Source organism: Anolis sagrei, chromosome 5 (genome assembly GCF_037176765.1).
Source record: "Anolis sagrei isolate rAnoSag1 chromosome 5, rAnoSag1.mat, whole genome shotgun sequence".
Classification (NCBI taxonomy): domain Eukaryota; kingdom Metazoa; phylum Chordata; class Lepidosauria; order Squamata; family Dactyloidae; genus Anolis; species Anolis sagrei.
In genome coordinates, this window is record NC_090025.1 from 163282044 (window position 1) to 163426222 (window position 144179).

Consider the following 144179-nt stretch of genomic DNA (forward strand, 5'->3'; position numbering starts at 1 on the left):
TGCCTTGTAAATTTATTTATTTATTTATTTATTTATTTATAGTATTTATATTCCGTTCTTCTAACCCTGCAGGGGACTCAGGGCAGATTACAGTGCACATATACATGACAATCATTCAATGCCATTTAGACATTCAACATATAGACAGACACAGAGGCAATTTAACATTCTAGATTTTCCGGCTTCATGAGGGTATGCTCGATTCTGGTCACAGGGGGAGCTGCTGCTTCACTGTCCACTTGTGACACGGAGTCCTTTGATGGAGTAATTCCTCATTCTTTTGCTCACTGCTGGAAAGTTTTTTGACGTCATAAAGTAAATTAGCCTCCCCTAAATTTCCTACTTGACAGATGCAACTGTCTTTTGGGCTGTATAGGTCGACAGCAAGCTAGACTATTAATGTCCAGGCTGCCTTCAAAATCATGATCTCTTGGTCAGTAGGGATTTAATGCAGCTGGCTACTAACTAGCTGTAACCCTTGTAGATAGGACTTGCCATCCTAAGTCATTTCTCAATCTATGGCAGAACCCCACTGCTGCCCCATCCTCCCAGTACCCTCTGACTAGTTTGATGCTGGAGAGAACCCGCTTCAAATCTTGACAATCGTTATTGGTGCAATCTCTCATGTGGCTTTTCATTCAGTCTATGCCTGCCACCTGGATGCTGCCTAATCAACCTGTTTTGTAAAGTTGCCCTCGAAGTGCCACTTAAAGGCACCATAGAAATCCCTTAAGTAAATGCATGATCCCAGGGAAACATTTCCAAAACAAGACCCAGAACTTGATACTAAACTTTATCAGCCCCAAACATAAGCTCCCAGTCATTTTTATATGTATTACATTTATTGCCAGCCTTGAGATGCTTCCAACTCCCCACAGAGCTAACATCAGCAGATTTTATGGATGAAGGATGGTGGTTTCAAGGCTTGGTGCCATTAGGAGAAATAATTGGCTATGAATTATGCATTGTTCTAGCCAGGACTAATGTTTTTTCATGAATGCTACCTCACAAAATGAGGTTGACTGAATATCAAGGTGTTATGCCAGCATTTTTCTTCTCTCCTCTAACTACCTAGCCCTCCAGTTAACAGTGTAAATGTCAAACCCCTTAGCTTTTAGGCTAACATTATTGAAAAAGTACATCACACCTTGTTCTCATCTCTAGTAATACTATTATTTTAAAAAGAGGCCCACAGTTGTTCATCTCTAACCTATCTCCAAGTTCTTATCTCCAAGTTCTTTAGGTTTTCGGGTCAAAATTCAGCTAAGGCAAATTGGTGCCTTCCAGATGTTCAGACATTCAACTTTGATAACCCACAGCCTTTAGCCATGTTGGTTTGGATTGATGAGAGCTGGAAACCAACAAGATCAGGAGAGCATCAGGTTGAGGAAGGCTGAATTAAGGAAACTAAGGAAGTACTATTGGGTTGCACTGAAGGATCAACAAGGAAAAGAATATATTTTACTCAGCTATAGGTGATCATTCAAGGATACTAATTTCAAATAAAAGATGTCAAAGTCAAGAAAACATTTGGGAATTTCATTGCTGCCACAAAAGACAGACAAAAATGAAACAAAGCTGGGTGGTTCACTGTTATATGTTTGTCTTTGCTTTAGACTGTTCATATCCAGACACAATTCAAAGTAAGGCTTACTCTTTCAAAAACTGTACATCTCCATATAAGCTCGTCTGTGTTTTCATTTTAAGTTCCTTAGGCAACTAGCTTTTTCTCCGTCACACCAACTTCCATAGGTTCATTTGCTGAAGAGACAGAAGAGTGGCTCCTAGGCTATGGAACTCTCTGCCACAAGAGACTAGGCAGGCCTGCTTCCTGCTCTTCTTACACTAGCATGTTAAGAACTCTTTATTTAGATGCATTTGGCAACTAAGTGGCTGTGTAAATATCTGTAATGGTGGCATGTGCCTAGTTTTAAATGTTTTGTATTGTTTTAAAGTATTGATTTTTAATATAGTAGCGTAGTCAACCTTTTTATTATTAATTTTTTATTCACATACCTTGTTTCAAGCCATGTTGCAAATGGCCTTGGATCCCATTTGGGAGAAAGGCAGGATATAAAGTAAATCAATCAATAGTCCATACCATGTCAATTCTCATCAATCCTCAAAGATTTAAATAGGCCCTAAATTCTGCAGCCATCTTGGGAGGAATATGTGAAGATGATGCCCTTGTCCTTATCCTTACTTATCTCATGTAAAACCCACCTTGGCCTACCACAGAACTAGGCAGGTTGTCGACACACCAATACTAAGCATTCTTTCTTCAACCTCACAAGACAAATGCTAAGTATTTGCTAATTAATGTTCTCAAAATTGTCAGAAATGTTAAAAATTAACTGGGTGTTTTTGATTACAAAGGTGTGAGTCAAGCACTTAAAGAGTGTGTACGCTGAAGCCTGTTAGTCAGTTGGCCAAAGCTAGTGTTGTCCTGAGAATGAGTAGGCCGAAGCCTGTTAGGTAGCGGGCCAAAGTTAGTGTTGTCCTGAGGAGAATGAGTAGGCCGAAGCCTGTTAGTTAGCAGGCCAAAGCTAGTGTTGTCTTGAGGAGAATGAGTAGGCCGAAGAGTATTAGTTAGTGGGCCAAAGTTAGTGTTGACCTGAGGAATGTGAGGTAAACCTCTGTGTGAGAAAAGCCTTGTGTGAGAAAGCTCCAGTGTGAAGGCTGCTGCGTGTAAAGCTACTATATATGCTTGTTTGTGTTATGGAAACCTTAAACCATATTATTTTGCTATAAAGAAAAGCCTCATATGGAAGAAATAACATTAGTCTGTGTGTTTTCATTCTTTTTATCACTTTTGACTACTGGTGCTGGGTTACGCTGCTGCTGATAAGTTACTCTGCTGTACATTTATGAGAAGTGCCTACTTTTCCAACAAAAATGTCATCCACAAAGAACATGCCCTGGTTCTCAATTGTACATTTGTAGAACAGGACAGATGTTGTTGACCTACTATTTGCTACAAAGGCAGTAACTGATTGGAGGTCGAGGCCCAATAACCAAAGAAATAAGTAACAGCGAACATGCTCTCCAACTGCTTGTTTATGTATCTTTTGAATGTTTTATCTTCAAAGGAATTGAGGGGAAGTCCTTTAGCAAGCCAGCTAGAAGGCAGAGCATAGGTTTGATTAATTTCCAAGCTGCACTCAGACTTCATGTGTCTCTCTCTTCCCCACTCTTAAAAAAAATAGGCATCATGAGGCACACTATAGCTGGGGACAAGTGGCTACCCAAAAAAGTGCTGAAAGGCTTGATTTCAGATTGCACCTGTCTTGGAAATTATACCTCTAATAGACACCTGCTTGAGTAGATCTGTGTTTCTCCTATTCTCTCACAATGTGATTGTTTCATGAGTTTCAAGATAACCGGCACCAGTTTGCTGAGGATTTCATATGCTCTGAGGTTTATTTCAGTTCTAATATTTCCTTCACCAAAAAAGGCAAGAGGAGCACCTATAAGTTACTGTTTATTCTGCAAAATAAGAGGTATCTTCCATGGACTGAAAACATCGCTATCTTGATGCTGTATTTCCAGACTGCAACCTTGGAACAGCCATGCACACTCATAATGTTCAACCCTTAATGGGCCACTGTGGCTGTTGTCTTTCTGCAACACAGCCCTGATTCCTGATGCGGGAAGGGTCCACAACCCTTTCTAATGCCCACAGTGGAAGGATCTTTTAGAAAAGGGTAACATGCTTGGTAAGATGAGAAGCAAAACTGTATCCGTAACCTATCCAAACATTCGCCACATTTCCCCAAAAGAGAGTATGCATTATGGCAGAATGCAGCTAGCCAGGTGATGAACTGTTTCTGCCGCACCAGGCACCATCTCCTCCACCTGATTGGTCTCTCTGTGTTTGTTACACAGCCAGTGCCCCTTGCTCACTGTGGTCCATGTTCCAGAGGCGGTAGAATTCAGCAAAGTCCACGTAGGGCTCAACCCGCCCATCTTCATCTGGTTGGAGAGAATGAGAGGGACGGGAGCGGAAGAGGCCCCCATCTGAGCTTGAGCTGCTGCTCTGGGTGTGAGTATTGGTAGACTGGAGGGTCACTGTTGGGCTTTGACTGCGTTATGACCAAGGAGGAGGAAAAACAAAAGAAAAACAGTCACATGTTTAATTCAATCTGCTCAAATGACACTCCTCTTTGCATATCAAAACTGCTGAAACCCTTTTCCTGAGATTTCCTTTATCAAGGGCCTTTCTAGTAATACAGGGTTAGTCAAAATGCATAGGCCAATAAGCCATTCAATTGAATGGCTTATTGGCCTATGCATTTTGACTAACCCTGTATTATGTTGGTGAGAAAATGTTCTTTTTGGAAATCACTCCATCCTGACTCCCAACTTGGGTTAGTATCTCTCAAATTTGGACTGGGCCCCCTAGTGGCACAGTGTGTTAAACCACTGAGCTGCTGAACTTGCTGACTGAAAGGTTGGCGGTTCAAATCTGGGCAAATGGGTGAGCTCCCACTGTTAGCCCTAGCTTCTGCCAACCTAATAGTTTGAAAACATGAATATGTGAATAGATCAATAGGTACCACTTCTGCGGGAAGGTAACGGCACTCCATGCAGTCATACTGGCCACATGACCTTGGAGGTGTCTACAGACAATGCCAGTTCTTCGGCTTAGAAATGGAGATGAGCACCACCCCTCAGAGTTGGACATGACTAGACTTAATGTCAGGGTACACCTTCACCTTTACCTTACAAGAGTTAATAGGATTCAACTGTGCAGAGTGAGGAGGAAATAAATTGATATCGCATAGGAAAATATAAGTGGCTGGCAAGGAACTGGACTTTTCTGCTACTGTTTTCTCTCTGTGTACATATAAAACTATTTCTTTTCATGGCTTTCTGTATTCCAACCCACTCGTACTTATTTATAAACCCTGGAGCAGGTTTTAGCAGAAAACATCAACAGAGAGGAAGATATGACATACATATGTGCAAATAGATGGATAGATAATTTATCTACCGTTACATAAAAACTCTGAAAGTTGGTGTGATGTAGTGGCTTAAGCATTAGGCTATGGGTATGGGGACCATTCCTGGTTTGCTATGGAATGCACAGCATCACTTTGGACAATCACATTACTTCAACCTCAGAGGAAGGCAAAAACATTCATTCTTTAAATAAATTTTGATAAGAAAACTCTATGTCAGACCAATGTTAAGGTCACTGTAAGTCAGAAAACACTTAAAAGCACATAACAACCATAATATAGGAACTGTACATTTTTGTATGTTTTTTCTTGTCTCCTGACATGACGAAACAGAGAACCACAACATTCTGACCTATTTTATTGAACTGCCAGGATACCATCTTAAATCAACTTTAAGCAACCTTAGTGTTTAGTTTAGTTTTGCTTCATCTCAAAGGGGGGCAGGGGGAGTCAACTCCACAGCATGTTTCCTGCACCCATTTAACTCCCAAATTTCACTGCCCATTTTTGAACTCCTGATTTGAAGCGTGGCAGTAGCTCTGAGGTGAAGTGTGTGCTTTGCACAAAGTTCCCAATTCCTCTTGAATCTTCAATGACAAAGGGTGAGAATTGTCTGATTCAGGGATAGGCAATTTCAGAGCCATATGGAGAAATTTTCCCAATATCCTTTGGGAAAGCATACTTTTGGCAGTGCTTCTCAAGCACTTCCTACAAGGTGGTTAAGAGATGAAGATGTAAGATGGGATTCCTTACACCATTGCACAGGCAGTTGGGATACAATGCTGGACATATCGGATTGTGCATGTTATACACCAGGATCTACTAATTCACTGTGGAGGATGAAGGCTGCCCTTTCCCCCTACTCCCCCCCCCCCCCAGTGAAGTTCTTTGTTTACCAGAAATAATCCGGAACAACCTCAAAATATCTGAACTATCCCATGTTGGAATAAGCAAAAGTCACACTGTTTAGAAACTGCTACGGTGGCACAGAACTATGCAAGCAATAATCACATTGACGTACCAAACCTAAGCTACAAAATTTAAGCTACTCTCTATGCAAAATTGAGAAGGCAATGATAATATGGAGCTGTAGAGAAATGAAGTGCTGCTTCTCAAATGCCAGCCATAAAAGTAAACAAGGCCAAGATGGCACACAGTTTCCACAAGGGACACTTACTTAGTGAGGGTGGGTGTGGCTTCATCCAACGTGGAGCTGCTATGAGCACCATTGACCATTTGACCTTGGGAAGGCATGACAAGGGATAGTGTTACGCTGGTCTTGCTTGTACTTTGGGCACTGGAGTATGGCACCGATACAGGATAAACACGACCACCTGAAGATGCAAAATAAAATGACACTGACACAAAGGTGGCTGAAGGCCTCAGCTCCACCCCACAGTTCCTCATACATATGACACATTATCATTGCCACTGCTATCCACAATGATCCTGAAAACCAATAAGGAAGGCTTACACAGGAAGAGGGACACATTTGGCTCTCCAGAAGCTTTAGAATAGGACCCCTACAGTCCCTTATCATGTCAGCTAGAAATCCAAATCATCTATAGAGTGCTACATGACCCTAAGACTATCTGGAGCTGCTAGAGAAAGGACAGCTAACTGCAGTGTATCTAGAGATATTTGTTCCTGGAAGCCTCTAGAGATCGCATGAGCCAAAAAAGGAAAGCAGAGGGGGGGGGGGGGGGACGACGACGACGGGACCAAAAATAAATGTCTGGAAGTCCACTTCTGGTTTTGAAGGAAGCATATTTTCTCTGTTAAGAGTGCAAAGAGTAAAGAGTCCTGCAGCTTATTCAAGATGAATTACTACTCACAGAAGCTGCAAGCCAGGGCAATTCTCCCTTGGCAGTACAGCAAGTTCAGAAAGGCTGAACGTTGCAAGAAAAGCCTTGCAGGGGTTGTATTCACTCCCAGGGCTGGACTTTGTCTGCTGATGCCCTACTGCCTTGCTTTCAAACTATAGAACATTATCTTTCAGACATAGTTTGGCTCTCAATCCTGCTCCCCCCTCCCAATGCTTGTTGGAAGCAAGGAAGCATCAATGTTTGCATAAACCAATTAGTGAGAGAGGGGAGTATAAATAAGCCTATTCTTTGTTTTCACTTCTCTGTAGTATTTTTTGGTCTATGTACTCAAGCCTCTTTCTCCCTTCACACACATATTTTCTCTTTTTCTCCCTCCCACTCACGTTTTCTCTGACACAGACATACTCTTTTACCTCCCGCATACCTTGCGTTGGGGTGAGAGTGGGCTGGCTCATCTCACCCAGTGGGTACCCAAAATTCCTCACCAGCAGAGTCATGTCCTCGTGCCGGGAGCAGAACTTGGACCGTTCGCCACCGCTGGCATATGTGTCACAGTGAATGCGCTTGACCCGATCCACAACTGCTTGAGCCACAGCATCTAGTGAGGTTTGTTTAGCAAACTCTGTGGCAATCATGGCTGCAATTTCCTGGAAAATGGTTGAGAAAGGATCTCAGAACTGTCGTTCAGAAGAATGTGTGGTCCTTCTCCCAGCCATGTAATAGTTGTTGCTCCTCTGCAGCTGGAGTAAAACTTCAATGACCGGGCTGGCTAGGAAGCTCCCAACCATGAAAGTGATACCTCACTAAAAGAAGTATGCAAAATGCTTCTGACTAACTCCAAGGAAAAGTAGTGCACAATCAGGCCATGGCTACATGAATGGGCTCTTTAAAGAGTATCACAGCTATGCAGAAGCTGCACAGACTGAACTTCTAAACAGCTAGGAAAATATCTGAAGAGGATCTAAGGCAGCGTTTCTCAACCTAGGGGTGGGGATCCTAAGGGGGCGGGGGGGGGGGGGGGAGAGGGCGCAAGGGCATGTCAGAGAGGTCACAAAAGACCATGATAAGATATAGTATTTTCTGTTGGTCATAGGGGTTCTGTGTGGGAAGTTTGGCCCAATTCTATCGTTGGTGGGGTTCAGAATGCTCTTTGATTGTAGGTGAACTATAAATCCCAGCAACTACCAAATGTCAAGGTCTATTTCCCCCAAACTCCACCAGTGTTCACATTTGGGCATATTGCGTATCCGTGCCAAGTTTGGTCCAGATCCATCATTGTTTGAGACCACAGTGCTCTCTGGATGTAGGTGACTCCAAAACCTTAGGTCAATGCCCACCAAACCCTTCCAGTATTTTCTGTTGGTCATGGGAGTTCTGTGTGTCAAGTTTGGTTCAATTCAATCGTTGGTGGAGTTCAGAATGCTCTTTGATTTTAAGGTAACTATAAATCCCAGCAACTACAACTCCCAAATGACAAAATCAATCCCCTTCCAACCCCACCATTATTCAAATTTGGGCATATGGGGTATTTGTGCCAAATTTGGTCCAGTGAATGAAAATACATCCTGCATATCAGATATTTAAAAGATTGAGAACCACTGATCTAAGGGCAAGCTTGTTTTCTGCTGCTCTGGAGACTAGGGCAAATATTAAGGAATTCAAACTGTAGGGGGAAAATTCACCTATGTATTAAAGAACTTCCTGACAGTAAGAACTGTTTGGCTGTATCGCAAAGTGGAGGAGTCTTCTTATCTGGAGGTTTGTAAACAGAGACTGGATGGTCATTTGTCAAAGGTGCTTTGATTGTGTTTTTATGAATGGCAGAGGGTTGGACTGGATGGCCCTCGTGGTCTCTTCTAATTCTATTAGTTTAAATAACTGGGTTGTTGTAGGTTTTTTCGGGCTATATGGCCATGTTCTAGAGGCATTCTCTCCTGATGTTATGCCTGCATCTATGGCAAGCATCCTCAGAGGTAGTGAGGATGCTTGCCATAGATGCAGGCGAAATGTCAGGAGAGAATGCCTCTAGAACATGGCCATATCGCCCGAAAAAACCTACAACAACCCAGTGATTCCAGCCATGAAAGCCTTCGACAATACAGTTTAAATAACCTTCCTGAGGACGTAATAGAGAGATTGAATAAGAATGAAGGCTGCTCCACTCAATATAATGAAAGAGCTTTTTTGGCTCCTCACTATGGTCTTTCCTCTCCACCCCTTTTCTTTGTGTGTGTTCTGGCTTTTTAAAAGACTGTTGCCCTGCAGGTAGGATCAATTTTTCTTAACTGATTTTATTAAAGCTCCCCCAAGAACCCTTTCAGGTAAGGAATAGATTAAAAATGCTATAAAGAAATTATATAAATAAATAAAAAAATCTACAGGGGAACCCTAGAAGTGAAAGCCAACACTGCTTTATCAGGCAGTTTGAAAGAAATTTTCTGGTGAAGCAGGGAAAAATCATTCTCAGCACTCCTATAAACAAGCAGCCTTTCCATTGGCTTTCATTAGCAAAGGAAAGGGGAGACTTGCTATAGTAACCAGCTTAAAACCTATTTTTCTTTCTGTTGCTGTTGAAAAATTAGAATTAAAAATAACTTTCCTTGCTTCATTCTCTCCCTATTAGATCAGTGGAAACTAAGACAAGGATACAATAGCTATTATTGTGACAGATTCCAATGTCAGGATCTGATCCAACAGGTCAAAAATGCTCCAGGGTTGGGGAAGGAGTGGAGGAAATGCTTAATCTGGGGAAATAGTACAGCTTCTTGGAAAGGGGAAGCTCTGTCAACTCTTCTGCCTTCTCATCCAATCTAGATTTTGTGAACATGTGGCTGTTGAATTTGTTCATCTCCACAGGCAATCAGTGGAGATTATTTATTTATTTATAGCATTTGTATCCTGCCCATATCAGCCCGAAGGCAACTCAGATAATGAGCACTGGGAGCATAAACAGACTGTGGATCTAATTGGTCCATATATCTAAAATCATAACCTACAGATACAAATTATTTGGAAAAAAAAATCACGCAATGCAAAAAGGGAATTAAGAACTGCTCTGGAGTTCCAACCTGATTGGCTTGCCCAGGCCCATGAGCCGCTTCCAGCGCTTTGTAGAGTCCTTCTGACATCAGAACAAGAAAGCCTGTGACTCCATCCAGTGGCTGACCTCGGTGGATTTCAGGCTCTGCTATAACTGGCTTAGATTTTGCAGCACTTCAATAAAAAAAAGGAAAAAAGAAAAAGTTACTATTGGTCAAAATAACAGATAAGGGACTCACATCCTCAAGGAAAAAAGAGAAGCTACAAAAAGATGTAGAGGTTCTTGCCTCACCTTAGAAGTTCAATGTCACTGTAGCCATATTTAACCTTATAATCCCCAATGCGCCGGGTACTCTCCTGCCCACATATGGTGCCCACTTGCTTCAATTTCGCTGCATCCAAGCCTGTCAAGAAAAAGATCAACTACTTTAGTGCACATGCTAGATGACCCATGTGCACCAAAACAAAACAAAAAAAAATCCCCAACTAATTAGACAAGGGGAAGCTAATGCAGAAATATATTATTGCACTCCAGGCCAGGAAACACCTCTGTACTTACCCACCACATACCAGTCCAAATTAAATAAGCAAAGCAGTTTATTAAAGATTATATAAAAAGCACTTCAGCAAAAATAGTAAAAACTTCAAAGTCTATACATATAAAATACTCCACAAAGTTCAAGGTACAAGAGCACTCCAAAATCCTCCCCAGAAGATTTTAAGCTCCGAACGTAAAAGGAGATACGTTCGGACAGGTACGTTGGACCGGAGCCGTATACACACGAAATCATGCCTTCTCCCATGACTTCCTGATATGGATCTCTTATCTAACAAGTGCTGTGACCTTTGGAGATTCTCTTGGGCAACACTAAACTTACTAAAAATGAGTGTTGTAACTCAGCGTGTGTCTCATGTACCTACTAGGAGTAGTAGAAGGAAACGAGGCTTGGAAGAGGAAGACGCTCAGCAACAGCTGAAGCGCATTAGAGACTTGTTCCTAGAGCCTACGGATGAGGAGGACTTTGAGGGGTTTACTCGCGAGGAAATGGAGGTGGAGGATTACCGTGGTGTAAAGTGAGTAGCACGCAGCTCAGACAGTGATGAGGAATCCATTTCCAAGCGTCTTAAAGACGTAGCAGATTGTGAGGAGTCTGACAGCGAAGAGGAAGAGCTGGACTGGACCAGGGTCCAGGAAGTGTTAGATGTGGTTAATGCTCCAACTTCCAGTGATGAGTTCCAGGGTTTCACAGACACTTGGGTTTCAGATACTACCTTGCAGGATGCAGTCCGAAGTACAGAATGGCAGCAATGGGGAAGTCGTGATTCACCTGTGGAAATGGATGCACCTGGAAGTGACTCCAGTGACTCTGATGAGATTTAAGGAGTAGCTTGGGAGCAGTCTAGTTGCAGAGTTCAAAGTGTTGTGTTACCGTGTGCCTTGTTCCTAAACTCTTGCCTTGAGTTCCTGCTTACAGCTTCGTGGATTCCTGACTGTGTGGACGACCTTGCCGGAATTGGATTCGTGAGTCTTATCTCCTGCCCTGACCCTTGGACTGCCTGACCACTCTACGCTCCTGCTTATCCCTTGGTGACTTCGTTGGACCGCTCCTCATGCAGACTACTGTTTGTTGATTTGTTTGGACTTCGGAATTGACTGAGTTTTGACGCTGACTTCAAGCCTTTTTGCCTGTGTTATAGTTGCTTTCCTTTTCGCAGCGCTGACTGCCTGGGACTTTGTTTGTTTACATTCTTGCTGGCTGCAAGCTCTTTGTGTTTATTGCTCTGCTTTTAAGAGCCCTTTTTCATGTGTTAATTGACATTAAAGACCTTTGGTTAACTCCTTAACTGCTGTCCTGCCTTGCTGGTCCGCCTGGGACTTGACAATGAGTCTCAGTCAATGTGTTGATCCTGTTGTTTTTTTTTTCATTTTCCAGTTACATATTTCAAAAACTCCTTACACATTTAAAAAAATTAATATCAATTTCTGGAAAAAAAACATAAGACCTATCATATGAAAACAAATGCTGGCAATTAATCATTTTCAGCTGATCATAATAAAATGTGTTGTGCTACTATTTGTTCTTTAATATTCAACATGTTTATCTGGTTTTTAGTCTTTTGTAAGCACTAATCCCACAAAACGCATTTGGGGTCTCTTAATCAACAAAACCCAGAGCAGAAAACTGTTGACTTGATCAGAGAAACAAACAGCCAAATAACTTGTCAAATCAATTATAGCACAACCATTTAATAACAGAGGCCTCAGAAGACTGCCCTCTAGAGGACAGATACTGAAAATGTTTATATATTATCAGGCATGGGCAAACATTTTGACCAACAGAACAGTATTTCAGTGGAAGGCCCCAGGGGCCATCCTGTCCAACCCCCTTTTGCCATGCAAGAAAAGCACAGCCAAAGCACCCCAAACAGATGGCCACCTAGCCTTTGTAATAATAATAATAGTAGTAGTAGTAGTAATAGTAGCAGAAACCCCATGGCCCATCCAGCTCAACTCCCTTTGCTGTGCAGGAAAAGCACAGCCAAGTACTCCAAACAGATGGCCACACAGCCTTTGTTGTACTACTACTACTACTACTAAGAATAATAATGATAATAGCAGAAATCCCAGGAGCCATCCAGTTCAACTGCCTTCTACCAAGCAGGAAAAGCACAATCAAAGCACCCCTTGAACGGTGGGAGGGAAATAGGATTTTGGAAGCAAAAAGATGAGGGGGAAAGGGTTTTGGGAAGCTAGGGGAGCAGGAGAAAAAAGCTTTTGGTGGCAAGGGAGGTGGGGGAGGGGGAGAAGCAGGAAATAAAGCTTGGAGAGGGGGAGAAGGGTAGAAAACGAAACTGCGGAGCCCCTCAGTATGCTTCACAGAGCCCCAACGGCTCCAGGGAGCACACTTTGAGAACCACTGCCCTCAAGGCACCAGATCTGTCTGATATGAGGAAGAGATGCAGGGTTAGTCCTGGCTAGTAATCAGACAGGAGACCAACAATAAACACTAGGTGTTATGTGCTATATTTCAGAGGAAGGAACTGGCAAAACCACATCTGAGTTCATGCAGTTCCCAAGTTACAAACATTTGACTTACAAACGACTCAAAGTTAAGAATAGGGGTGAGACAACAGAAAGTGGGAGAAATCTACCGCTCTAAAGGTAAATTCACCCCTGAAAGAGTTATCATGGGAAAAGATGCTTCCACTGAAGCTTTATCACCAGTCCTTGTTTCCACAACAAGCCAATTTTTTCAAAATCTAATTATCACAGGGACAGAAAGTGAGGTGAAATCCTCAGAACAGGGGCATAGTCAACAAAACAAACACCACAGGAGTGTTCGCCCTTCCCTGTACTATTCAAGGCTTAGAGAGGGGAGCAGGGAGACAGAAAGACAGACAGATGTATGGATGGAGTTATGTGTGGAAAATGTACCTGTTCCAAATTCAACTTAAGAACAAACCTACAGAACCCATCTTGTTCGTAGCCGGTCTGAGTCCCTCTACGGAGGTGAGAAGATCAGGATATAAAGGTTTTAAACAACAACAACAACAACTTGGGGACTGCCAGTATTCCTTGCCTAAGAAAACATTATGAATTCAGTGTTGCCAAGTTGATAGTTGTCTTGAAGGCACATACACACTGATTATATTAACTATAAGGAGTATGTCACCCCTCCAAAGCTCTCCTAGAGGTAAAAACAATTAAATGTTTTGTTTCTTGAGAAAGTTAAACAGAGAAACAGAGATGAGGTGCCATTCTTTTCTCCTGACAGTATTCTCTACTTCCCAAGCCAAGAAAAACAAAATAAGTTTGAGAAGGGATATAGGAGACAGTAGAACTCAAACATAAAGAAGACTGATTAGAAATGAATGCTGAACCCTATTCGATTGTAAACCAGCTCAAAGTAGGGCGATTTTTTTTCAAATGGGTGATTTAGTATTTTAGGCACAACTGCAAGTTTGGTCCAATTCTACTCATACAGCCCTTCATAATACTTTTTAATCACCTGCAAATCATTTTTACATAGCAGTCTGACCACAATTTGCGTCAGTGAATTCACGGATTAATCCTTCTAGCCAATTCCAAGAGCTCTGAGCTAGTTTTAATACAGCTCGATCTCATTTTATCCCAACTTTACAGCAACCTAAACAATCTTCACTTGAAATGCAGGTTAGCCATGGGCACAACAACCTCAGCAAAATCAGACGTTCTGCATCAATGCTGAGAAATGAATTTAAATTGCTCCCACCCAAATTCAGTGTAGCGTCTTCCGCATGCAGGATTTCTATTTTCAAAACAAACACTGTGCAAAAATGCAAGTGTTTTCCTAGGCTGAAAATCAATGTAAGTGATTTCCCAGGCGGATCTTTCTATTGTTCAGCACTCAGAGAATTCCAACAGTGTTTATAGGAAACATCTGCCTTCAAACACTGTTTGATATAAGGATTTTTGGACAGCACTAATGATTTCAAAACAAAGAATCAGCAGAACTTAGGGGTGACCTGCCAGGCTTCCAGCAGTGGGTATAAAAGACAGCAACGGGACAAGTTAGTTTCACTCCCTTGAGCGTGGTTGAATTGAAAACAATTCAATTTGGGAAATATTTATTTATTTATTTATTTATTTATTTGGGGCTTTTATATCCCGTCCTTTCTCAACCACTGCAGAGGGACTCAGGACGGCTAACAAAGCGGCACCCCATGGCGCCCATATCAAAACATAAATATACAATTAATAGCAATGTAATAATAACAATATAACAATATAAAACCGTATAAACAATATAAAATCAATATAAAAACAGACAACAAATAGTCAGTGGTCACTGATTTAAATCATTATCCTGATCCCATAGCCAGGATTTTACTTGTTTCCGGAAGGTCAAGAGGGATGCAGCAGATCTAATTTCACTCGGGAGGGAGATCCACAGCTGGGGGGCCACCACAGAAAAGGCCCTGTCCCTTGTCCCTGCCAGACACGATTGTGACAATGGGGGGACAATGAGCAGGGTCTCCTCAGATGATCTTAGGGCCCTAGGTGGATCGTAGTGGGAGATACTTTTGGACAAGTAAACTGGGCCAGAACCGTTAAGGGCTTTATAGGCCAAAGGCAGCACTTTGAATTGTGCTTGGAAGCTGATAGGCAGCCAGTGGAGCTGGCATAACAAGGGTGTTGTGCGCTCCCTGTACCCAGCCCCAGTGAGCAGCCTGGCTGCCAAACGTTGGACTAGTTGAAGCTTCCGGGCAGTCTTCAGAGGCAGCCCCACATAGAGTGCGTTGCAGTAGTCTATTCGGGATGTAACAAAAGTGTGGACCACCATGGCCAAGTCAGGCTTCCCAAGGTACGGGCGCAGCCGGCGCACAAGTTTTAACTGTGCAAAAGCTCTCCCGGCCACCACTGAGACCTGGGGTTCCAGGCTCAGTGATGAGTCCAGGATCACTCCCAAGCTGCAAACCTGAGCCTTCAGGGGGAGTATAACCCCATCAAGAAACTGTTTTGATATAACCTATTACAATGACTTCTAATCTGAATCCAGGCCGACAGTCCCCATTTACTGGATTCTAACCTAAACTACCGACTACAACAGACTCAAAAATCCAAATGCTATGAAGAACCAAATAGTACTAAATACTTTTGAAAACAGAACAGATCTTGGAAAAAGCTCTGTTCTGTATTCAAATGCATTTTTCAGTGGAAGATTCTGGGAGATCCAAGAATATAAAAGTTTTGATTACAATATCTAATGCTCAATCCTCAACATAATTCATCTGAAAGGATCAGGTAGGAAGTGATATGGTAACACATTATTGGTCAGAGAGGATAGTGCTGGGTATCAGTGAATCAACAAAGTGGCTCAGAAGAAATCAGCTTCCTATGTTGCAATGTTTCCTCAGCAGCAACAGAACAAGGCTAATTTACTTCAGTCATTATGGCAGCCATCCTGACAGGTTGAACTGTACCATTCAGTGGCCTCTGGGTGACCTGCTGTGACTGGTAAAAACAAGGCATCTATGCATGCCAGCCTGCACAGCTTGGGCTTTCCCAATACCAGCACCAAACAACCTTTATCAGAATGTAAAGGTCGCCTGCCAAATGTCAACTGACCTGTGTCAAGCAAAGAATGAAAAAACGAATTCCATTTCTCATGGAGCTCACTGCTGCTCAGAAGAGTCAAGCAAGAGATGAAGGTTGATCAAGTGAGAAATGAGGTGACCATGTTTTCCCTCCCTGCACCTGAAATAACAAAGACTTGCTAGCTGGTGAAAAGGTGTCACTCCCAAGGAGTGACACCTTTTCACCTGTTGTCACAATTTGTCCTTCAAACATTCCCCTTTTTATTTTCCAAATACACACAATTGGGCTACAACTTTGGAGGCAAAATCTTCTTGCCTTCTTCTTTTGTGATTTGAGGGCAGAGAACTTCCAGCCCACCCTAATCTTGTTGCAATGCAGATCCCATCATCCCTGACCAACATAGCTTTGGGATACTACATTGCACTCAACTACTCAAATTTCTTGCAATTTCAGCAAAGCACAGACTCCTTTTAGGAACCTCTATGTGCATAATTCAAACTAGAAGGGAATGCACATGAATGGCACTCTGGTTGGTCACTTTTCTATGCCTCCAAGTTTGGAACTCTTTTTTTCCAGAGTGCTGGGAAGCTCTGATCCTTGATGTCAGCTGTGACCAACAGTGCTGTGGAATTTGAAGAGACACAAATGGAGAGCAAAAAGGAGAAATATGTCAAGAGAAAGGCGCATAAAGCCAACCCTGACCAGGACCGCCTTCCACCTGGAAATCAATGTCCTCACTGCAGAAGAACATGAAGGGCAAGGAAAGGTCTCTACAGTCACTTACAGGCCCTACACTTGGGAGGCTATCATACTTGAACACGAATGATTGCCAATTATGATGATCTTGGGAAGCCATAGTGCACTCAAAATTAAGCAGAAAGTTATCTGATGGCTGGATTTCTTCCAACATAAAATGTTTTTTAAACCTCCACATTAATGGTTTTGGCTTTTGTGGATTTGATAATTCATCGATTTGATTAAACTATTGTTCCTAGCAATGTCTCTGGCCTCCTGTCAACTCCCGCTAAGGATCTAGACCAGTCAAATTTCAGCCCTCCACGTGTTTTGGACTGCAGCTGCCACAATTCCTAACACCCGGAGAGCTGAAGTTTGCCCATACCTGATCTAGATGTTCCTAGAGAGAGGTTCTGTCAAGGTATTTTTTAAAATTTGCAGTTATTCCATTTTGATGGGGGTTCTGTGTCCGCAACTCCAGCAAATATGAGGGGGCATGTGTCTAACTGGAATTGCTTTGATCATGTATTTGTCAAAGCTACTTGTCCTTTATTGCTGGGAATAGTTCTGGCTATATATAAGAAAACTTAAATTAAAAATGGCACTTTAACCTGTCAATTATGAGTCATTTCTATATAACACTACTTTTAATTATGGGTTGTTTCTTAATGTGATGTTTGGCAATGTAACCACTACAGTGAGAAGATTATAACTTACTAACTTAAGCACCCTGGCTTGTTGCTGCCCATCACAGAACCCACCATATGCTCTAGCACAAGATTCGGCAAACTGCGGTCCTCCAGGTGTTTTGGACCAACACCCACAATTCCTAACAGCCCTGATCTAGCAGCATCTCCTCTCTTGGCTCAGCTGTGGGTTGGGGCCCATCACCCCCTGGGATTGCAACACAGCTGTGTCTGGAGCATAACACTCACCCAACTGAGAAAAGCGAAACAGCTCGTCTTCATTCTCTGTGGTGTGATCCATGTTGAGCTGTGTGACTTGCAGTCCATCTACGGTAGATTTGCACAAGAGGGCACGGTTCGTTCCTGAACATAAGACGTGTATGTTGTAAAGATGGAAAGGGAGACAAAGGCAGTACCAAGAAAACAAGCATATGTCCTCAGAGCAATCCACCAATTACTGATAGCTATATGGCCATTCTTGCCTGAGGTTTCACCTACATCTATGACAGGCATTCTCAGAGGTTGTGAGGTCCTCTGAGAATGCTTGCCATAGATGCAGGCGAAACATCAAGAGAGAATGTTTCTAGAACATGGCCATATAGCCTGAAAAACCTACAACAACCCAGTGATTCTGGCCATGAAAGCCTTCAACAATACATGTTTGTGACAGTTCCATCTCTCCCCCTCATTTTGTTGAAGATTGCATTATTTCAAACAGACCCCAATGGCTCCCAAAGAAGGAACTTCATCCTCCCATACAAAGAAGATGGAAATAATCCAAAGGCTCTACTCTTCTTTGTTCAGAGCAGCACTTGTTAACAGAAATGCTGACAATGAACTCACCTACATTGGCGATATAGAGTTTGTTGTTCAAGATGACTGCCACAATAGCCATAGCTCCTCCAGAGATTTCTTTTTCTACAGCCTTCAACCGCTCTAAGATTTTCTGATACTGAGAGGGAAGCTGGTGATGGGGGACTCCCTAGAATACAGGGTATGGAAATAAGTTGAAAAACTTTGTGGAGTATACCACACACACACACACACACACACACACACACGATCATTGTTCTTTAGTGCCGGTATATCTCAGTGAATAAAGCCTTTGATAAAGTACACAGACACACACTTCTTTTCCTCCTTATTTTGAATCCACTGAAGTTTCTGAACTTCATATATGTTTCCCTCCAGGAAGAAAATAAGGTTACTGCTCCCCAAATTCAGTAATATTTCTTGAAGAAAATTGAGGGCTTACCTCTGGCAATTGGGATTGTAGACTGGCCTTCTCTGCCAAAGCATCATCAATGGACTCTAAGAAGCTCCGCTCCACCACGTCAAAAGCCTGAGAGTCACCAGGAGAAAGTCAGTACAAAATATATTAGAATAGACTTTGCATTGATATTTATGTATTTTATTTTTAAAAATCTAATTCAGCTCAATTAATTCATTTGAAATGTGGTGCTGGAGAGGAATCTGACTGATACCGTGGAGTGCCAAAAACTCAAATAAATCAATCCTAGATGAAATCAACCCTGAACTTTTAAAGGACTCCAAATGATTATACTGAGGGTTCCATACAATGAATATATAAAAATGGTACCTTTGGGGGGAGGGGGCATGCAGGGAAAGGTTCAAGTAAATAAGGATACAATACAAAGGGATGCAGAGCTCCTGGTGGTGTGATGGGTTAAACCCTTATTTATTTATTTATTTATTTGCAGTATTTGTATACCGCTTTTCTCACCCCAAGGGGGACTCAAACCCTTGTGCTGGCAGGACTGCTGACTGTTGGTCAGCGGTTCAAATCCAGAGAGAGCGAGTTGAGCTCCCTCTGTCAGCTCCAGCTCCCCATGCAGGGACATGAGAGAAGCCTCCCACAAGGATGGTAAAATATCAAAGACACCAGGGCGTCCCCTGGGCAACATCCTTGCAGACGGCCAATTCTCTCACACCAGAAGCGACTTGAAATTTCTCAAGTCGCTCCTGGCATGACATTTTTTTTTCAAAAGGATGCCACAGATTTGAATTTGTGACACCTGCACTGGGTTTGTTCATGACTGGATCTCTCAGCGGTGTCTCATTTGAGAGGCACAAAAACAGTCTACATGATGGTGCATAACCAAATGTCTTCCTTCACACTATTTTAACACCACGTGTATTCCCCAGTACACATATCACCAAAGGCTAACGGGAATCTAATCACCAAGATTATTTTAGAGCAGAGGACCCCAAACTAAGACCTGGGGGCCAGATGCGGCCCTCCAAGGTCATTTACCCGGCCCTTGCTCAGGGTCAACCTAAGTCTGAAACAACTTGAAAGCACATAACAACAACAACAATCCTATCTCATCAGCCAAAAGCATGACCACACTTCCCATTGAAATACTAATAAGTTTATATTTGTTAAAATTGTTCTTCATTTTAATTATTGTATTGTTTTTAAGTGTTGTTTTTTTTTTTTGCACTATAAATAAGATATATGCAATGTGCATAGGAATTCATTCTTTTTTCTTTTTTTTCAAATTATAATCCGGCCCTCCAACAGTTTGAGGAACTGTGACCTGGCCCTCTGTTTAAAAAGTTTGAGGAGCCCTGTTTTAGAGTGTGAGTTTTTTGAGTGTGCAAATCTTTTCCACTGCATCCATAAAGACTACAAGGGTCATTTGGTCCAACCTCCTGCCATGCAGGAACATACAATCAAAGTACTTCTGTTAGAAATTTATTTATTTATTTGGAGTGCTTCTACCCCGTCCTTCTCAACCCCCTAGGGGGGACTCAGGGCGGCTTACAAAAGGCACAATTCGATGCCCAACAGATATCCGTCCAGCTTCTGCTTAAAAAACCCCGAGAAAAAGATTCCACCACATTCTGGTCCATCATGACAGCCTTACAGACTACTATACTCTCCCATTATTTCTTCCACATCCACCCAAAGGTTCCTAATCTTAAGTTTAAAAAAAAAAGGGGGGTGCAGATTTGTTCTTGATGCTTTCCAAAAGAGAGCTCTGTTACCTGCAGCAGAATTCTACGCACGTCAGCATCATCATGATCTGCATTCAGCTGGCCCAATAGGAGCTCTGCAGAGAGCCTTTCGCCCACAAAATTAGTAATCCGATTGCCATCATAACCGTTGAAGACTCCATAGAGGTAGCAGTTGTTTTCGCTTCTACCAAAGGAGGAAAAAGATAGCAAAGGCAGGTTTAGAGAGTGACATATATTGTGTGACCCAAGGGTAGCAAGCTGGTGTACACACAGCACAAAAGTATTACCAGATTAAAGTCATAGAAGAGCTAAGACTGTCAGCACTGTTGATCAACTGTCCTTTAATATGTGTTGTCAAAGTCTTTCATAGACAGAATCACTGGGTTGTTGTAGGTTTTTTGGGCTGTATGGCCATGTTCTAGAAGCATTCTCTCCTGACGTTTCGCCTGCCACAGATGCAGCCGAAACATCAGGAGAGAATACTTCTAGAACATGGCCGTACAGCCCGAAAAACCTACAACCCACTGTCCTTTCATATTCACAGATCTCTCACCTGAATTTCAACCAATTATCCTCTAAGGGATGGATTTCCGTCCCCTTTCCATCTGCAGCGTAGGAACGATTAGGAGCTGAACCCACACCCGACAGTTGACAAAGAGGCAAGTCATCTGTCCAACTTGACAGCTGCTCCTGGGTAACAAAACAAAAAAGAAATCTCAATAAACTCCCAACAAAAGTAGAAGAGTCAATGATGGTAAACCATTTGGAACATCCTCCTTTGCATCAGGGCAGTGTAGGAAAATAGCTGATACATTTTGATTGAGGTCTCTTTCATGCTATATAATTACACTACTTTGATATTTGATACCAGTGTAATTGCATCCTACAGAATTCTGAGAGTCCATCAGATGGAATTGTGGTAGCTGAAGTGGCATCAGAGTAATATGATTGGGTATTGTGTTGTCAAAGGCTTTCATGGCTGGAATCACTGGGTTGCTATGAGTTTTCTGGGCTGTATGGCCATGTTCCAGAAGCATTTTCTCCTGACATTTCACCCACATCTATGGCAGGCATCCTCGGAGGTTGTGAGATTGTTGGAAACAAGGCAAGTGGGGTTTATATATCTGGAATGTCCAGGGTGAGAGAAAGAACTCTTATCTGCTTGAGGCAAGTGTGAATGTTGCAAATGGACACCTAGATTAGTACTGAATGGCCTTGCAGCTTCAAAACCTGGCTGCTTCCTGCCTTGGGGAATCCTTTGTTGGGAGGTGTTAGTTGGCCCCGACTGACTCTTGTCTGGAATTCCCCTGCTTTTTGAGTGTTGCTTTTTATTTACTGTCCTGATTTTAGAGCCAGATTTTGTTCATTTTCATGGTTTTCACCCACATCTATGTCAGGCACCCTCAGAAGTTGTGAGGCCTGTTGGAAACTAGGCAAGCGAGGTTTATATATCTGTGGAATGTCCAAGGTGGGAGAAAGAACTCTAGCCTTCTCTAATAACTATCATGTCAGACTATTTATTTATTTATTTATTTATTTACAGCATTTATATGCCGCCCTTCTCAGAGAAGCCGTTGAAACCCACAGCCATGTGGACAATTTCAGCAGAAAGGAGGAGACCTTTTTTGTGTGTGTGTGTCAGGAACGACGTGAGAAACTGCAAGTCGCTTCTGGTGTGAGAGAATTATCCGTCTGCAAGGACGTTGCCCAGTGGATGCCCGGGTGTTTTGATGTTTTTCCCATCTTTGTGGGAGGCTTCTCTCATGTCCCAGCATGAGGAGCTGGAGCTGATAGAGGGAGTTCATTCGCACTCTCCCCGGATTCGAACCTGCGACTTGTCAATCTTCAGTCCTGCCAGCACAGGGGTTTAACCCACTGCGCCACCGGAGGAAACCATGAAAATGGACAAAGTCTGGCTACTAGTATTTTAAAAAAAACCCTCTAAAATCAGGACAGTAAATAAAAAGCAACACTAAAAAAGCAGGGGAATTCCAGACAAGAGTCAATCGGGGCCAGCTAACATATCCCAACAAAGGATTCCACAAGGCAGGAAGCAGCTAAGTTTTGAAGCTACAAGTCCATTCAATACAAATCAAGGTGGCCATTTGCAACATTCACACTTGTCTGCTTGAAGTAAGTGTAAATGTTGCAATTGATCATGTTGATTAGCACTGAATAGCCTTTCAGCTTCAAGGCTTGGCTGCTTCCTGCCTGGGGGAATCCTTTCTTGGGAGGTGATTAGCTGGCCCTGATTGTTTCTTGTCCGGAATTCCCCCCCCCCCTTTAGTGCTGTTCTTTATTTGTTGTCCTGATTTTAGAGGTTTTTTTTAATACTGGTAGCCAGATTGTGTTCATTTTCATGGTTTCCTCCTTTCTGTTGAAATTGTCCACATGCTTGTGGATTTCCATGACTTCTCTGTGTAGTCTGACATGGTAGTTGTGAAGAGTGGTCCAGCATGGTTCAAAGCAGATAATTTGGATTCAGAAACTGGACTATATGGATGTATATAGATCCAGGCCCTTCACAATGCACAGCTATAATTACTAATTATCCTGGCAATAGCCTATAATTAATTATCCTGACAATAGCCAAGAATATTGAGGTATCCCAGCCAGTTCCTCATTGAACTAAAAGCCTATGATGTTACCAAGGCCTTTGCACGCTATTGCTAGTCTGTGGCTGTCTACATTGTCGAATTAATGCAGTTTGACATCACTTTAACTGCCATGGCTCAACACTACTGAATCCTGGAAGTTCCCACCGTATACAGTCCCACAAAGAGACTGAACTTTCTCCAGAAAATAATGGAAACTCTCTCAAGCACACGCAGAAATCTTTCCCTTCGAATCGGAAAGTGGTATAGTCTTTTCTCCACCCCTCCTCCCGGGTCCCAATGGTACGGTCCGGCTACTTACACTCTGCAAGAGACTCCTCCTCGCGGCCGCCATCTTTAAGCAGGAGCGACATCCTCCGCCTTTCTCCGGGTAAGAGAGAGGAGAGCAGCAAGCGGCCAGAGCGTCCGCCAGGCGACCACGCCCCCTCGGAACGACATTTCCGCTTGAGTATAACTCCTCCTTCGCACACCCTAGCGGACTGAAGGTGGTACTACACGCTGTCAACTTATCTCTGCTCTTGTAGGTGTTTTGGACTTCAGCATCTGGAGAACTATAGGAATCCCATTCATGGTCTGAACCCTACTGTTATCGCCCGCTAGAGTAGACCCTATTGAATGAATGGATCTTAGATAAGTGTTGAATTCAGCAATTACAGTTAAAGTGGTGCCAAACTGCATTAATTCTGCAGTGTAGCTGCATCCTTTGTTTCCATTCCAGTTTGTGGGAGATCACAGAAGTTTCCCTCTGTGCCTGCTCCTACATTTTGGAATTTCCTCCCTATTATGGTTGCCCTTTCAATAGCAGGTTATACCTTTTCCCATTTATTTATTTATTTATTTAATCGTGTCAGGAGCAAGCCAAACAGTTGTATTGCATTTTTAACAAACAAACAAACAAAACACAAAGTTTGCAAGCTTGGTAGTTGATTAAATGTCCTTTTACCAGTAGCTGGCCATTTGGAGTGCTTCTGGTATTTCTATAAGAAGGTCCTCCATTGTGCACGTGGCAGGGCTCAGGATGCATCGCAGCAGGTGGCCTGTAGTTTGCTCTTCTCCACACTCGCATGTCGTGGATTCCACTTTGTAGCCCCATTTCTTAAGGTTGGCTCTGACTCTCGTGGTGCCAGAGCGCCGTCTGTCCAGCGCCTTCCAAGTTGCCCAGTTTTTTATGTGCCCAGCGGGGAATTTCTCATTTGGTATCAGCCATTGATTGAGGTTCTGGGTTTGAGCCTGCCACTTTTGGACTCTCGCTTGCTGAGCTGTTCCAGCGAGTGTCTCTGCAGATCATAGAAAACTATTTCTTGATTTAAGTCGTTGACATGCTGGCTGATACCCAAACAGGGGATGAGCTGGAGATGTCACTACCTTGGTCCTTTTACTAATGGCTTCTACTTTCCGGCAGATGTCAGGTGGTGCAATACCGGCTAAACAGTGTAATTTCTCCAGTGGTGTAGGGCACAGACACCCCGTGATAATGCGGCATGTCTCATTAAGAGCCTTTTGCCATAAAACCTTTGGAAACTGATTTCCAACAATAGCCTTTGTTGGTGCTATGTATTTAGTCCTTATTTTAACATGGGATTTAATTGCTTTAATTTTATTTATTTATTTATTTACCGCATTTGTATGCCACCTTTCTCAGGACTCAAGGTGGTTCACAGTCGGCAGCGATTCGATGCCATAGCAATTATAAAAATACAGTTAAAACAGTTATAAAAGCAATGAAAACATTCAAAATGTGGTATCAAAAACACATTTTATCATTTAGTGATTTAATTTGCATGTGCTAAACCAGGGATGGGCAAACTTTGGCCCTCTAGGTATTTTGGACTTCAACTCCCACAATTCCTAACAGCCGGTTGTTAGGAATTGTGGGAGTTGAAGTCCAAAACACCTAGAGGGCCAAAGTTTGCCTATGCCAGTTCTAAACTATCTCCTTTATTGGCATTTGCTGCCATCCAAAAGCCTCGAGTCCCATTCTGGGAGAAAGTCAAGATACAAATGAAAGAGATGGGTGCATAGAATATGCTCATTTATTTTGATATTACCCCTCCAACAAGGGAAACACTGAGTCTATCATTACTGTAGAATTAATTGAGCCTGACACTACTTTAATTGTCATGGCTCAATACTATGGATTCCTGAGAGTTGTCGTTTTACAAGGTCATCACCCTCCTCTGCCAAAGAGCACTGGTGCCTCAATTAACTACACCTTCCATGATTTCATAGCACTGAGCCAGGGAAGTTAAAGTGGTGTCAAACAGCATTAATTCTATAGTGTAGATGCAGCCACTGAGGTTTTTTGTGTGTGTCAGGAGCGACTTGAGAAACTGCAAGTCGCTTCTGGTTTGAAAGAATAGGCTGTCTGCAAGGACGTTGCCCAGGGGGTGCCCAGATGTTTTTTGATGTTTTATCATCCTTGTGGGAGATTTATATCATGTCCTTGCATGAGAAGCTGGAGCTTTTTTTTTAATGTCAGGAACAACTTGAGAATCTGCAAGTCGCTTCTGGTGTGAGAGAATTGGCCATCTGCAAGGATGCTGCCCAGGGAATGTCCAGATGTTTTTTGATGTTTTACCATCCTTGTGGGAAGCTTTTCTCATTTCCTCGCATGGGGAGCTGGAGCTGACAGAGGGAGCTCATCCCGGATTCAAACCTTCAACCTGTCAGTCTTCAGTCCTGCACAAGGGATTAACCCATTGTGCCACCGGGGGCTCCAGTTGGAGCTGACAGATGGGAGCTCACCACATTCCCTGGATTCAAACCACTGACCTTTTGGTCAGCAGCCCTGCCAGCACAAACGTTTAACTCATTGCGCCACCAGGGGCTCCAGCTGGGGCTGACAGATGGGAGTTCACCCTGCTCCCTGGATTCGAACCATCGACCTTTCAGTCAGCAACCCTGCCGGCATAAGGGCTTAACTCATTGCTTCACCGGGGCCTCCATAGTCATTGAGATGATCTGGGCAGTGATACTCTTCTCCAGGACTATCACTATTTGACTTGAAAATCAGGATTGGGCTATTGAGTTTTTTTAAATATAACAGCGCTGTTTAAATGTAACAGACAGTTTGATGGCATCATGGAGTGCCAGTCTATCAATGCAATATTATAAGATTCTGCATGTGCTGTCCAGCTCACTTTTAACTACAGCTCAGCAATGAAGAAGGAAAAATATGTGTTTGGACTATATGAAGTCAATACACTTTTCAGCTGAGCTCACATCACTAAAAATATGCTACATCTATTTTCTACAGATGACAGGTATTCTTTTTTCAACTCTAGAACAGCAGGTTAAATTGCTAGCTGCAGGAAATCTGGTGACTGGAAGGTTGGTAGTTCGAAGCTGCGAGTTGAGGTGAGCTCCTGACTGTCAGCCCTAGGTTCTGCCAACCTACCAGTTCAAAAGCATGCAATGAATAGATCAATTGGTACCACCTCAGCGGGAAGGTAAAAGAGTGCCCCATCCAGATATGCTGGCAACACAATCTGAGATATCTGTGGCAACCGATCTGCTATCGGGCTTAATTCAAAGTGCTGGCGTTGGCCTTTAAAGCCCTAAACGGTTCGGGCCCAAGCTACCTATCTGACCGCATCTCTGCCTATGAACCCACCAGGACTTTGAGATCTTCCGGGGAGACCCTGCTCTCGATCCCGCCTGCTTCTCAAGCTCGGCTGGCGGGGACGAGAGATAGGGCCTTCTCGGTGGTGGCTCCTCGGCTGCGGAACGCCCTTCCTACGGACATTAGACTAGCACCATCTCTAATGGTATTCCGCAAAAAAGTGAAGACCTGGCTGTTTGAGCAGGCGTTCCAATAATTAGTGCAATGATTGGTTAATGAACACTGGAATGGAACAATGGATGACGAATCTGGAACATGTTTTTGATGACGAGACGACAGTGAATGGGTATTGTAGTAACTGTTTATTAATTGTGTAATGTGTTAGGTTGTTAACTGTTTCTATACTGTAGCACTAAATTTTTGCTGTTCGTATTTGTTGTGAACCGCTGTGAGTCGCCTTTGGGCTGAGAACAGCGGTATAGAAGTAAAGTAAAGTAAATAAATAAATAAACAGGCTCCTCGGCATGGAAAAATGGAACAAGAGCACCTCCCCATGGCCGGAAGTTGAGCATCACCTCCTGATGCCAGAGATGGAAAAAGTGGAAGGCCTTTACCTTTGTCTGTGTTGTATGTCGTTGTTCACTGTGTTTAAAAGGCATTGAATATTTGCCTCATGTGTATATTGTAATCCACTCCGAGTCCCTCCAGGGAGATAAAGCAGAATATAAACAAAGTGTATTATTATAAGACCAGGATGTGGCAATGAAAAGTGGATGACCCGTTTTTATTTACACAGGAAAAACATCAATAATAATAATAATAAAAAGAATAATAATCCCCTTTTTCCATCTCTGGCGTCAGGAGGTGATGCTCAGTTTCCGGCCTTGGGGAGGTGCTCTTGTTCCATTTTTCCATGCCAAGGAGCCTGTTGTCCACAGACATTTCAGACTGTGTTGCCTGCATATCTGTATGGGTACCTTTTTACCTTCCCACCAAGGTGGTACCTATTGATCTACTCACATTTGCACATCAAGGTGTTTCATCTGTGTTAACTCTTGCATGACATAATTATGTGCAAAGTTTGAACCTTTTTAAAATACAGGTTAAGATTTTTTAAAAAGAAAAACTCGTAGCTCTGCCTTTACAATTTTTGAATGTAATAACTTTATTGATAAGACACACCAGTAGTTACCACCTTCACTTTTTGTTTTAAACCACAAGTATACAGGACATCGTAAACACAGGTGCCGAGATGGCAGGGCTTATGTTGAGGGAAACATACTGGAGAGGACAGAATGGATCCGTTGGGGTGGAGCTTGGAATAATCAGAGATTGTTTGGGGGGGGGGGGGGGATTTTGTATGCAGCGGGCCACCCTTTCATTGTCACATATGTATGAACATGTATGTGCACAGCTTCATATTATACACCTTCATATATAATATAGTATAATGATATATTATACCCGGGCAGCCAGACCTCAAGTGATGTTGCCCCAAAAGTTAGAAAACTGTAAAGACTGACCTGTGATTTATTAAGCCTCAAACGTATTCATTTAGATTCATAAGGAGACCTGCCTATCTGTTCTGGCATCTATGTGCTTCTGATTGCCAATGAAACTGGAAGTACCGAATACCGAGACTCTCACATTTATTACCATAATAGATAAAGGAGAATGTAATGAGAAATTCATATCTAGAGCTCAATGGGGACATCATGTTCCTGTTGTGGGAAGCGGAACAAAAACTGCGACAATAACTTTGTCCACCTGCACTCTTAATTCAGTTGATTTTGCCTTAGTGAGACCTCTCTAGATCTTGTGAGTATGCAATCAGACTGTCCCCTCATTTTTGTGGTATACTTAAGAGTACTGGTGCATGTTCAGATCTATCACCCTAATGTTCAACTACATATAGCCAGTGACTTGCCTAGGAGTGCAGATACCTAGCAAATACATTTCTTTGGCTGGTGGTCTTTGTTTGGCTATTTAGTTGGCTAGCTAGCTGTTCATTGACTGTATTGTTTGACTGGGAGATAGACGACATGCTGGTGGCTATACTTGGCAACATTTCTGTCTGTGTACAAGGCCTGCATCCTCACTGTCCCAAGTAATTTAAACTTGGAGGTTGCACTTAATGCTGAAGCAACACCATGTGATACTTGAGAGCACAGTAAAGACTTTAACTCCACTAGGAAACTCCTTCTCATTTGACACCGAAACCACATTTTCACCATTGTTTCCCATATGGGAACACAAGTGTGAAAAGTAGGTATGTGGATCAAAATGTGCTGGAGCCATGCTTGCCTGCATTTCCCTGGAACATGTCCACTTTTCATTACGATGCTCCCCTGGTCTTCACATTTTACATTACTTAAAGGGAACAGTGGTGTCATTGAACTGCACTATAAAATATAAAGTGGTTTATACTATCATATAATTAGGTGAAGCACTACTTCACTGTGGCTTCACAGAGTGGAAAGACGAAACCACAGTAGTATTGCTTCTGGATAGCCAGATGCCTCCTTTATTCATGGAAAGTTGAGCCAAATACTGGAAGGCCAAGGATTCTTGCTACGTGATTGTCAGTGTTATTGGATAGGTATCCTGGTATAGAGACATCCCCTTTCTAGAATTAATCCATAAGTGTGGATGTACCAAGAATTATTATTTTTGCTATTCTTAGACAAAATAGAAACTCTTCCAATCTCAGAACACAAGCTGGAGATCATCATGGAATTCTTTATGAGGACCAAGAAAAAAAGCAATGGCTCAATAGGCCATTAGCAGAATGTTTCACTTCTAAAAAAAGTATTTTCTCTAATGACAGTAGTGGCTGCAATCCAATACACAGATTCAGTGTGTAATCAATGGCCTTTCATGTAATTCTGTTGAGTTATGGCTCATTACCCTTTTATGCTCCATCCACAAGTGTGTGTGTTTATGTGCATGTTTTTCTGAGTTTTGTAAAAGGGTACTGTATGCATTTGAGGAAAGTACTGCTCTCTGAACTTTTAAATTTATTCATATGTAACAGGGAAACGGGTGTAAAAACAATCCCCATAGCAGAATTCATTTGAATACAGGTTTGGCTTGTCCCTCAAGGCAAAAACCCTGTTTCAAGCTTTACACAGAGCAGATGTTGTGGGATGGAAAATCCCCCCTTCCACACCCACATGAAAGCATGCAATTGACATCAGCAAAACCATACCGACACTGGACTTTTCACCCTCCCAACCCTCCAATTCCATAGTTCCCTCTTTCCCTCCAGGGGAGAGAAGAAAAGGAAGGACCTCTCCTTCACCTGTTATGAAGAATCCCATCATCAAAATAACCCCCCACCCACTACCAGCCTAAATATTAGGCCACCCCAATAGAAGAAAAGCTTGTGGATGAAGACAATAGTCATCCCCCCCCCCCCCAAGCCATATATAATATTGCTTTCATTTGGGACCATAAAGCAAGGGGCTTAGTTCCTGATTGTGCTTCATGAGCAATGGACTGCCGTATCCCTCCTCTCTCTCCCTGCTAGATTCTAACCACACAGTGTTAGGCTTTAGAGTAAAAAATAATCTTTCTTTTTCTTTCTGGACTATATTTTACAGGATCTACCAACCAACATCACCAATATCTATGCAGGATGGGAGATTCCGGAAGCATTATCATCCCCTCATCCCCAAAATATAACTTTTCCAAGCTACAATCTCTACACATAAAAAAATGTCAACAGAAAGGATTCATAGGCAGCAGAACACACATTCACAATCAGCATGCACACCACACAGGTGGGAAAGACTCAGCACCACTACAGTAATTCATTACCTAGATCAGATATGGACAAACTTTGGCCCTCCAGGTGTTTTGGACTTCAACTCCCACCTACTGGCTGTTAGGAATGGTGGGAGCTGAAGTCCAAAACACCTGGAGGGCCAAAGTATGCCCATGCTTAACCAAGTTAGTCCTATGCTCCTCTTTTTAAAAACTGTGACGGAAATTAAAGGGCGTCTAGTCAAATTAATGAAGGATCCACACTTTGTCTCTTGCCTTTTTAGCCTTCCTTTTTCCTGGTAGTAGCAAAGGGAAACAGCAGCTCAAAGTTATCTTACTTCAATTGCAACATCTCTCTAGTTACATTTCAAAACAAGTATTCTTTTTTAGAAAGTGGCTAAGTTTAATATATTGTTATAATGTCAGAAAGGTTGAAACATACCTATATTAAGAAGATTGTGGGAGTGTTAAAAAGCCGGATCTTACCAGCAATCCAAAGATACATACACTTTTGGATTTCTTTGAAGAGAAGTATACGGTAATGTCTGGAAACAGCCTAATGTCTTAGGACTGAACTCTATCAGTGTATGTTTAGTGCTGAGTAATCTATTGGATCCTGCTGTTGCTCTGACCCTGTAATTATTATTTCTATACTTTTTAATAAGTTACATGTCAATTAGGCTTGTTAAATCAAGTATGGTGGACTTTCTTCAAGGAGAGAATTATACAACTCAATGAATTAACAAACTATTGGGGAATGATAGATGATGATCCCTGGTGGCACAGCAGGTTAAACTGCTGAGCTACTGAATTTGCTGACCAAAAGGTTGGTGGTTTGAATTTAGGGAGCGGGGTGAGCTCCCACTGTTAGCCGCAGCTTCTGCCATCCTAGTAGTTCAAAAATGTGCAAATGTGAATAGATCAATAGGTACCACTCTGGTGGGAAGATAACAGCATACCATCAGTCATGCTGGCCATATGACTTTGGAAGTGTCTACGGACAACGCTGGCTCTTCAGCTTGGAAATGGAGATGAGAACCACTCCCCAGAGTCGGACACCACTAGACTTAATGTCAAGGGAAACCTTTACCTTTTAGATGATGACACCAGCACCTCATCTACCATAATCTTTTGAAACTAACTCTTTGCAACTGTTTTTCATTGAGGTACAACAATACAACCAGAAGTAGATCACTTTCTATTAAGAAATAATTAATGTGGGAAGAAGTCATGTTTGTTAATTCCACTGAGGAGTCTGTAGTGCTTGAGCGGGTATTAAGTGTCTGTTCCTAGTTGTATATCTACCCTGATATTAATCCAGACACAAGCTAAACGTTTCAGTGTCATATAATATCCTTGTTTCAAGCTGTGTTGGCACTGAACTCCATGCATCTTTCCGCTGATTTCTGAGTTCAGCCTAGCTGGCAGATACAACAAATTGTTGTTCTCCCACCATAGAAAAACATTCAGTGTGGAAATTCTGCTTTGTTATTCTTGAGCATACAAACAGTGGGGGTAACAGATGGTTTGGCACAAGAGTTTAAAGTGTCTTCCTGCTTAAATCTACAACAGCCAGAACATTTATCTAGTATAGAGAAGGACCATTGTAGCCACAATGATAAATGGCATATCTCTGCAAGCTAGCCTTATAAATTCTTGCTTCTTTGCACTGAAATTCATCATGTAGATTGTTTCCACTATGGGTGCCACTGCAAGGCAAGCCAACATGGTAATTTAGGACTGGAAAGCCTGTGACTTTCCCGATGTTGTTGAACACAAATGCTCAGCAGCCCACAGCAGCATTGCTTGGTAAAGGATTATGGAACAACAGATCATCATGTAATATTCTGCAGGTGGGCGCTGATTGGACCCTCCAAAAGTAAGCACCCAGCAACGGCAAACAGTTGTGATGAACAGCCAATGTGGTTAATGTCCAATGATAGTGCTCTTTGGGAGGCAAAGGATAAGAGAACTAGCAATAGAAGACTCATTGAATTAAGAGAACTGCAGGCATATTGACCAACTGAATTCCTATGAGGCTCAATTGAAACTGGAAACAATTAAACAAATTAAACCTCAACTACCATGCTCTTAGCATTGGCAAAATATTCCTGAAAATAAACCAGAACAATTTCCCTTTGGGATTTTGAAAACCATCTGCTCATGATCTCAATGGAGGAGTAAAACTAATTCAAAATCCATTCTCAACACCGTTCTGCTGCCATTTGCACCATTCACTCGCCCTTTCTTGCTCACACACGCACTTTCAACCCTCGCTCACAGATTTAGACACCTATCTATCTTGTTCTCCCTATTACTGCCCAGGCTGGCTCCTTCTCACCCAGTCTTCCCCTCATCTGATGTGCCTCCCCAGTAATACTATCTTGAGGTCCTTTCCCTCTTCCCCCGATGGAAAGGGTGAACTAGATCCTTATCCCAGCAGCTTTCCAGACAGAGAGAGATAACAAATTCTATTACTGCAGAAAAAAACCATACAACCCTTTGATTTTGGTGGAAAGTTCAGAAGAGGGAGGAGGTGTTAGGTGTTTCTGCTTTTTAAAAAAGCCAGGAAATAAAGAAACACAGAGACCCCAGAAGGCTGGAGAAGTGGCTGAGAGCCACCTGCTGCTCCGGTACATACATACGTGTCTGTTTTCCACCTTGGCGTGTTGGTGGCAGAGGGGAGAGGGTGGAGGGGAAAGGAGGAGGGGAGGGGAGAGGGCTCCACCGCCTCTCAGTAGTCCTGTGCCTGGTAGCCCTGTGTATCAGCATCAAAAGCATCTACCGAAGGGGGCTGCTGGTACGTCCCCATGCTATCTGTAGTGTCAGCCTCATTTGTGTAGGGTGCATAAGGCATGCCAGCCTCCTGGCTCGGGTCCGTGTAGTCCTGGGAGAAGAGGGCTGAATCGGCTCCAAGTTGGAATCGCTGGAATGCCAGAAATGCCTGGCCGACCTTTAAAGGGGGGGGGGGGATGCGGCAGTGTAGGAAAAGTGGGGAAATGGGAAGGAGAAAGACATAGGAAAAAGAAAGGGGCACATATCAAGGAGAAACAAACAGAAGCCAGGTTAGTAGCAGTTAGTGCACAAGACATACATTAGTGTGTGAGACATAACTGGAATTATGAACGCAAATGTATTTCAAACAGCAGGAAGCTTTGGCACAGCCTGAAGAGAACACAAGTTCAAGAAAGACGCAACAGTGTGAGTGCAGACACCTGGAAGGATATTTCAAATATACACCTTTTTGTGGAAGGCTTGGTCTTCAACATCTAGTATTTCACCTGATTGAGAAAAAGGGTGGTGGAAGTGAGAAAGTGGCAGTGTGCGCATTCCAGTTCAACACACTCAACATGGCAGCTATTTCTGATGTACAGCATAGTCAAGCCCCACAATCCACACATGCCAAAGGCTTCAGCTTGTGTGAGGGTTTAGGGCAATGTTTTAAAACAGTCTTAACCAGTTCTCCTCAATCTGTGGATTTCCAGATGTTTTGGACTTCAATTCCCAGAAATCCAAACACCTGGTAATCTCACTGGGATTTCTGGGAGTTGTAGGCCAAAACACCTGGGGACCCACAGGTTGGGAACCACAGTTTCAGTGTATTTATATGCTTATCTGTTTATTATTTAATATGTTGTTTTATACACTGTGTATTTGCAGTGTGGCACTGAAGTGGTCAAACTGTAAGCTGCTCTGAGTCCTCCTCAGGGTGAGAAGAGCAGGGTAAAAATATAGTAAATAAATAAGTAAATTCTCCCCATTGATATGGCTGGTGGGCAGGAATGACTGAAAGATTGGTGCCATAAGTGCCACACAGTGCAACCAACAATATCCAGTACTGGGCTGAGTTATGAAGTTCCTGAGATAAAAATAAACATGCTTTTTCCAGGCACATGTATAGCAACACATGGTGGCTACAGAAGGTGGCAAATAGGGAGACACAACAGACTGGCCCTTTCCATGCACAAAATTGATCAAGGCAAAGCTAAAAACGGTTGTTTGCATAATGCTCTTTGGTGAGACCAGCACAAAGAAAGAGGCTCAGTGGTCATAAGTCTTAATGCTACCTTCCAGCATCATGGATTGTGCCAAGGAAAAGGAAGCCAAGAAAAGACAACACCAAACAGAAGTTAGAAAAATACTATTAGGCAATGACTTGTGGTTAAACGTATTAAGACTGCATCAAGCTTCCGAGAAAGGCACATCATTGTTATCTCCCAGTTAGTTTGCGAAAGAGGGACAGAGGTAACAAAGAACTGGAAGATGAGAGGAACAGTACACATAATGTTTTCAGCTATTTGGAGCTACAGGATAGAGGAACAAGCATCGTTCCAAACTCCAAGGAATTCTGGCGTTTTCTTTCTCCTCTCCACATCAGCTGCACAAACATCCTATATTTTATTCCTCTTTCCCTCTCATCTTTCTTCCTGCTCCTGAGTCCGGGAGTTGGAAATAGCCTCACCACAAATATTTCCACCCTCATATTTGATACTTTTATGGAAATGGGGTTAGGGGAGCACGGGCGGAGAGGTAGGAAACAGTGTGTTGTATTCTTCCTGAAAAGTAATTTCTCCAAGTCTCCGAAAGCCCAGAAATGCCAGGGAGGCCTGTAGGGAGAGAACAGGATGGAACAAGGTGCATTAGAAAACAGTGTTTCTACGTGAAAAATTTATACAGGGCCCTGTGATCTTATGGAATTAAAGGGGGAAGGATATTCAATTCCTTTTTCAGAATTATTTCCACAGTTGAGAGTCACCAGTCTTTGCTGGGGTCGAGCACACAATATCTGTCAGCATTGGGAGAAGCAAGGAATGAAATAAGTAGGCTTGCATGCACAGTAGAGTCTCGCTTATCCAACATAAATGGGCCAGCAGAACTTTGGATAAGCAAAAATGTTGGATAATAAGGAGGAATTAAGGAAAAGTCTATTAAATATCAAATTACATTACAACAAATTGACAGGAAAAGCAGTTCAACGCATGGTAATATTATGTACTAATTACTGTATTTACAAATTTAGCACCAAAACATCACAATGTATTGAAACAGCTGCAGAAGGCAGACTGCATTACATAATACAGAATGTTGGTTGAACGAAGGTTGGATAAGCGAGACTCTACTGTATAATGAGGGCAAAAAATTGAGGACAACTGGAATAGAGGAAATGCCACTAAGAGTCAATTAAAAGAAATGTGTCTAGAAAGGCAAAGAAACAACTGCTGTATTTTTATTAAAGTGCACACTCATCTGGGTCTGTCCAAAATTTGTGGATTACAGCAAGGAAAAGTTCCTATGATGTGAGCATCTGCTACAACCATAAAGTGATGCTGAGGATGTTTAGCCTATGAAGGTTGTGTCTAGGTTCCTATTCTTAGCCATCCTGAGCAATTTTTGTACTAAATTGTTTCTATTGAGGCTCATCTTTGCATCTTTACAGTTGGTATTTTTAAATGTAAAGGCATAAATGTAAATTGATATTTACAAATGAACAATACCTGGTTACTGCTTCCCATGTTAGGTGACATTAATTTCATACAGATTCCAATATTCATACAGCAGGAGACTGGTAAAGTTAGATCAGGATCCACTGGTGGATTTCTGGGTATCTGACTGTGTACCAGCAAGGTTTTCTAACTCCCAATTGTCTGGCAGAGAGTTCCTCTGGGAATCAGGTTGCTGTTAATTTTTGCTACTTGCAGGTACTTACCGGAAGAGGGCACTTTAATGTTTCCATCCCTCGCCACTGACACATTCCTAGATACAGAGGGACTTTTATCTGCTCTATATATTATTCTGAAAAATCTAATTTTGTAAGAAATGTGTGGGATTAGACTAACCTCTATCTTATACAGCATTCTGTTCCTAAATTGGCAAAAATGATGCCTACAATAGTCCAAAAGCTGGTTGGGAGTGTAACAGCACCCTTGCTGTTTTGTGTGCTTTCAACTCATTTCTGCTTTAGGATGACCCTAAAGGAAATTGAATGCAGGGTTTTTTGGAAGGCAAGATTTGTTCAGAGGGGTCTATTATTGGCTTACTCTGATTGGTTTTAATATTTTTATCTTTAGTGTATTTTAGCAGATTTTTTGTATTTTATGATGCTTTCGGTTGTTGTTATTTTGTCTGTTGTGTTTAATTAGTTTGTGTTATATTGCTGAATGTGTTTACCTTGATATAATTGTCTGTATAGTTTCTTTCTGGCAACTGAATGTTTGCCTTACATTTTGGAAACCGCCTGATTCCCTTTGGAAAGATAGGGTGGTATACAAATAATGTTTTTGGTTTTTTTTTTGAAACACACAAGATGAGTCCACAGCAAACAAGATCACTATGCTAACTGTTGTATTGGATCACACATCGGACACTTCTCAAGTGTCTAGGACTGTGTGATGTGTGCAGATCCCACATTCCCAATTCAGAAGCACTCTGGAGTCATCAAGACAAATTGTAATTGAAGCATTATCCTTAATGTACATTTTTACCAGTACATACAGTCCGAGTTACAAACTTACAAAAAACTCATAGTTACAAACATGGGTGAGACAACAGGAAGTGAAAGAAATTCACTCTTGAAAGAGTTATCATGGGAAAAAAGTGTCTCCGCATAAGCTTTTTCACCATTTCTTATTTCCACAACAAGCCAATTTTTTTCCAAAATCCAATCATCACAGGGACAAAATGAGGTGAAATCTTCTAAAAAGGGGCACAGACAGCAAAACAAACACCACAGATGTGTTCACTTTTCCCTATGCTTACTAAGGTGTGTGCGTGTGTGTGGGTGTGTGTGTGTGTATTTATATATCTGTACATGTATGTGTGTGTATGTATATGTATGACTGGAGTTACACTTAAAAATGTTCCTGTTCCAACTTACATACAAATTCAACTTAAGAACAAACCTGCAGAACCTATCTTATTCGTAACTTGGGGACTGCCTGTATTCCCCTTTATGTATTCTGACTCTGCTGCTTTCCATGCATCCTGACATAACTCCTTAATGAAAAAAGACTGCGGATACTGATGACCTGAAGATTTGTTGTAATATTTACTGATAACAGATAGTATCAAAAGAAGGCTCAACTTTCATATGTTAAAATAGTTTAAGGGCGCTGTTTTCAGACCTTTTCTTTTAAGGAAATGCAGGCAACCCTCTATATTCACTGGGGTTATGGGCAAAGCACCACTGCAAAAGTGAGGTGAAATGTGTATTTTAAAAACACTTCAGTATGAACCTCTAAGTCCTCCACTGCAATTCTATGGAATTATGCTGGAGGATCCACAGATGCCTAGAGAACGGCTCTCTCTCCAGGATGTTTTAGGATCTCTAGCACTTCTGACAGGTTGAGCACAAATTGCATTGGAGGACCTTGAGTTTCCTAAAGAGAACATATGAAGCAAATCTGTAAATAATTAAATATGCAAAAGACAAACCTACAAACGTGGAGTGCCAACTGTACATATCAACTATATGCAACGTACAATATGACTTTACATTCTGATCCATTATTATGTATGTTATTTATATGCTGTAATTTATATCCTTTGTCTATCTCCCTGAAGAATAGTCTTAGGGCAAATGTATCAGGCTTCAATAACTGGAAATGCACATCCTCTATTCTATCATTTTAGTAGATGCCTTAAGGATTTTGACTTTCTGTCATCTAATGTCAAGGTTTCCCCCCTGTAGTCCAGACAATGATTATTTGGACCAATGTGATGGCTTTCTAAATGGAAGAACCTGCAATAGATGACCTGGATTGCATGCAGTGTTGGAATTTATCATAAATTATACAATGTGTTGCATTCATTTTTAAAGTATGTAGTTCTGAATGTCCTGGTAAGCAGAGCAGTGATAAATACTTAAATAAAATAAAAATAAACAGTGACTGCTTTACTTACCCAGGTAAAGATGGAGAAAAAAGAGAATGCAATGGCTGCTCGAGCTGCATCTGCTCCTTCGTTCATTGGGTTGTCTTCTCTCTTTGAAACACGCCACTGATCAGCCAGGAAACAAAAACTAACAAACCAGAGAAATGCCCAGAAGCCTGAGAGAGATAAGTATGAAAACAAAAGGAAGAAAGTAGGTGAGGGGAAGGGAGAATTAAGCACACACACATTTTACTTTTCACATTTTTTCAATGACTGTTGTATTTCAGCCAATGATTGTGCCTAATAATGAGGATGGGGATCATGGGATTTCTGGACCTGCTGAGCCAGTGAGCCAGCATTAGATTTTAAGTCCTAAAATTGAGCATTCTGTGTCTCCTGCAGTTAGTGAAGGTGAAAGTCACATCCCAGAAAGGGGCCCAGAGAAGTCTTTCTCTAGGGAAGTGAGTTCAGAGGATGAACTACCAGGTGAAGAGGTTAATAAGCTGTTAGATGGGAGACTTAGTTTTCGCAAACTCTGAGCTGCTTCACAGACTCTGTGAAAATCACAGCACTTGTTAGAGAAAAAGCCATTATCCATTTGCCAGGGCAAACAGCATGGTTTCATGGCTTTAATTGGAGAGACCAAAGGGATTTTTCAGCAGTCTGGTCAGTGTTGGAGTTTGAAGCAACATCTCTTGTCAAGTCCTAGTCAAGCCAGATAAGGAAATTCTAGTTTTATGTCTTCAGTGGTTTATTTGAATGCAATATTCCTGCTTCTTGGCAGGGGGTTGGACTGGATGGCCCATGAGGTCTCTTCCAACTCTTTGTTTCTATGATTCTATGATTGTTCCTGATTTCAGTGTATTGCATTTTAATCTGCCTTGCGTATCATGACTCTACTGCATTTCCGTTTTTTGATACAACTCTCATACTTTGGATTTCGTGGACTATTTTTTACATTTAGACTTAGATGTTTTTAATATTTTTGATGAACTGCTTTTTATATATTCTTCAATAAACTGCTTTGCTGATCTACACTGGACTGGAGTGTGGTGGTTAAGTACATAGGTGCTTCTCGCCTTGGAATACAACAAAACTTCTGTTCTAATAGATCTTCTACCTTACTGGATTTTGCAGACAGGAACAAATTCCATTTGTGGAGCCTCACTACAAGGGCATATGTGGTGGAACTGCAGATGAACGCCAAGCATAATATTCCTAACCATGTTTCTCTATAACATTAAAATGGGAAGAATTGGTGAACAGGAAGGATCTCCTCCCATCCTTTAAATCTCATTGGTAATTACTGTTCTCCATTTGGGTTCGAGATCAGAAGCTATCCTAGTTGTAGAAAATGACAATCCAGAGCAGGATTCTGATTCCTTGCCATCCTCCTCCACCTCTTTATTTGCACATTGATTAATTCATATTTATATCCTGCCCTTCTTTCTCTATCTCATTCAAAGCAATGAAGCATTCTCAAGCCCAGCAGAACTCAAACCCAGCCTTGTTCCAATTCAGCAATATTCTTCAATTATATATCCTCATATCATACTCTGGGACTTTTGCAGGGGAGACTCAATGGATGTGGGATGGTTTATTTGTCTCTGCTTCCACCAATTCTGCTCTACAAATCTCCCCACTTGTGCTAATATCTTTGTTAACTCCAGCAAATGCAGGTTTGGAAATATGAGGTTCTCTCCTAAATAAAAGACAAAAGCTTACTGTGGAACAGCAAGGGAAGACAGTTTCCACAGCCTTAGGCTCACTGCATAATTCAGAACTGGCATATCAATTACACAACTGACATCTTATTGAGCCTCACCACTGTACTGTCACTTTTCCATCTAGTCCTGAAACGTAGGCTCTCTGCAGAACTAAACTGTAAATTGAAACACTGTCAGGTAGAGAGACAATCGAAGAACAAGATTCTCTAAAATTAACTGCTGAGGAAATCTCTAGTCTTCTTTGAGATCTTGTCAAAACTACAGAGCTACTTATAGAACAAAAAAGTATAATAGAGCCATGTATTTTTGTGGTATATAGTGTGGGTTTTAGACTTCATGGAATTTGAACTTCAAAGAGAGTCAGCTCTTCCATTTGGCACAGTGAGACAATGGTCTAACTATGCTGGGAAGCAGCCATGGTAGCTTCTAGTTGGATATCCTGAAAAACCTTCATGTTCCCTTCTGATATATGACAGAGTTGTGTATATTGTGTAACCTGTCTTAGGTTGCATAAACTAACCTGCTACCTTAAATGTTGTGGATGACACAATTCCATCCTTGATGTTGACATGTGATTCACCCATACCAATCCAATTAGTCTATGAGCATGAAATAAGGAAAGGAAACACCTTAGGCATCAAAATATCTTTGACCACCTGGGGAGTTTTACATAGACTGAAAATAAAGAGGACAATAACACTCTATGTCCTATATCCTATATCAGGGATTCCCAAAGTGGGCATTACTGCCCCCTGGTGGGCACTGCAGCGATCGGGGGGGGGGCGGGCGATGAATAACTGTAAGGGGGCGGTGAAAGCTTAAAAGAAAGAAGAGAAGATTTAGAAAAATTGATTTCCAGGGGGTAGGCCAAATAAGTTTGGGAACCACTGTCCTTATCGAAATGTATAAGGATGTTTTGAATATATCTTGGAAAGTTGGCAATGTGAAGGGATATTTTAACATATGCGGTGGATGTGCAAAAAAAGTTCAAAATATTATGAGGCTTAAATACAGACTATATGATTTCAAGTTTTTAAAAAGTTATTATGCAAATGACATTCATTTCAGTATATGACAAGTGCTGCAAGATTATTATATGCACAAAAGTCAAAGAATGTAGAAATATCAGCAAAAGTTTTGAAACTCGTGAACTTACCCGAGATGGATGAACTAACTTATTTTATTTAGGGAGAAAACAACTGTTTCTTTTTTAAAGGACTGTGAACCTTTTAAAGACTTTGTGCATAAAAAAAGAGCATGTGTTGATAATAACTTGGTTTGAAAATAAGTAAAATTTGATTTTTGGTAGAAATGTAAGAAGTACATCAAGGGAAAGGCTGAATCTTTATACGGTAAATTCAAAAGGTAAATAAGTTTATACCTGCCAAGAAAAATGCTGGATGTCATTTTATGTTGTTTTTGTTTGTAGTGTTAATGTATTTTCTCTCCTATGTGATATGTTTTTATTATATAAAAACAAAAACAAGAGACCTGTGTGGGAAGGAACAATACGTTTTCAGTGAAGGCAGTTTAAAAGAGTGGTGGCTGGTTATCCTGTGTTCACTCTTCCCACTCCACTCCAACCCAGTAAACAGGCTTTGCAGGTTTCCTTTTGTTTTGAAATCCTGCAAAACTAGTTATACCACCAGGACAAAAGAAATGTGTGGGTACAAAACCTTGCTCCAGCTAATTTCAATTTTTTAAAACTTGGTTTTCTGATTCGAGCCTCATAAGTGGCTAATGTGCAAGTGAGAAATACCATTAGCATAAAAATACATAAAAGCACTTCAGATAGCATAATATACTTTCAGAACAATAGACATGTAAGCCTAACAGCACTTATAAAAATAATCTTTAGCAAGCTAAACAGCGAATGTGTTAATACAAACTGCACTTCATGAAAGCTTTTGCCAAAGAAAGACTGATTGTTTAGGATGCCGTAAGATGTGATGCAATTTTTGATGCAATAGACTAATATAGCTAACCCACTGTCTAGAAACTGCTTTGTACCATGTACTTCATAGACCAAGGACTACAAGATTGGCTGCACGAAGTATATCTGTCAGAAAATGTATATACAATACAAGACACTTCCACTTCCGGTCTTGCCTCTTTTCCCCGTTTCCTCCCTCCTCCTCCTCCTCCTCCTCCTCGTCTTGCCTTTTTCATTTATTGGGAATGAAAAGAGAGTCGGGGATGCTCCTAATTGAAAGGGAAATGCTGGAGGAAAAGGGGTGCATCTGATAAGAGCATCAGATACAACTGAATGTTGGATAAGCGAAGGTCAGATAAGTGAGACTCTATTGTACATAGGATATTGAGAAAGAATAGAATCAAGTTTCTCACCTATTTGCATTGTATTTAGACTACAGTAACAACAATTACAGCCCCTTCTCCCACCATAAACCACTGAACTACTGAACTTGCTGACTGAAAGGTTGGTGGTTGGAATCCAGGGAGCAGGGTGAGCTCTTGCTTTAGGTCCAGCTTCTGCCAACCTAGCAGTCTGAAAACATGCAAAGGTACCACTTCTGCAGGAAGGTAATGGCATGACCGCACTTCTGTGTATGAACCCACGCAATCTCTTCGATCATCTGGAGAGGCCCTGCTCTCACTCCTGCCCCTTCGCAGGTGCGATTGGTGGGGACGAAAGAGGGCCTTCTCTGTGGTGGCCCCCCGACTCTGGAACTCACTTACTAAGGATATCAGGCAAGCCCCCACATTTGCAGTCTTTAGGAGGAGCCTGAAAACGTGGCTGTTCCAGTGTGCCTTCCCTGAATAAGGAAATAATCCCCAGCAAAATGTCCTCAGAAGCACTTTAACTACTCGTTGGGTTGCTCTCCCTTCATTTATTTTATAACCCTCCTATCAGATGCATCCCTCCTCTGTTCATACCCAGAATTTTATTTTTTAAAATTTAAATTATTACATTTGGCCTGGCCATAGGTTTTTTAAATCCTTGCGTGTTACTGTTTACATGTGAGTTATATTAATTGTATTGTTTTTGCTTATTGTTTTTTGTTCTATTGATGTGTTGTCGGGCTTGGCCTCATATAAGCCGCTCCGAGTCGCCTTGGGGAGATGGTGGCAGGGTATAAATAAAGTTTTATTATTATTTATTATTATTATGCTAACCACATGATCTTGGAACTATCTATGGGCAACGCTGGCTCTTCGACCTAGAAAAGGAGATGAGCACTAACCCCCTGAGTCGGACACGACCAGACTTAATATCAGGGGAAACCTTTACCTTTACCTAACAAGTACTAATACTCAGAATTCACATAGTTCTTGAAGGTGCTCAGAAAATTTTGTTTCCTCCACCTGTGCAATCCCTACAACAGATGTTGTGAACCTCATCAAACCCAGGGAATATGGATGGATAAACTTCACTTGTTCAAGCACAAGTGAAAGAACCTTCATGACAAATTATGGCTGTAATTCTATTTTTTTGTACACTTATAACACACTTGCAAAGAAAGAGACAATCAGCTATAACAAGACTGTTGTTGTGCCGCCTAATAGCCTTCTAATTCAGAAACAGTGGCTTAAACATAAAATAAATCTAGATGCTGATAAAAGTAGCGGCTAGAAGACCAAGTTGGCTTTTTGATGGGGGAAAGGAGAACAGAAAAGAGAGATACACAAAGAATTGATAGAATAAAATAGGGGTTAACTGTTTGCTTGGCTTTTTGCGATGAACATCCTAATTTCTGCTCCAGTGAGATTTAAATGGAGAATGTCTTTTCTATTGCTAGACTATGACATGCTCTGCATTCACTGCTGCCTAACTCCTTAGATTTTCTCCTACTCTATGTAGGATCCTTAAAGTAACACAATACAACACTAACAAACTAAACACACATAAAAGAAAATGCATAGGTGTGTTGTAGCAGCATGCACTATGCACACATAATATTTATAAACGCACATTATTGTGCAGCTTTGCTACCACTGAAAAAAATCATACATATATCCATGTTACAACTTAGTGAACTGATGATGTTGTCAATGGCTGAGGAGTACAAAAATAGCTCTGGGGACAAAATACAGCCTCAGAGCCATGCTTCCCCCACACCTAATCTAAAATCTGCTTCCACGTTTGCTGTCTGCACCTTCACACATCTTCATATACTATTCTCTTCTTGTAGCCTGGCTACTTGCGCCACAGAATTTGATAAAATGCAAGGAAAATTCTCCCCTTGTAGCTTTCAAATTTGATTATAAAACCAAGAAGAGAGAAATGAACAAACACTGAGCGACATCCCTCTCATGCTGTTCCGGCTCATGCTGACGTCAACAGCTGCAGCAGAGTCAAGGTTAGAATTTACATTTTCCATGCTATTTGAATCGGGTTCACAGAATGGAGAAGTTTCATCATCACGCTAGAGAATGAATCCCCTTTAAAACTGGTTTCTACCTCCAGCAGAATTCTGGGGTTTGTAGTTTAGTGAGGCTGTTAAAGGCTCCTCCCTAAAATACAAACCCCACAATTCTGCAGGAGGCAGCAACCAGATTTAAAGTTAATTCCTTCTCTAGTGTGATAAAGTCATAAGAATGGGTGGATAATTTACTTTAAGCCTTAAGAAAACACCCTGCAGATTAATCAAAGTGCAAACAATCTGCCATACTTGTGAAATCAACTGACAAGCATTTGAAATTCATTTTATGTAGGGCCCTAGAAAAAAAAAGAAAAATGCTTTTCAGTTAATTTCACAACTACATCGACAACTCAAATGTTTCCTTGAAATAAGTCCTACATCTAAAAATGTCAAATAATACATACCATTGTAATTTGTGAGAAAGGTTTAAGAACTGCCATAAATGCTTTGAATCCTTACAAAAATCTGTTCTGCGATGGTGCAATGGGTTAAATCCTTGTGCTACTGAACTGCTGATCTGAAGGTTGGCAGTTCGAATCCGTGAGACGGGGTGAGCTTCTGCTATTAGCCCTAGCTCTTGCCTACCTAGCAGTTTGAAAACATGTAAATGTGAGTATAGCAATAGGTACCGCTTCGGTAGGAAAAGGCAAAAAAGACGCTCCAAGCAGTCATACCAGCCGAATAACCAGAAAGTGTATACAGATGTAGGCTCCTTGGCTTAGAAATGGAGAAAGTCCCTCCCCCAGAGCAGGAATTGAACACCGCCTCCAGAGCCAGAAATGAAAGGAGAAGCGTTTGCCTTTGTCTCTGTGTTTGTGTCTCATTGTATGTCATTGTAATAAGGCACTGAATGTTTGCCTGTGTCTGCTTATATATACTGTAATCTGCTCTGAGTCCCCTCAGGGAGAAGGGCGGAATATAAATAAAGTATTATTATTATTATTCCCATACCCAATGGGCTTTCCTTCTTTTCACAATCATGAGAATGCTACATGTGTAACTGGTCCCGTTTTAGTCTTCTCTTCATTAAGCTTCAGAGTATTTCTTATTATGTTTTTAAATTCTGAAGCTATGAAGATCCAACCCAGCATTTTTTCAAAGGCTGCAGATATCATTGCACATATGTGGGAATCAAAAGAAAAGAATTTTTAAAGTGTAGTATATGCCTTGATTTGGAATTTATATTTTGTTCCTACAAACGCAGATATACATATATTTGTTGCATGCTTTCAAGTCTTTTTTGACTTATGGCAACTCTCATGGGGATTTTGGACAATAATTCTTCAGAGTAAGATTGCCATTGCTTTCCTCTAAGGCTGAGACAGTATAACTTACCCAAGGTCGACCAAATGTTTCCATGGCCAAGCGGAGATTCAAACACTGATTTCCCAGAGTCCTGGTCCACTGTATGTACCTGGCTGTGTATATATATCAGTGTATCCTATAAAACCCATACACATATAATTTGTTTTTGTGTGTGTATGTGGGTGTTATGATGTGTGATTTACATACCTAACAGCTGTCCCTATTACAATAGACAAGAAAAAAAGGAAAAATCAAAAACAGGAGCAGAATGAGGACAAAAATAAGTCTGACTGGTTGGAAAACCATGCTCAAAGGACCTAGGAAGGTCCCTGTTCCAATTCCTATCTGGTCATGAAGATCACTGATGCCTTATTTCCAGAACAGGACAACGGAAGTGAAGCTTAGAGAAAAACATCTAAATAAGAAGCTCTGAACATATGCATAAGGGACAGAGGGGAGTAAAAGAAGGAGAAAGAGAAGAAAAGAAGGAAGAAAAGAAGAAAGAAAGAAGTGATGCATGTAATAAATGATGTTGGTATGAGCACACGGATTTTCCTCATGACTCCACAACCCTCCAGCTGAAAATATCCAGCGCACAGAGGCTGCTCTTAAGACTTGCAGCATTTTTCAGTTCCACTCCAAAGCTCTTGGCTGCAGCCCTTCTAGGATCTTCCCTACACAGTGAGCAAACTGCCTTAATGGCCTTAGGCTGACTGCAGCCTTTGTGTTCCCTCACTCCACTTTCATTTTAATTTGGTTCTTCCCATTTAAAAGGAGCAGGAAGAAATAACTGCAGTTTTGCTATGAGTTTCAGAAAGTGAGTAAGGTCCCCCAAACCTCTCAAAAAGGCTTAGATGCGATATATGTATCTGGATGTGGAAAGTGACCTTTTAAAGGTAATAGGAATTTGAAGTCTTTGACACTGGCTTAAGGTCAATGCCTGTTTTGATAGAAAAAGTTAATAAGCAGTTATTGCTGAAAGTCTAGTCCAGGAGTCCTCAAACTTTTTTAAACAGAGGGCCAGGTCACAGTTCCTCAAACTGTTGGAGGGCTGGATTATAATTTTAAAAAAAGAAAAAGAAACCACGAATGAATTCCTATACGCATTGTGCATATCTTATTTGTAGTGCAAAAGCACTTAAAAACAATACAATAACTAAAATGAAGAACAATTTTAGCAAATATAAACTTATTAGTATTTCAATGGGAAGTGTGGGCCTGCTTTTGGCTAATGAGATAGGATTGTTGTTGTTGTTGTTGCTGCTGTGTGCTTTCAAGTCATTTCAGACTTAGGTTGACCCTGAGCGAGGGCTGGGTAAATGACCTTGGAGGGCCGCATCCGGCCCCTGGGCCTTAGTTTGAGGACCCAGGGCCTAGTCCTTCGATCCACTTCACTGCATCTTTATACATTAAGGATTTGTAAAACTTCTGTTCTTATTTTGATGCTTCAAAATCTTTCTGGTTATTTTTATTCATTAAGGAAATGGTTTTAAATGTAAATATTTAATTCTGCTGCAAACTACTTACGGTTTGTGTTCTTTTCATCAAATGGATCTCAACATGTAGCTACAAGAAACTGTACAAGACTGGCATTGGATTTACCAGCAATCACCCAAAAGAAAGCTTCCTCTTGTGCATTTTGCCCTCTGGTTAATTTCTGAACACTGACATAGCGAAGTCTAATAATTAAATTGAGCTCTGAAAGATGAATCTATGCAAAGGACAATAAGCAGAAAGGAAATGTCCTAAAACTCTGAAATCAGTAATTTCTTTCCACAATAATGCAAATGACATGCAAGCCAATGAGAAAGGACAGAAACCATATTATTCTCTGCAGAACTAGAACAATGTTCTGTTTCAGAAGAAAAGAGAATTCATTATTTTTCCTTTAAGAATTACTTAGGAATTCTTGCACATATAAAGATGACCAAGCTTGAATCATGCTGCAGGCTAATTCTGTCTCTCAGCAAGGTAATACATAGTAACTGTAGAAATACAATTGTTTCTTTTCTTCTCTTCCAAAATTTTTCCAATAACATATTTAAGCATAGAGAAACTGGGGGAAAGGCAGAGGATGGCAACTCTAAGGCCCTTGTTAATTTGTATGTAATGAACTGTCTTGCTTAGAAGATAACAAACTACCACGCCTAACATTTTGTAATTATTTTGAAGGAATAGTCCCTGATCAATATGGATGTTTTAGATCCTTGTCCTTGAATATAGGAAAAGCTAATGGAGAAAGTATGTTGATTTTGTCAAGATAGTTCAGTTCAGGAATGAACCCAGAGCCTGTGCAAAACTGATCAGAGAAATGTTAACTGTTCAAGAAATGGGAATGTTGGAAGTTGTCAAATAGTTCAAATAATAGTCCCTCTAACCCAAAACTGATGTCATGATGAAAAATATGATGTATGGTTTGAATGAAAGTATATGAAAGATGAATGAATGAGAGCTAATAATTCTGGAGACATCATTCTAAAATATTGAAGCCTGGAAAACATCTACATTCATGACTTGTAATTAAAAGTTGCTAAACTGCTGACATTGATAAGAACTGTGACAAATGATTATCTGTTGAACTTTTGAGGGAAAGCAATGTGTTTACATTAGTCAAAGACAATGGCTCTTTAAGTTAAGGAAATGTTTCCAAGGTTCTTTACGTTAAGAAGTCAACACAAGTCTTGCGTTTACCAACACCAATCAAGAAGAGTCAACATCTGTCAGGAAACAGACGGAGCCAGGATGTTTCAGGCTGGAAAAACATCAATCATTCATTTACAGCTTTGGAACAATATTAGCAGACATACTGGTATATAAGAGACCTTATTACAATCCAAAAAGTATGGCAGACAACGGTGCTGTTCACCCATCATGCTTTATGGAAAGAGATGGTTTTTGGGGAGTGTCAGATCTGCAATGGAAAGCAGGAGTCTGGACACTTGGCCTCCTTTTCTCAAGGGAAGAGAAAGGAGTGCAATTTTGGAAGTATTGTCATGATATGTTTGCAGGGAGTCAGTTTTCTGATCCTTGGCATTGTTCTTAGGGAAAGAGGATGCATTTTAGCATTTTAAAAGTTTTGGTGCATTGGCAGATTTGCAAGGAAGCAGTCTGGCCTAAGAGATGTTCTTCTCCAGGAGACAGCGGGAGGAAATGATGAATGAATGAAGATGAATGAATGTTTATATGTGTGTGGATGTTGAGTAAAAATATAATTCCCCTTTGTTTGTTTGTTAGCCAATGTAACTGTAGGTTGTTTGTGAATGCAATGTAGTTACACAGAATCTGTATAATGTTGTTCTGTAAAAGTTCTGATACACCCTCTCACACTGAAATTGCAATAAAAAGAACCTTTGTTTAAAAAGTATTCATGACACTGAATCCTGTGAAAGAAGTTTGATAGCGGCGATCATAATATAAGATGATCTCAGGACGGATCAGACCCAATGCCACTCTAGAAGTGTATCCACTCTGCAGAATTACAGCACTAATACCAATTTCACTGCCATGGCTGCATCCTATCCAGAATTCTTTGTCAAAGCTCTTGAATGTAGATGTTCATGGGCTCTCTAGCAAAGAATTCTAAGCACTCAACTGAATTATAAATGCAAGGATCCTCTCCGTTGAGTCCACGGCAGTTAAAGTGGTATGGCACTACCAGAACTGTGCACTATGCACAAATCTTTGTTCAGGATGTTTATATAGTGGCCAATGACTTGCAAATGGGAGGCCCAGACACACAAAATGAGTGCAACAATACCATGTCACCTCTCCTGACTATTCAATACATGGGATCCCAATCTATCTTGACTATGAACCATTGACAGCCTAATCTGAATTTGCTAATCCTCTTTTTAAGTGTATGCAAGTTGGCAATCATCACTACATCTTGTGGCAGTGAATTTCATAATTTAACTGTGTTCATTGGTGGGCTGAAGTAGTTCAATTCCTCTGTCCTCTAGGGGAGTCAGAATCTCTATCATGAATCTTTTCAGCTTGAATTGGAAGGGACTGGAGCAAGGAACTTCTATGCACATAATAAATGGTCTACCTCTGACTTAATGTTCCCTCTCTTTCCCAAAAATATAAGAATGGGAAAAGCAGGGAGAAATACTAACAATAAAAGTGGCAGGATAAATTAAAATGATGGAATAGAAGAAATCCATAGGAAAAAATGAGAACGATGGTGGAGAGAAGGGGAAATAAAGAGGTGAATTTCTTACTACAATGGTTTTTCACTGCTTTGTGAAATAAGACCTTTGTGCATCTTTACATCACAATACCATGCATAATTATGAAAAGTTCCATTTGTGCAAAAGGCTTTATTCCCAGAAGTGTGTGTATGAAACTGCAGCCTTGTAACACATAACATCTCTACAGAAAACCACATAGTGCTGATATACTGAAAAGCTCACCAGATACACCAATATCAGAGAGCACGGCTTTCTTGCGGTCCTTGACACTGCTTATCTGTGGAAAGTAGACATCTAACGCCAGGTAAAGAAGGCAGCTGAGGAAGGCAAGGACTCCCACGGTGATGCCATAGTTGCAGGCATTCTGGTTGCGGTTGTAGATGCAGTATTCTTCCATTTCGTTTGGCTTGTTGACATAGCCTTCGTTCACAATAGAGCCAAATACAACAATGGAGAAAAGCTGGAGAGAGGAAAGCAAGCTAAGTGTTAAGAGGATTCCTTCTGCAAACATGTAATCTATACCTAGGGTGCAATTCTGCTGGTGATAAGCACTTTTAAATCTCATTCATTTCAATGGAAGAGAGCTAAACACATGCACAGCTAACACTTAAATGTGCATGAGTGCAGACAAATTGTACCCCAGGTGTTTTAATACAACATTCTGCAAGTGGCTGCCATTTGCTTTCCATCTCAGCTGACAATTACTCTGGTTGAAATATGTTTGAACACAAGAGCAATGCCATTTCCAGTCACCTAGCTCTAGTCATTAATACCACTATAATTCAACCACCCACTCTGTCTGCCACCTACCAACTCTCCAGTTTATTTTCCCATCTGTCAACTCAGTATTCTGCCATTGTCTATCCAAATATTACAACCACAGACCTTCAATACCTAATTCATTCATTTCATTTTTTTTGTTTCATTATCCATTTGTCAAGAATTCTTTTCTTCCAATTTCTTTCATTCCTTTGTGGTTTTGCCAAACATCATCCATCTAGCTGTATAACAACTCTACTATTAAGACACAAACAAGTAAAACTACTATTAAGACACAAACAAGTAAATCTGAATTCTCAAATGTGCTCCTTTTAAAAAGGTGCCTGGGCTACCTGTAGCCACTCCAAGATGCTTCCTCTGTCCTCTTCTATCATAGTACAGGTTGAGCATCCTTTTACAGAATTCCAAAATACTCCAAAATCCGAAATTGTTCACATTGGTGACTCAAATAATGATGCCACCTTTGCTTGCTGATTTCTCAATGTACTCAAACTTTTGTGTCAAGGACAACATTGTTAAAATATTGAAAAAAAATTCTTCTGGTTATGTGTTTAATGTATATATAAAACATGAATGAATTCTGGGTTCAAAATTGAACCTCATGTCCAAGATCTCTCATTATGTATATATATGGAAAGAATGGTATTCCAAAATACAAAATCTAAAACTTTTCTGGCTTCAAACATTTTCGATAAGGGGCACTCAACCTACATGTTTTTTAAAATTAAAAATTAACAATATGAGTGTGTCTGTGTATTAAAATGCCTACTAGAAAGAACATAGTTTCCCACCATTCACACAACAGCTGAATTAACACATAGTCCTATAAAATACCATCAGATAATAATAATAATAATAATCATCATCATCATCATCATCATCATCATCATCATCATCATTTTATTTTTGTATCCTGCCACCATCTCCCCGAAGGGACTCGGGGCTGCTTACACACGGCACAAAGCGCCTAAAAACCCGAACATAAAATGAAAACAATTAAAAAATACAATTAAATAAACAAATAGGCATATAAAACAACAACTAATGCCCAGTTGAAACATTCACACCTAGCTTCAACAGACAAGAGTCCTTTGTCCCACCCTGGTCATTCCAGATATATAAACCAATTTTCCTAGTTCCAACAGACTTCACTACCTCTGAGGATGCTTGCCATAGATGAAGGCGAAACGTCAGGAGAAAATGCCTCTAGAATATGGCCATATAGCCCAAAAAAACCTACAACAACCCAGTGATTCCGGCCATGAAAGCCTTCGACAATACAACTAATGCTCAATTAAAAACAGCACTCATCAACCAATGGTAGTAAGCTACCATAAACATGGCCAGGCTGTAAACAATCAAACTGGGAATGGGATAAGTGCAAAGCTTTAACCACGAGAAGAGGGCATGGGATAATCTGCAAGGCTGGATTAATATTTATTTCTCCAGCAAAAGCTGTTATCAGTGGTTCACTTCTGGAACCTGCTCCAGAGTTGATCTACATCTCAACACACAAATATGGGTCACCTTTATATTGGTTTGTAGCAGGAAGCCCTAAAACAGTGGTTCTCAACCTGTGGGTCCCCAGGTGTTTTGACTACAACTCCCAAAAATCCCAGCCAGTTTACCAGCTGTTAGGATTTCTGGGAGTTGAAGGCCAAAACATCTGGGGACCCACAGGTTGAGAACCATTGCCCTAAAACAACCACAACTACATTCAATTTCCTATCAGATAATTTTAGTTCAAAACTCACCAAAGTAACAGAAATTCCAAGTGAAATGAATCCAGAGTGGTAAAATATGGTAACTGAATTATTAAGCATTTACTGCTATTAACAGAATTTCACACTCTACCATCAGAAGTAGATAGCTTCAACCTGTCTGACAGCAGAATCAGGGCTTTGTTTGAACACTGCAGTGCACGTATAGGGAAGATCTGAAACACCTGCAGGAAAGCAACATGGGGTTCATTCGAAATTATCTAGATTCGTAGTTCCCAAACTTTGGTACTTCAAATGTTTTGGATTTCAGTTCCAGAATCTCTGAATACTGGTTAAGCTGACACAGATTTTTTTTGAGTTGCAAGTTGAAAACCAACTAAGTACCAACAGTTGAGAACTAGTAATCTAGACCCAATGGGGTCCCCACAGCTCAATGTTGGGGGGTCACAAAAATTTGGCAACAGTAAAAGGTTTCTGAATCCCACCTATTTACACAAATATGTAATGCAACAACATGCAGTGTTTACAGTAGGCTCTGAAGAAAGTGCTTCAGCTGTACTCCACAAAAAGGAAAATCAGTCTGTTTAACAAGTGTTGTACATGTTATTATCAGAAAATGTTTGATTTTTTATACCTACAAACCTAGGGTTGTGTAAAAATTTCTCAGGCAGAAAGGGGCCACAAGTGGGAAAAACCCTGATCTAGATCACGTGTAGATGTTTGTTTCTATGGTAGCATGGCACCTCTGGACCTTGCTCATGTACCTTTTCCATCTCCAGTTGCGTCTTCTCTCCACAGACACAGGTCAATCCAGGCTATGACTAGAAGCCAATATTAGAGGAGTTAAAGGGGATAGCAGTTAATGGAAGACACTACCTAGTGTTTCCCACTTAGGTAATTACCTAGAAGATTTTGACAAATTTTAGTTATCACCTTTTTCCCATCTTTCTTCCCTTCCAGGGCAGCAGAGTCTACCTGAAGGAGAAGGCCTTCCTCTTTCCCTTCGAATAAGGGCCGGATTTTAGTATAGTGAGTTAAACCACCAGCTGCAAAAAAATCTTGCTGATCGAAAGGTCGACAGTTCAAGCTCAAGTTGAGGTGAGCTCCCAACCGTCAGTCCAGCTTCTGCTCAACTAGAGGTTCGAAAACAGTAATATGAATAGATAAATAGGAACTGTTTTGGCAGGAGGTAATAAAAGGCGCCCATGCGGACATGCTGGCGATTGAACTGGGAGAGCGTCTAAGGACAAGAAAGCTGGAAGATGGAGCAACAGCACCCCCTGTGGCTGGAGTGGTGAAAAGCCTCCAGATGCCAGAGATGGAAAAAGATGGGAAGCTTTTACCTCTGTTTATGTACTGTCTGTCTTTGTTAATTGTATAACGGCATTAAATTTTGCCATATATGTGTACTATAATCCGCCCTGAGTCCCCTCTGGGAGATAGAATGTGAATATAAATAAAGTATATTGTTATATATTATTATTAGAAGTGAAAGGGCTGAAGAAGAAGAGATGTCAAACAGTGTAAACATGGGGCGGCAGCAGAAGAGAAAGACAGGTGGGTTCAAAGTTCTGTTCTGCAGGATGAGAAATCAAGAGAATGAGAGTCCTTGTATCCTTCCACACTACAGAATTATAGTATTATGATTCCACTTTCCCCACCATGGGTGTATCACAAAGAATCTTGGGATTAGCAGCTCGGGAAAGAATGTAGTGCCTTGTCAAACTGCAAATCCCAAAATACAGCCAAGCCAATTAAGGTGGAACTACAGTGCTAGAACTGTGTAGTGTGAAATGGATCCTGGTTTGGGAACGGGATCGGTTAAGTTTGCCTTAGAATATTATTTCCTCTTTAGCGTCTATTTCCAAAAGCATCCTTTGCTGATATAAATGCTTTTCACTGCTGATATAATACTTAACAGGTAGTGCAGATGAACTTCATACAATTTCACTGTATGCCATCTTAGTCATCGCTAAAATGTAATGCAAACAGATGAACTGCACTTCTGGAAAGATTTCAAATGTTGATTTTTGCACAACAGCAGATAAAACGTAGTTTCATAATCAATGAGGAATCCTAATGTACACCTGTACACAAGTCCTTTCCTCTGAACCACTGGCAAATTTTACAAATACGTACATTCATTCTTGGAGTTGGCTGGGGATGGGAAAATGTTCTGTGTATGCTCAATCCTACCCTTTCCATTGCCACGGGCTGCGTGAAAGTGCTGCTCTGCATTGCCTTAAGCAGGGAAGAGCACTCCTGTTTCTATTGTTTTCAAGCAATGAAAACAACATGAACACATAATAAAAATCCTCTAGTTATTGACCAACAACAGAATGAACTGGTTATCTATCCCCTGAATCAATCGATACATGCCAAAGCAAAACAAAAACACAGAAAAAGACATGAAAACAAGCAGACACATTACATCGTAATCACTTTTAAAGATTGTGAGAGAGATATTGCTGTGGAAGATATCAGGTTTTCAGTGTGTGTGTGTGTGTGGTGATTTATATATTATACTAGCTTGGAGACCTAGCATTGCCCGGGTTATTTGAAGAAGTTTTTTTTATTTTACATTTTACAAAATGCATAAGATTGTGGGTGAACTACAACTCACATCATGCCAGGTTAACCCCCTGAAATTCAATCAATACTTAGTTTGTCATGTTGATAAAGTTTGCTCTTGATGCATCATAGGTGGGGTCCATATGCAGGGTAAATTACAACTCCCACCATGGTGAGACAGTCTCCTCAAATCCCTACAGCAGGTCCAGTTAGTCATGGGGTTTCTGCATGCCAAGTTTGGTCACCGTGTATTGTCAATGGTGGTCATGGTGTCTCTGGATATAGGTGAACTATAACTCCCAGAAATGAAGGTCACTTCCCCTCAAACCCCTCCAGTGTGTTCAGTTGGTCATGGGGGTACTATGTGTTAAGTTTGATTCAGGTCCATCATTGGTGCTCTCTGATTGCAGGTGAACTATAAATCCCAGTACCTACCACTCCTATAAATCAAGATGAATTCCTCTCAAATCTCTCCAGTATTTTGTGTCGGTCATGGGGGCTCTGCATGCCAAATGTGGTCCAGGTCCATTGTCAGTGGGGGGTCACAGTGCTTTGCCTTGATGCAGGGTGAACTACAACTTCCCATCATGTTGAGTCAGTCTCTCAAACCTCTCCAGCATGTTCAGTTGTTGATCAATTCCTCTCTGTTTACTGTGCGCCATAGATTAGAGTAGGAAAGGGTTAAGGGAGAGGCAGTGGGTGGGGCCATGCAAATTCCACACCAATGGAGAGAGTAAGAAACACTGGGATGTCTGTGGTGGAGGAAACACGTGAAATCTAGAATGAAATTGCCCCCATATGAAAACCTATTGCGTTTGTGGCAGGGCTCTTGTATATGTTCATGGCGCTTACTATAACCAGCAATATCATTGGAGGGAGGGCCTTTGGTGTCTCCTGAGTAGTGGGAATTATAGCTGTTTGTGGAGGCGGGAACTTGTCTGTGCAAGTGGACACCCCAGCCACACACATACATACACATTTTCACTTTTATGATGTGTATAGATTCTGGGGGGTCTGCTTTGTATGATATATGATATATTATGTTAGAACTCCCAAATCCATTAATTATTGCCTGATGCACCTATAGTTGAAAATAAAGAATTCTTAATCCAGGAATTTGGGTACCAGAACAGCACATAGTTCAAATCTACTCCAGATGATGATAATGATGATGATGATGATTCTATCCTGCTTTATCTCTTTAAAAAAGAGACCCAAAATGACTAATAATAAAGCTTCTTCAACCCCTCTTCATCTCCGCAGTATCTTTTAGATTAGGAGAGAAGTCATTTTTTTGTTCTGATCAATAAGCATCTGAAAGCTAGATCTACTGCAAATTTGCTCGGTGATTTGTTAGTACAGTGCTTTGGGACCCATGGGAGGGTTGCAAGATGGTGTCAGAGGGGCCAACAAAGACCATCAGAAAACAGAGTTTTTTTTATTGGTCATGGGGGTTCTGTGTGGGAGGTTTGGCCAAATTCTATCATTGGTGGGGTTCAGAATTCTCTTTGATTGTAGGTGAACTATAAATCCCAGCAAGTACAACTCCCAAATGTCAAGGTCTGTTTTCCCCTAACTTCACCAGTGTTCAAATTTGGGCATATTGAATTTTTGTGCCAGGTTTGGTTCAGATCCATCATTGTTTGAATCCACAGTGCTCTCTGGATGTAGGTGAACTACAACTCCAAAAATCAAGGTCAATGCCCACCAAACCCTTCCAGTATTTTCTCTTGGTCATGGGAGTTCTGTGTGCCAAGTTGGTTCAATTACATCATCGGTAGAATTCAGAGTGGTCTTTGATTGTAAGTGAATTACAAATCCCAGCAACTACAACTCTCAAATGTCAAGGTCTATTTTCCTCAAACTCCAACAGTGTTCAAATTTGGGCGTATTGTATATTTGTGCCAAATTTGGTCCAGTGAATGATAGTACGTCCTGCACATCAAATATTTACATTCAGATTCATAACAGTAGCAAAATTACAGTTATGAAGTAGCAACAAAAATAATTTTATGGTTGGGAGTCTCCGCAACATGAGGAATTGTATTAAGGGGTCGCAACATTAAGAAGGTTGAGAACCACTGTGCTAATAGATCCAGAACCATCAAGGTCTCATCCCTGATGTAGGGACAGCTGTACTGGATGTACCCTCACCGCTGGAAACCATATATCTTGCAAATAGTTGCTATGTATTTTATTTTCAAAGTCGCTTAAGAACTGCCAGTGTGATTTCCCTTTTTGTGGCCCCAGTAAAAAAAAAGCAGATTGATTAAGTTGTTGAACCTCCTGAGCCCCATGTGATGCTTGCAGCGTGCTATTCATTTCTAGCTTCAGACTCGGCCCTCCTGAATATCATGTGATGCCTCTGCAATTCAACCCATTAATATTTTGAGCATACCACAGGAATGAAACTGTCAATCCTCTTTATCATCTTATTACTTTGCTTTTGAAAAAATGTTTGTCTTGTTTTGGTTGGATCCCAAACATTTCTCTTCCCTTTCAGCCCTTAACCCACCATGATCCTCTTAAAGCACAAGACCACTGACACACCAGTCATGTTATTTCCCCTCCCATTCCTTTTTAAATTCAGTTATGACAAGGAAATCGTTGTGTTATATAATATTCCTCACTGGATTTATAATCAAATCTACCCTAGACAGGATAAAACAAGGTATTTTTCTTCCATTTGAGGAAAGAAACTGTGTTTTTTTCCTCCCCTTCCACTTGAGGGAAGAAAGTCTCCCATTTATATGAAAAATAGGAAATCTTTTCAACTTCCCAGCAAGAAAAAAAAAAGAAGCTGCTAGCTACAGATGATCCAGCTCCCATTTTATTTTTATGCAGCCATTTACCATTGCATGCCTTGGATGCTCTGCAGAGGCAGAAGCAATCTTACCGTTTCCTCTGCACACTTTCATTTATTATTCCATTTTAAAAGAACATTATCAACTATTACCACCCTATAAATGTCAAACACAGTATTTCAAGCTGCGATAACAACCATTTGTAACTAGAAATAAATCTGAGAACAAACATAATTTTAAAATGTTAAAATAGGGAGTTTAACATCATTATTTCTGAAAGATACTCTTGGATTTTTGTAAAATCTTTTGAGGAACTAGTTCCAGAACTGGGAGACAGCCATATAGATGACCTTTGCAGTCTCCATTTGATACATATACAAATGTGCATATATGTACAGGAAGTCCTTGGGTTATGAACAAGATAGGTTCGGTAGGCTTGTTCTTAAGCTGAATTTGTATTTAAGTCAGAACATGTACATTTTTTAAGTATAGGTAAAGGTAAATGTTTCCCCTGACATTAAGTCTAGCCATGTCCAACTCTGGGGGGTGGTGCTCATCACCATTTCTAAGCTGAAGAGCCGGCGTTGTCCATAGACACCTCCAAGGTAATGTGGCCAGCATGACAGCATGGAGCGCCGTTACCTTCCCACTATTGATCTACTCACATTTGCATGCTTTTGAACTGCTAGGTTGACAGAAGCTGGCGCTAACAGTGGGAGCTCAACCCACTCCCTGAATTCAAACTGCCGACTTTTTGGTCAGCAAGTTCAGCAGCTCAGCGATTTAACCTGCTGTGCTACCAAGGGATCCTTTTAAAGTATAACTTCAGCCAATTCTTTTTTCAGTTTTGGATTTCGTAGGGAAGGGTTAACATGCAGCTTAAATTTGTTTTGCTGTCTCTGACCATTCAGAAGATTTCACCTCACTTTTTGTCCCTGTGACAACTGGATTTTGAAATAACTGGGTTGTGGAAACAATTGATGATAAAAGTTCAGTTGTGATGCCTTTTTCCCATGATAACTCTTTCAGGGGTGAATTTCCCTTCTTACGGATAGAGTTCCTTTCACTTCTAGCTGTCTTGCCCCATTTGTAACTAGGAGTCGTATGTAAATCAGATGTTTGTAACTTGGGGATTGTCTGTATATATACATAAAATCCTGTTGCAAAGTAGAAACCCACATATATTTTAACATTTGTTGCTGAACAGTTGCTGAATTGCTCACTTCAATATATAGTGTTCTATGAGTGGTAAGGATGTTCTTGCAGAGTTTGGCTGCTCTATAAACAGATATTGATTTCTAGAATGAATTCTATGAGTTTTATAAAATACTTTTTAGCTTGAATAGGATAATAATAATTATGATGTGTATGGGTGTGTCTGCACATTACCTGTTTACTTATGTTAACCACATGTTATATCTATTGACTATCAACATATCACTTATTTCGCCCAGGTTAAATTCCTTGCACCTCCAGGTCAAGCTGGAAACATACTTCCTGAAACCTTAGAGCAATGGTTCCTAACCTATGGGTCCCCAGATGTTTTGGCCTACAACTCCCAGAAATCCCAGCCAGTTTACCATATGTTAGGATTTCTGGGAGTTGAAGGCCAAAACATCTGAGGGTCCACAGGCTGAGAACCACTGATCTAGACCCAGAACAGTTCAGCGATGAATATTAAAATATATGTGGGTTTCTACTTTTACTTCATTTTGTCTCTCCTCAGGGGGTTGGACTGAGTGGCCATGAGATCTCTTCCAACTCAATAATTCTATGATCCTTGCAAAGATGGCACAATCTCTTCATTTCTGCTCAAAATACTGTTTAGCGGATACACTAAGATATATACAGTTTTGGGCTCAACTCTCAAACACTTTCATAATGGGTCTGGGAAAGGTGCTATGTTGTAAATGATGACATCTTTCACCAACGACAGGGTTGGGCCGCATGTTTATCAACCGTCTACCATGTATGTGAATGACTCATTATGGCAAGAGAAGGAATTTAAAAAAACCCACTAGCTGTCATATCAAAGCCTTTTAAAACAGGCATGCACCAGAAACATTTACAAGATAAAAACCAGAAGCTTTTATCATTATCTGAGGATTGCTGTTGGACCACTTGCTTGGAGAAATAACACTGCTCATTTAACACAGAACAAGCGTGCAGGCAGCAAAAGCTTCATAGCACTTCCCACATAATATGTCTGAGCCACGGCCTGGAATAACCTGCATGAGGGAGCAGGTGAGGTCATATTCAAGACCCAATTCCATTCCTAGGATTTCTTAAGATGCTCTGCGCTTGTAAGAACTGAGTGCCTGCTTCCAGAATAAGTAGTCATCCAAAACTGCCCATTGTTCAACAGGATTTAGAAAGCACCGATTAGGATTTCTGTGGTTCATGATGGCAGAAATAACAATGTTCTCCAAGGGACTCCAATAGCAGAAGCACACAAGGCAGCTCCCCACATTGCAATTAGGCCAAGGTTTCCCCTGACATTAAGTCTAGTCGTGTCCAACTCTGAGGGGTGGTGCTCATCTCCATTTCTAAGCCGAAGAGCCGACGTTGTCCATAGACAACTCCTAAGTCATGTGGCCAGCATGACTGCATGGCGCGCCGTTAGCTTCCCACAAAAGCAGTACCTATTGATCTACTTACATTTGCATGTTTTGGAACTGCAAGTTTGCCAGAAACTGGGACTAACAGTAGGCACTCACCCCGCTCCCCAGATTCAAATCACCAACCTTTCGGTCAGCAAGTCCAGCGGTTCAGCGGTTCAACCTGCTGCACCACCAGGGGCCCCTGAAAAATGTTACCCATAGCACATACATAAATTGTGGGAAGACAGATGCCATACCTCTGAAGGTGCACCTTAGGCCAGGGTTTCCAGAACTATGTATGAGAACCATGTTACTCAGCTGCTGTGGAAAATAGCAATGTAAAATGGCAACTGTTTATATCTACAGGGAGCTGCAAGGAAAAATGTGGGGTAACTACATATCCATTTTATCAATCAGTTCTACTATTTCGTAAGACAGACAGATACTTGGGTAATATCTCACCCACACCCCACACACCTGCTTATGCTTCACTTGGTAGGCAAGCAGTAAAAACATTAACCACCTGTAAGTAGAAAGCAGTCAAGCTTGCAATAAAAAACAAGGCATTTAAGTGCTTTCCAGCCATAATTTAGCCATTCTTTCTCTGCTTTTGAATGATATTACAAAGTTCTGAGGTTGACCCCTATCTCCTGCCCATACCCCCACAGCTTATTTGCTGATCCCAAAATACTAACTGGTTTACCTCCCACAAGATCAGGTCAGCACTCATAAAACATACACGCACCTAAAGAAATAATTATGTTTCCTTAGAAAATCCATACATGCCAAGGTAACCTGATTCCTCAATAGTGTTTTCTGAAAGACACAGTCATAGCTTTAGTTACAAAGCTGACATTGTGCTTTAACTGTTTTTTAAATACAAGAGCTGAAAGTATAATTGGTTAAGTAAGAGGAAGTAAGCATGATTATCAGATCCAAATTGAATGATTATTACCATATTCTGCCTTTAAGAATTGTACAGAAGCTGTTCCTTGACAGGGAATTTAAGAACACCATCTGGAAGATCAATTGTCGAATTCTTTCCATTCAGAAGTTGGTTTGTGAGAGTAAAGCATGGCCCTTCCTCTGGTAGTACTCACAAAAGAGATAACTAGTAGCGCTATATTTCTTGAAAGCAAAGCTAAGGAGCTTTGGTAAATCCTCACCTTATTTCACCCAGTATGATCCTAAAGAACTTGTGAACTGGAACAATATCCTTATTTGAGTATCTCATTATCCCTATATAAGTAGGAATACTCATTATTATCCCTACTGAAATTAGCCCTACATGAGTTTTGGACAAACCTAATGTATTTGTCCCATATGTGTACTAGGGTTGTGCACAGATCCGTTTGTTAAAACTGGCTCTGGATGATTCGGCATTTTCGGATTGCCCGTAACGGCATGGGCAGAATAGTCATTTTTTTCCAGCCACAACAAAACGTATGGCTGCTGAAAATGGTTGCTTTCAATTTCTTTTGATTATACGTGGAGCGCGGAGAGGCACCCCCACATGTGTATGGGTTTCCCTGTGAGGCTATGAGCCCTGCTACCTGCCTGAGCCAATCAGAACAAAGCTGCTCATGTGCAACTAGTTCTGTGTTCTATCTCAGTGCCGTCTTAGTATTAGCTTTGCTTTCATTTGCTTTCATTCCTTCTTTTTTTTTTACTATTTTGCTAGAGAAGTGAAGGTGAGCATGCATTTGGGAGGGCGGGCTGTGAAAGGGTATTTTTGGGCATGTTTGTTTAAATATTGGGGTTGTTTACTGAAGAGAGGAGATAGCCTTACTCCCCTGAGTCCCCACAGAAAGAATTCAATTCCTCCCCAGCTCTACCTTCTTGCTTCTCTCTGTACTCGTGTTGTATGTCAGCCTATTCAGCCTATGATTGTGTTTGATGATCATGCTGATTTGGGAATGGGAATGGGAATGATGTTCGTGTTCATGTTGACTTTCATGATGGGAATGAGGATGTTGATTCGGTTTCTGGGCCAGGGTCTGGGAATGAGAGGCCTGAGTTGTTGCAAGAGCATTCTCAAGGCCTTGAGCTTGGGAAAGGCTTTGCACCGCAGTTCTCTGATCACTTATCTAAGAATGAAGCTGATTTCGAGGTCCCAGGTACAGAAGTTAATGAGTGGAGTGAGCCCTTGAACAGGAAAAGATGTTTCAGTAAACAGAGACAGTCTGTACAGCAATTAAGACGCTCGGCTAGATTCCAACAAAAGTTGGATGTGAAACTGAAATTAAAAAAGAATCCGTTCCTAACTATTTTGGAATTAGGGCAGGGTTTATAAGTGACTAGTGAGAAATATTGCTTCCATTGAAGCGACGTCAGATTAACATCAAGTTTCCAGCATCAAGGTTTCCCTTAGTTCATGGTTATCCTATGGAATATGCTTCTGTTCTGTTCATGGATTCAAGTACCTAAGTTCATAGATTTTTTGGACTCTTTTGTTCCTGTCTTCTTTTATATCAATTGGATTACTTTTTACTGTGGATTACCTTTCACTGCTTTGCCTTTTTATATTCTTAAATAAACTGCTTGCTGATTTACCCAGCTGGTGTGGTGTTTAAAGTCAGAGGTGATTCTGCTCTGTGGACTGTACGACAACTCTGTACTGACCCTTCCTCTCCTGAAATACTTTTTTTAAAAAAATACGAAAAAGCTCTTTCTTTTTCTCATTTTCCTCTTTGACTGACATTCTCATTGATTTCCCTCTCCTGCTCTACCTTCAGGCAGGCATGTAGCCGGGGGGGGGGGGGTGCTTGGGGGGCTTCAATCCCCCCCCCCAAATTCTCATGGTGGTCCGCGAGAAGGCCTTACTGGTACATTATTTAAACCGTTATCTTTATTCATATCATGATCTGATCACCATGCTCAATATATCCCATATGCATGGGGGTATTGGGGTAACGATACAAAAGGTTTGCTAGGGTAGACCCTCTTTCACTCAGACTCAGCCCCCGCCCCCGAACCAAACTCAGCCCCCCCCCCCCCCCGAAATAAAATCCTGGCTACGGGCCTGCCTTCAGGCTTGTGGACACCTGCCCCAGTTCACCTGGCTTGTGTGCGCGTGTGTGTCCTCTGGCTTATGAACTCCTGCACCAGTCTAGCACTGCAGCTTTCCTCCCAAAAAATAATTCTTTATAAAAAATTAAAATAATATTTAATAACCCCCTGTTTGTCATTTGTTGTTCCTCTTTGACTCTCTCTAGTATTTTTCTTGTGGCTTCTGTGTATGTGCGCATTCCTTCTCTCACACAAGAAGCCTGAGGCTATCCCAACCACAAATATTATATGTGTGTGTATACACAGCAGCTTCTCCATTTGGACAACCTGGGACAGACTAGACTACATCACCATCACTGCACCACTTTTGTTTTTGATTTTGGCCTGGTTTGTTTCTACTGTGAGCTACTCACTTCCTTTTTGAAACATGGTATCTTCCTCTACACTAGAAGCCAACATGACATAGTAATTTGATAAGTGAAGTAGGACCTTTGAGAGTCCAGAGCTTGGGCCATGGAAACCACAATGGATAGCTTTGGGCAAGTCATAATTTCCCAGTCTAAAGGGAATGCTTCTTTGAGTAAATCCTGCCAAGAAAATCCTATAACTGATTCTCTATACATCAAAATAATGCCTTCACCCTGCCCTCTTTGCCATCTTTAATATTTAAGCTCCTCAAGACAACTTTTAACTATCACGATATAACCTAGCCTTACCCAACCTGACATCCTGCAAGTGGACTGAACTATAACGTCTACATTCCCCATCTGATGGGTCATGGTGGCAAATATGGAGGGCCACATTGGGCAAAAGATGGCTCTGCTTCTCATTTTTTGCATCTGTGTTCCATAATGCAGTACAGATGAGTGATACTGGTTTCTAATATGTGACATTTTCTTTGGCTGCCTTTTGTGATCTTACAGGAGCAGCTACAGCAGAATGAAGCACATAGCTGGCAGAACATTTTGCAGGAGATAAAAGCTTTTCCGCTGTTGCTATGGAGGCACATGACCCAAGTAGCCTGCACTACGCAGTCCGCAAGCATGTTCATTACCTGGAGACTTGTCTGCTCAATTTCTCTGCAAGACTCTTTCTGAATCCTCCCAATCTTGTGCTTTACACATCAACCACAGTTTCCTGTGCTACTCTTTTTTAAAAAGAGAGAGAGACCCCAATACTTTTTGCAACTGTCATCTACACACTATTGTTGTGGTTGTTGTTGTTGTTTCTACCCCACTTTATTTGCCTCGAAGGGGACTCAATGCGGCTTCACATAAAAGCATCAACATAACCATTGAAAACATACAAATATACAAACATTAAAACAGGATGAAATATAAACAATATTTTTTTAATTCCCAGGTAAAAATTGTAAAACATATTTAAAGTTAAAAACCACAGCATCCCCTGAATTGATCTTAGAAGTCTTCATCCTTAAAAGCCTGAATGAATACAGCCACCAATAAGGCCCACTCTCTCGTTCCCACCAACATGCTTGAGATGGAGGTGAGACCGAGAGAAGGGCCTTTCCTGAAAATCTAACTTGTACTTTTGGTAAAGTGCTAAATAAGTTGCCAGACTGAGACCTGAAGAACCAACCTTGGCAACTATATACTAGAGAAGTGTTTGATGCCTTTCAGATACATCTGGAGAATAACAAACATTGCTGTTTTTTCAGATGCAACGAGGATTATTCCAAATGAGATCCAATATAAATTACTGAACATTTGTGAGTGTTGGGTATTTAGGCCTTCGTTGGAAATCTATTAGATGATTTTCTATTCCACCTTATAGTATATCACCAGGAAATCATAAGGATTTAATTTGTGTCTTCCGGTCTATGTAAAAATGATGCACCAATAATAATAATAATAATAATAATAATAATAATAATAATGGGTGCCATGCCAAAAGATCTCAGCCAGCATTTGGAAACAATAAACATTGACAAAATCATGATCTGTCAACTGCAAAAGGCCACATTACTTGGATCTGCGTGCATCATTCGAAAATACATCACACAGTCCTAGACGCTTGGGAAGTGTTTGACTTGTAATTTTGTGATACGAAATCCAGCATATAGATCTCATTTGCTGTGACATACTGTGTTTTTGTTTCAGAATAACAACAACAACAAAACTGTAATAATACAAGCCTAAAAAAGTTACACAAAATCAACACGTTAAACTACTTGAGGACTTCCGAATTCAGACTGATAAGAGTTTTGGAGCACAATATTCCTGACCTCATGATCATGGGAAAAAAATGAAGTATGGATCGTCAATGTTGCAATCCTTGGTGACAGCAGAATTGATGAGAAGCAACTGGATTTAAAGAAGATATGAGGATTTAAAGATAGGCAAAGACTCTGGCACAAGCCAGTAAAGGTGGTCCCAATGGTGATCGACACACTGGGTGTAATGCTTGAAGACCTTGGCCTGCACTTAAAAACAATTGGCTCTGACAAAATTACCATCTGTCAGCTGCAAAAGGTCACCCTACTTGGATTTGCACACATTATTCACAGTCCTAGACACTTGGGAAGTGTCTGACGTGTGATCAAATACAAAAGTCAGCAGAATGATCTTGTTTACTGTGTACTAATCTTGCTTTATATCTAATAATAATAATAATAATAATAATAATAATAATAATAATTTATAACCTGCCCTATCTCCCCGAGGGGACTCATAATAAGATATTCTATAATATAGGATCGGCTTGCTCCAAAAGATGTTACTGCTGGGAAAATATTCCAGTATTGAGGATATAAACCAGAGCTGGGCAACTGTCTGGAGCTCAATGTTATGTCACAGTTATCACTCACAGGGAAAGTGTTTTTAATTAAGTATTGAATTGACAATCCAGGTCTGAGGGAAACATATAGAATATAAATCAACAAAACTTTTTTTTAAAAAAATCTGGTACCATTAATTTATTTGGGACTGTTTGCTGCACCCATCAAAATTCATTTTCTTTGCAGCAGACTTGCAGTGACATTCAAGAGTCACAGAAATAGCACAATTTCCATCTTGGAACCTCCCCTTATGAAATAAAAAGAAAATAATAAGTATAGTATACAAAGCTGACATTACTTAGACTGTTTTAAAACAGAGGTGGGCAGTTGTTTTTATTTTGTTGTTGTTTATTCATTCAGACACTTCTGACTCTTTGTGACCTCATGGACTGGCCCACACCAGAGCTTCCCGTCAGCCATGGCTGCTCCTTCAAGGTCAAGTTAGTCACTTCAAGGATACCATACATCGATCTTGCCCTTGGTCTGCCCCTCTTCCTTTTTCCTTCCACTTTCCCCAGCATAATTGTTTTCTCCAAGCTTTCCTGTCTTCCTATTATGTGGCCAAAGCACTTCATCTTTGCCTCTAATATCCTTCCCTCCAGTGAGCAGTCGGGCATAATTTCCTGGAGTATGGACAGGTTGGATCTTCTGGTGGTCCAAGGCACTCTCAGAACTTTCCTCCAACACCACAGTTCAAAAGCATCTATCTTCCTTCGCTCAGCCTTCCCTATGGTCCAGCTCTCACATTCATAGGTTACTATGGGGAATACCATTGCTTTAACTATGTGGATATTCATTGCCAGTGTAGTGTCTTTATTCTTCACTACAACTGCAAAATCTACCATCCAGAGCCAAGTACAAAAAAACATAAACTGGCAATTAAAGAATTATGAGCTCAGGAACTTCCATGCAAAATCTGCTTCTAGTTACCTTAAGGGGTTTCATCTCAGAAATATTATGTAGGACAGGATTGTGGGGTCATTTTGATGCTGTTCTTTTAAATAATTGAGACTCGGAAATCGTTGCTAAGGCAAAACACCCCAAGAGCTACCAGCAATTTGAGATTCTGTTCTTACAGGGTTTTTGTTATTAGTAATTAGTTATTAGTCATCTCAACCTCGCACATCTACTCAGAAGTATATATCCGGTCAATAAGTGTAAAGAGGATGCCAGCCTAAAATACAATACACACAAAGGGGAAACGGCCATTTTTTCCATTCCGTGCTTCTCTTTTAACTCAACTGAAATAACCACGGATATCTTTGCTGCCATGCCCTACTGCATGTTCACATTGAATTCACAGTACAGCTGCCACCTCTGATCTATATCACAATTTATGCTTTCTGTTATAAGTCCTCTCTCTTGGAGTATTTTCTTATAGAAATCCCTCCTCTGCAGTTTCTTGAAAGTAAAACCAGTCTATCCTCATTTGCCCAAAAACTAGTTCGTGTGCTATTTCTATGTTTGGGGGGGGGGGGGATCAGATCTGTTCAAGTCAGAATGTTGCTTGTAAATGTCATCTGTACTGTATTTAAATGCCTCCAGAAAAATATGGGCTCTTGGGTTTGTTTTATGCTTGTTTTATGATGCAGCATTGAATTTTTGCCGGGATATATAACTCATTTTATGAGAGCTGTTCAGCAGTGGAACTCTCTGCCCCGGAGTATGGTGGAGGCTCCTTCTTTGGAAGCTTTTAAACAGAGGCTGGATGGCCATCTGTCAGGGGTACTTTGAATGCAATTTTCCTGCTTCTCGGAAGGGGGTTGGACTGGATGGCCCATGAGGTCACTTCCAACTCTATGATTGTATGATTCTCTGATTCTATCCTGCGGGGTGAGAAATGCAGTGTATAAAGTAAGATAAAGGTAACGGTTTCCCCTGACATTAAGTCCAGTCATGTCCAACTCTGGGAGATGGTGTTCATCTCCATTTCTAAGCCAAAGAGCCGGAGTTGTCCGTAGACACCTCCTAGGTATTGTGGCCAGCATGACTGCATGGAGTGCCACTAGCTTCCCACCGAAGCGTTACCTATTGATCAACTCACATTTGCATGTTTTCAAATTGTTAGGTTAGCAGAAGCTGGGCCTAACAGCAGGAGCTCACCCCACTCCCTGGATTCGAACTGCTGATCTTACGGTCAGCAAGTGTGGCAGCTCATCAGCTTAACCCACTGTGCCACCAGGGGGTCCATGGATATAAAGTAAATAATAATAAATAATGAATAAAACACACCCTATTAGGAAATCCAGTTGACAAAGTGCAGCTTGTTTCTAATCCATGCCATTTTCCCACTCACATGACAATTCCTATCCAGGAGCTTTTAAGCCAAGTGTAAACTCTCCCAAGATAGCACATAATGGCTGAATTGATTGTGAATATATGACATAATAGTTCTATAGTTTGCTCAGTGCCACAGCTCCTGCTTTTCTGGAGTCAAACACACAAAAAGGCTATGTTTCATCATGCTAAAAGGAAACTTACCAGTTTGTTTGTTTTTTTGTTTTGTTTTACATTACTGGGTTTATGTCTTTTAACAACTGTGTGACAGACAGCTAGGCAACAGATCACCATTTCTCAACCTGGGAGTTGGGACCCCGGGGGGGGGGGGGGGGGCATGAGAGGGTGTCATAGGGGTCACCAAAGACCATCAGAAAATACAGTATTTTCTCTTTGGTCATGGAGGTTCAGTGTGGGAAGTTTGGCCCAACCCTATCATTGGTGAGATTTGGAATTCTCTTTGATTGTAGGTGAGCCATAAATCCCAGCAACTACAACTCCCAAATGTCAAGGTATATTTCCCCCTAACTCTGTCAGTGTTCACACTGGGGCATGCTGAGTAGTCATGCCAAGTTTGGTCCAGATCCATCATTGTTTGAGTCCACAGTGCTCTCTGAATGGAAGTGAACTACAACTCCAAAACTTAAGGTCAATGCCCACCAAACCCTTCCAGTATTTTTTGTTGGTAATGGGAGTTTTGTGTTCAAAGTTTGGTTCAATTCCATCATTGGTGGAGTTCAGAATGCTCTTTGATTGTACGTAAACTATAAATCCCAGCAACTACAACTCCCAAATGACAAAATCAATCCCCCCCCAACCCCTCCATTATTCAAATTTGGTCATATCGGGTATTTTTGCTAGATTTGGTCCAAAATACATTCTGCATATCAGATATTTTCATTACAATTCGTAACAGTAGGAAAATTACAGTTATGAACTACCTGGAAGAAAATCTCATTCACTGGTGTAAAATACATTCACTTGCTGACTATTTGCACACAACACAACCCTTCAAGATCCAACACCACTAAGACATTAATTAAAAATGACCTTTGCAAGGCAAAGAGGAAGAAGTCATTGTTTTATCGATGTTTCAACTGTCTGTTAAACTGTCTATTGGAGTCCCCAGTGGTGCAATGGGTTAAACTCTTGTGTCGGCAGGACTGTTGACCGATAGGTCAGCGGTTTGAATTTGGGGAGAGCAGATTGAGTTCCCTCTGTCAGCTACAGCACAGAGGACATGAGAGAAGCCTCCCACAAGGATGGTAAAACATCAAACATCTGGGCATCCCTTGGGCAATGTCCTTGAAGACGGCCAATTCTCTCACACCAGAAGCAACTTGCAGTTTCTCAAGTCGCTCCTGACATTGAAAAATACCCCGTCTATTGCATTGCTGTATTGTATTTTATGTTGTTGAATATGCAGCATGAAATATTGCCACTGTACGCCACTCTGAATCCCTTGAAAGGGTGAGAAGATCAGGATATAAATATACTGTAGTAGTAAATAAATAAGTCCCATTAAATGTGCATATATTTTGCATGCTTTGGGGATTGTTGAGAAGCATAGAAGAAAGGCCAGTACAAAAAGTATCATTACAGGAGCATCCTTTCACTTGAAAGCAGTAGAGTTGTATTGTGCATTAATTTTCCTCAAACATATGCCATTTCAAAAAGGCCTTGAGTTGCAAAACAGACACCCCAAAGCTGTTTGATTATTTTAAATGGGACAGCCCAGCTGTTAAGGGAATGGACAGGCCTTCGGGCAAACTGGAAAACTCAAAACAATACGCAACAGGCGCACCTCATTAAAATTAACAGTTTGTTTGCTGATGGAGGCAAAAAGCTCCCTTGATAGCACACAAGGCCAGATTTTGCCTCCTAGGCTTAGAGGCACAGAAAGGTTTGGAAAGCAAGACTGCCTCCTCCCATAGTTTGAGTCACCATTACCTTGCTCGTAGATTAGAAGTGAAACAAAGAGCCTATGCAGATAAAAACTGTACAGAAAGCTTTTTAGAAACTTGTGCGCCAGTTGTGCCCATACCTTGGGAAGACAGACTTGGCCACGGTGGTTCATGCTCTCATCACATCTAGGTTAGATTACTGCAACGTGCTCTACATGGGGCTGCCTTTGAAAACTGCTCGGAAGCTTCAAAGAGTCCAGCGAGAGGCAGCCAGGTTAATAACTGGAGCAGCATACAGTGAGCACACAACTCCCATTTTATGCCAGCTCCCTTGGCTCCCAGTTTATTACTGAGCACAATTCAAAGTGTTGGCTTTGGCCTATAAAACCCTAAACGGCCCCGGCCCAATTTACCTGTCCAAACACATCTCCCCCTATGAACCACGACAGAGATTAAGATCTGATGGTCTTAGAAACCCCTTTGGCCGAGAAGGCCAATGATCTCTCAACCTGTCCTTCTCTTCCTTTTCGGAAACAGCAAATCCTCCCACCAAAAGCCCTCCTTCACTGTGATTGGAAGGCTGTTTCTGAGACTTCAAACAGGGGAGGGGAGAACAGGCGTGCTTGGCACATGGCACAGTGGTGCACATGTGTGGGTGACGGAAAGCGTGTGAGCCTGGCTTGTGTGGGAAGTTTGACCCAATTCTATCGTTGGTGGGGTTTGGAATGCTATTTGATTGTAGGTGAACTATAAATCCCAGCAACTACAACTCCCAAATGTCAAGGTCTGTTTTCCTCAAACTCCAACGCGTGTTCACATTTGGGCATATCGAGTATTCATGCCAAGTTTGGTCCAGATCCATCATTGTTTGAGTCCCCAGTGTTCTCTGGATGTAAGTGAACTACAACTCCCAAACATCCATTGTTTAACCCAGGCATCAAAACCATTTTGGAAACTACAACTCCCAAACATCCATTGTTTAACCCATTGGAAAAATTCAGGGTTTTTATTCATCACCCATGATTTTAAAGCTGTTTTAACCCACGCTACAGCCCTGATTTGGCCCCTTCTGACTTTTACGTATTTGGACCCTTGAAAGACAACCTATGTGGTTTCAGATTCAATGGCTTGAATGACATTAAAACAGCTTTAAAATCATGGGTCACGAAGCAAAACCCTGAATTTTTCCAAAATAGTTTTGATGCCTGGGTTAAATGATGGTGCAAATGTGTACAAATTGATGGTGACTATGTTGAGTGATAATTTTATGTAGAGGATAGTTCAGGCTATGGTTTGTAGCAACTTCTGCTGTTATATGTTCATTCATGATGTTTTTATGACACAGGAGGCAAAACTTTTGAACCCACCCCCGTGTAATAGATAAAACACTTCTCTTTTTCTAAAAACTATTAAGAATCGTGTAGTTTTCTTATCTATGTCCTCCTTTCAAACCACCAGTGTTGCTATCATCAAAACAGTCTTGTACTAAGAACAAGAGCAAGCAGTAGAATCATAGAATTGGAAGAGACCTTGTGGGGCATCCAGTCCAACCCCCTGCCAAGAAGCAGTAAATCACATTCAAAGCACCCCCAACAGATGGCCATCCAGCCTCTGTTTAAAAGCCTCCAAAGAAGGAACTTCCACCACACGCAAGGGCAGAGAGTTCCACTGCTGAACAGCTCTCACAGTCAGGAAGTTCTTCCTAATGTTCAGATGGAATCTCCAAAAGACACCTGTTATCTGAGAATGAAGACCCTGTGAATGCAGCAGAAATGAATCCTCTTTGCAAAAAGATACAAGAAGCATAAATACATGGTTTTTGGGTTGTAAAGCGACCAGAAAAGTTAATCTGATCTGTTTCCCTGCATCTTGATGTAGAAAAATTAGCACAGGCATTTCCCCATAAAATGAAAATATGCTTTTTAATATCTCCCTATGGAGATACCACACAAGGCATGAATGCAGCAGCCAACTAAAAGCTGGCAACCACAAATGGTTTAGTCTCAGATTATACTGCACTTGCAGTCTGCTCCTAAAATTATTTATCAAAAGATCCCAATTTTGCCCTTGAAATAAATTTAAGCATATGCACACACTTAACATAATATTGCTTGCAGTGTGTTTTTCATAGCTAACTACTGTTTCTTGAGTTTTAGTTTAAGGCACAGAAGCCCTGGCTAAAAGCCCTACCAGGATTATATTAAGTGCCTTACTTGGAAATCCACCATGTAATAAAACAAATCTGCATATGTCCCACCTACTCTGCACCTGCTTTTTATTCTCTGCCTCAATGGGAATGCTAAGATATTAAGCTGTTCCAGTAAATTACACTCGCTTCAATAGGGATAAAATTCCCTCTCCTAATTTTAGCCCCGATCTGTCATCACCAGAAGAACATGCATGTTGGCATGCCCTTTCGGGAAGGGAGGAGATGTACTGCAGTGCACACCCATCCACTTGCACTCTTTTTTTTTTCTGTAAGTGTGTCAACAGCTTTCCTTTAGCTTACTCCATTCAGAGAAAATTGCCTCAAAAAAACTACAATGGGTTGTTTCTTCCCATTAATTATAATCTAGGCTATGGAACCCTACATGTATTTCTATAGCAGATGTTCCTTTGTAACTTGCAAAGGAACTCATTCCCAGGGTTGTCCAGTTACCAGTCCTCATTAGTTCCAAATAGCTTTAATTACGGGCAATTTCATGCAAACCTAGAAGCAAATTCTGTTGAACTCAGTGATGCTTGCTTCCACGCAAACATGCACAAAAACAGGATCTTATTCTGTATACACCTATTCAGGAGTAAATCCCAAGAGAACTCACCAAGTAAACATGGAAAGGGCTGGGCTCTTAAATGGATCCTAAGGATCACCCAATGCCAAAGCAATGAGATATATTTTCTGAATCATAACATTTTTTTTAATTAAAACTTCAAAGGGGTGGATTTTGATTCCAGAACGGCATTCCAGGAATTTCAAGTACACATTTTTCTCTCTACTTATTGTAGTCCTTATTGATTCTAACTAATATAGTCCTCTGGTGGTGCAACAGGTGCCAGCAGGACTGAAGGACAGGTCGGAGGTTCAAATCCAGGGAGAGTACAGGTGAGCTCCCTCTGTCAGCTCCAGCTCCCCATGTGGGGACATAAGAGAAGCCTCCCATAAGGATGGTAAAAAATCAATACATCTGAACGTCTCCTGGGCAACGTCCTTGCAGACGGCCAATTCTCTCACACTTGCAGTTTCTCAAGTCGCTCCTGACACAGAAAAAATTAAAAAATGGTCCTTGATATATTAGGAATGAAGCTACGTCCAGTACCCAAAACAAAGAAGGCTTAATGTAACAGCACTTTCAGCAACAAGTCAATGACTTGTATGCTACTGAAATCTGCTTATGCAATGCTGCTTGTGAGCATGGAGAAATTCTATTATTTTGAGAAAATACTGGAAATCTATAGCATCAGGTTAGTCCTGTTTATTAGTATGTTTAAATATATATCACTTATTAAAAATGATGCAGTAATGCTAGCATTAATAAATAAGCTAGAACCAAGTCAGCAATATGTGTTTAATTTACTGAATCAGCTTTTAATATTTGTACAAAATGTTTATTTGTGTTTTATTGATTTGTTATTGTTTACCTTGTTTACCTGTGTCATATTAATTATTTGGTTTATTTATTATGTATTTTTGGCATCAAATGACTGCCATTTTTTGTTGTGAGCGATTCTGAGACCCCAGACGGGAGATGGGACAGGATACAAATCTATTATTATTATTATTATTATTATTATTATTATTATTATTATTCCAGGATAACTGTAAAAGACATGGGATGTTCCCATAGATTGCATGAATTAGATCTGAAATTCAAACATGTAAAAATCTAAACTTGGCTCTAATCTTTTGGTTTCTCTCCATTAGATACTGCCTCTGCATTTTCAGGTTTATTATGATGATCATTATGATTACAATGATGCTTTTTAAAAATTCAAGGGATCCAAAGTTTCAAAGAGCTGTTAGGAAGAACTTCCTGATGGTAAGAGCTATTCCGCGGTGGAATATGCTGCCTTGGAGCATGGTGGAGTCTCCTTCCCTGAGGATTTCTAAGCAGAGGCTGGATTGCCATTTGTTGGGGGTGCTTTGATTCTGTGTTCCTGCATGGCAGAGGGTTGAACTGGATAACCTTTGAGGTCTCTTCCAACAATATAATCTATGTTCCTATGAATCTATGTCCCAGAAACATATGTGGGAGCGTAGCACTGTAGTAAAGGTAAAGGTTTCCCCTGACACATCGTGTCCAAGTCTGGTTGTGTCCAACTCAGGGGGTGGTGCCCATTTTTATTTCTAAGCCAAAGAGCTGGCGTTGTCCATAGATGCCTCCAAGGGTATGTGGCCGGCATGACTGCATGGAGCGCTGTTACCTTCCTGCAGAAGCGGTACCTATTGATCTACTCACATTTGCATGTTTTTGAACTGCTAGGTTGGCAGAAGCTGGGGCTAACAGTGGGAGCTCACCCGCTCCCCGATCTTTCAGTCAGCAAGTTCAGCAGCTCAGTGGTTTAACCCGCTGCGCCACCAGGGGGTTCCCTGTAGCATTGTAGGATGACACAAAATAAAGTTATACTATACAGACTTTTGGAGACTATATGCAGTGAAAAATGTTCAACTGACAACTACTGCAATACATATAACTTCAAAAAGGAACAACATCAGTGGTTAAGCACGTCACACGCTTGTTGGAAATGAGGGTAGTATCTTTTACTTTACAATTTCTTATTATGAATAATTAAAACGTGCTTCAAATGTTAATGGGACTGTCAGGAATCAGTGTCTTTACAATTGTGATTTTATATTCAGTTTCAAAGGAAGACGTCTCAAAACTGTTCAGCAGGGGAGGGATGCTTCAGAGTGAACGTGGTTAACATTTTCACTGCAACGCAAGTTTGTGCTGGAACTGAAAGTGGACAAAGGTGTGAATGCTGACATATAACTAACTGTAAGGAGGGAGGGAGGGGGATGATTCAAACATAAGGAAAGGGGGTGATTCAAATGTAAGGATTTAAACATAAGGAAAAAATAGTTCATTTCCAAGCTGATTCCAATCTTTCAAAACTGTGGTTCACAACCTTCTTAACCCTTAATGCAGTTCCTCATGTTGTGGTGACCCCCAAATATAACATTATTTTCATTGCTACTTCATAACTGTAATTTTGCTACTGTTATTAACCGTAATGTAAATATCTGGTGTGCAGGATGTGGACCAAATTTGGCACAATACCCAATACATCCAAATTTGAATACTGGTGGGGTTGGGGGGGGGGTTGATTTTGTCATTTGGGAGTTGTAGTTGCTGAGATTTATAGTTCACCAAAGAACATTCTGAACTCCACCAACTATGGAATCAAGCCAAACTTGGCACATAGAGCTCCCATGACCAACAGAAAATATTGGAAGGGTTTGGTGGGCACTGACCTTGAGTTTTCGAGTTGTAGTTCACCAACATCCAGAGATAACTGTGAACTCAAACAATGATAGATCTGGACCAAACTTGATACTCAATATCCCCAAGTGGATACTCACAGATACTCAATATCCCTAAATGTGAACACTGGTGAAGATTGGGGAAAATAGACCATGACATTTGGGAGATGAGGTTGCTGGGATTTATAGTTCATCTACAATCAGAGCATTCTGAACCCGACCAATGACAGAATTGAGCCAAACTTCCCTCAGAGATCCCCCATGACCAACAGAAAATATTGTGTTTTCTGGTGATCTTGGCGACCCCTCTGACATCCCGTCGCGACCCCCCTAGGGTCCCAAACCCCAGGTTGAGAAACACTGTTTTAAACCAACACTGCAGTTCTCAAAACTTCATTCTTACGAATGTGTTTGTCAGTAAGCCCACTCAACTCAGTGGACATACTTCCAATCAAGCATGCACAGGAATGGCTTGTAAAGTGTTTATGCAAACCTGCAACTCAAGCAAAGAAAGACTACAGCATGAATCAGGAAGGCATCAAAGACATTCCCAAGGTCAAAGTACAGCAAAAACTGGTTCTTTGGGAAGCAGGAGACATCCAAGACAAAAACTGGATGCTGGTCTCCTTTCTGCAGCTGAGGAACTCATCTAATTTCACAAAGAGAGCCAACAAGACAGTATTCCGAAGCAGAAAGCAGCACACTGCAGAAATCCTCTCTCTTCTCCTGTACCTGGGAAGCCCTGAAGTAATAGAATGAAGTCAGAGCTTTACAGGGAAGAACATGCCGTCCCAGATTACCAAGAACAGAAACATCCTTCTAACAGCATCACATCATGTCAATCCACGTTGACCAATGTTACTGCATTGTCACCTGTACTCTTTGCTGCTTTGCTTCAAGCATCTATACAACAAAAAGGTTACTGCACCAATACTTAAGGCTGAATTTCACTAGAAGATGTGAATTTCACTAGAAGATGTGAAACAGGAGAATGTTGTTAGCATCTCTTCCATACTGTAAAAATAAGGCTGACAGACACAGCAACCAACTGTATTAATCTCATCTTCAATCTTTTCCAGGCAATGCTATGCTAGCGTTTCTGCAACATTCATTTTCTCTCATCCAACCCCGCCCCCAACACCCAATCTTTCCCTCAACACTTCCCAAGTCATATGCAGCCAGGAAAAGGACTCTGACAGTCACAAATAAAGGGTTGGAAACATACTAATGCAGCCTCCCTCAACTAAGAAGCTGTCTTCACGTGTGTTGGATTACAACTTCTACTATCTCCCCAGAGGATAGGTGATGCAGTTCAATACATCAGGAGGATATTGGGCTGAAGATCATGCCAGTGAAATATATGTTCAGCAAAAATAGTTTAAGTAGTGGGGCATAATTCAGAAGCAGGGCACAAGCCTTGCATGCCAAAGATTGCAGGTTTAGGAAAAACATTGCCTTGGTCCCTAGGTATCAGTCCCTACAGAAAGGTTTTGCCAGTCTTGACCAAATAACATTGGGCTAAACCAAGAAAAAAAGGCCTCCTGGTGCCACAGTGGGTTAAACTGCTGAGCTACTGAACTTGCTGACCAAAAAGTTGGCAGTTTGAATCCGGGAGGCGGGGTGAGCTCTCGTTCCTAGGCCCAGCTTCTGCCAACCTAGCAGTTCGAAATCATGCAAATGTCAGTAGATCAATAGGTACTGCTTCTGTGGGAAGGTAATGGTGCTCCATGCAGTCATGCTGGTGTCTAAGGACCAGCAAATTGAGATGAGCACCAGTCCCCGGAGTCAGACACGACTAGACTAAATGTCAGGGGAAACCTTTACCTATCCCTTAGACCAGATGTAGTGCAAATAGAGTTTGGAATTGTTACTTTTTTTGGATGAAAAGCCCCCAAGCCAGTATGGACATCTTCAATACTGGCTGGAGGATTCTGGAAGTCCAAAATAGGAACTTTTTCCAAATTCCAGGTTTAAGTCTGCTTCTTCGCTCTTAGGAATGCCAACCAAGGCAACCACATACCATTCTTAACCCACCCAGCATACTTCCACAGATGATCTGCCTTTCTAGGTATGTCAACAAAGGCAAGCCTCTAATTTCCATGACCTGTCCTAACTCCCTGTGCCCTTTTCTTTCCCTCTCCTGGGACAACTCCCACATGAGACAAATCTCTCCAGCTTTGTGTTTGCAGCTTGCTCGCTTAATCCCAATGACCTTCTTACATGCGCTGCTCCGCAGGCACACAGGCAGCCATGGCAAAAGTGTCACAAGATGAAGTGACCTTCCCCCACTCCGTCCAGCCATTCCAAGGGGGAAGCCGAGAGCAAGGAACCTCCTCCTCCTCTCTTTCGCCCTCCTGCAGACTGATCCCATTAACTCCATCACTTCCTCCCTTGCACTGAGATGCTCTTACGTAAAAACTGCTACACATTAATGTGGTGGGGGAAGACATGCTTGACACTGAAGAGGAGCAGGAAAAACGTCTGGAGGAAAGCATAAGATCTCCAACTGTCATCTCTTTCCCTCCACAACTTCCTTATTTCTGCAGACACCGAGGGGGAAATTTAAAACAGAGGGGGAAAAAGGATTGGGTAAAGAAAGGGCAAAGGGTTCTGAACCATTGGGTTCCTGCAAATTTTCCAGGCTGTACGGCCATTTTCCAGAAGCATTTTCTCTTGACGTTTAACCCACATCTATGGCAGGCATCCTCAGAGGTTGTAAGGTCTGTTGGAAACTAGGCAAGTGAGGTTTATCTGTGCAATGTCCAGGGTGGGAGAAAGAACTCTTATCTGATCGAGGTAGGTATGAATGTTGCATTGGCCACCTTGATTAGCATTGAATGGTCTCGTAGCTTCAAAGCCTGGCTGCTTCCTGCCTGGGAGAATCCTTTGTTGGTAAGTGTTAGCTGGTCCTGATTGATTCTTGTCTGGATATCCCCTGCTTTTTGAGTGTTGCTATTTCTTTACTGTCCTGATTTTAGAGTTTTTAATACTGGTAGCCAGATTTTGTTCATTTTCATGGTTTCCTCCTTTCTGCTGAAGTTGTCCACATGGCTGTGGGTTTCAATGGCTTCTCTGTGTAGTCTGACATGATAGTTATTAGAGAATGCTAGAGTTCTTTCTCCCAGCTTGGACATCATTCCACAGATATATAAACCTCACTTGCCTAGTTTCCAACAGACCTCACAAACTCTGAGGATGCCAGCCATAGATTTGGATGAAAAGCATGAAAATGAACAAAATCTGGTTACCAGTATTAAAAAAGACTCTAAAACTCTTTTAAGCTTTTTTTTTGTATTTATATTTGAATTATTGTATGTTTACTTTTAAGCTTTTTATCATATTTCTATTTGAATTACTTCTAAGCTTTTTATTGTATTTATATTTAAATTATTATGTCATGTTTATTATTGTATGTTTGAATTGATATGTTAATTGTTTAAATTGATATGTTATGTTTATTATTATATGTGTAATGTGGCATTGTATGCCATGGATTGTAAGCCGCCCTGAGTCCCCCACTGGGGTGAGAAGGGTCGGGTATAAATGTATAATAATAATAATAATAATAATAAATCAGGACAGTAAATAAAGAGTAATACTCAAAAAGCAGGGGAATTTTAGACAAGAATCAATCAGGGCCAGCTAACACCTCCCAACAAAGGATTCCCCAAGGCAGGAAGCAGCCAGGTTTTGAAGCTGCAAGGCCATTCGATACTAATCCAGGTGGCCATTTGCAACATTCACACTTGCTTTGAGCAGATAAGAGTTCTTTCTCTCACCCTGGACATTTCACGGATATATGAACTACACTTGCCTAGTTTCCAACAGACCTCACAACCTCTTAGGATGCCTGCCATAGATGTGGGTATAACGTCAGGAGAGAATGCTTCAGGAACATGGCCATACAGCCCGGAAAACTCACAGCAACCCAGAAAGGCAATGGTATGGAGACAAGAATCAAATTGCTTTCTCTTATTAAAAAAATACATCATACTCTGGAAGATCTAGGAAGGGGAAGAGATAACAAAAGCGTTTCTCCATGTCTTGCTTGTTTTATCTCCTCCCACCACTTTGACACGGTGGCCACCAGTTTGCAAACATTGCAACAGCTACTTGGTGGAGAGGCAACAGAAAAGGCAGTCTGGCTGGCAAGGAACCCACACTGCCGGCTCCCATCTTAGAGGTCACTTTGGAGACAGCCTCCCCGCTCCCCATTCCCAATCTGCGGTGCTGTGTTTTCCTCCATCCTGAGGGCGGGAGACAGAGGAAGGAAAGCTGCCATTCTCAGACTCCTTCAAGATGGAAGGTAGACAGCCTTTCGAAGATGACAGCCATGTTTCAATATTTGAAAGGATGGAGGAGGAGGGAGCAGTCTTGAGGTTTGTTTTGGTTTGGTTTCTTGCTGCTCTAGAGCAGGCTTGGGCCAACTTGGGCCCTCTAGGTGTTTTGGACTTCAACTCCCAGCATTCCTAACAGCCTCAGGCCCTTTCCTTTTTCCCCCTCAGCCGCTTAAGCGGCTGAGGGGGAAAAGGAAAGGGCCTGAGGCTGTTAGGAATGCTGGGAGTTGAAGTCCAAAACACCTGGAGGGCCCAAGCTGGCCCAATCCATAAGCTATCTCAACCTACTAATTTGCATATGATTCCTGATTGGCCAGCCTCAGGATTCTAACATTCTTAAGTGGCTGAGGGGGGAAAGCAAGCGGCCTGAGGCTGTTAGGAATGCTGGGAGTTGAAGTCCAAAACACCTGGAGAGAGGGCCCAAGTTGGCCCAGGTCTGGTCTAGAGGTTAGGACACAAAGCAATGGATTCAAAGGGCAGGAAAAAGTGATACCACATTAGGAAAAAACCTTCCCATATTGGGGCAGTGGGCTATGTGACTTCCTCAGAGTGCGGTAGCCTCCTTCTCTGGAGGTTTGTAAGCAGGGGCTGGAAAGCCATCTGCCAGGAGTGCTTCGACTGTGTTTCCCAGCATGGCGGAATGGGGTTGGGCTGGGGTCTCTCTATAATTCCATCATTAGCAAGAACCGCTTGACAGTCAGAGGCAATACGCTGCCTCTTACAGGAGTGTGACAGTGTCACCTTCTCTGGCCATCTGTCAGGAGAGCTTTGATTGTGTTTTCCAGCATGGTGGAATGGGGTTGAGCTGGGGTCTCTCTATAATTCCATTGGCCTGTCAATCAGTGCCAATAAGCTGCCTTTTACAGGACTGTGATGGTATCTCCTTCTCCGGCCATCTGTTGGGAGAGCTTTGATTGTATTTCCCAGCATAGGTTGAGCTGGGGTCTCCTCCCACTCTCTAATTCCATCATTAGGAAGAAGAGCCTGACAGTCAGTGGCAATATGCTGCCTCTTACAGGACTATTATGGCGTCTCCTTCTCTGGCCATCTTTCAGGAGTGCTTTGATTGTATTTCTCAGCATGGCAGAATGGGGTTGGGCTGGGGTCTCCTCCAATTCTATAATTCCATCATTAGGTAGAATCACCTGACAGTCAGAGGCAATACACTGCCTCTTACAGGAGTATAACGGTGTCTCCTTCTCTGGCCATCTGTCGGGAGTGCTTTGATTGTGTTTCCCAGCATGGCAGAATGGGGCTTGGGCTTTGGGGGTGGGTGGGTTCTCCTCCAACTCTATAATTCCACAATTAGGAAGAACAACCTGACAGTCAGTGGCAATACACTGCCTCTTACAGGAGTATCACAGCGTCCATTCTCTGGCCATCTTTCAGGAGTGCTTTGATTGTGTTTCCCAGCATGCCAGAATGGGGCTGGGCTGGAGGGGGGTCTCCTCCAACTCTATAATTCCACAATTAGGAAGAAGTGCCTGACAGTCATAAGTAATAGGACTATGATGGTGTCTCCTTCTCTGGCCATCTGTCTGGAGTGATTTGATGGGGTTGGATTGCATAGCTTGTGGGGTCAAGACGAAGGGAGGCAGCCCTTCAAATCCACCCAAAGCTGTGCAATACCAACTTTAAAGGTTTTTTTTTCCTCCTTGCTGTGTGCCCATTTTTGCCAAGGGCATTCATTGAAACCTTGGGGGTTGTTTGCCCAGGGATCTCTTCTCTCTCCATGGATCCCCGGGTGGATCAGAGAGGGATCTGCTTCTCTCAGGTCCGGAGACCCTGCGTTTCCCCCACTTTAACATAGAAAAAAGCCTTACCCAGGACACCATCCGGAGGATTGTGTGGGGCTGCCGGAGGAAGGTCTGCGGGTCGAAGGCGCCCCCGGCTTTGCCCGCGCCGTAAGCCTGCTCCATCCTCCTCCTGTTCTTCCTCCTCCTCCTCCTCCTCCTTGGAGCAGCTTCTGGGGAAGCAGACCCGAGCCCAAGTTTCTTCCAAGCGGTGGAGGAGGGAGGGTCTCGTCCCTGCAAAGGCGCCCCAAGGCTACCTGAGCATAGCAGCCCCGGCTCCTCCTGGCCCTGCTCCTTCTTCCTTCGAGGAGGAGAAAGAGGAGGAGGAGGAGAGGCGCTCCAAAGCTCGCCCTCGCCGCCCCCAGGCAGCGGGCAACAGCTCCGGCTCGGCTCAAGCAGCGCGCGCCCCGGGATTCACGGCAGCAGCAGCAGCAATAGGCACCAGCAGCAGCAAGCCGGCGCGAGCGCGGTGTTGAGAGCGCGCGCTCAGAGGCGGGGCCAGAAGGAAGGATTGTGGGCGGGGCGAGAAGCTGCAGAGCTGGAAAAAGACTGCTGGTGCTGCTTGCAAGGAAATCTCTCCTGTTATTTTGGGGAGTTTTTTCTTTCTTAAAGAGGCGAAGTCTTCCCCTCCAAAATAGGGCTTCCCCCCACCCACTGATCTGCTTGTAGGCGTTGAGACCGCAACACGGAAGGGATGCTCGAACATTTTGTTTTCATTACAAACATTATAATAATTTACATCCAAAAGAAAGAAAGGGAAAAAAAGAAATGTGTATAGGGTTGTTGTGAGTTTTCTGGGCTGTATGGCCATGTTCCAGAAGCATTCTCTCCTGACGTATCGCCTGCATCTATGGCAGGCATCCCAATAGTGAAAGGACCAAGGCAGAGACATCTCCAGCTCATCCCTTGTTTGGGTATCAGCCAGCACGCCAACGACTTAAATCTAGACATAGTTTTCTAAGATCTACAGAGACACTCGCTGGAACACCTCAGCAAGCGAGAGTCCAAAAGTGGCAGGCCCAAACCCAGCACCTCAACCAATGGCTGATACCCAATGAGAGACTCCCTCCTGGGCACACAGAAGACTGGGCGACTTGGAAGGCACTGAACAGACTGCACTCTGGCACCACGAGATGCAGAGCCAACCTTCAGAAATGGGGCTACAAAGTGGAATCCTCGGCATGCGAGTGTGGAGAAAAGCAAACCACTGACCACCTGCTGCAATGCAACCTGAGCCCTGCCACATGCACCTTCTTTCAGCAACACCGGAAGCACTCCAAGTGGCCAGATACTGGTCAAAGGACATTTAACCAACTACCAAACTCACAAGATGTGTATTTTTCTGTCTGTTTGCTTTGTTCTGTTAGAAATGTAATATATAATGGACTGGTTGCTCTGACACGACAAATAAATAAATATCCACAGAGGTTGTGAGGTCTTGTGTGTAGTCTCTTATATGTGTGTGTATATGTTTACACACACCGTTATATATATATATGCACACATATATAAGTATATTGTATAACAGACACATACACACATATACACACATACATATAAGAGAGTCTCAGGCCCCATCTACACTGCCATATAATCCAGATTCTGAATTCAGAATATATACACATATACATATAATAATAATAATAATAATAATAATAATAATAATAAGACTTTATTTGTACCCGCTACCTTCTCCCGAGGGACTCGGTGCAGCTTACATGAGGCCAAGCCCACAATACAACAATACCAATAACAGCAATAATACAAAAACAATACAAAAACTCATAGCAAAATAAGCAAAAAAACAATAACAATAACATGATACATTTAAAAGCCAATGGCTGGGCCAAATGTAATAATTCAAATTTAAAAAATAATGCTGGGCATGAACAGGTAACATATACACACAGATACACACACACATTATAAACACAAACATATAAGAGACTCTCAGGCCCCATCTACACTGCCATTTAATCCAGATTCTGAATCCAGAATCTGAATCCACATATACACACTGATATATATATACACACATACACATACATACACACACATATATTATACACACACACTTATAAGAGACTCTCAAGCCCCATCTACACTGCCACATAATCGATTCTGAATCCAGATTCTGAATTCAAATTCTGAATCCACACATAAACAACACACACACACACACACACACACACAAGAGACTCTCAGGCCCCATCTACACTGCCATATAATCCAGATTCTGAATCCAGATTCTGAATCCACATATACACACTGATATATATTATACACACATACACACACACATATATATCACATATTATATTATATTATATTATACACACACCCACACACTTATAAGAGACTTTCAAGCCCCATCTACACTGCCATATAATCCAGATTCTGAATCCACACACACACAAACACATATAAGAGACTCTCAGGACCCATCTACACTGCCATGTAATTCAGATTTTGACTCCAGATTCTGAATCCAGTTTTTCTTTGAACTGGATTATATGGCAATGTAGACCCATATAATGTGATAATGCAGCATATCTCATTAAGAGACATCCACTGTTTTAATGAGATGAGATATATTCTACACTAGACATGCATATTCAGCCAGAGTAGCAAAGCACAAGTGCAGATGTCTTCACTGTGTCTGGCTGTTATTCCCAGTTGTGCCAGTTATAAAATATTATTTCTAGCACCCACTTTTTGCTTGATAGTCAAGCAGTGCTTCTTGTATGTCAGAGCATGGTCCAGAGTAACTCCCAAGTATTTGGGTGTGCTGAAATGCTCCAGTGGGAATCCTCAGAGCTCAGGATGCTTGTCTGTTCTTAAGATGAAAAGCACCCGCCTGCATTTTAGATGGAGACGACTGAACGAATGAACAACAACAACAGGAATCAGTTGGTTTTTCCTGTAACAGGCAGTAAGAGGACCTAAAACTTTGGAGAGCTCCTGTTCAACCACTTCAAAGCTCCCTGCTTGAACAGTGATAGCACGATTGTCAGCATAGACAAAACTGCTCTACTGATAAAGTGACACCTTTGCTTTCCAGTGGCTCAATGTACACTACTTTTGTTTCATGCACAAAAGTATTTAAAGTATTGTACAAAGTTATATTCAGGCCATGCTTCTTAGGTGTACACATGCTTCTTAGGTGTACACATAAATGAACATTGTGTTTAAACTAGGGACCCACTCCCACTTTCACTGCTCAATGCCATGAAATCATGGGAGTTGTAGTTTTATTAGATCTTTAGCCTTCTCCTCCAGAGAGCGCTGGTGCCTTCCCAAAGTACAGATGTCAGAAGTTAATAGCATGAGTCATGTCAATTAAAGTGATGTCAAACTGCAGTCACAGTGTAGATGCATCCCAAGATAAGTCATATATTCAAATGCAGCGTATTCCAATATTTGGGGGGGGGGGGGGGTCCATAATCTAAAACACTCTTGAACCATCAATCAACAGGACAGATATTGGAGGAAGCCTGCAGCCATTGAAGGGTGAGCCAATTATTGGGGAAAGTGAGGCAGCTGCCTCAGGCAGCCAATATGAGGTGTTTTGTAAGGCAGGCAAATTATCATAAGGTGTCATGCAAGGGTAGTGAATTCCCAAGTTAGTGTTACTGGTAGGAAAGGGAGAGGTGCTTGTGGGAACTGCTTTCTCATATGCCAAAATAATTTGGCAGCCCTTCGGCATCCTAGACTTTGGTACAAGTGGGGGCATGTGTTGCTCCTCTTTGGGCATCAAAACATCTGCTCTATAGCTGTGATTGATATCTTCTGGGAATATAGTCCATCCCTGTCATGTGCTGCCAGTGTGTTCACCGAACATAACCCCACATTACAACCATTAGCACAGTTCATGAAAATAGAATGTGCTGTTTTGGTAGGACATTTCCAACTATGCAATTATAACATTATGATTCAACTTTAATTGCCATAGCAATATCCTATAGAATCTTTGCATTAGTTGTTTAGAGAAGGGCATTTAGAATGATCAGTCTGAGAGCTGTAGTTTCTCATCAAACTACAAACATCAGGATTCTAAAGGACACTTGTGTCCAGAGAAGGGCAACTAAAATGATAGTTTTAAAGCCAAGCCATATGAGGAATGACTTAGGGAACTGGGAATGTTTAGTTTGGAGAAGCGATGGTTGGGAGCGGACGTGATAGCCATGCTTAAATATTTGGAAGGATGTCACATTGAGGAGGGGGCAAGCTTGTTTTCGGCTGCTCTGAAGATTAGCACCAGAGTAATGGATTCAAATTGCAGAAAAAAGAGATTCCACCCCAAAATTAGGAAGAATCTGACAGTAAGAGGTACCTGGCAGTGAAATACACTTCCCCGGAGTGCGGTGGAGTCTCCTTCACTGGAGATTTTGAAGCACAAGCTTGATGGCTATCTGTTAGAAGTGCTTTGATTGTGTTTTCCTGCAAAGTAAAGCAAGGGTTTGAGCTGGATCGCTCTTGTGTTTTGGACTTCAACTCCCACGATTCCTAACAGCCTTGGGCCCTTTCCTTTCCCCCCTCAGCCGTTTAAACGGCTGAGGGAGGAATGGAGGGGGCCTGCGGCTGTTAGGAATTGTGGGAGTTGAAGTCCAAAACACCTGGATGGCCGAAGTTTGCCCAATGCCTGGTCTAGAACCTCTCCTTGCAATTTAATGCATATGTTAGATAGCATGGGGACAAAATAGAATGCTGTGAGGCCCCATAGACCAATGGTCAGGAGATCAAGCAGGAGTCGAATGTTATTGCTAGTACTGGTCTTGCAACTTCCATATCCTCCATGTATCAAGAACATTTCCAAACCCTTTAGTTTTTAATTGAGATATTATAATTCAAAAGAGGTAAGGAGTATCTGAATGGAAAGGCTATTCAAAAGTATAGTACCAAGTTGTCATTTATGTCTGATTTTAAAATCACGTTTTCCTTCCCATAGTAATAATACTATAATATACCTTATTTATATTCTGCTTTAGCTCTCCAGAGGGACTCAGGGTGGATTTCAGTTTTGCATATATTCAATGCCTTTTTTCCACCGTCAACAGCAACATGCAATACACAGACAGAGGTAAAGGCCTTCCCTTCCATCTCCGGCATCTGGAGGTGAGGCTCAACCCTGGCCATGGGGAGGTACTCTTGTTCCATTTTTTCCATGCCAAAGATCCTGTTGTCCATAGACCTCTCTGATTGTGTTGCCAGCATATCTGCATGGGGCATTCTTTTATCTCCCTGCTGAGGCGATACCTGTTGATCTACTCACAATACATGCTTTCAAACTGCTAGGTATGCAGAAGCTAGGGCTGACAGCTGGGAGCTCATCCCGACTCGCGGCTTCGAACTGCTAACCCTCCAGTCAGCAGCTAGCGGTTTAACCCACTGCGCTACCATGGCCCCATAACTTGTGTCTTTCTATCAGACTTTGTGTCTTTGGGTTAGAATAGTGGTTCTCAACCTGTGTGTCCCCAGATGTTTTGGCCTACAACTCCTAGAAATCCCAGCCAGTTTACCAATTTATTCAACAAGAATCAGAAATGGCACTTTTCAGGCAAAGGTTTTAATGTTCCTAGTACTTTTGGTGGGTGAGCTTGATTTCCAATCTGTGTGCTGTAAGTTGTCTACCTGCAGTGTGTGTTGTAGTGCTTTACATCTGAAACTTGGTTCCATAAGATTAGGGTTAAAATCCTCACTCAGTCATAGAAACCTTCTAGGTAACCTTGAGCAAATCACACATGGACCAAAAGGAAGGCAATGGCAAATCTCCCCTGAATAAATCTCACCAAGAAAAACTCTACATCTGAGAGTAGAGATTTTTTTAAAAAAACAGGCTAAAAATATTTTATTTGTTCATTTCTTGCACTTGAAGTACTCTTCAATGACATCTTTAGCCTGATATTCTTTACCATAGTCTTTCACAACCACACAACTGCAGCCCACAACTTTGAGGGGTTTTCCTTCTCTGTCGATCTTGCAGAGACTTACCCATTCTCCCACCTTCTTGTTGTCATCAACCTTTATAAGTTGATCTGATGTTCAGCACAAAGGGCTTCAACCAGTTTGACATACATGGGCTCGTTGCAATTTGATGCAAGAACACAAAGATCGGTTTGCGTTTATCTAAGGCTTTGGCAGCTTCATGAATTTCATGGGCCAATCCATCATGGATGACTGTGGTCTTCAGCACTTCTTGAAGGCCGGTGTTGACATTCATTACACCTCCAGCAACAATGCCTTCCTCAGCCATGAGAGTGTAGAATTAATGCAGTTTGACCCCACTTTAACTGCCATGGCTCAATGCCATGGAATCCTGGGAGTTGTAGTTTGGTGAGGAACCAGCACTCTTTGGCAGAGAAAGCTAAAGAACTTGTACGACTTCTATGATTGCATAGTATTGAGCCATAGCAGCTATAGTAGTGCCAAAATATATTAATTCTACACTGTGAGTTGACCTGGAGGCATATCCCCTTGATGGACTGTCACCTTGTCGTGGTGAGGGGGCTAGCATGTTCCAATGAACCTACGGACACAACGAATGGAGCACATAACCACAAATATTATGCAGTATCATGTGAAAAGATGAGTAAGAAGGGGAGACTTCATACTCAGAGGAGCCCTGTGTATTTTGAGGTGTGGTTCCCTTTCTCCAATGGTATGTTTTTGTCAACTAACAGTTCAGCCATTGAGACAAAACAGTTTCGCCCCTAACACACACACACAACTTCTTTATATTGTAACATTACCCTTAATAACCCATCTCATTATTGTTATTCAATACAATAAATTTTAGAAAGACAGCTTGGGCATGTTATTCACTGTGCAATACAACTATGATTAGATTTGATTAAGGCTAGATTTGGCATCTGCTTATAAACTGTCTTTGTATATACAGTTCCTCAGATACAAGAGCAGACTGAACCTGCCCCCTGCACAGCAATGCTAATTTTCATTGACGCCAGGTCTGCTCCTTCAATTACAGCAGTGTGAGACAGAGCCCTTGAGCAAATTGCATTTTCCCACCACTTATTTGTATATCAGGAAAAGCTGCTTTTAAGGGATGCTTATGTGGTTGGTTGCTGTTCACAGTAGGGATGGTATAAGCCAACAATCCTTGCCCCATGAATTCAGTGGCAGAGTTCGGAACACCTTGAGCTCCTGTATCAAAAAAGGCAGGTGAATAAAATAAATAATAAATAACGTTACTTTTTCAAAGTCACATACCGAGTTAGAAAAGCCTAGATGGTGGACTCTGGAAACTAGTCCCCAAATGTAGGTTTCTTAGGTATACTGGAATACAAAAAACCAGAGGCCCAACATCCAACTAACAGTTTAGGTTCTAATTATAAATTATTAGATTTTCAGAGCTGATTATTTTGCATCATAGGATGTAGTTTTGCTACAAATAGCCTTCCTTTGGGGGCTGTTGTTGAAATGGAATTAATTAGAAAAAAAAGGAGAAAGACTGGTGGTCCCTCTTTAAAATTAACTGGAAGTTAGCTTTTAAGTAAAATACCTGATTTCCAAATTGGGAAAAACATACTTTAAAAGCAGGCGTTTGTAATTCACACAGGAAGTGTTACCTGGTGTATGGGTTAGAAAATATCACAAAAGGTGAGGTCCATGTGGCGTTGCAGATCTCTCCATTGGCTATCTGTCTCAGGGCCCTTCCACACAGCCCTATATTCCAGAATATCAAAGCAGAAAATCCCGCGTTATCTGAATATTGACTCAGGTAACCCAGTTCGAAGCAGATATTGTGGGGTTTTCTGCCTTGATATTCTGGGATATAGGGCTGCGTGGAAGGGCCCTCAGGCTTCAGTGTTAACTCTTCTTTTGGCAAATGGAAAGTAGTGCTAAAGTTTAATTAAGGCAATGGTGTACTTTCTTAATCTAGACAGGCTTAAGGAAGTACACTGTGCCTCACTTTGCCTTCAGCGCTATTTTCCATTTGCCAAAAGAAGAGTTAATAATTCAGTGGTGATCCTCTATCGCTCTCAATTAATACCTGTTCAGGTTGCAGTTCTGATCTACTTACACTGAGTAATCTATCGTGCCTTATCAGAAAAGTCTAAATCAGTGGCTTATCAGAAAATTCTAAATCTAATTCTGCAACACTGTGATATTTGCTAATGTGGCTACGTATTTTGCATCCTACAAAATATAATCAAGGTTATTATACCGTTGTATAGGTTTTATTTTCCAGTGTAAACCTGGTAACACTATTGTTGTGATTGCTGAGGCTTTTGTTCCACTCTAAGCTTTGTTTTATTTCCCTACTTTAACCCGTTTCCCAAATGAACATTCACTTAATAGCTATATGCCCAGGATAGACTTTGGCTTAATATTGTCTGTGCAAATTACTTCACAGAAATGCTTGCTCAAAGCTGAGGACTAGGTGACTCTTCAGACATTGTTGAACTCCAGTTCCCGCCAGCCAGACCAATGTAATGACCATGGATTGGTAGTTAACAGCTTTTCTAATATGTGCTAAATAACAGTCAAATTAAGAAAAAGCCAAGGGAAACTTCCGCTAACCAAACGTTGCCAGGAAAACCCCACCACTATGATAGGTCTGAGCATCCTTAGTTTTTGTTATCCACCAGAGTAGTTAAAAATCTGAAATAGTACAGGAAGAGAGACCTGATATCCATTTAAAGGTAACTTGTATCTCATAAACAGAAAAATTAGTACAGAGGGCCCTTGGCATCCGCTGAAATTTGATTCTAGGATCTCCAGTGGATACCAAAAGCAAAAAATGCTCATCGACACAATTATACTAATTATTATTTTATGAGATACAACCCACCTTTATAATTAAAAGAGCACACCATTTTTTAAAAAACTTGTTTCAAAACCAGAAGAAGACTTCTGACCATTCCATTTTTTTTTCATTTTTGCCGATCTGAGGCCACAATAGGGTCCCAAGGAAAACAAAATCAGACTGAACACAGTTGCCCAGTTTGGGTGAAAACTAGGTCAGGTTTCATAAAAAAAAACCTGTCAACATAAGAAGGTTGCACCATTTGTCTATTTATCTGATGTTCTTAATAATGCTGGAGATCACTGAAAGGTAGAGTGCAAGGAAGACTGCACAGCTGGCCTTGATCATCTTCACTGCTGAGTTGTTCTGTTGCATTGAAGAACATTCATTCTTCATTCTGATGTTGTTCTGAAATCTTACATGCAGAGGGATATTGGTGAAGTCCAAGCCATACCTGCCCAGCCCACTGACAATGCATTCTGTGGCCACGACAAACCGAAGTGCAGCAAAGCTTGGAGGTATGTTTTTGTGAACAGGAGTGGCAGGACCCTTAAAACGCTTGCTCAAGGAGATGCGGGTATGTGGGAGGACACAGATGATGTCCTCTGAGATGCTCTCTTTGTAGGTTGAGTGCCGCTGTGGTGTGCGGTAGTCAAAAAGTTGGGTCAGTACGTACTTCCCTACTCGTACTGGCAAGTAGAAAGCTTCCCGAACTCCATCGAGAATTCCTAGAAAGAGTGCAGTAGTTATTTGTTTCATGATCGGTTGTAACAAAGTCTGGTAAGCTTCACTGTTCTCTTGAAGAAAAGGATGCGTGGAGTGGGGGAGTCCATGCCATGCAGAGTAGACAGTTGGCAACGTTCCTCGTTTCAGGAGTGAAAACAGCAACTTGAGAACCCATCTGGCAGCATAATATTGCAATGCACTGCCCAAATTAAAACCAAACTTCTTTACAGCTGCCCAAGAATGCTGTAGGATATGAACCACTGGATCTAGCACTTCTCTTCTGAGCTTCCTAACAAGAATTAACTGCAATATACTTGCTATCTTTAGACTGAAGTAGCACAGGATGACAATCCTAGTCACATTAACAGCGACCAAATAGGAAATCACCCTGCCAATGGTGAAGAAGAGATGCAGCAGTGGCTTACAGATTTTGACAAAAAACAAAGATATCAAGAAATAGAATACCATGAGCTGGGTTAGGGGCAGCCTCAGTGCCTGTTCAGCCATGTGCACTATAATTTGCTTTCCAAGTGGCTGGTAAACTGCAAGGCCTTTGTTGCCCAGCATTTTGTTGATGTGGGACCCTTAGATGTAAAGCCACCAATGTCTTTCCTTCTCTTCCTTTCATGTCCAGGCACCTGGTTTGAGCCCATCCTTATATGACTGGGAGATGTCACAACAATAGATTGCATCAGAAAGAGGGATAAATGTGGTCATCCCCAGGTAGGAGGTTCAGACTTTGTAGGACATCAGAAACAGCTACACATTAAAAGCCATGATTCATTTCCAGTTGTTCCCTGCATTTCTATAGAAGGGGGTATGCTGAGGATGAAAGCATGGATGGTGATGAAGGGAAAGATGTTGTGTAAGAATGGAAGCCACAAGATATCAGAACTTAATTTGGAGTTATTTATTCTGTATCACTTCAACATGAAAATGACACTGCTCATTTGCCCAATTATTGTACACTAACAGAAGTAACATCAGACTGGCAACAAAGATCCGCCTAGTCAAAGCCATGGTATTCCCTGTAGTCACCTACGGATGTGAGAGCTGGACCTTAGGGAAGGCTGAGCGAAGGAAGATCGATGCTTTTGAGCTGTGGTGTTGGAGGAAAGTGCTGAGAGTGCCTTGGACTGCGAGAAGATCCAACCAGTCCATCCTCCAGGAAATAAAGCCCGGCTGCTCACTGGAGGGAAGGATACTAGAGACAAAGTTGAAGTACTTTGGCCACATCATGAGGAGACAGCAAAGCCTAGAGAAGACAATTATGCTGGGGAAAGTGGAAGGCAAAAGGAAGAGGGGCCGACCAAGGGCAAGATGGATGGATGGCATCCTTGAAGTGACTGGAATGACCTTGAAGGAGCTGGGGGTGGTGATGGCCGACAGGGAGCTCTGGCGTGGACTGGTCCATGAGGTCACGAAGAGTTGGAGATGACTGAACGAATGAACAACAACAACAACAGAAGTACACAGTTTCACAAAGGTTAGAGACATATCCCTTTTTGTTGTTCTCTTTTTCTTTTTAAAGCTGTTCAGCAGTGGAACTCTCTGCCTCAGAGTGTAGTGGAGGTCCTTTCTTTGGAGGTTTTAAACAGCAGCTGGATTGACATCTGTCGGGAGTGCTTTGAATGGCATTTTCTAGCTTCTTGGCAGAGGGTTGTACTGGATGGCCCACAAGGTCTCTTCTAACTTTATGATTCTATGTGTTTTTTGGGGGAGGGGGGCTTAAAACAAAAGAGAACATACATCCTGAGAATTCTATTCTATATCATCAATGAGAACGGAGGAGGAAAGAGAGTGAGAGAAGACACAGACAACAGGCATTCAGTAATGGGGGAAGGGATTCTCTTAGCCTAACTAGTTTCCTGTCTATCTGTTCCCTCACTGAGAACTATAGAATTTAGCAGGTGTGGTTTAACACCAACACAATGCACATGCAGCATGGTGTATGAACAGTGGACTAAGAGTGCACTTACATTGTAGAATTAATGCAGTTTGATACCACTTTAACTGCCATGGCTCCAAGTTATGGAATTGTAGGTTTACAAGGACTTCAGCCTTCTCAACCAAAGAGTATGGCGCCTTACAAAATAACATGACAACTCTTTGGCAGAGGCAACTAAAGAACTTATAAAACTACAATTCCCATGATCCAAGCACATTGACGATGGCAGTTAAGGTGGTGTCAAACTACATTAATACTACGGTATAGATGCAGATTAAAGGTAAAGGTAAATGTTTCCCCTGACACTAAGAATAGTCATGTCTGACTCTGAGGGGTGGTGCTCATCTCCATAGACACCTCCAAGGTCATGTGACCAGCATGACTGCATGGAGCACCGTTACCTTCCTGCAGAAGCGGTACCTTTTGATCTATTCATATTTGCATGTTTTCAAACAGCTAGATTGGCAGAAGCTGGTGCTAGCAGCGGGAACTTGCCCTGCTCCCCAGATTCGAACCACCAACCTTTTAGTCAGCAAGTTCAGCAGCTCAGTGGTTTAATTTCCAGTGCCACCAGGGAGTCATGTAGATGATGAATCTGGAAAAGTCTGAATTCCCTCTTGGCCACTAAAACACAATGGAGTTGGATTTATGCTGCCATACAATCCAGTATCCTATCCCACATTATCTGCTTTGAACTGGATTATATGAGTCTACACTGCCATATAATCCAGTTCAAAGCAGATAATTTGGGATCAGATTCTGAATTATATGGCAGTGTTGATGGTGAAGTAGCTTCAATGGGGCCTGTGTAACCTTGGGTAAGTCACACAATCTTAGAAAACCCCATGTCAGGTTCACTTTAGGATTGCCATAAATTGGAGACAACTTGAAGGTAATGTGTTGTCTAGATGTGGGTGTTTATTTATTTATTGTGTTAGAAGCAAACCAAACAGTTGTATTGCAATTAAAAAAAATTACAAACACAAAGTTTGCAAACTTAGTATACTATTAAATGTCCTTTGATCAGTAGCTGACCACTTGGAGCACCTCTGGTGTTGCTATAAGAAGGTCCTCCATTGTGCATGTGGCAGGGCTCAGGTTGCATTGCAGCAGGTGGTCTGTAGTTTGCTCTTCTCCACACTCGCATGTCGTGGATTCCACTTTGTGGTCCCATTTCTTAAGGTTGGCTCTGCATCTCGTGGTGCCACAGCATAGCCTATTCAGTGCCTTCCAAGTCTCCCAGTTTTCTGTGTGCCCAGGGGGGAGTCTCTCATCTGGTCTCAGCCACTGATTGAGGTTCTTGGTTTGAGCCTGCCACTTTTGGACAGTTGCTTGCTGAGGTGTTCCAGCAAGTGTATCCGTAGATCTTAGAAAACTATTTATTGATTTAAGTTGTTGGCATGCTGGCTGATACCCAAACAGGGGATGGGCCGGAGATGTCACTGCCTTGGTACTTTCACTATTGGTTGCTACTTCCCGGAGGATGTCAGGTGGTTCCAAACCAGGTAAATTGTGTAATTCCTCCAGTGGTGTAAGGTGCAGGCACCCCGTGATAATGTGAGTGAAACGTCAGGAGAGAATGCTTCTGGAACATGGCCATACAGCCCAGAAAAATCACAGCAACCCAACCTGAAGGCACTCACTAGCAACAACAAAGTTCATACCTTTCCTCTTCCTAATCATAGGTTTTTGCGAACAGCGTATGGAGTATGCCTTAGGCTGATTTAAGTAATAACTGAAAGAGGTAAGAGACAAAACTGTTCTAAACCAAACCACACCTTGCTTTCATAGGCCTGCCTCTCTCCTCCTCCAGGAGTGTTGGGTAATAAAGAGGAAACTGCTGTTCTGAAAAAGCTGTCAAGTGGGAATGACATTGAGGATACAAGAGCAGATTAAAGAGAGCAGTGGGACCTCAACTGTAAAAGGGAACTTCAATATCCATTTACAGAAGGAAGCAGCAGACTCAGCTCCAATGCTGTGAGGAGGAAATCTTGGAAAATACAGTCCCATGTAAACAACTTGCAAGTAAGCCCCATCAGACATGGGGGAGGATAACAAAAGAAAGAGAATCCTAGAGACATCTTTGCATATCTTACATGTTTTAAACACTTAAGCAGAAGTGTGGTGGAGGCTCTTTTGCAGTGGGAGTTCTGTGTGCCATATTTGGTTCAATTTCCTCATTGGTGGAGTTCAGAATGCTCTTTGATTATAGGTGAACTATACATCCCAGTAACTACAACTCGCATATGTCAAGGTCTATTTTCTCCCAAAAGTGCCTCAAGAGCGCCCCTGGGTAAAATTATTTATTTATTTGCTTTACTTCTATACCGCCTTTCTCAGCCGAAATGGCGACTCAAGGCGGTTTACATAATAAAGGTTATCACAACAATATCGAAAAAGGTAATTAAAACACATTATACACAACATACAAGATCAAAAAACAATCATTATCATAATCGCAGTGCCTCAGCAACAAATCAGAATCAGAATCCATAATCATAATCCTTTATACCAATTCTTATGTTCAGTTGTACCATCTTCCTGTATGCCATTGCACTATTTAGCCAAATGCTTGTTCGTAAAGCCAAGTCTTGACCTTCCTCCGGAACGCCAGCAGTGAAGGGGCCTGTCTGATGTCCACAGGTAGGGCATTCCACCACCGAGGGGCCACCACCGAGAAGGCCCTGTCCCTCGTCCCCGCCAACTATACTGCAAATGCTTACTTTGCGTAATGGGTTGAGCCGCCCCTGAGTGGTTTTGAAACAGAGGCTGAATGGCCATCTGTCGGGGGAAGTCATGCTACCCCTCTATTCTGACTTGGTCAGACCACACATGGAATCACACTGTGTCCAGTTCTGGCAATCGTAATTGAAGGGAGATGTTGACAAGCTGGAATGTGTTCAGAGAAGGACGACTAAAATGATCAAGGGTCTGGAGAACAAGTCCTATGAGGAGCGGCTTAAAGAGCTGGGAATGTGTAACCTTCAGAAGAGAAGGCTGAGAGGAGACATCATGGCCATGTATAAAATATGTGAGGGGAAATCATAGGGAGAGGGAGCCCTGGAGACTAGGACATGGAACAATTGCTTCAAACTACAGGAAAAGAGATTCCACCTGAACATTAGGAAGAACTTCCTGTGAGAGCTGTTCAGCAGTGGAACTCTCTGCTCCGAAGTGTGGTGGAGGCTCCTTCTTTTGAGGCTTTTAAACAGAGGCTAGATGGCCATCTGTCGGGAATGCTTTGAATGCGATTTTCCTGCTCCTTGGAGAGGGTTGGACTGGATGGCCCACGAGGTCTCTTCCAACTCTATAATTCTATATAATATAGGTTTTGGCATACTTTTATCTAGAATCCCAAATTCCAAAATACTCCAAAATTCGTCTATTTTTACCTTCGTATCTCTGCTAAGCTCAACATTGCGCTTTCTAACGAAAATGGACCTCCAGTCCACCCGTAGCTTAAAAAAACACACAACCAAAACACCGTTGTCTCTATGATATCGCGATATTTTGTCCGCTCTTACACCACGCGTGTCTCCCAAGGTCGAATGGCTTAAAAGCCGCATGCGCAAAAGCCTTCCCTGGATAGGTTTTCGTAAAGGACATCCGGCGGTGAGAGGATAAATAGAGCATGCGCGGAGCTTTACTTCCCTTCTGTGTCGGCTCGGTGGCAAGATGGTAGGTTTGAGGGGGGACTGGATTTGAAATCCGTTGCCATCGGATCTGTGGCTGGGCTTTCCCCCTCAGAACCCCGGGTTTCCCAGTTGTAGGTTTTCCATTTTGTCTGCCCTGATAATTATTTAGAGGTCTTCTCTGTAACAGTCGGTGGGAGAGGCCTTGGGCCTAGTTAGTTCCCGGTCTATTGAATGGAGGGCTTGGCCTAGTGAGAGGGATTCAGTTGTGCCCTTCCTAAGACACACAAAGGGAAGTGTTGGACTGCCCGACTAGAGGACGGCAGGGGTGGAAAAGGCCGATTGCACCTCTTTAAAAAAATACTATGTAAGATAATTTAGGTATTTCATTTTTGGCTACATCAGTGGGCATTGCTGCTAATTAATTGAGAACAGTAATTTCACATCTCAAGGACTGTAAACTTAGAATAGTGTTCTGTGATCAGACTTTAATAATAATAATAATAATAATAATAATAATAATAATAATAATAATAATACATTCTCACTAGACCATGCGCTTACATGTTTTTGGACACCTGTATTTATATTTTTCCTATTTCTAGAAGCAGACTTGCATTTATCTATTAAAATGCTATTGTTTGCTTATACTAGGAAGAGGATTTTTATTTTTACCTTGATGATTGCTGCTTGCAGAGGGCGGATGCTTCATAGCGAGACTTAGAATCATAGTGTTGGAAGAGATCCAAAGGGCCATCCAACCCAACCCCATTTTACCATGCAGGAACACAATCAAATCACCCCTGACTGATGGCCATCCAGGCTCTGCTTAAAACATCCAGAGATTGGGGCCCCTTGTACACTGCCATATAATCCCAATTATCAAGCAGATAATCCACGTTATTTACTTACTATATTTATACGTTTCCACATCTCCCAAAATAATGAGCCCTCCTCCACAAATAATTTGTTTCTCTTTTATCTCACATGAGTTTTTAACCAGTTTTAATTAGTTCTTTTAACCATTACATGTAGCCCGCCCATTGTCACTGTGTTTGTGTTTATTGTAATTTTATACTGTTGTATACTCATATGTTTATGTAATTATGATGTTTATTGTTTGCGTTTTCGGTTTGCATTTGGTCGTTATTGTAATTGTTGTTTGGGCTTGGCCTCATGTAAGCCACTCCAAGTCCCCATTGGGGAAATGGTGGCGGTACAAATAAAGTTTATTATTATTATATTTATATACTGCCTTTCTCACCCCGTCAGGTAGGGGGTGGGGGCTCAAGGCGGTTTACAACATATTAATGGGGGAAATGCAACGCCAAAATACACATAGAAAGAAAAAAGTCATAATAACTAAACACTAACATAAAACTAAATTAAAACCATTAAACTTAAGACATAACATTAAGACAAAGCAATAAAAACATCCTAGTAAAATAAAATTACATGACCCAAAAATCCATTTATCTGCTTTGAACTGCATTGTACGTATACACTGCCATATAATCCAGTTCAAAGCATAGAATCTGGATTTTATATGCAGTGTAGAAGGGGCCACTGTTGAATAGCTCTTAGCATCAGGAAGTTCTTTCTAAGGTTTAGGTGGAATCTCTTTTCCTGCAATTTGAATACATTACTCTGTGTCCTTGAGTGTTAGACTTATTGAGTAGCACGATGCTATTGTGACTAGGCAAGCAAGTCTAGTAGACTTAGATTAAACTGTTTTAAAACGTTTGGGGGAAATAGAATTTACACTGATATAAAATTAGTTTAGCCTTCTAAAGGGAAATACTTGGTACAGTTTGTACAAACATTGTCTCAGTCTACAGCATCCTCACCAAGGCTGGGTGAGGGTGTATGTATTCCACCATCTGGAAGGCATTAGGGTGTTTTTTTTTCTTTTTGAATGATATTCTGGAACTTGTAAGGCTCTTACCTTATAGTGAGCAAGATATTTCTCTCTCCCCACAGTCCCACCGCAAGTTTTCTGCTCCCAGGCATGGATCCTTGGGCTTTCTGCCCCGGAAGCGCAGCCGCCGCCATCGAGGCAAAGTGAAGAGCTTTCCTAAAGATGACCCCAGCAAGCCCATCCACCTCACTGCCTTTCTTGGATACAAGGCAGGCATGACCCATATTGTCCGTGAAGTTGATAGGCCTGGATCTAGTATGTATGCCATTGTCTTATAAAGAAAAGTTTGTTGGGAGGGAAAATTTAGCTGGGTTTTATAAAAAGTTGCAAGCTAAAAAAGTAATTTGCCAAGTTCTGGAATGTATATGTGTGTCATACACATATTTAACTAATTAATATGTTTCATATTTTTAATCATGCTTGTGGCTGTGTAATCAAGTGCCATTCCACTGGCCATTGATACAGTTACATTGTGTCTTGTGTATTACATCTTATTTATTTTATGTACCTATCCGGACGTATTTCCCTCTATGAACCATCTCTGATATTAAGATCTTGGGAGGCCCTGCTCTTGGTCCTACCTCCCTTGCAGGTCCTGTTGGTGGGAACGAGAGACAAGGTCTTCTCAGTGGTGGCCCCTCGGTTGTTTTATTTGCAGGATATGTGTTGTATGGCATTGGATTGTACCTTTATATGTGCTGCTCAGAGTCCCCTTCAGGGTTGATAACGGCAGGATATAAATATGCCAAATAAATAAATGTAGATTGTAAGCCTGAATGCAAATTAATATCTTGTAAGCTGAAGTGTGGGGTAAAACTTCTATAAATAAATATTTTGTATGAAAGTACACTTGATTTATCCTTGTAACACTTAGAATATGGCTTGTTGATTTCTGTTTATAGCATAATAAAATATGTTAAAAAATAAAGGGTAGACAAAATATTTCCCCAGTCTCTCATGCTAAAAATGAAAAAAGTAAATAAATGAAGGTACACTTGATTCATAGCTGGGGAGATATTGACCCCATTACAATACCATACTATGCCATTTCCTATGAACTGGAGCAAAAGAGTGAATTTCTTCAACTGCTTTATTTCAGAATAAAGCATGGATATCTCTTACTATCCCCCACTTAATTACTCCCTTGGATTTTTCATCAGAGTGCTAATGTGGCCTTTATATAGAGGGAATTAACGGATTAACCTGTATCGTACCTATTCCACAGAGGTGAACAAGAAAGAAGTTGTTGAGGCCGTCACTGTGGTGGAGACTCCTCCCATGGTCATAGTGGGGATTGTGGGTTATGTGGAAACTCCCCGTGGTCTTCGCACCTTCAGGACCGTGTTTGCTGAGCACATCAGTGATGAGTGCAAGCGTCGTTTCTACAAGAATTGGTATGATCACCAAAGTGCTAAATATTTTCTATTTGGGAAAATTGGGTTTTCTCCAAATGGTTTGTGGTGGGCTCAGAAAGGGATTAGTGGTTATCTTACCACTTGAGTCCATTGAGAGTAAGAGTATTTAACTGGAGGCTGAAAGCTATGCTGTGCATATTTAAGTGTGTGCATGAAGTTACACACTTAGTTATATTAACACTACAAATGATGATTTACTCGACGGGCGGACATAAAGAAATCGCCTTTGGCGCTTGTTGCTGATTGTCGAGTACTGAATGTAGTTTGCAACTGTAGAGTAGTGCAGTGTTGCTTTCTCTTCAGCTCCCAGTGGGTTTCCTGGGGTAGCCTTAACCCAGGCCCAGGAAACAATTTTCCTCACATTATATACAGTAGAAAATGACTTAGTTGTCTATTTGAAAAGTTTTTTTCCCTAGTAAATCCCCCTGGATTCTTAACTTGGTGCTAACGGTGTAAAAGTTGCCCTCATTAATATAGTTAGAGTAAGAAGGTAGCATTAATATTGTTAGGTTGTAAGATAATATTATGTCGCCTTAAATAAAAGGTAGAGGAGGGGTTCTAATGCAATCTCTTAATGACAATACTGAACTGCACATATTAATGCCTGTTGGATGAATTTCTGGCAGCTCCGCTCAACTCTGGCAGTCTTGCCATTGTTCGATGAGCTCCAGGCTCCGCTTGTCGGTGGAAAGGCTGCTTTGAAGCCGGCAATGAGCCATACCTAACGATGTGGCAGTTTCTTCCACTCAACCACCTTTTGGGGTGGGCTGATGAAGGGCTTTGCCAATCCCACTGTCTGCTCCTCCTTGAAGGCATAAGTCCAAGAAGAAGGCCTTTACTAAGTATTGCAAGAAATGGCAGGATGAAGATGGCAAGAAGCAACTGGAGAAGGATTTCAACAGCATGAAGAAGTATTGCCAGGTTATCAGGGTCATAGCTCACACTCAGGTGAGTCTGTAGCAGGATTAATAAATTTCACAAACATGGCAGAGCTTATGTCTGTCTTGGGTCCATAGTTATCAGTAACAGAAGGCTAATGCCACATACATTTCTATTCTAGCACATTCTAGTTTTATCAGTTCTTCAGCATCCGGCTTACACAGGAACTGCCTAAAGTTACTCTCTAGTAATACATCACAACTCCATGTATTAACTCATGTATTACTAAACCGCACAGTTTAATCTATAAGCAATATTTCACCTTATATAAAACTCTATGATTCTATGTACTAGCATAGAATTCTGATGTGATATTCGAATTCTATTTTCCTGCTTTTTGGCAGGAGGTTGGACTGGGTAGCCCATGAGGTCTCTTCCAACTCTATGATTCTATGTACTAGCACCTAAATGTGTCACTTGAGTGTTCTGCTTTTAAAGACATTTCAAACACTTCTGCTTATTTCCCAATTTTAAAAACAGCTAACTGGCTCATTCCTTCAAACTCTGGAATTTACTAGACCCCGATTGTAACTGGATGTTAATATAACACTTGCTAGATGTCATTGTTTCATAAAAAAACATTGTTTCCATTCCACGAGCCCTTTTCATCATGGCATCGTTTAAAAATCAGTTTCCTAGTTTCCAAATTGCCCATGTGTTCTCAGAAATGGGAAAATTCTAGTAATACAGTACTAAAGAGACTTGTAGCAGCCATTCTACTAAATGTAATAGTACCAGATTTTGCAATTTCTATCAAATTCTTGGTTTCCCCACTGCTAACTTATTACTGCCCGTGGTTTATAAAACATAGTTGTTCAATGTTGTATAGAATCTAAACATAACAGCATTTAACTTCAGTATCCATTTGGATTTCTCTGAAGAATTTGCCATGTTTTGAATAATTTACAAGACACTTGTTCCTCCACATGAAGTGAGCCTGCCATATTTATGGTGGTTTGATCCCTGGATCACACCCAGTATTAAGTGGAGGCAGCATGTATGTGCACACTTTAGTATTCATGACCCATTTAATAACATGGGGAATGACAACGAATTTGGAGGGCTCACTAATTTGCTTGTAAGGAGTCTCAAGAATAAGACATTTAAGGAGTTGATGAAGCTCTTAGAAAAGAAAGGTGCTACAGATATGATTGATGCAATCATTAGAAATATACTGCACTTGAGGGTCCCAAGACTCAGCATAACAAGCTCCAAGCCAGCCATTGAAATGGAAGTAAATAGCATAAAATGTTGAGATGCTCTTCACTTTGGGTTGAGCATGCTGGAAATGTCCAAGTGATGCAGGAAAAAAAAATATCAGTAGCAATTGAGTTAAAACTTTCTTGTTTTTATTCCATGATCTCATCACTCAGATGCGCATGCTTCCCCTCCGTCAAAAGAAATCTCACCTGATGGAGATCCAGGTGAATGGTGGCACAGTGGCTGAAAAGGTGGATTGGGCCAGAGCAAAGTTGGAACAGCAAGTGCCTGTGTCAACTGTCTTTGGCCAGGATGAAATGATTGATGTCATTGGAGTCACCAAGGGCAAGGGATACAAAGGTAATTTTATCCTACAGTTATACACATTGTTGTTGAGGCTTTTTGGTATCAGGGGTAGTACCTTGTGTCCAGTGAGCAAAAGCTGTTCAGTGATGAGATCATGGAATACGCACTGGGCACAGTGCCTGATACTCAGTGAGGAGTCGTTCCATGCTGCCTTCCTTCTGAGACCAGCTTTGCAACAAAGGAGTGAGGTGGTCAATTTATTGTGTGACTATTCTTATCTCTTAACACAGTAACAATGAGTTGTAGAATGCAAAGTAGTGGTAATTGTCTATTTGTTGCATGATTTGGTAACCTCAATGCAAACTGTTCATGTGCAGAAAAGTAAGAAAATAACTTCACTGCCAAAGCTTTCCTGGCAAAGGCACAAGGTCTTTCAACAGCTTTTCCACAGTCAATAAATTGGGAGTGCTGAGTAATTTATAATCTGTTGCATGTCGTTTCTTATTCCTAGGTGTCACTAGCCGATGGCACACTAAGAAACTGCCCCGTAAGACTCACAGGGGTCTGCGCAAAGTGGCCTGCATTGGGGCCTGGCATCCTGCCCGTGTGGCCTTCTCTGTCGCTCGAGCTGGTCAGAAGGGGTACCATCACAGGACCGAAATCAATAAGAAGGTGAGGAAGGAGTGCTTGGCAGTATATGTTCCTTATTGGAATTAAGGGAGGCATGTTCTGGGTTTTGGTAAAAGTTACTGCCCAGTATCTTGTGGTTGTGAGGACTGTTAAGAATTACTCCTTAGTGTAGGCTATATTTCAGAGGAAGCCAGCCAGCTGTGAGCATTCCTTGCAGAATAGTCTGGTATTAGGCAACACTTCATTTGACACCTGTAAAGCCGCATTTCAGTGTAGACCATCTGATTCGATAAAGAAATCTAGCTTGTAAAATGAAAGGTACACATTTTTGCTATCTTATCTATATGTGGGTTAGTGGCCAGCGAACATGAAACAAATCTTGATGACACTACAGAAAGTAACTTCTTAGCTATAAAAAGTATTCCTAAATTTGGATGTTAATCAGTTGTCCTGCAATGCTTGCATGGCTTTCTGGAACTTTAATTTGTGCCCATCGCCTGTCTCTTGGACTCCAGTTTCTGACATTCAGCGGGGTTAAGATTAAGGAATTTTGGGAAATATTTTCCTTTTGAGCTTTAAAGAAAAGTTGGGAGTGAATCAGAGTAGCTTTTTAATGATTTATATGACAAATAATTTTTTTCTTCTCTTTCTTTCTGTTCTTTAATTGTTTAGATTTACAAAATTGGCCAAGGATATCAAATCAAGGATGGCAAGTTAATTAAAAACAATGCTTCAACGGAGTATGACCAATCTGACAAGAGCATTAACCCTCTGGTGAGTCAAAATTAAAACTTCTTCCGTACCTGTAACAGTTGCCAAACAGTTCAGTTCATTTTAGCATAAATAAATTTCCCACCCCTGTGCTTTCATCTGGTGATTGCCATGAATTTCTTCTGATGTGATATTTGGCTGAGTGTTTTCCAGGTTTCTGTTGGTAATGAACAAAAATAGCAGAATTAAGGAGTGAAGGCACCATATTAAATGCTGCCTTGTACACAGAATTATTTTTAACAGCTTGTACAATTTGTTTTACATTTTTTAAATTGAGGTGCTTTGAAAATCAATTTAGTTGAATTTTTGTGTCCTTTTTGTCTCTTACATTTTTAACTATCAAACGTTCTCTCCTTTGTTTTGTCCTGGGGGGAAAATGAGTTTGTAACAATAATATTCTCACCATACAGGGTGGATTTGTCCATTATGGTGAAGTGACCAATGATTTCATCATGCTGAAAGGCTGTGTTGTTGGGACCAAGAAGAGAGTTCTCACTCTGCGCAAGGTGAGCATACAATAGGTATTGGCAAGGGTAGACAGCTTAGTTGTCTTCCTAGACAGCCAAATAATGCAAATAACATTAAATACAGTTAGAAGATTTGTATTCAGAAGAAGCACAATATTTTTCTTATGGCCTATTTCTCCATAAACTCTGAGAGTGGGCTACCTTTGCCAATCCTTATATAGTCAGTCTATGAGATAAGTAGCAGCCAGGCTTGCCAACAATCAACTATAAGATGTAGAAAAATCTAGCAGGTGCTAATCTCCCTTGTGTGCTACTTACTATACAACCCAGTATGATGCCCCATGTAATTTGAAGGGGATGATATAGGATTTGCAGTATTAGAGTGGAAACTTTTCTAGGTGATTGGTTTTTCTGTTCCCATCTCCATATAGCCTTTTCAGTTTAAGGATTTGCTCTTGCCGGTCCACTTCATTCTAATCCTATCTTCTTTCTCCGCAGTCTTTGCTTGTGCAGACCAAGCGTCGGGCCCTGGAGAAGATTGCCCTGAAGTTCATTGACACCACTTCCAAATTTGGTCATGGCCGCTTCCAGACTGCAGAAGAGAAGAAGGCTTTCATGGTAAGAGCATAACCTTTCTCTAGTGTGTGTGTTTTCAACCCCCTTGAAGCTGAACTGCTTAACGAAACAGATTACACCGCATGCAAAAGAAGCAGAAGCAGGGTCAGTTCTCTGGCATTTGCCACCTGGAAGAATGAGGAAGCAGGCCTGTGCCTTTGCATATTCCTCTGTAGATTTGAAATTTCAAAAGGACTAGTGGTTTTTTTTTTCAGGATTAGTGGTTTAGTAGAGAAAAGCCATACCGTTTTCTAACCTCACATTTTCTTCCCTTGAACATTACCCATGTTTCTTAGAGATTGTATAGTGCAAAGACCTAGGAATACACATAATGTGAGAGCAGCTATATTAAAACCCCACATGAGCATGTAAATTGAATAATATTGAGCTATCATCAGGAGCTTTATATAGTTTTACTTTCAAGATTAATTAAACTCTGGGAGATTGGTATTGATTGGATGGGACTTGAGCCTTTGAAAGACTTAGTGTGAACTTAAGTGTGAGTTTTCCTAAAAGAAGTTTCTTCTTTTCTATTACATTCCTGTAACCTATTGTGCTTTAGTTTTGTTTCTGCATAAACCTGTCTGTTCAGTACAATAGTATTTGGCATTTTGAGGGAATTGTGCTTGATGAGACCTAAATCTTAACCAGTGCTCTACATGGCCCAGCAACCAGCAAATGTCTAGCTGTAACCCACAAACATAGCCAGAGGTCTGCCAATGAACTAAACATTGTGAACAGTAGATGGCAGTGGACTTCAGCAATTGGCTTATGATGTCATTTTGTACTGAAATCAGTAGAAGCCCCCAATGGCACAGGGAGTTACAGTCTAGTGCCGGCAGGACCACTAAACAACAGGTCAGTGTTTTGAAGCTGGCGAGAGCAGGCTGAGCTCCCTCTGTCAGCTCCTGCTCCACATGCGGGAACATGAGAGAAGCCTCCCACAAGGATGGTAAAATAAACATCGGGGCGTCCCCTGGGCAACGTCTTTGCAGACGGCCAATTTTCTCACACCAGAAGCGACTTGCAGTTTCTCAAGTTGCTCCTGACACGCATAAAAAAAGTTGAAAATAAACAAAACCCTTGCTGGCTAATATTAAATGGTTTTGAATTCTTTTGTGAGTAGTATCTGCTGTATGAACTCACATGTTTTATTTTCTTTGCAGGGACCACTCAAGAAAGACCGCATTGCCAAAGAGGAGACGGCTTAGTGTCTGGAATGCTGTGCTTCTTTCCTGTAGTTTATAATAATAAAGCTACAAATATCAATGCCATTTATGTCTTTTGGTTTTTGAATGAAAGGACTATTGTAGCAATCAGTGTGTTCATTGAAGCTATGATAACGACTTCGGCTTATATAGAAAGCATGGCAGTTCTGTAATCAGTTCTACTGATTGGACTTGTAGCAAAACAAGTCACTGGATATGTTTTATCTATGGGTTACAGTCTTGAAAACGTGGTCAGCTTTTGAAGATAGCGGGAAGAGGTTAAAAGATTCAGGTTTCTAAAAGTCGTAGCATTCTAATACTGAACTAGATGAAAATTCTGTGTAGTTTTCAGTAGAGAACTGCTGTTACAGCAAACCAGAGCAAAGAAATCAGCAGTTCATGAATAGTTTTCATTTGAAGTTGCTGATCTGTACTTAACAGTTAACGGTTGTGTTTTAGAGAGGAACAATAAATTACACTTTTTAATGATGGGAGGGAAGTGATACCACATAGCTTTTTATTGTGATGATCTGCTTTACCTCAGCCACAAATGTTCTTACTTGCCCTAAACCCGTATTGTCTTGCACAATTTAGAACATAGTAGACTGTCTTGTACCATCCATACCAAGGTGTTGATTATGATTTTGGCTGTTAACTAGTTCACCTTATGCCAATTTTTAAGATCAGTTGTTTATTTTATTTTATTTTGGTTAGGGCTATCTTACAAATTGTGCAGCAAATTTGCAGATGCTTTTGAATTTGATTGTATACCAGTGAGTGAAGGACGGAAGACTGAACATGACTCCTGTTCAGGAATATTCAATTGTGTATGCCATGATTTCTTGGTCAGTTGATGACCTTTGTGGCACTAAAGAATCCCCATGCATCATGAACATCAGCAAGGTGTTGGATTTCTTGAACCTTTCTTAAACCTTTTTTGTCCACCAGATGTTCTTGAGTTCTCTGGTCGTTTTTGTTTTTTTGTGTGTGTGTTAGGGAAAACTACCCTAAAATATACAGCAGAGCCTACAAATACAAACACAATACGAACATTGAGCATCAGTTCACAGCTAGCAAGAGTGTGAAGTGCTGTGTGATGTAGCTGTAAAGAATTTAGAGTTTAGGAGGCAAACATGCAGAGTCCAATCTTGTAAAAAAATTCACAAAAGGTTTATTTACAATAATAAGAAATAACTGCATTTCTTAAGAACAGTCTAAGCTACTCTAGCACTCATCTTTTCTCAGGTTTAAAGAGGGGGAATAAAACACCAATCACAGCATCTCCTGGTGCACAAGCAGAGAGATCTCAAAGCACACAGCACATACTTTCCATACTAAAGTGTAAGAAGGCAGGAGTCAAGATTAAAACAACTTGCTGTAGAAAAGTACACTTTTTAAACAACCAATCAGAAAGAGAGAAGAAAAAGATACATTCTCAACTCATTCAGGAGACACTGAGGAAACCCTGAATTTGTTTTAATCCAGTGCTCAAACCACTACCCAGACTGGTGCACCTGTCCTGCCTTACGGAACTGTTACAAAAACTTAAGTTGGGTCCTTGTATCAATGGCACAAGTTGGCATTTTTCTTTGTAGCATCTGAATCTCCTTATTCCTTGCTTGGGCGTAATGTGCCAGATGACTGCAAAAGCTGAGGTCCACAGTGTTGGGATTCAACACCACACTGCTCAAGTCCTCAATGAGGAGAAGTAAGTTCGTTTAGTATAGGCTGAGGGTGACCTTGAGCAAGTCTCACAGCCTTGGAAGAAGGCAAGGGAACCCCACCTCCTTTGAACAAGTGCCCTGAAAACTTCATGACAGCATTGCCCTAGGGTTTCCATAAGTAAGATATGATGAAAGAACACAAGGTAGGACAGTATTCTCTATTTCCTGATAAGTTGCTTGTCAGAAGATGAAGCAACATAAAAACCAAATGCTATTACCAGCTACAAGAGATCCAAAATCAACATGGTCCAAATAAATGTAACGTGTCAATTCAAAAATAACATTTGCAAACTTGAGGTGGGCAGATTTCTTTATTGAGTACTGGAAGGATTGAGAACTAAAATGTATTAAATGGCATGGTCAAAGGCTTGAAATAAAATGTGATAAAAGATGGCTTAAGAATTAAATCTGCAAACGAGGTGGGCAGATGTCTATCAAGTACTAGAAGGATTGAGAATTTGATTAAATGGCATGGTCAGGGCTTGAAATAAAATGTGATAAAAGAAATGGCTTAAGAATTTTTGTTGGGTTCAGATGTGTGAGGTGATGCCTTCAAACTGGGTCCCCTGGATTATTGGAACAATGTAATGAGAATAACACCCTAACTTCCTAAATTAAAAATCAGTTGGAATTTTTCTCTAGTCTTAGTTAAACATAAAAGTTTCATGGCAGGAGAAAACGTGTAGAGAGAAACCCCATTTGGGTTTTATATTAGCAAAGAGATCATGTTGGTGTAATCTAGGACACAGCTGAGATGAAGTATGAAGATATTCACTCTTTGCCATTCTGGGAATGCAGGCAGTTCACAAAGGTTAATGCACATGTATGTAGCTAATTCTGAATAACTATAGCTTTTATAAGAGTTCTGGAGGAAAGTGGTAACAGTTGACCCAAGAGGAAGCAGAGATAATAAATATAATAAACCTTTATTTGTATACTGCTCTATCTCTCTGAGGGGATTCAGAGAGGTTTCCAGCATAGTAAGCATTGCACTTACCGACATAAAAACATACAAAGATATAACCATATAAATATAGTACTATATAACATTCATATTTAAATTAAAACCAATTTGATACTCATTACATTAGGCAGCTCAGCTTCCAATGGCCAAGATTACAAAGTGGAAGGTGAGTTGTCAATTATGAAAGCACTGACATTTTTCCAAGTCTTAAGAGTTTCAAAGTTCCGATCGTGGTGATTCATCCAAGATTGGATCTTTTAAACGTTAAGGTCGGACCTACAGCAGAGTTCATTTGCCAGGCCAAGGCAAATGAGGGGTGTGTGTGGAGGATGTACTACCTTTAGCAAAAATTTGGCCTGCTGGCAGTATAAAGTTCCTTAAGGCTCATACACAAAGTGCACACATTCTTGGAATGGGTTGATATATGCAAACTGTCTTTAAATTGTAATCAAGGTGGCAAATTGAAACATTCACACCTACCTAAACAGGCAAGAGTTCTTTCTCCCACTACGTACATTTCACAGATATATAAACCCAATTTTCTTAGTTTCCAACAGACCTCACAACCTCTGAGGATGCCTGCCATAGATGTATGGCCATGTTCCAGAAGCATTCTCTCACGAAATGTCACGAGAGAATGCTTCTGGAACATGGCCATACATCCCGGAAAACTCAAAACACAACCCTGCCTTTAAATTGTTGATTAAAAGAAACACAATCCAAATAAACACATAAAGTGGTTTAAGAATTTTTGAAAGTGGGATATATCATATCTTTGCAATTGTACTGTTGCAGGGGTTTCAAAGCATCCCATGAATTACAGAATTTGAGACAGTGATAGATGCATTCAGGGTTCAGGGGATGTATCACTGCCTCAAAACGCAACAAAGGACAAGTCTATTTTGAGAAGTGGGGATCAAGTTGCCCTCCAAATATTGGGCTGCATCAGTATGCGTCATCATTGGCTATACTAGGCTCTTGGGACTTGCAGTCCAATAAGATTCAGAGGACTGCATGATTCCTGCCATGATCTGGAATGAGTTGATAAATCTGTTGGCTGGATGTCTTTCCACTTCTCTGATGGCCCCTTAGTTTCTTTGTTGTTGTTCATTCGTTCAGTCATTTTCGACTCTCATGGACCAGCCCCCACCAGAGCCCCCTGTCGGCCGTCACCACCCCCAGCTCCTTCAAGGTCAATCCAGTCACTTCAAGGATGCCATCCATCCATCTTGCCCTTAGTTTCTAACTGACATTAAGAAGCCACTAACCAAAAACTGTGACTATTGTTTTTATCTCTGAAAGAAATGCTCTTGAACTCAATGTCTGGAATATTTCACTGCATAACCCTTTTTAAGAACTGGCCTATTACTAGTTACTTCAAGAATTCCTTCTGAATAATAATAGTTCAACACGTGTAAGGTATTCAGAAGTTCAGTTATCTGTTTTACCAATCCTTGAGGGATGCAGCTTTGCTATCAAAAGCAGAGCTTCTTGGTGTCTAGTGAAACTTCTTTAATCTTGTACAGTTCTAGCATTATGATTTCACTAACTGATGGTTTCATCCTGTGGAATCCTGGGATTTGCCATTTGTGAATGTATGAACCTGATGACCCTTGGCAATTCATACATTTCATAGGACTTTTTAATATAAAGAGGCGGTTTTGCCCATTCTTAGCCAGGAAATATAGTCTTGTTGCTGTTGTTCTCGTATGCTTTCAAGACATTTCTGATCGATGGTGACTTTATCACAGGATACTCTGGCATTGACATTGTGTGACCTGCCCAAAGTCAGCCAATGAATACCTTGGTCTCTAAAGTCATAGACCCATGCTCATGCCACTGCACCATACTGTCTCTCTACATAACCCAGTATTCCTTGGCAATCTCCCATTCAAGGACTAACTAGGGGTGACATTGCTTAGTTTCCAAGATTAGTGGTGCCTTATATAATCACATAGTTAAAATAATGGTATTCCCTGTAGTAACCTATGGCTTACTTTACTTATTCAGGCGATCCCTCACAGTTTGAGGATGATGGTCCTCCAAGTCCAGTGTCTTGGTGGTGGGTTTGCAGGTGGCTGTGGAGCCCTATTCTTGAGCCACATGCTCTCCCGCAGTGAGGACATCAGTTTCCAGCTGGAAGGCGGATGCGAGAGCTGGACCACAAGGAAGGCTGAGCGAAGGATGATAGACACTTTTGAACTATGGTGTTAAAGGAAAATTCTGAGAGTGCCTTGGACCACAAGAAAATCCAACCAGTCCATACCCCGGGAAATAAAGCCTGACTACACTGGAGGGAAGAATATTAGAGGCAAAGATGAAGTACTTTGGCCACATCATGAGAAGACAGGAAAACTTGGAGAAGATAATGATGCTGGGGAAAAAAGAAGGAAAAAGGAAGAGGGGCCGACCAAGGACAAGATGGATGGATGCTATCCTTGAAGTGACTGACTTAACCATAAATTATCTGGAGGTTACAACGGCTGACAGAGAGCTCTGGTGTGGGCTGGTCCTTGAGGTCCTGAAGAGTCGGAAGCGACTGAACAAATAATCCACACCAAAATGTAACCTTGGCAGTCAATATTGAAACGTGCCATAATTATGTGAAAGGGTCCTGAGAGATTTGTGGGAAGAGAAGTAGTCTCTCGCTTACCCAACATAAATGGGCCGGCAGAACGTTGGATAAGCGAAAATGTTGGATAATAAGGAGGGATTAAAGAAAAGTCTATTAAACGTCAAATTACGTTATTATTTTACTAATTAAACACCAAAACATCATGTTTTTACAATAAATCGTCAGAAAAAGCAGGTAAATACACGGTAACGTTATGTAGTAATTACTGTATTTACAAATTTAGCACCACAGCATTGCAATGTATTGAAACAGCTGTTCATCCAGGCAAGAGGCAGACTGCGTTGGATAATACAGAAAGTTGGATGAGCAAAGGTTGAATAGAGAGACTCTACTGTATACCAGTTTGGGGATTATGTAAACAGAGTATGCGGAATACTTTTCAGTTAGAGCCTTCTTGAGGCACTTGCTTCAGTGAGGCTTGTGAAGGGGATATCTGTATTGGCCTAGGTATACGCATCCCTTGTTTGCTGTGAAATATTCATTGGCCCATCCATCTTTCTTCACCCTGGCACATTTCTCATGTATCAGAAGACTTGGTTATGGATGATGATTGCTGCAGTCTGATACAGTTGGAACCAGCCTCAGGTTGGGAAGGACTCTTTGCATATGGCGAAGGGTTTGCAGCTGGTGATCAGAGAGACCAGCAGGTGATGCTGGTGGTCTCTTTTTGCGTTCCCTGACTTTTCTACAGAAAAACCTGTCTCTATGTTTAGACTACACAGTCTCCACAGCAACAGGCCAACAATTCAGTGAGGTCACCAGCTGGGCCTTTGCAGCGGAGGAGGTTTGGTTGCAAGGATAAGTGGTTTCTATGTGGATAAACGTGGCCTGAGATCAGAGACTTAGGAAAGGGGACAGAGGGCAAATTGCTGAAATATGCCTTTGGTTCTTTTGTTTGTATGGCCCGCTGGTATGTGCACCCTTGTCAAAAGCAAGCAAATCTTAAGCCTCTGGAAGACGCAAGGGAGCTTGCAAAGATATTTATTCAGAAAGAGAGACTGAACAGACTACTATGTCAACTTATGTCACAATGGTCTGTTCAGAGATGTGTCAAGGTTAAGGGGCTCCTTATTGCCTCCACCTGCAAAATTTCTGTGACAGTAATCTGGCTCTATTTAATGCTGCTGTCAGGTGGCTGGATGGAGTCAGGTAAAAGTGGTGTTGGTATTGGGGATGCTTTGCTTTTTCCAATACAGAAATCTGTCATTATGGGGAAAGCAATATGTGAACATGCCCAGAATCCATTACTTTTCCTTGGGATTGGATAGCCTTTGGTTAGGCTCATTGAGGGGTTCTGGATGTTAGTCTCAAACTAGATTTCCAGGTGAATGTGTGCCTAATGGCCTTTCCTCCTAATAACAAAGCAGTGAGTTTGAGGTGCATATCAAAACTATTTGTGCTACTTAAATGAATGGAGAATGAGGCTTGTTGTTCTAGATCAGTGGTTCTCAACCTGTGGGCCGTGGCCTAGCAGTGGACCGCGAGAACTAAAATCCGTCCGTGAACCTCGTTCCTCTTTATTTATTTTATTTTTATTTTATTTCCACTCCTTTTGGTACTAATGTTGGATAATGGTCCCTGGTCAAAGTGGTCCCTGGTCAAAAAAAGATTGGGAACCACTGTTCTAGATGAACCTAAGTATGCCTTGGTCACTATTGCCTTGCTTTGGAGTCGGTTCTGAGTTTTAAAAGTAATGAACAGGAATTCCTTCCATGAATGTTTATCAGTCTGTAGATATTTATAAACTGTTTAGATCTGAGAATGTCAAGGCAGTGTTATAACAATAATAAAACATAACAATATACATGTTACGTTGGAACTCTCTGCCCTGGACTGTGGTGGAAGCTTCTTCTTTGGAGGCTTAAAGAACTGGGCATGTTTAGCCTGCAGAAGAGAAGGCTGAAAGAAGACATGATGGCCATGTATAAATATGTGAGAGGAAGTCATAGAGAGGAAGGAGCAGGCTTGTTTTCTGCTGCCCTGGAGACTAGAATGCAGAGCAATGGCTTCAAACTACAGGAAAGGAGATTCCACCTGAATGTTAGGAAGAACTTCCTGACTGTGAGAACTGTTCAGCAGTGGAACTCTCTGCCCTGAAGCAAGATGGAGGCTCCTTTGGAGGCTTCTAAGCAGAGGCTGGATTGCCATCTGTTGGGGGTACTTTGAATGCAAATTTCCTGCTTCTTGGTAGGGGGCTGGGCTGGATGTCCCACGAGGTCTCTTCCAACTCTATGATTCTATGATACACAGAATAAAATACAATATTTATCTTGCCCATAAAGGAGATGTTGGACTATACAGGGAGGCCTTGGGGGAAATTGGCATGTTTTCAATAGACTTTTACATGAGTAAATATATGCAGTCATTGAGACTGTTTTTACCAAATCAGTACAATTAGAAGGTTTTGGAACGTTTAGCTAATTTTGGCCATGGAAATGATCATATCTTGGGATCATACGCTTGTAGACAAAGCTTGAAAAAGTTATTCCCCATATGCTATGCAGGTTGAGAGGTTCAGAGGGAAGTAGACTCATCCTGTTCTGGCTCATCCATTGCTGCTTCTGAGCAATTGCCTCACTCTTCCCAAAGATAGGGCGTACCTTGCTTGCCAAGGAATACAAGTTCAAGGCCTCCTTGTTCCCTATCTCTAGTCCGCTGGGATAAAGACATTTGAGGGTGCTCCGTGCTGCCTGGGGCCCACAAGGAAGTGGTGAGGTTGCGTTTGGAGCTCGGTGTTCCTACAATTAGCTCCACAAGCCGCCCATTTGACCCGCAGGCCTCTGGCTTTGATCAGGGCGACAGGTGGGGTGCTCCAACTTCGCTCAACATGGAAAAGCAGCTTATTAATGTGCCTAAAGGGGATGAAGCTGCGCGTAGCTGTTCTTTGGTGCTTTGGCTCCCTCCCCTTGCCCTGAAAGACACGTTATTATTGTGTTTTTTTATCATTATTACGCCCATTTCCCCCTCCTTCCCTTGCTGTTTTAATGCTAAAGATCTAACCTGAAAGTATATATTTCATGCTGTTGAGTTTGTTTTTCTTAAGTAGTAGCTTGGTTTGACTCAGGCAAGTTTCAAGCTGCTAACTCTCCGTCACTTTAATTGTTATTTATTGGTTTATGACAGCAGCAGCTAGAGGCCTCAACGGAGCTGATGTGAAACTAGAGCAATGAGATATTACCTCCCTCTGAATTAGTGAACTGACAAGATGGAGTTACAAACTTGCTTCTCTTATACGAGTGTTGAATGAAAAGTAATGCCTCCACCTTCGTTACTTGGGTTTGGATGGGAATATTGTAATAAATCAAACGCAGAAATAATCCTTAGAATGTGCTCTTTAACTACCAGTATTCACTTTCCCACATAATCACTAGACAATTGGATACATTTCTGCCTATGATAAACAGGTTTTCTGAAGCTGTCACAGAAGAAGTCGACACTCTGTTACCCAGAATGAGAGAACAGCGTCTCACAGATCTCTCATCCTGGGTACTCATTGTGCTTGCTGCCAAAATGGAACTGTAGAGGAGAGTCTACTGAACAAGCCAGTACCTAACGCATACCAATACTGCCATCTGTTGAGGACTTACAAAGTTGAAGGCATTACTTTTCATTCAACCTTTGTACCACCAAGGTCTTGAATGGTTTTGTTAAAGCCTGCACATAATTTCAAGCCTAGAAATGTAATGCAGCTCTCCTTAGTCACGGGGCATTTAGACTGTCAATTTAATGCAGTTTGACATCACTTTAACTGGTCTGGCTCAATGCTATGGAATCATGGGAGTTGTGGTGTGGTGAGGCACCAGAACTCTATGGCAGAGAAGGCTTTAGAAGATGCTGTAGAACTACAGCTCCATAGCATTGAGCCATCTCAGTCAGTGGTGTCAAACTACAGTATAGATCAGGCATAGGTAAATTTGGCCCTCCAGATGTTTTGGACCCCAACTCCCACAATTCCTAATAGTGTACCGGCTGTTAGGAATTGTGGGAGTAAAAGTCCAAAACACCTGGAGGGTCGAAGTTTGCCCATGCCTGGTATAGATGCACCATGAACCTCGTGTCGGTCGCATGGCTCCATTTTTCTGCTTTCTCACTTGCTTCCTTTCTTTTCTCAGTACTTTGCAATTTCCGCTTTAGAAACAACCACCCATCACGCCTCCAGCTTCTTTCTAAATTCTGGGTGGAGTAAAAACAACTTCTCCTCAAAAATGTATTTTCCTCTCTGATGGGGAAGAAGAAAAACAGGGTGACTGGTGACTTGCAATTCCAAACTGACATTGGATTAAGAAGGACACTGGTGACCTTGGTCCGCTCATAATCCTTCAGCACAACTCTACCTCACAGGGGTGTTGTGGACATTAAAATGTGTTGAGGATCACACTCAAAGCTGTGAATGTAACAAATAACAGAGATTGAACACTTTCATGAACTGTGAAGCTAGTGGAAGAGGGAAGTTGACCACAGAATCACACTGGAGGATCTAGAGATTCCTAGAAAACTGCACTCTCATATTAAACAAGTGGGGTTTTTTCCATCTCTGCAAGGATTCTGCAGTCCTAATCCTTGTGAAGATAGAGGATCCAGTGTAGTGGTTCTCAATCTGTGGGTCCTCAGGTGTTTTGTTCTACAACTCCCAGAAGTCCCAACAGTTTACCTGCTGTTAGGATTTCTGGGAGTTGAAGACCAAAACATCTGGGGACCCACAGGTTAAGAACCACTGGTCTAATGTATAATACTAATTTTACACATTTTACACATCTGAGACCATTGTTACTGCATGTAAACATTGTCCTAAATCTATAGTGCTGACAGTGGAACAATTAAATCCACTGAGTTGATTTACATGTTGACTCAGGGCCCTTCCATACAACCCTATATCCCAGAATGCCAAGGCGGAAAATCCCACATTATCTGAGTGTGGACTCAGATAACGCAGTTCAAAGCAGATATTGTGAGATATTCTGCCTTGATATTCTGGGTTATAGGGTTTTGTGGAAGGGTCCTCAGCCCCCATCTACATTGCATTGTTTGAAACTGCATTATATGGTCAGTGTACTTATTTGGTGCCATTTAAGTGCTTTGAACTGCATTACATGAGTCTACATTGACCATATAATGCCGTTTGAAACGGCATTATATGAGCATCTAGATGGGGCCTCAGCATTTGCCACTGGATTGAATGCACTGTCTCCATTTGATTGGCTCAAGAGGACCACAACCGAAATGTATTATGTATCACTTGCATTGCACAGAAACATGCCATATCTGAGTACAGGCAGTCCCCAAGTTACAAACATCTGACTCATAGTTAAGAATGTGGTGAGACAACAAGAAGTGAGAAAAATCTACCCTTAGGAAGGGAAACTCACTTCTGAAAGAGTTGTCATGGGGGAAAAGCATCTCAGCTGAAGCTTTATCACCAATCCTTGTTTCTCAAACAAGCCACAAAATCCAATGGTCACAGGGACAGAAAGTGAGGTGAAATTTTCTGAACAGGGACATTGTCAGCAAAACAAATATCACAGGGTGTTAACCTTTTCCTATGCTATGCAAAGCTTGTGCATATCTATATCTATAGAGATATCTATAGATATAGATATTTCTGGAGTTACACTTTAGAAATGTACCTGTTCCAACTTACATACAAATTCTGCTTAAGAACAGAACTACAGAACCGATCTCATTCGTAAATTGGGGACTGCCAGTATATAAAATTTAGAAGGCAGTTTAGTCTGATAATAGTTGCAAATGTATTGAGTTTATTTTAAGTGTTCTTAGTCTTTTAAAAAATGGAGCTACACATTTACATAGAATTTCATAGAACAGATAAAATCAGAGCTAAACCAAGTTCAGTATTCTTAGCACAGCTGCTTTCACGACGTCAAATGAACACAGAAAGTACTCATGCTCAGAAAAAAAAGAACTGAGAAAAAATATGGGTGGGAAGAGTAATTGAAAAACAAGGTTTTTGCATGAAACATCTGTCTTTTTCAATATCTCAGCTGCCACCAGCAGCAATTTCGCTTTCTTCTGACCGTCCTTTTTTTTAAAAAAAAAAAACCATTCTCGCTTAAGAGTTTCTCAGATAGTGGAAATCTTCTCAACTGTTTGAAATATGTGTTTATTTCTTCACTTGGCATATTCTGAATCTGAGGTCCAATAACAACAACAACAATAACTACTTTATTCTTGTATCCCGCCATCATCTCCCCGAAGGGACTTGTGGTGGCTTCCACACAGCTGTATAAAATCGACATTGAACTGGATTATATGGCAGTGTGGATTCAGATATTCCACTTCAAAGCAGATGTTGTGGATTTTCTGCCTTGATATTCTGGGTTATATGGCTGTGTGGAAAGGCCCTGAAGCAGGCAAGAGGAGGATATGACTGGCAGGTTCCCAGAATGGATGCCTAGACCAGATACCTAAAGATGCTCCAGACTGTGTTAACAATTGTTCCTGCCCTGCCAGAGTCAACTGTTGGGTAGACCTGGGACTTACAGGAAGCCTTGTAGGCTACCAAATTTAATGCCCTGTTCAGTCCAAAACATATAGAGTTAGACAATCTCCAACAGAGGTCTTGAAGATTTGGCTTGAAGATCTCCGATGAATAGGAGCCCTTACCAAATGATTGCCTCCATTATCAAATTACTTGTATGCATTAAGATGTTTCTCAGTTATCATCTGAGTTTATGTACATGTATATATAAACTGATCATATAATATCTCAACTTCTCCTCTCTCCTTTGCAAAGACTCCTTGTGGCAAGGGCAGATCAGCAAATCACCATGAATGTATCTAAATAAAATGGTAATGGAAAGCAATAGCCAGTGTCAATTTTCAACCCTGTTGTTGGTGTTGTTTGCCTTCAAGTTGTTTCCAAACGCTGCCCATGCTAATTGGGGCTTATGGAAATTTGTGGTCAAAACATCTGGAGGGTACAAGGGTACAAACCCCGGTGTTAAAAGAAGTCACTAAGGTCGTGCATTTTGTTCCAATTCGCATATTTAGTTTCAGGTTCATTTGGAAACATCTTTGATTCCTAGAAATAGCCATTCCTTCATGCGTGTTTCTGTGATCTTTTTGGGGAAGTTGCTCTTGTTCTTTCAATGTAAGAGAGTCATGAGTTTCATTGCCGTCACTGGCAAATTCCAAGGTCAACTAAATATAGGGACTTTCTCTCTCTCTCTGGCTCTCTTAACTTCCCCCCAAATGCTGTAATGCTATGGCCTGCAAAAGATATGCCAGGGTTGGGACTTTGGGGGGGGGGGGGGCAATGCACCCAGACTTTCAGGAAGGGCAACATGGCAAGGGGAAGGCCAGCCAAATTCAAGCCAACCATCAGTTGCCCTAATGCTTCAGAGATACTTTGCTCTTCTGCTAAGGGTTGCTGGCTGTTTTGTGAATTTGAAGGCAAGGAGGCCCACTTCTTCATCTGAAGGTACTGCTGAGAAAGCTACATTACTTGAAGAATCAGCAGCTGGATTTCTCTGCTTCTTTTTCCTTGACTCAGGGTGTATCTGCACTGTAGAATTAATGCAGGTTGATCCTACTTTAGCTGGAAGTTGCAGTTTTACAAGGTTTTTAGTCTTCTTTGCCAAACAGTGCGTATGCCTCACCAAACTACAGCTCCTATGGTTCCATCGCATTGAGCCAAGACAGTTAAAGTGATGTCAAATTGCATTAATTCTGCAGTGTGAATGCACCCTCAGTTCTGTTTCAATTGTAGAACAGTAGAGAATTGTGTGGTTTTCCAGATGTTGCTGAGCTGCTCCCGGCTTTACTCCTCATGGGTTCTTCAGGTTAGGTTTGATAGGAATTGCAGTCCAACACCATCTGGATGATTGACCAATTGCCACATCTCTTTTGGAGCTTGACTATAAAGGCACCAACCAGGACTTCATGCACTAGTTTGAACTGGTTTTATAATTTCTCTCAGCCCACAGAATATTCTATATAGCCCATAAGTGATAAACACTTTTGAACACTTAGTCATAATGTGGTGGACCATAACTACCATCACTGCCAGGAAAATGCAGTCTGTAGTGTAGTGCATCCATAGCATGTAAAGTGGGAAGGCTATGAGAACAACACGATGTCTTCCTCTAAGTTGCAGGTAGACTTCACATTATAGAGTTTTGCCTCAGTAGAAAACAGTTCCTTTAAAAAGGTTTATCTTTTAAATAGGTCTACCAATTATCTATTGTTGTCCAATTTGAAAGGAGGCCCTGATGGTGCAGCAGGTTAAACCACTGAGCTGCTAAACTTGCTGACCGAAAGGTTGCCAGTTTAAATTTGAGGAGCAGGATGAGCTTCCACTGTTAGCCCCAGCTTCTGCCAACCTAGTAGTTTGAAAACATGCAAATGTGAGATGAATCGGTACCACTTTGGTGGGAAGGTAACAGTGCTCCATGCAGTCATGCCAGCCTCATGACCTTGGAGGCATCTATGCACAATGCCGACTCTTCATCTTAGAAATGGAGATTAGCACACACACTCTCTCTCTCACACACAGAGTCGAACATGACTAGACTTAATGTCAAGGGGAAACCTTTACCTTTACCTACCCTTTAAAAAAAGGAAATTTCTGCACAGTTCTTATGCATTACATTTACAACAGCTGTGAGGAATGGAGAGACTCTAGCTCAGACGAATGCTGTACTGTGTTATGTCTGCATAGGAATCTGAATACAAATCTGTTGAGTCTAACAGTCATAATTCTGCAAAGGGATCTTATAGCACCTATGGGACTGAAAGAAATGAGTAGGTATAAGCTTTCAGAGACTTATGTCACCTTTATCAGATGCAGACTTATGCTACCAACGTCTTTCTCTTCGTTTCAAAGGTGCTTTAAGATACTTTTGCATATTAATCCAACATAACAAGCTATGTCTTTAAAGTCATATTTCTATTATGAAATATTTTCTATTCCTTATGAATCTACAGATGACAGTAGAAGGATAAGTGTCCCGATTCTTCCAACAGCCAGAGACCTTTCTGCTCAATAATATCCACCGTCCAGTTTATGGGACACACAGGTCATATAGGGAAGGAAAGAGACATCAAAGGTACATTTCATACTACAAGACTGTAAACATCTGTCCACTTTAACTGCAGTAAAGAAGTTATTTCTAATGTTTAGGTGGTATCTCTTTTCTTGTAATTTGAATCCACTGGGTTGTGCTCAAGTTTCAAAACAGAATGGAAGCTTGTTCCATCTTCTACATGACATCCCTTTAGATCAGTGTTTCTCAACCTTCCTAATGCCGTTACCCCTTAATACTCTTCTTCATGTTGTGGTGACCCCCAACCATAACATTATTTTCGTTGCTACTTCATAACTGTAATTTTGCTACTGTTATGAAACATAATGTGAATATCTGATATGCAGGATGTATTTTCATTCACTGGACCAAATTTGGCACAAATACCCAATACGCCCAAATTTGAATACTGGTGGGGTTGGGGGATTGGTTTGATTATTTGGGAGTTGTAGTTGACGGAATTATAGTTCACCTGCAATCAAAGAGCATTTGCAACTCCACCAGTGATGGAATTGAACCAAACTTGGAACACAGAACTCCCATGACCAACAGAAAATACTGGAAAAGTTTGGTGGGCATTGATCTTGAGTTTTGGAGTTGTAGTTCACCTACATCCAGAGAGCACTGTGGATTCAAACTATGATGGATCTGAACCAAACTTGACACATATACTCAATATGCCCAAATGTGAACACTGGTGGAATTTGTGGAAAACAGACCTTGACATTTGGGAGTTGTAGTTGATGGGATTTATAGTTCACTTACAATCAAAGCATTCTGAAACCCACCAACGACAGAATTGGGCCAAATTTCCTACACAAAACCCCCATGACCAACAGAAAAGATGTGTTTTCTGATGATCTTTGGTGAGACCTCTGACACCCCATTACAACCACCCCAGGGGTCCTGACCCCCAGGTTGGGAATCGCTGCTTTAGATATTTAAAGATAGCGATCATGAGTCTCTTCTTCTCCAAGCCAATGGCTTTTACAATGCACAGAATAAAACATGAAAGGAATAATCAATAAACTATATAAAATATCAAAATACTGCACCATTTAGTCTATTTCCAACAGTTAGAGCACTGTTTTCCTTCTGGGAAAAGGCCAAGGTAAGGAGGTTTTGAAAACCATATTTCTGTCCCCTTTGGTATTTCACCATCTTCAGGTTGCAGTGGCCTTGCTAATTCCTTTTCCCTTCTCTTTCTTTGAACCTAAGCAAAGCTCTTTTTTATTATTATTTTTAACCCTTGGGCAAGCCTGAGTTCATTTTGAGCATTTTCAGATTTTCTTTTCCACCCTTTGTGCTATTGTGCTTTTATTCTGAATTCAAATATAGCTATTCTAGAAGTGCTTCTAGTGATTGCTTAGCAACCATAATGTGCATGTTCTGATATCCAGGGTTGATTTTCTATGGCCAGGTGCTGAGTTTCAGTCCACACTGCTTCAGGGGGCATGATGATGACTATTAATGCATATATGGAGAAATTGTAGTCAAATAGAAGTTTTTCCTCATTTTCTCTTATTGGTCAAACCTGAGATCATTCAATGAAGGTGAAAGGAGGGTGAACCAGGACACCAAAGGAAATACCCGTAACGTGTAGTTAAACTGAAGAATTCACAATCACAAGATGTGGTCAAGGCAATCAAGTAGAATAGCTTTGAAAGACAAATTAATGGATAAGACTAAATATTTATTTATTTGTACCCCGCCCTTCTCAACCCGGGGGGGGGGGGGGAACGGGACTCAGGGCGGCTTCTAGCAGGCAACGATTCGATGCCTTGATATACACTTAGAAAACATAAAACCAATAATTACATACAGTTTAAAACATTGTCAATACAATTGAAATATGCTTTAAATATAACACCCTTGTAGCCATCTCTAGCCGAATTCTGTAATTGGAGACTCCATCAAGCTTTTCCATAGTCTATTTCCAATTGTCGTCATTGTCATTGTCATTGTCAACATAATTGCCCAAAGACTTGGTCCCACATCCATGTTTTCAACTTCTTTCTAAATGAGAGGAGGGATGAAGATAGCCAGGGAGCAAGTTCCACAGGCAGGGGGCCACCACCAAGAAGACCCTGTCCCTTGTCCCTGCCAAGCGTGTTTGTGACACAGGCAGGGCCAATAGCAGGGCTTCCCCAGAAGATCTTAAACTTCAAAGTGGGACACAGAAGGAAATACATTCCGACAGGTACCCTGGGCCAGAACCGCATAGGGTTTTATAGGTCAAGACCAGCACTTTGAATTGTGCTCGGAACTGGATTGGCAGCCAGTGGAGCTGACATAGCAGGGGGTGGTATGTTTCCTGTATGACGCTCCGGTGAGTAGTCTAGCTGCCGCCTGTTGGAATAGTTGGAGTTTCCAAACAGTCTTCAAAGGCAACCCCACATAGAGTGTGTTGCAGTAATCTATTCAGGATGTAACAAGAGCGTGGACCACTGTGGCCAGACTACAGTCATCCCTCGGCATTTGTGGGGGTTAAAGACATAGGACCCTTATGAAAGTGAAAACTGAGAATTGCACTGGAGGACTCAAGCCCCATCTTCCCTACTATAAGTCAAAACTGTAAACGTGTGGAGAGGTGATTGCATAACCAACTTCTCATTCTGATAATGATATATTACCACCAATATCAGAGGCAGTGTTCTTCCAAATGCCAGTTGATAGGAAACATGAACAGCCACTCTAAACTCTTTTGCAGAAGGATTCGAGAAGCTTGGCCTCTCGTTGAACATCAAGAAAACCTACCCAACTAGAACATTTCTACATTTCATGTTATTTCATGTCTCCTTTGAAATAAGGATAGTCAAAGTGATTTAATTTATTTTCATATTACCTTGTTGCTGTGTGCCTTCCAGTTGTTTCCAACTTATGGTGACCCTAAGGCAAATCCATCACCAGATTTTCTTGGCACAATTTGTTAAAAGGGGGGCTGTCATTGCCCTTTCCTGAGGCTGAGAGAATATGACATGCCCAGTAGGTCCCTGGGGCTGAAAGGAGATTCTAACTGTGTTCTCCAGAGCCATAGTCCAACATTCAAACGACTACATCACATTGCTAAATATGTCTGCCTTGACTTTCTTTGTTTTGGAGAGATGGTTATGATTTTTTTCAATCATGTCAGCAGCGAATTGAGACAAGTCACTTCTGGTGTGAAATAATTGGCCAGGGGATGTTTTACCATCATGTGGGAGGCTTCTCTCATGTCCCCGCATGGGAAGCTGGAGCTGACAGATGGGAACTCACCCCGCTCCCCAAATTCGAACCATCAAACTTTTGGTCCCACAGGATGGTAACACCCGATGTGTTACCATCCTGTGGGAGACTTCTCTTATGTCCCCGCATGGGAAGCTGGGGCTGATAGATGAGAGCTCCCCCCACCTTGCAGTTTCATGTCCTTGTTTTGAAAAACCCAAATCAGAGAGGATCTGTCCATAACTCAGACCTTTGCTGCTATTTTTCTGTTATCAACAAAGCATAGCTAACGGCTGATTAAAATGATGGAAAATTAGTGCTTTTCTGTGTGGCTGTGGTAGACTTCAGTTCCCATTGTTCCTCATCTTTGATCATACTGGTTAGGGCTAATGGAATATGATGTCCATCAACATCTTGAAGAGCCATATTTTTTCGTATCTTTGCTTTGCACTAATGTGCTGACGGATAGTAATCTCCCTTTTACCCCCTCCCCCCCCCCTCCAAATTTAATTCAATTTCCAACAGTGTATTCAAGAGAAAGCCACTCTGTGCCCACAGCTCCTTTGTTAATTTTCATCACATTCGGGGCTTCTGCTATCATAGAGAAGTGTTGCAACCGAGAGCAACCAAGTAAATAATCTACAATGGTCCACCTATAGACACTGCTACCCACTGTATTTCACCAAATTATTATTATTTATTTATATTTTATCATATATTTATTGATTGCAACAACAACATGTCATTCATCCATGCAAAATGATGTTGCTGAACTGAAGAAAGCTTTGGGTAACCATAAACCAATTATTGCTTGGCAAAATGGTGAACTCTGTATAATGTTGATACTGAAAACTGATGAGAGGCTTCTAACAGCTTTAATGTGTTTTATTATTCTCCCTCCTTAATAATAATAATAATAACAACAATAACAATAATAATAACAACAACTTTATTTTTATACCCTGCCTCCATCTCCCCTAAGGGATTCAGGACAGCTTACAAAAGGACAGGCCCAGAGAGCACAGAGTTAAAAACTTAGCATCAAAACAAAACCAAATAAAAACATATCAAAATAAAACATAACATCATAAAACAGTACCATACAGAACGATAAAAGTGCTGAGTTTGCTGGAGTTTGCTCCAGTAAACTCCAGTTAGCAGATTTCAGGTGTGTAGTAAAAAACAGAACAAAACTCAGGACTCTTCAGGATTTGATTGAAGAGATGTGCAACAAATTTAAACTGCTAAGGTTTACTCTTAGACCTAGAAGTTTAAATTTGTTGTATATCTCTTCGATCAAGTCCCAAACATAATCCCTTACATTGCCAATTAAACAGAATCTGTAACAGTCTGGGAATTACCCTTTTCCTGGATTGCTGCCACCACTAGTCAGAGCAGATAGATGAGACTTTGCAAATAATTACATATTTATATACCTGTGCAAAGGAGTTTTTCAGATAGAATAAAGCTTTGAATAATAATTGTGCATGCTAACACATAACTACATTGTTGCAAATGTTTTTTTAATTACTTGTAGAGTAAACTTAAACTTTAGTGCTGCTATGCTAAGATCTGTTTTACACTTATGGATTATATTATTATATTTTAACTTCTCATATCATATTTGATTTATACTGTTTAAACTGTACTACAATTGATTCAATTCAAATTTATTTATCATGTCAGAAGCAAGTTGAGGGGACAGTTAAAATGCATTTAAAAACACAAGGTAAGTTCTGTTATGTCCGACTCTTGGGGTTGGTGCTCATTTTCATTTCTAAGCCGAAGAGCCGACATTGTCCATAGACACCTCCAAAGTCATGTGGCCAGCATGGCTGCATGGAGTGCCGTTACCTTCCCACTGGAGCTGTACCTATTGATCTATTCACATGTGCATGCTTTCGAACTGCTAGGTTGGCAGAAGCTGGGGCTAACAGCGGGAGCCAACCGGTCACAGGTTCCCGGATTCGAACCTGTGACCTTTCCATCAGCAAGTTCAGCAGATTGGCGGTTTAACGCACTGAGCCACCGGGGGCTCCTTAAAAAGTTTTTAAAACTTGGCATTATACTAAATGTCCTTTGACCAGAAGTTGGCCACTGGGAGTGCCTCTGGTGTCTCTGTGAAGAGGTCCTCCATTATGCATGTGGCAGTGCACAGGGTTCATTGTAGTAGGTGGTCTGTGGTTTTCTCTTCTCCACACTCGCATGTCATGGACTCCACTTTATGGCCCTATTTCTTAAAGTTGGCTCTGTGTCTTGTGCTGCCAGAGTGCTGCCTGTTCAGCGCCTTCCAGGTTGCCTCATCTGGTCTCAGCCACTGATTAAGGTTCTTGGTTTTTAACCTGCCACTTTTGGATTCTCGCTTGCTCGGGTATTCCTGCGAGTATCTCTCTTGATCTTAGGAAGCTGTTTCTTGATATAAGCAATTGGCATGCTAGCTTAAATCTGGCCAGAAGCGACTTGCAGCATTGAATTCAAATGATTTGATGCATTACTTTAAAAGAATTAATTATGTATTAGTTTCATGTTGACCATGAATAGCAAAACCATTATTTATAAGCAACGTGTCAAGAATGCAGTATTTTATATAGAGAGCCTCCAACATGCCCCCAAAACCTAAAGATTATGATAGTCTCTATGTAATCACAGGTTAAGTATCCCTTATCCAAAATGCTTGAAACCAGAAGTGTTTTGATTTTCAGATTTGGGGGGGTGGGGGGGTCTTCAAATTCCTGTAATTGGACATACATACATAATTATATATCTTGGATATGGGACCTAAGTCTAAACATGAAATTAATTAATGCTTTATATAACCTGAAGGTAGTTTTGTATATCTTAAGAGCGTGCATGAAACAAAGTTTGTGTATATTGAATAATCAGAAACGAAGGTGTCACTGTCTCAGCCACCCATGTGAACAATTTGGCATTTGCTGGGTTGTTGTAGGTTTTTCGGGCTGTATGGCCATGTTCTAGAAGCCTTCCCTTGTGACGTTTCACCTGCATCTATGGCAGGCATCCTCAGAGGTTGTGAGGTCTGTTGGGAACGAGGAAAATTGGGTTTATATATGAGTATCTGTGGAAAGTCCAGGGTGGGAGAAAGAACTCTTGTGTGTTTGAGGTAGGTGTGTATGTTTCAATTGGCCACCTTGATTAGCATTTGATGGCCTGACAGTTTTTACTGCCTGGGGGAATCCTTTGTTGAGGGGTGATTAGCTGTCCCTGATTGTTTCTTGTCTGGGGTTCCCCTGTGTTTGAGTATTGTTCTTTATTTACTGTTATAATTTTAGAGTTTTTTTAAAGAGTTTTTTAATACTGGAATTTGGGATTTTGGAATTCCAGGTAAGGGGTGCTCAAAATTTCTCACTGCACCTCATTATACCCAATGTTACATCTTCTAACATTGCTACAACAAGTACTATCATTACAATAAGGAACATTAGTGCCCTACTTCTGAATGTTGAGACAAGCTATGATTATTGTTGCCTTTTGGTGAAGATTCACACCTCGTGCAAAGAGCAACTGTCAAATTCCTTTCCTGTCTGGTGCTCTAAGTTTCTAACATTTACCAGGTGACATGTTTTGTGGCATGGACACCAGGGATACATTGATCTTGAACAGCTTCACACTGTGATCTCCTGATGTTTTCATTTCACACCTGTCTCCCAGCATGCTGTCTAGGCAGCCAGTTACATTCTGGAGAGTGTCTGTTTCTTACTTTCTTTTATTTGAAACATTTATATTCCGCCCTTCTCACCCCGGAGGAGACTCAGGGAAGAGCACAACATATATACGGCAAACATTCAATGCCGGGACATAAAACCATAAATGTACACAAACATTACAATCACTTATATCTACTTTAAAATCAGTTGCTTAAAATGAAGTTTATTTCTAAGTGACATTTAATTAATTGCTTCCTCTAGTTAAATATTTCAACTTTCTTTCAATCCCTTGTCCTTCCCACCTCTACCTCAGTGCTCATGAACATCATTGATTATTTGATGCTTCCTTCCCACCCTTTACCATATTTGACTGTTTAACCTCATCCACTGAGAGGTTGATCTCTGCATACATATGAGGAACCAGGTGCGTGGCTGTTTGCTCCCTCTTCAGCCGACGAGTCCCCATTCCAGACCCTCCCATAATTTGGCGTTTGTCCCATTTCTGCCTCTTAGAAGTGGAATTCAGAGCAGCCCTGACGTGTGTTCACTACTACTGTTGCCTGAACAGGCTTCTCCTCTGAAGCTTGGCCAGAAATTCTTCACACCCATTCCCCATAGGCCCCAATGAAAAGGGGAGAAGGAAAGCAGGAGGGAAAGATGTGTTGGTGACAGCAGCAGTGAACCTGGAACAAAGGCACAGAGATTTCCATGAGTTACAGAAAACGATGCACTGCAGGCCAATCGCCAAAGTGATTCCTCTTTTCCTAAACCTTAATGGGAAGCAAGAAGGGAATAAAAGGACAGAGAGAAGAAGGTGCTTCCAAAATTTGGAAAAGCTAATTTTGGGGACTACTAGTCTCAGTTAGGGGCAAAGCAGGTTAAACTGTCAAGCTGCAGAACTTGCTGACCGGAAGGTCAGCGGTTCGAATCCGTGGTACAGGTGAGCTCCCATTGCTAGCCCCAGCTTCTGCCAACCTATGTAAAGATAAAGGTTTTCCCCTGACATGAAGTCCAGTCGTGTCCGACTCTGGGGTGTGGTGCTCATCTCCATTTCTAAATCAAAGAGCCGGCGTTGTTCGTAGACACCTCCAAGGTCATGTGGCCAGCATGACTGTATGGAGCGCCATTACCTTCCCACCGGAGTGGTACCTATTGATCTACTCACATTTGCATGTTTTTGAACTGCTAGGTTGGCAGAAGCTGGGGATGACAGCAGAAGCTCATGCTGCCCTCTGGATTTGAACCTGCGACCTTTCGGTCAACAAGCTCAGCAGCTCTGCACTTTAACTCACTGTGCTACCAGGGGGTCCTCTGCCAACCTACTTTCTTTGTTATTTGAAAGCTATTTTATTCATTACCATGAATGGTTAAGTTTGACAAAACATCAGGGCAAGGGCAGGTAGTAATGAAGTACAGTTACTATGCTAAACTGCAGTACTTTTCTTGGGCATACACACTTAGGGTAAAATATTTCTGTTAAATTCAGTAACTCTGGAGTTACAATGGGTTAAATCCTTGTGCCAGCAGGACTAAAGACTGTCAGGTCGGAGGTTCAAATCCGGGGAGAGCACAGATGAGCTCCCTCTGTCAGCTCCAGCTCCCTATGTGGGGGCATGAGAGAAGCCTCCCATAAGGATGGTAAAACATGAAACATCCAGGACAACATCCTTGCAGATGGCCAATTGGGCAACATCCTTGCAGATGGCCAATTCTCACACCAGAAGCAACTTGCAATTTCTCAAGTTGGTCCTGACACGAAGAAAAAAAGTAACTTGGGAAAATTTATGTACATTGTAAATATTTAAATACATCTGGACTGCAGACCTGGTGGTTCATGACGACAAAACTCTATTGAGTTTATTCTAATTTAAGTCTCATGTCTTCCCTCAAGCCTTAAAAAAACCCCTTCAGGCAACACTTGGAAACATTATATAATATGTCAACCATGTTAGCATTAGTAATTTCTTTGAAGATTTTATAACATGTTAACATTAGCACTGGGCTTGGGGCAATGCATTACTAATGTGTTCCTAAGATTATATTTTAATTACTTTTTAAAAAATAGAAAAATGCTCAGCAATGACCAAACACACACAGAGAGAGATCTTTTTAAAATAGTGTCAGGATAATAATGAGTAAATGGTACATGCTGTGATCTTCCCTTTATAATGTATCAATATTAAAATTATAAACAGAGAAAAATGAATGTAATTGCTTGTCACATAGCTATAGTGTGGTATTTCTGTAATCTAATCTTGGAATCATAGTAAGGTGACAACTCTCTTATGGATAGGCGGTGTTACAGTGATTCCGTTCCTTCCTAGAGGGTTGGGTCCAGAAGGTGGTGGTGGTGGTGGGGGGGTTCCTACTCGACCCCATGGCCTTTGTCCTGTGGAGTCCCATAGAGTTCATCTACATGAAACAGCTGGGAAAGATAATCCAGAGTGTTGGAGTTCTGTACTATCTGTATGCAGATGACACCCATCAGGGCCGTAGCCAGAAAAAAAATTCGGGGAGGGTTGAACATTTCGGGGGGGAGGTGGTTTGAAAATTTCGGGGGGGGGGGTTGAAAATTTCAGGGGGGTGGGGTGTTAGGGTCACGCTGAAGCAAAGAGCACAGCAGGGGGCAGAGCAGCCTTCAATAGCCTGCATCTCCGCCCCTGTCAACCACCTCCACCAAGTCTGGCCTCCTTAATGAGAGCATTCAACACTCCCCCCAACTTGGTTGCTTTGCTACATTGGCTATTGCTGCAAGTAATGACAGTGTGAATAAATTATCAATATTTGCTTGAGATCGTGCTTGCAGTTCTGGAGGGACTCTTAATTTTTTGCATCTCATAGACTTCGCATGGGTCTTGGTTAACCAGTTAAAATTCATGAGTAAACCTGAAAAATTTCAGGGGGGGGGGTTGAACCCCTAACCCCCCCCCCCCTCACTACAGGCCTGACACCCAACTCTATTACTCATTTCCACCCAATGACAAAGATTACCCTGATCTGGTACCTGTTAGCTGTGATGGACCAATAGAAACTGCATCCAGACAAGGCAAAGGTACTACTGATCAGTTGTAGGGCTGATCATGGTATTGGGTTGCATCTTATGCTGGATGGGGTCACACTTCCTCTGAGGTTGCAGGTTCGCAGTCTGGGGGTCCTCCAGGATTCAGTGCTGATCCTGGAGGCTCAGGTGACAGCAGTGGCCAGGAGGACCTTTGCACAGTTAAAGCTTGTGCACCAGCTGTGCCCATACCTTAAAAAGTCTGATCTGGCCATGGTATTACATGCCTTAGTCACACTCAGATTAGATTACTGTAGCACGCTCTGTGTGGGGCTGCCCCAGAAGAGTATTCGGAAACATTAAATGGTACAAAGGTCAGCGGCTGGACTGCTTACAGGAGTAGGAAAGAACTACCCTGTTCCTGAAGCAGCTACACTGGCTTCCAGTTTGTTTCCAGAGGCAATTCAAGGTGCTGGGTTTATCCCATTAAGCCCTAAACAGTTTGGACCCAGCCTACTTGAGGCACCACATCTCCTCCTACAAGCCCACATTAGACCTGAGATCATCAGGAGAGGCCCTGCTCTTGGTCCCATTACCGAAAAAAATGTGTTTGGTGGGAACAAGAGAGGGGGCCTTCTTGGTGGTGGCCCTGCAGCTCTGGAACTGCCTTCCCAAAGAGGCACGATCGGTCCCGTCTCTACTGGCTCCTAACTATAAGTCAGTAGCACCATTGCTCACTATTGAAAGTTTGCAGCAGAGCCATTAACTCCTAGAGAGAAACATATAAATCTTTTGAAGATACTATTCAAACATATGAAGCAAGCAACCTGAAGAAGGGAAATTTTTCCTGAAACAAGGATATAAGCACCCAGGAACCCTTGTTGTTCCTGATCACACTCCTGATCACCACTTACATCAAAAGATTTTCTACCACAGTTTGAACTTACATAGGACTGTACTGTACTAATATAAAGTAATTACTATGGAGATTATAGAAGAACGAATGAGTTATTTTGGAAAGCATTCAAACATGAACATAATGTTTGTTATATCTTTGTAAATGTTAATATAAAGTAATTACTATGGAGATTACAAAAGAACCAATGAGTTATTTTGGAAAGCATTCAAACATGAACATAATGTTTGTTGTATCTTATAAATCATGCTTAAATTTGTTTGTTAGTTTCCCATGTTCTTTACTTATACGTATTGTAGTCTATCTTGAATTATAGACAAGACTACAGTAACAGGACAACTTTGTATTTATACAAGTGGGGATTTGAACTCTGGTCTCCACAATCATACTCCAATGCTCAAACCACACTGACTCTGTAGTTTATGTAGGAGTACAATTTTCAGGTTTACCAGAAGTTATGATATTCGCATAACAGTACACATTATGCATAGATTTATATATAGCAGAATCTAAATTTCCAGAATTAGTGCCCAAAAGGAACATAACGCTGAGTAAAAGGATGTGTGTACATATACACAAAACTTGTCCAAAGCAAGAATTTTGTCTAAAGAAGACTAAGGAGCAAGAATGACACACGAGGATAGACACTAGGTCAGAAAACCAGACTGGACATTTGTGTGCGATATTAGCAATCCTTGAAAGAAAGAACTGCACTAAGAACAGAGTGTAGCTGGGGCCCTTTTGGCCAGAACAAGTTGTGACATAAATGCACTTGGCTCAGCTCCTGCAAGCTGTCTCTCCCTACATCAGAAGTATGTATAGGGTGCTGATGGATGCCTTCCCCAGGTGTATCTGTTGCCATGGGGGTCTCTTGATATGGATGGAATTCTCAGAGAACAGGGTCTTTTGGAGATGTGTCAGCTACTTTTCATGCTTTCTTCATTCTTACACTCTGTGATTCACCAAAGTCCTGTTTTTTTCATGGAGCAATTACAGATATTAGGGTCCAGGAAACCAAAGAGAGGATCAGAGAATGAGCTTCGGATCATGTCAAAGGAACTCTGCCCAGGGAAAACGTTGTCCTTTGGTGAGGGTGTCAAAATATTTTTAAAAAGGACTCATTGGGTAGAACTATGCTACAGCCGTCCCTTCAATACCCTCTGGACTTAATGTTGAGGCACATAGCTTTTGTAAAGTGGCTGGGTGGTTAGGGATCAGCCAAGTGTCATGTTGAAGATGGATTAAGCATTTTTAAGCTACTCCAAAGACTAGAACATGGACCAAAGGATTCAAATTGCAAGAAAAGAGACACCATCTGAGAAGATCTTCCCAACAGTAAGGACCTCATCAGATGGAGGAATTTAAGAACCAGACTGGACATTTGTATGTGATATTACCAACCCTAGAAAGAAAGGGCTGCACTAAGAACAGAGTGTAGCTGGGGCTTTCACCCCATCCTCTGGATGGAGCCCCATGCTGGCCATCATATGACATCATGTAATTTCCTGCAGAGGCCCCATGTTGGGGATGTTGGGGATGTTGGGGATTCTGATTCAGAGGAAGAAATTTTCACTGAGTCTGAGGAACAAACAGAAATGCAGGCTGTAGATCACAGAGACAGGCCAGGGCTGACAGCTGCAGAAGAGATAGAGGATGTTTCTCTTGGGAACCAGCCTTCTGGGAACATGCCCCATGATATGAGATTAGGCCTCCGCTCAGAGAGAGCTAAGGAAAAAATTAAAAGATCAGAAAGAATCCGTGAAAAACAGTCCTTAGAGTCCTTGAAACACAGGTGCAGAAAAGATGATGTCATGTCTATATGGCCATGTTTGAGCTTAAATCAGATGCTGTTTTCCTGGGCTCTTTAGAGCAGATAACTTCATCTTAAAATGAAGTTCATGCCAAGATCTCAAGTTTTATATATGCTTTTGTAAAAAATTTCTGTAGTTAGCTACTACTGGACTCTGTTTGATGCTGGGTAAAAAGGTGTTCTTAACCTAGTGTGCAGCACCCTACACCAAACCAGGGTAAAAATGTCACTGGAGGCTTCTCTCTACTACATGGGAGGTTTCCTATGTTATACTGGCTCCAATGGAGCCAGCATGGTTCCTCCATGGAAGGAAGACGCTTCTCCAATGTGATGGGGAAAACATCACCAAGAGGCAGCTGTGAACAGGGCGATGGATTTGCCCCACTGCCCTTTTCCTTTTGCTGCAATGCCATGTAAAGGCTGCGAAGGCCTTTGTGATGAGGCCCTAAGAGCTGTTCTACAGTGGAATAGACTGCCTTGGATGGAGGTGGACTCATTCTGCTCGCCTGCAGCTACATCCCTATTTGGGTATCCAACTCCTACTTTAAAGAACATCTTGGACCTTGGCATCTACACAAATGTCAACATCCCAAGACCAAGGGGTGATGTGTTCAGTTTAAAGATCTCTTTGGGTATAAGAAAGCAACAATAAAGGATGTTCGCTTGACCTGAGATTTATTTTTTCTTGGAAGGAGATGGACAACAGCCGCAACATTAAAGGCACACCTTTCTGATTCTGAAAAGCTTAAAACAACCTTTACTTCACCTTAGAATCTCCCCAGGGAGTGGGGATGAAGCAACTGTCCAAAAGGAAGGAAGGAAAGAAGAGATATGCCCAGAAGGAGAGAACTCACATTCCCAGACGTCTCTGTACATTTTTCCAGATGACTGACATGAGGTATAATATGCAATAGAAAGGAAATACCCTTCTCCCAAGGGCTAGCTGGCTAGTCAGTCGGCCAGGTTACCGATTTTCAAAGAGCTCTTTTTATAGCCTGATTTAAAACCTTCACCATGCTGTTCTTATCGTGCAGGTGGATGTTGATTCATTGTTTTTAGAATACCAGAATTCCCCCCCCATCCACTCATCCAATCCACACAATGGCCAGCTCAGGCTGCTGTGATTCAGCATTTATTAATGTCATCGTTTTTGTCCCATGTAGCACCTTCTGCCGGGAGGAAGTGAAATCAGATCAGCTGAACTTCCTTGGTAAACAAGTGCCGGACAAAACCATCAATCTCCTAATATGGTTCTCCATAGCTTTGATTCCAAGATGCTGCAGCTGATCCTCATCCTCTTTGCGTTTCCGCAAGAGAAAGCACTACAGTGCCTCAAATCCATGGAATATTACCATGGATTTCCATGAAAGCATGGACATTGGAGGAAGAAGGACAATCAACATCAAAATGCAGTCAGAATACCAAAAGTTATGAATGAGAAGAACACACAAGCTAGGAGAGGCTACAGCACTTTGCTGTTGCCTGAGACAACTGGGAAGGGCAAGATTTTGCCCCCTCATCTCTGCCGCCCCATGTTTATTGAGTGCAAATGACTTTTGTACTTTGTTTATTTTATAATTGATATATTTTAAAATTTACATCCCACTTTTCCCCCATGAGGGACCTTTGAACTCAGTTTGCAGCAATTTAGTAAGCTGAGAACAAAGGACAAAAATGGAAGAAGATAGCTGGACAAGTAGGATGATGGAAATTAGTTGACACTGTGCTGAAAGAACACAAAAGCTGGCAACATAGGCAGTTATTAATGTTAGCCGCCCTGAGTCCCTGAGGGGAGATGGTGGTGGGTTATAAATACAGTTTAATAATAATAATTAATAATTAATAATAATAATTTCCTACTGGAATGCAAATCAAACTGGGGAATAATCCAGTTTATCTCAGATCAAAGTTAGCAATAGGATTTTACCCTATCTTGTGCACTGGGGAAGGGACTTTTGAGATTAGAGATAGAAGAAGCATTCTTTGTTCAGAGAGAGGAATGGAACTCTTTGTCTCCCTGCATATCTGACAAAATTGATAGATGAATTAGATGAGCAGACATTGTGTCCCCCAGTGACAACAGCCAACCTGTTAACCTGAGCCTGGCAGCAAATCTGACACTCTCAAAATCAATGTACTTCCTGACATAAAAGACCCTATCAGTAGGTAACTGTGTGAATGGAAGGAAGATCGCTAATTACTACAAATAGGATGTGAGTGTTTGTGCCTCATGTTCTTGGTACATTTATTAAGAAGGGGGCTACTTGCTGCTTTAAGCTCCTTTTCAATTTATGTACTTCATCCAGAATACTCATCTGGTGCTACAAGAGCAAGAGATGAACCAACTGGATATTTTCACCTATTTTGAACTTTGGTGAAGGGAAGGTCACATTGGGTAGGAGGGCCCTTCTTTTCCTTTTCCTCCTCCTCAACCACTACCGGTAAATTGTTTTCCAAAGGATAGGAGAATAATTCCAATAAAACAAACCTGAAAACCAAAAATTGTGGAAATAATCAAAGACAGGAGGCAAGTAAGCACAGCCTTTGGATCCACCACCATGAATAAATATTCATAGTGATGGCTGTGTATCCATTCTTGATATCACTGTGGTTGTTCCTCCTGTTGCTGTAGTTGGGTTACAACTGGGTTGTTGTAGGTTTTTCGGGCTCTATGGTAATGTTCTAGAATCTATGGCAAGCATCCTAATGCAGGCAAAACGTTAGGAGAGAATGTTTTTAGAACATGGCCATATAGCCCAAAAAACCTACAATAACCCAGTGATTCCAGCCATGAAAGCTTTCGACAATACATTGAGTAAGAACTCTTCTGGTCCTCGACTACAGGTTTCATCCTGTCAGAGATTCCATGCAACTTGGAGCATCTGGAGAATAAAATTAAGCATGGATTCATGCCTCTATAACAGCAGAGCCACCATCTACTCCTGGAAGTAGGGGTAAATAAGGAAGCAGTATGTGATTTGTTTGTTTTAGGCTTTATTACAGGATGAGTTGCTGTGAGATATAGGAATCAGGTTTATAACAAAAGCACAATAGAATTATAGAACAAATCAACACAACCACAGTGGCACAAAAGAATCCTGGCTCATATGTTCTTCCCTCGGAGATGTGCTGAATATGAGAAAGCCTGTATTTTTTTTACATGTGCTCCCTCTCTAACATGACAGCATGGGGTTTGCCCAGGTGACATCATTGTTCTGGTCCATCCTTTCCTACTGCCTGCAGCTGTTCCACATTTGTACACTATGAAGGCACAGAACAGACAAGCCTGGGCCCAATCCGACTTCACTGCATCCCTCCCTATTCTTCCCTCCAGAAAGAGAGCATCCTGGCGTTGGGCCCTTAATTGCTAAAATTATATCACAGACAAGCAGCAAGGTTCATTCCCACAAGCCTGAAATAGTCAAACTGCCCTGGAATTTGGCCAGGTTTTGCAATGCGATGAGATGACATCCCATTCCCTGCTGGGTGGAGAGCATTTCAGATCTTTGTAACTTGAGTTTCAAATGAATGATAGTAAAGGAGGCCTCTCAGATTTTATTAGGAGAAGGCGAATTCATACCCAACTCTGGTTTATGAATGTTCCAGCCTCCATCTTTCCAAATAATGCTTATTTATTTATTATATTTCTAACCCACCTTTCTCAAGGTAGCTTACAAGTTGGCAGCAATTTGATGCCATAACAATCCACAATATGCAATTAAAACATTTAAAACAACATTGTAAAATCCTTACAAAAACTATTAAAACATATAATAACCAATGTCTTCCTGTTACCTTTCCTTAGGGTGGAGGAGTCAAATCCAAATGTCAAGGAAGCTTTGGAATATCTGGACGACAACTCTGGAGACTGGGATTCGATCCTGCACTTGACCCATTAGGAATCTCACACGCTCTCAACCCCAGAAAACTCCATGATAGGGTTGCCATAAGTTGAAAACTACCTGTAGGCACAGAACAGCAACAATAACATGTACCTTCAGGTCAACTGTCAACCCATGATGACTCCATAATACGACATGCGTTGCTTAGGCAAGCAATAGTCAGAGGTAGTTTTGCCATTTATTTTCTCTGAAAAATAGCCTTCAGCACCTAATATTCATTGGCAGTCTCTGATCCAAATACTAACCAGAGCAGACCCTATTTAGCTTGAGACTGGGTGCCTTTATTGAAATAATCCTCCTAAAATACAGAAAGTGGATAGGTGGATAAATAGACTGAAACAAGTTTGGCCAAGTGAAAAAAGAAAGCATGGGAGACAATGTCATGGCCTAACGTGAAAAGATTCCTGCACAATCCTGTCTTGGTCTCTCCTCCCCAAGTTTTACTCAAGGAGGTAAGTGTGACCTGACTCATGTTCTGGAGAAGGCACACTTTCCCAATAGACAGCACAGCCTGGAGCTCAACCTACCGAGCAGGAGCTTCATCACAATTCAGATGCTGGTGGAAGCATTCATTGCAGCTTCTTCTTTAAAAAGTCAATTGTATAGTCGGTTTGACTTGTGATGCTTTTGGTGCCCATATATAAGTATTGATCCAGACCACACAAGTTGGCTGAAGAATAGATCCTTTTCTCAATAAGGGTTTTAAGATTGTTGCAATCCTCCTGACATTGCAAATGTTGCAATCCTCCCGAGAAGTGCAGGCAGAAGAGTCCAGTCCTATAATGGTATTTCATTGGATGCATGGAATGTTTGGGACAATGCACATGCATCAAATTTAATGCATAATTTATTTCATTGTTATATATATATATATATGCACAGCCAATATAAATTTGTGTGTGTATCCATACATATAGTCATGTATGTATCCACAACCAGAATTTGCTATCCTTTGCTGTTATTGTTAGACATTCAAAAGAAAAGAAGGAGACAAGCGATGGGACAGATTGTGGGCAGCCTATATTATTCCTGGGAGGGAAGGTTACGGCAGTTGTTGACTTATTATGTCTTGGAGTTCATCTACAGTGTAGAATTAATGCAGTTTGACACCACTTTAACTGCCATGGCTCAATGCTATGGAATCATGGGAACTGTAGTTTGGTGAGGCACTAGCAGTATTTGGCAAAAAATACTGAAGACCTTACAATGTCGCAACTCTAAAGGGCAGAAAATACTGTAGACTTTATAATGCCGTGACACTTGAACACATGGAGAGCACTTCGAAATTATGCTTGTAAGACTCTTCATATTTAAGGCAGTTTCAGTTGTTGGAGGGGGAAAGAAATTTGCCTTCTTCCCAGCAAGTATCTACAAGTCAATAATATTAATAAAAACCTGCCTGCCGATGTTGATCTCCCCTCCCCTTTAAAGACAATTCAAGGGGCCCTACAGCATGATTCAATTCTGTCAGTGTACGGAATCTGTGGACCCCTTTCAAAGGTTTCTTTTGAGTTATTCTGTACAGGGTTAAATCTCTCTCATTGCATCCAGCATCCTTTAGAGATCCCCAGGGTTAATATTTAAACAAGGCTCCACTGCTAATTAAATATACTGATGACCTCAGGCAGGTTGTGTTATCACCCTCTCTCACACACCTGATGCATGTGTCAGGACTGTTTCTTCCCTCTTGGCTGTGAATGGATTCCTCAAGGGAGCTGCAATGAGAGAAGGGGGACACAAGCAGAGTGAAAATCTAGGTCTGTATGTTTGGGTAAGACTGGAGCTTGTAATGACCTCCATCCCAGACTTCCTCTGCACGAAGCACTGTTGAGAAGAAAGCCAGTGGCTAGTCCCATCATAATTTATTTCCCTTGAGAACCGACTTGTCTCCTCTGCTGCACTGTCTGAGACAGGCACAGAAACAGGCCCAGAAATCTGAATCCCATCGTCTTCTTCTGGCTCACAAGGCTCAGAAGACCTACAGGGTTCAGTTTCAGACTCAGAATCAAACTGAGCCACAACAGTATTATATATTACTATATTTTACTATACCATTATATTGTAATATTATTAGTAATATATAGCAAACATTAAATGTTGATTATACAATGACAAGCCAGGCAACAAATAGAGGTATATTTAGGCTTTTTCTCATCATTCAACATTTTTTTTGGAGGGAGGCTGTGCTCGGTTCTGACCATAGGGGGTGCTGTTGCTTCATTTCCTTGCTGAAAAGCTTTCTTTTTTAGTAAATTTTCCTCCGAGACGCCGTATCTAAAATACCTTCCCGCTTAATGCGGTTCCTATTCATCAACTCACATTGCTGTTTTCGATCCACTAGGTGGGCAAGGGAGCTGGGTTGAAGATCAGGAGCTCACTCTGACCCAGCTTCAAACTGTCAACTTTTCCGTTGGCAAGATTTACTGCAGCTGCAGCTGGTGATTAACCTCCTGTACTAAAGCTGGCAGGTTAGAGGAAGGAACTGGCAGAGCCATTTCTGAGAATTTCCCCCCCGAGAAAACCCTATGAAATTCATAATGTTGCTATAAATCAACAGATGACTTGAAAAGAATTTGCTTACGCACTTAGTTACATACTTATTATGAAACAGGAGTAATGCTACAGATGTGCTTCATGTTTTTGTACATACACACGTTAACTCTGTTACATATACACAGCTGGATTTACACTGCCATAGTTTCGGAATCCAGATTATCCATCTTAAATTGGATTGTATGAGTATACACTGCCATATACTCCAGTTCAAAGCAGAGAATCTGAATTCAGGAACTGGATTATATGGCTGTGTAGATGGGGCCTTAGTGCCGAGTTTGGAAAAGTTTGGAAATAGCTCCCCAAATCCCCCTGCAAGAATGGTGAAATCTCATCCACACTCATCCAAGCTCCATCCAAGAGCTATCACACAATCATAGCATTCTGGAGTTGGATGAGACCTTGTGGGCATCCAGTCCAACCCTCTATCAAGAAGCAGGAAAATCACATTCAAAGTACCCCCGACAGATGACCATCCAGCCTCTGTTTAAAATCCTCCAAAGAAGGAGCCTCCACCGCACTTGCCTCAAATAGAGAGTTCCACAGCTGAACAGATGTCACAGTTAGGAAGTTCTTCCTAATGTTCAGGTGGAATCTCCTCTCCTGTAGTCTGAAGCCATTGCTCCACATCCTAGTCTCCAGGGCATCAGAAAACAAGCTTGCTCTCTCTCCCTATGACTTCTCCTCACATATTTATACATGGCCATCATGTCTCCTCTCAGCCTTGTCTTTTGAAGGCTAAACACGCTCAGCTCTTTAAGCTGCTCCTCATATGGCTTGTTCTCCAGACCCTTGATCATTTTAGTCGCCCTCCTCTGGACACATTCCAGCTTTGTCAACATCTCCCTTCAACTGGAGTGCCCAGAATTGGACATAGTGTGATTCCAGGTGTAGTCTGACCAAGGCAGAATACAGGGGTAACATGACTTCCCTGGATTTAGACACTATACTCCTATTTATGCAGGCCAAAATCCCATTGGCTTTTTTTTGCCATGGCGTGACATTGTTGGCTCATGGCGTAGAGTTGTCTAAGTCTGTAAAGCAGTCTTCTCCTATCTTTCATCCTCCAGATATGCTGGATTACGACTCTCATAATCTCACTAGCACAATCAAATGGGATGATGGGTGTTGTAACCCAACATATCTGGAAGATGAAAGAAAGGAGAAGTCTGCGATAGACAGCAGGCATTTTCTAGAGACAAATGGAAGGGGGAATTATAGGATGTGCCGTTTCTCCCAGCAGTGGAAGAAGCAACATCCATGGCAATTCTCTCCATGTTCATTTAATAAAGGCACCACAGTCCTGTCCCAAATTTGGCAAGCTCCAGTTTACAGGTGCATTGGCAACGCTTGAGAGAGGGACAGTCTGAGCCTCAGGTATGCATGTTATATATTTACTTTCAGTGGAAAGCTAAATTAGCCATGTCAGCACAGGCTTGGTGTTGACAACAGCTGTGCCAACACAGGAAAAGCAGAAACACAACAGCAGCCCATAATCTTGACAGAAACTTTCATACAAGCTCTGTTTCTAGTGACCCTTGCCCCATTGTTTAAGCATTGGCCAAATTTGAAGCGTATCAACCTGTCAAGGGAAAGATATGCAAGTTCTGCAATAGGATTTGCCAGATTAAAAACAGGATAGGAATCTTGGGTGCTTTCAATTGTTCAGCAGAGGCAGTTTTTCTCTCAGCCAATGAGGTTAGAGCAGGCATGGGCAAACTTCGGTCCTCCAGGTGTTTTGGACTCCAGCTCCCACAATTCCTGGTCTCTGTGGCTTAAGTGGCTGAGGGGGAAAAGGTGCCAGAGACCAGGAATTGTGGGAGTTGGAGTCCAAAACACCGGGAGGTCCGAAGTTTGCCCATGCCTGAGTTAGAGGATTTGTATCCCAGTCTAGCAATGTGTATATCTTCCAGTGTGGCTTTATGGTAAATTCCTACCAGGAGTAGTGCTGAAGAACTTGGTGATTCCTTGATGGGTGTTTTCTCTAGGAAATTTTGAGATATATAGATTCCCAAAGATACAATATTAATCAATTCTGTAAACAATCAAATCCACAAATTCAGGTGACCAGTTGTATATTATGAGAGTGGTGTCAGAAACTGCAATTATTGACTTTTGTTTTCAGGCAGGTATTTAATTGGGAAACATGATTCCACAGCCCCAGAGAGTGAACTCCTTTGAAATTTGTAAACATTGCTGCTCCTCATAAGATCAGATAGTCTCTGCACTCATATAGTAAGGGTTGCATAGACTCGTTTTCATTCTAATTCGGGGGCAAAGTATAACTTTCAAAGAAACCTCCAGCTTTAGGTGCATAGACACTGCAGTCTCTACCCAGAGTTTGTCTGAAACAATTCGGGCCAGCTAACACCTCCCAACAAAGGATTCCTCTGGGCAGGAAGCCACTAGGCTTTGAAGCTGCAAGGCTATTCAATTCTAATCAAGGCAGTCATTTGCAACATTCACACTTGCCTCAAACAAATAAGAGTTCTTTCTCCCACCCTGGACATTCTACAGATATATAAACCTCACTTGCCTAGTTTCCAACAGACCTCACAACCTCTGACTATGTCTGCCAAAGATGAGGGAGAAACGTTAGGAGAGAATTCTTCTGGAACATGGCCATACAGCCCAGAAAATTCACAGCAACCCAGTAATTCTGGCCATGAAAGCCTTCAACAACACATAGTTAAAAATACTGTGCTACTTCCATTCTTTCCCCGATTAGCTGATCATTTGGGGTTTTTTTCTTCCTACTTTGGAAAAATGTGAAGAAAATAACTTTTTAAAACTCTTAATTCTAATGATAACTTATTATAATAGTCACTTGCCAAACTGTTTCCTAGTTTGTGTATTCTTCCTCATTAGTAACTTTTGCCACATTCTGATGCTGCTTGGCCTCACGTCTTCCAGTTTTCACCTGTGAAATGTTGGATGGTGTGAGATTCCAATTAAATTTAATTTTTAATCATTCCATTTCCTTTTGCCACCTCCAAGTTCAGAAACAACCATGCAAAGTGATATATTGGATTTTAATGTCTGGGAAAATTAAAGTATGGTTTTTACATGATGCCAGGAAAGTAATCCGAGAAAGCTCCAGGCATATAGCACTCGAGAAGGTGTTCCAGACATGATATACAACTGCTGAAAGTGCTGTTCCTCGATTCCTTTGATTTTTTTTATTAATACAAATATTATATTATAATTACATTTTTTTCATTTTATTTTATGTTATTTTAAAAATGATTTCATGCCACAAGCCTTGAGGATATGTAGGGGGTTTGCAAAGTTTAGAGGAATAAGTATAATTCTAAGTATATTTTCTCAAAACTGTCATTGAGTTCAGCTTTTTTTTTCATGTCAGGAGCAACTTGAGAAACTGCAAGTTGCTTCTGGTGTCACAGAATTGGCTGTCTGCAAGGACATTGCCCAGGGGATGCTCGAATGTTTTACCATTCTGTGTGAGGCTTCTTTCTTGTCTCCACGCGAGAAGCTGAAGCTGACAGATGGGAGCTCACCCCACTCCCCAGATTCAAACTGCCCACCTTTCGGTCAGCAGCCCTGTCAGCACAAGGATTTAACCCATTGTGCCACTGGGTGCTCCTATTGAGTTCAACTGAACTTATTTCATAGTAAGTCTGCTCATGTCTGCAGTCCAACTTTTGTAAAGAAACCTATGCACTAGAGTCATCAATTACGCATTGTAAAAAAGGAGGGAATGCATCATCCTCATCAAAAGCAAGAGGACACAGATTTGTATAACATCTGTATTTGCTAATCTATAAAATAAATGTAATGTAATTTGGGGAAGGCTGACCTATAGGTCTTCTCTATCTACTATTTCACTACTCCTAATTGTTGGAGAAATTGTGTGATGTATTAAATGGGGGTTCAGGTTCAAATCCCGTTGAACCATGAAGTTCAGTGGGTGACCTTGAACTTTCTCATTCTCTCTCATATTAAGCTCCTTCTCAGAGTTGTCATGAGGCGGAGGTAGGGAGGACGAGAGTCATATATGCTGCCTGGAGATTTTTGAAGTAAAGGTTGGATATACATTTAGCAAGAAAATAAATAATTCTAGCGGCAGCGTTTTCTAGTGGCAGTTCATAGACCAATTACAAAGGAACTCTGCGAGTGCAGCATTTTCCCGAATGAAGCAGAGAGTGTTTGAGGATTGGGACATCCATAGGGAGATCAAGGTGCTTGTTTATAAGGCTATTGTCCTCCCAACCCTGCTATATGCCTGTGAAACGTGAACTGTACATCTCTTGGGGAGACAGGCGAACAAATGTCAGCATGCTGGAAGAAGCAAAGCCCACCAGCATTGAAGCGATGCTCCTGGACTGGCCATGTTGTCCGAATGCCCAATCACCATCTCCCAAAGCAGTTACTATACTCCCAACTCAGGACCGTGAAACATAATGTTG

The 144179-nt window shown here is 41.5% G+C and overlaps 3 protein-coding genes, 1 non-coding gene and 1 pseudogene across 6 annotated transcripts; 2 read left to right on the forward strand and 3 right to left on the reverse strand.

Annotated features, from left to right (window-relative positions):
• Positions 1-3464: 3464 nt before the first annotated feature.
• Positions 3465-23330, reverse strand: TAB1 (TGF-beta activated kinase 1 (MAP3K7) binding protein 1). 2 transcript variants are annotated; one of them, XM_060777075.2, is made up of 11 exons: positions 23225-23326; positions 20862-20998; positions 20339-20492; positions 18582-18668; positions 18170-18308; positions 17576-17689; positions 10119-10230; positions 9856-10000; positions 7212-7434; positions 6139-6295; positions 3465-4082 (listed from the first exon to the last, which is right to left on the reverse strand). In XM_060777075.2, exons 1-11 carry the CDS (start codon positions 23255-23257, stop codon positions 3878-3880), a joined length of 1506 nt encoding a protein of 501 aa, XP_060633058.1. In that variant the 5' UTR covers positions 23258-23326; the 3' UTR covers positions 3465-3877. The 2 variants fall into 2 exon arrangements, with proteins under 2 accessions (XP_060633058.1, XP_060633059.1); XM_060777076.2 differs by lacking the exon at positions 3465-4082 and having other exon boundaries at positions 6145-6295; positions 7201-7434; positions 23225-23330.
• A 4295-nt stretch (positions 23331-27625) lies between these two features.
• Positions 27626-82266, reverse strand: SYNGR1 (synaptogyrin 1). Of its 2 annotated transcripts, none has more exons than XM_060777077.2 (4): positions 81829-82263; positions 49946-50183; positions 38150-38295; positions 27626-33203 (listed from the first exon to the last, which is right to left on the reverse strand). In XM_060777077.2, exons 1-4 carry the CDS (start codon positions 81922-81924, stop codon positions 32985-32987), a joined length of 699 nt encoding a protein of 232 aa, XP_060633060.1. In that variant the 5' UTR covers positions 81925-82263; the 3' UTR covers positions 27626-32984. The 2 variants fall into 2 exon arrangements, with proteins under 2 accessions (XP_060633060.1, XP_060633061.1); XM_060777078.2 differs by lacking the exon at positions 27626-33203 and adding an exon at positions 33210-34857 and having other exon boundaries at positions 81829-82266.
• A 5383-nt stretch (positions 82267-87649) lies between these two features.
• On the reverse strand, positions 87650-88051 carry LOC132777368 (small ribosomal subunit protein eS12-like; annotated as a pseudogene).
• Positions 88052-96810: 8759 nt separating this feature from the next.
• On the forward strand, positions 96811-106406 carry RPL3 (ribosomal protein L3). The gene is made up of 10 exons (XM_060777074.2): positions 96811-96917; positions 98852-99044; positions 100015-100183; positions 101017-101152; positions 102517-102703; positions 103161-103321; positions 103952-104053; positions 104461-104556; positions 105016-105135; positions 106299-106406. Exons 1-10 carry the CDS (start codon positions 96915-96917, stop codon positions 106341-106343), a joined length of 1212 nt encoding a protein of 403 aa, XP_060633057.1. The 5' UTR covers positions 96811-96914; the 3' UTR covers positions 106344-106406.
• Positions 102785-102878, forward strand: LOC132777410 (small nucleolar RNA U83B). Its single transcript, XR_009631691.1, has one exon. It is a non-coding gene; the product is annotated as a small nucleolar RNA U83B (small nucleolar RNA).
• Positions 106407-144179: the final 37773 nt, after the last annotated feature.

Bases quoted from the DNA above. Each gene is read 5' to 3' on its own strand.
- TAB1 (XM_060777075.2), bottom strand. From the start codon at position 23,257: ATGGCGGCCGCGAGGAGGAGTCTCTTGCAGAGT. The intron at 18,669-20,338 runs GTAACAGAGCTC...GGTGACTCTCAG, and splicing joins TGCGTAGAATTCTGCTGCAG to GCTTTTGACGTGGTGGAGCG. The intron at 4,083-6,138 runs GTAAGTGTCCCT...GTCATAACGCAG, and splicing joins GCCACACCCACCCTCACTAA to TCAAAGCCCAACAGTGACCC.
- SYNGR1 (XM_060777077.2), bottom strand. From the start codon at position 81,924: ATGGAGCAGGCTTACGGCGCGGGCAAAGCCGGGGGCGCCTTCGACCCG. The intron at 50,184-81,828 runs GTAAGGCTTTTT...TCCTCTCTCCAG, and splicing joins TCCTCCGGATGGTGTCCTGG to CTTTTCTCCATTGTTGTATT. The intron at 38,296-49,945 runs GTGAGCTTTTCA...TATCTCTCTCAG, and splicing joins CTCTGATATTGGTGTATCTG to GCTTCTGGGCATTTCTCTGG.
- RPL3 (XM_060777074.2), top strand. The intron at 100,184-101,016 runs GTATGATCACCA...TCCTCCTTGAAG, and splicing joins CGTCGTTTCTACAAGAATTG to GCATAAGTCCAAGAAGAAGG. The intron at 101,153-102,516 runs GTGAGTCTGTAG...CTCATCACTCAG, and splicing joins GGGTCATAGCTCACACTCAG to ATGCGCATGCTTCCCCTCCG.